At 42.2% G+C, this 121,896-nt stretch overlaps 6 protein-coding genes, 1 non-coding gene and 1 pseudogene across 12 annotated transcripts; 3 read left to right on the top strand and 5 right to left on the bottom strand.

Annotated features, from left to right (window-relative positions):
* Positions 1 to 10,961: 10,961 nt before the first annotated feature.
* Positions 10,962 to 14,661, bottom strand: LOC118400671 (B-cadherin-like; annotated as a pseudogene).
* Positions 14,662 to 21,079: 6,418 nt separating this feature from the next.
* On the top strand, positions 21,080 to 40,968 carry LOC118401493 (hippocampus abundant transcript 1 protein-like). 4 transcript variants are annotated; one of them, XM_052475248.1, is made up of 13 exons: positions 22,773 to 23,049; positions 23,899 to 24,012; positions 25,970 to 26,065; positions 26,400 to 26,462; positions 26,562 to 26,689; positions 26,916 to 27,030; positions 27,272 to 27,490; positions 32,394 to 32,507; positions 34,056 to 34,127; positions 37,484 to 37,596; positions 37,688 to 37,785; positions 38,292 to 38,458; positions 39,518 to 40,968. In XM_052475248.1, exons 2-13 carry the CDS (start codon positions 24,007 to 24,009, stop codon positions 39,722 to 39,724), a joined length of 1,398 nt encoding a protein of 465 aa, XP_052331208.1. In that variant the 5' UTR covers positions 22,773 to 23,049; positions 23,899 to 24,006; the 3' UTR covers positions 39,725 to 40,968. The 4 variants fall into 4 exon arrangements, with proteins under 4 accessions (XP_052331209.1, XP_052331208.1, XP_035654940.1 ...); XM_052475249.1 differs by lacking the exons at positions 22,773 to 23,049; positions 23,899 to 24,012 and adding an exon at positions 21,080 to 21,177; XM_035799047.2 differs by lacking the exon at positions 23,899 to 24,012.
* A 7,952-nt stretch (positions 40,969 to 48,920) lies between these two features.
* On the bottom strand, positions 48,921 to 68,691 carry sass6 (SAS-6 centriolar assembly protein). 2 transcript variants are annotated; one of them, XM_035799052.2, is made up of 18 exons: positions 68,480 to 68,691; positions 68,093 to 68,153; positions 67,433 to 67,512; positions 67,257 to 67,361; positions 67,000 to 67,174; positions 66,597 to 66,674; positions 66,358 to 66,477; positions 65,111 to 65,302; positions 64,656 to 64,850; positions 58,367 to 58,456; positions 57,945 to 58,124; positions 57,659 to 57,740; positions 57,387 to 57,517; positions 56,742 to 56,867; positions 56,294 to 56,397; positions 55,963 to 56,057; positions 50,846 to 50,905; positions 48,921 to 49,598 (listed from the first exon to the last, which is right to left on the bottom strand). In XM_035799052.2, exons 1-17 carry the CDS (start codon positions 68,542 to 68,544, stop codon positions 50,892 to 50,894), a joined length of 1,893 nt encoding a protein of 630 aa, XP_035654945.1. In that variant the 5' UTR covers positions 68,545 to 68,691; the 3' UTR covers positions 48,921 to 49,598; positions 50,846 to 50,891. The 2 variants fall into 2 exon arrangements, with proteins under 2 accessions (XP_035654945.1, XP_035654944.1); XM_035799051.2 differs by lacking the exon at positions 50,846 to 50,905.
* Positions 68,692 to 68,850: 159 nt separating this feature from the next.
* Positions 68,851 to 78,258, top strand: trmt13 (tRNA methyltransferase 13 homolog). Its single transcript, XM_035799053.2, has 11 exons — positions 68,851 to 69,119; positions 73,171 to 73,220; positions 73,322 to 73,388; positions 74,765 to 74,827; positions 74,980 to 75,049; positions 75,139 to 75,245; positions 75,335 to 75,502; positions 75,625 to 75,697; positions 76,072 to 76,146; positions 76,327 to 76,750; positions 76,885 to 78,258. Exons 1-11 carry the CDS (start codon positions 68,985 to 68,987, stop codon positions 77,057 to 77,059), a joined length of 1,407 nt encoding a protein of 468 aa, XP_035654946.1. The 5' UTR covers positions 68,851 to 68,984; the 3' UTR covers positions 77,060 to 78,258.
* Positions 77,430 to 81,608, bottom strand: lrrc39 (leucine rich repeat containing 39). Its single transcript, XM_035799054.2, has 8 exons — positions 80,562 to 81,608; positions 80,349 to 80,454; positions 80,046 to 80,202; positions 79,689 to 79,825; positions 78,656 to 78,801; positions 78,400 to 78,552; positions 77,975 to 78,147; positions 77,430 to 77,578 (listed from the first exon to the last, which is right to left on the bottom strand). The coding sequence occupies exons 1-8, from the start codon at positions 80,681 to 80,683 to the stop codon at positions 77,505 to 77,507; spliced, it is 1,068 nt and encodes a 355-aa protein (XP_035654947.1). The 5' UTR covers positions 80,684 to 81,608; the 3' UTR covers positions 77,430 to 77,504.
* A 1,371-nt stretch (positions 81,609 to 82,979) lies between these two features.
* Positions 82,980 to 90,754, bottom strand: LOC118401497 (lipoamide acyltransferase component of branched-chain alpha-keto acid dehydrogenase complex, mitochondrial-like). The gene is made up of 11 exons (XM_035799055.2): positions 90,612 to 90,754; positions 89,841 to 89,967; positions 89,410 to 89,485; positions 89,061 to 89,242; positions 88,689 to 88,816; positions 87,878 to 88,130; positions 87,581 to 87,747; positions 86,721 to 86,798; positions 86,286 to 86,477; positions 85,981 to 86,052; positions 82,980 to 84,133 (listed from the first exon to the last, which is right to left on the bottom strand). Exons 1-11 carry the CDS (start codon positions 90,654 to 90,656, stop codon positions 83,966 to 83,968), a joined length of 1,488 nt encoding a protein of 495 aa, XP_035654948.1. The 5' UTR covers positions 90,657 to 90,754; the 3' UTR covers positions 82,980 to 83,965.
* Positions 84,233 to 84,365, bottom strand: LOC118401616 (small nucleolar RNA SNORD94). The gene has a single exon (XR_004829308.1). It is a non-coding gene; the product is annotated as a small nucleolar RNA SNORD94 (small nucleolar RNA).
* A 12,363-nt stretch (positions 90,755 to 103,117) lies between the features above and the next one.
* On the top strand, positions 103,118 to 120,373 carry LOC118401498 (RNA 3'-terminal phosphate cyclase-like). Of its 2 annotated transcripts, XM_035799056.2 has the most exons (11): positions 103,122 to 103,579; positions 103,694 to 103,794; positions 104,337 to 104,480; positions 105,313 to 105,436; positions 106,087 to 106,145; positions 106,242 to 106,383; positions 113,399 to 113,520; positions 118,110 to 118,168; positions 118,836 to 118,930; positions 119,159 to 119,263; positions 119,384 to 120,373. In XM_035799056.2, exons 1-11 carry the CDS (start codon positions 103,535 to 103,537, stop codon positions 119,480 to 119,482), a joined length of 1,095 nt encoding a protein of 364 aa, XP_035654949.1. In that variant the 5' UTR covers positions 103,122 to 103,534; the 3' UTR covers positions 119,483 to 120,373. The 2 variants fall into 2 exon arrangements, with proteins under 2 accessions (XP_035654951.1, XP_035654949.1); XM_035799058.2 differs by lacking the exon at positions 104,337 to 104,480 and having other exon boundaries at positions 103,118 to 103,579.
* Positions 120,374 to 121,896: the final 1,523 nt, after the last annotated feature.

Below are 121,896 nucleotides of genomic sequence, written 5' to 3' on the forward strand. Positions count from 1 at the left end.
CACGTGTATTTTAAATGAGTGTTTTGCAATTAATTAGTCATGTAAATTCTGCATTTCTTCAATTTCATCTGTTAGCAAGGCTACCCCCTGAATTAGCTTAATTGGTGTCAAAAGTGAAATGGTGCCCGTGAGGTCATTGGAGGGGTCTGTACAGTGGTTCCTCCATTAAAAATACTGCCGCAGCATTCTGTGGCACGTCATTTAATTGTCAGCCATTTTTTCTGTTACTGCAAGTTATTGCTAGTTTGACCACCGAAGGGCATCTTTGAGAAGCATTTGATAGTATTCCGTATTGGCATTACCAGAGAATTTAAAACCTTTTTTTGTAATAACATAGTATATAGCATAATTAATTGAATTAATAATGTTTTTTTCTATTCAGAGAAAAACGAAACCCTCAGTTTCCATTAGGATGGAATGGAAAATATGGTGCTGTACAATGTAATGGTCGGGAGTAGGCAACAGGATTGGAAGATTCTAAATTGTTTGCCTTCATTAGACAACTTTGTTCCAATATTTCTGTAAATCAGTGATATTATTCCCATAGTAATTCGTTATGGATCCATAACTAAATCAACATCTGCATTTTGAAACAGTATTTTTTTGTCATTATTTTATTAATGAAATGTGTTTCTTTGTTTATTAGGCTACTGTGCAGTCTACAGTACATACTGTAGTAAACATGGGAAAGTAGCTAAGTCCTTACATAAGGGAGAGCAGGCCATGTCAGTACTACAGAATGCAGGTCACGCGGGAGACCGGTGTTACTTCATAGTTGTGATGTCTTCACTATTATTCTACAATGTAGAAAATAGTAAAAATAAAGAAAAATCCTGGAATGAGTAGATGTGTCAAAACTGTTGAGTGGTACTTGCTTAATTAATTTGATTAATATTATGTGTCAAAACTGTTGAGTGGTACTTGCTTAATTAATTTGATTAATATTATGTTTTTTCTATTCCAAGAAAAACCATCAGGATGGAATGAAAAATATGGCGCTGTACAACGTGACGGTCGGCAGTACAGTACTGGGCTATTTAGCTAAAGAATCCCCGCAGGGAATGAGGAAGGAGTAGGCTGTCCATGTAAATAAGAATTTGTTCTTGACTGACTTGCTTAGTTAAATAAAGGTTACACTAAGAGCATAACATAAATTTTCTAATTATTGTCTAACCAATACCCAAATGGAGATTAAGTGAAAGTAAAAATCTCATTGATTTATCAAGACCAGTCCCCATGCTTGCCTCAGAGCAGCGCGAAACAGTGCTAAAATAGTTGTAGGCTTTTACTCCACCTGCAGGCGCTACACAAAACACTGAAATAAAATATAAAACATGCATTACCTTTGACAAGCTTCTTTGTTGGCACTCCAATATGTCCCATAAACATCATAATTGGTCATTTTTTCCAATTAATTCCGTACATATATACCCAAAATGTCAATTTATAAAGCGCGTTTGATCCAGAAAAAAACAGCTTACAAAAACACAACGTCACTCTACAAAACATTTCAAAAGTTGCCAAAATATTTCAAAATACTTTTGTAATACAACTTTAGGTATTTTTAAACATTAATAATAGATCAAATTGTATACATGGCAATCTGTATTCAATATAGCAAGTAAACAAACCATGCTCCTTTTTACATCTTGCACAACTCTCAATAGTGTAACGTTGTTCCAGGATGTGCTTCTTCTTCGTTGCACAAATGAATAACCTCAACCAAATTCCAAAGACTGGTGACATCCAGTGGAAGTGGTAGGAACTGAAAAATGGTTCCTATCAAACATCCCTTGGCAAAGACAACTGAGGGAGCAGTCAGAGGCAAAAAAGTAACAGTAACAGTTAGTCCTCTGGGTTTTGCCTGCTACGTAAGTTCTGTTATACTCACAGACAAGATTCAAACAGTTTTAGAAACTCACATTGAGTCTTTTCTATCCACATCTAATAATATGCATATCTTATATTCCTGGCATGAGTAGCAGGAAGTTGAAATTGGGCACGCTATTTATCTAAAAGTGAAAATGCTGCCCCCTATACCATAAAAGGTTAACTGACTTGCCTAGTTAAATAAAGGTTACACTAAGAGCATAACATTAATTTTCTAATTATTGTCTAACCAATACCCAAATGGAGATTAAGTGAAAGTAAAAATCTCATTGATTTCTCAAGACCAGTCCCCATGCTTGTCTCAGAGCAGCGCGAAACGGTGCTAAAATAGTTGTACGCTTTTGCTTCTAACTTTTATATGCTCTTTAAGTAAATAAGACCTACGCCATTTTTAACAGCACATTACTCAACACCATTGAGACTCATTTCGCCTACGGTAGTCCCACAGTATATTGAAAAAAAAAACATTTCAATGACGTGACTCTCCGCCAATAACTACATTTAGAGGATTGGAGGACTCTAAATTCATATCTAAGGGACATTTTCCGTTAGATATTCTCACAGATCCTAAGGGGCTTTTATATCATTCCAAATTAATTAATAATAATAATAATCTCTTTGTTTCAAAGTAACAATATTTTGGAGATTTTGTTTGCATTTAACCTAGAGTGAGTGAGAAAAAGGCCATTCTTGGACACAGGGTGAGACATTCTCACTAATTTGTAAATAAAGCCAGTTTGGTATTTAGAATTATTTATTTCTGGAGAAACCAAACTTGATTATTCAGCAGACATCGCTTATATTCAGTCAACACAGTAATTGATTGTGGATCCATAACTAAGTAACCATCAGCATTTTGAAAGAGTTTTTTTTTTCATTATTTTATTAACAAAAGCATAAAGACGCTGATGAAGAAATACAGTACTGTACAGTATATGCTTTTACATTTGGATAATAAAGCATTTAAATTACTTTGAAGATAAAAGCCACCTGCATTTGTTTTTTAGGCTACTGTGCAGTCTGACAAGTAAACATAGCATACAATACATACTGTAGTAAACATGGGAAAGTGTACATGTCAGGGACTTGATTTAGAGAAGCGTGGGGACATGCTCTCCTGAAGGAAGGGGGTAATATAGCAACCATAACCCAACACCTATCGACCTCGTCAAGAGGTTCAGAACTCTTGGTGTTAATGTGTTGGCTTGACAGTTGATGAAACAGGGTGTGAGTCTCGGTTCAGACTATCCCCGGAATTTGCTACAATATTGTCACATTTGAAATGAACCCGAGCTTGAAACCATAGGCCTATTGAATTTGCTAGTTTGAGTTGAATTCTGGGTTGAATTGAAACAATAGCTGATGGTGACTAAATAGCATCATTGATGATACAGTATATGATTAATAAAGTATGGTTACATTTGCTCTGTTAAACCTACCCTTTGGAATGACTTTGATAGTAACAGTGAATCTATTTCATTTGCTCTGTTAAACCTACCCTTTGGAATGACTTTGATAGTAACAGTGAATCTATTTCATTTTTAAGTGGAGATCTCTCAACAATCATTCTCACAGTGACAAATGTCATAGCTAAACAGGGCTGGTTTAAAACCCTGGATGGGACACCAAAGGGTAGCTATAGACAATATGAAGATATGCAGAAACTGCTTCTCCAATAGAAATTCCCAATCATACTTGTGGGTTATGTCATGGCGTCGTTGGCTGGATAACCTCAGATGCAGAAATAATTCATTGGGGATAACGCTCGTCTCGCTCCAAACTGCATGTGCAGGCAATCAAATCAAAGGCAGTCATTTGAAAACCTGTCAGTTTGTCACATTCACGAGGTTGGAGTAATAACATTTTCTTAAAGAAACAAAGTCAACACATTTTATTTATGGTTTGTCTATGTTGAAATTTATGGACACATGATCCTTTAGATGTAATTCCACCCTGATAGCTTTTTTACATTTTTAAATCCATTCAACCAGTGTGTGGCTATTGGGAGGTTTCATTATACAGACTGGAGGTTATGAAGATGACTACGACCCAAAACGCTTAATTAAAATGAAAACAACAGTTTTACCTTCTCCATTAAAGAGTCCAGTTTGAACATTTAGAAAAAGCAGATTGTTCTCAAAAATGATCACTGACAACGTTTCCATCATGTGGCTTTTTTGTGTTATTCAGCTCATTTACACATTTTGAGGAAGTAAGAAGAGCTGTAATTTGAACAATTCAAACTGGCCTCTCATTTTTCTATCTGTTAAACTCTGATGAAGTCTTCAGGCCGAAACACATTGGTTTTAACTTCTTGGTGACGGGGGAAGTATTGAGTAGCTTGGATGAATAAGGTGCCCAAAGTAAACTGCCTGCTACTCTGTCCCAGATGCTAATATATGCATAGTATTAGAAGTATTAGATAGAAAGCACTCTGAAGTTTCTAAAACTGTTTGAATGATGTCTGTGAGTATAACAGAACTCATATGGCAGGCGAAACCCTGAGACAAATCCAACCAGGAAGTTGGAAATCTGAGGTTTGTAGTTTCATTTAAGTGATTGCCTATCCAATATGCTGTGTCTATGGGGCCAGATTGCACTTCCCAAGGCTTCCAGCAGATGTCAACAGTCTTTAGAAAGTTGTTTGAGGCTTCTATTGTGGAATGGTGTCGAATAAGAGCTGTTTCAACAAGTGGACTAGGCTGAGGCCAATCAGTTTATTTCCTGCGCAGTCACGCGGGTGTGCCGTTCCTTCTTTTTCCTCTGTAATGAATACGCTATTGTCCGGTTGGAATATTATTGAAGATTTATTATAAAAAGACCCTATTTCACTGGCTGTTGGCGAGGTGGGACACTAGCGTCCCGAATGATCCCAGAGAGGTTAATATTACAGAAGCATTATCAACTTCCACTGTCCTTAAATACTTGTTGTATTTCAATTAACTATTCAAACTGGACTCTTAGAATGTCCAGTTCCTGTCTGATCTTCCTTACTTTCCGTTTCCTTGAAGCCTCCTTTATGCTTATCTACAGTTACTCCGATAGTGACCATTAGGTACTGATCTCCTTTCTTTTCTATTCCTCCTCTGAGTCTGACCAGGGTAGGCACCTACACCACTGTAGGTGCCTGACCTTTTTCTCTCTGTTCTTGCCTTTGAACCTATCCTATCCTTTCTGTCCTTTCTACAGTCTCGTGATTGTGGCCCACAATATCGCAGTGCATGCATGGTTCCTCACACTCCTTAGCCAAATGTCCTGACTTGCTACAGTTGTAACATTTTCTGTTTCAGTTTGTTTCCTTCTCTCTTGGGTCCCTTCCCCTTAAGGCCTCCTCCTTTCTTTTGACTGTCTCTATCCACTTCTCAATAAGTTTGCTAAATCCTGTCCTGCGTCCCCAGCCCGTGGGTTGGGCAAGGCAATTAGAGGGTACTGACTAGGATCCCTTTCATCTTCGTCTTCCAGCCACTCTGCTACTCCTCTCCTCCCTGGGCTCTGGTTATGCGACTTCAGCCTTCTGGGTGGTAAAGCCCTGCCTCTACCTCTTTCCCCGACATCCTGTCGCTTGTTCAGCCTACGTCATTGTTCGGTTAAATCTTTCAGGACTTTCCCTTTGGTAGCTAGCCCTATCCTATCCTCATCCGACTCTACCCCTCCCTCTGCTCCAGGAGGTTCCCCATATGGGGGTGGTGGGACGGGAAGCACTGGCTGCCGTCTCCACACCACCACTGTTCCATCATCAGGATTCTCTCTCCACGCCTGGGCTATCCCAGTGGGATATAATTTAGGCTTACGAGGGATCTCCAGAGGAGCAGTGGGAGTTATTGCTCTCTGTTGCTGGCAACTTACATCTTCCTTCTTTTTCTTTTCTCCCTCAACATCACCTCGGCCAACCATACCCTCGCTGTGTCTAGCCCCTCTGCCTGTTGATCTGCCTTGTCTCCACAAACCCTATTTATTTGTTTAATCATTGATTCCAGTTTTTCTATATTTAAACGTCTGTCAAATTTGTACTTTTTCCTCCATTTCAGGCCAAAATAGGTGCTCCTCTTATCTTTTCCCTGCATATATTTCTCAGGATTTACTACCCATGTTTAAATCAAATCAAATTTGATTTGTCACATACACATGGTTAGCAGATGTTAATGCGAGTGTAGCGAAATGCTTGTGCTTCTAGTTCCGACAATGCAGTGATAACCAACAAGTAATCTAACTAACAATTCCAAAACTACTGTCTTATACACAGTGTAAGGGGATAAGGAATATGTACATAAGGATATATGAATGAGTGATGGTACAGAGCAGCATACAGTAGATGGTATCGAGTACAGTATATACATATGAGATGAGTGTGTAACCCACTACCCTGACAAAGTAAACAAAGTGGCAAAGTTAAAAAGTGGCTAGTGATACATGTATTACATAAGGATGCAGTCGATGATGTAGAGTACAGTATATACATATGCATATGAGATGAATAATGTAGGGTAAGTATCATTATATACGGTAGCATTGTTTAAAGTGGCTAGTGATATATTTACATCATTTCCCATTATTAAAATGGCTGGAGTTGGGTCAGTGTCAATGACAGTGTGTTGGCAGCAGCCACTCAATGTTAGTGGTGGCTGTTTAACAGTCTGATGGCCTTGAGATAGAAGCTGTTTTTCAGTCTCTCGGTCCCAGCTTTGATGCACCTGTACTGACCTCGCCTTCTGGATGATAGCGGGGTGAACAGGCAGTGGTTCGGGTGGTTGATGTCCTTGATGATCTTTATGGCCTTCCTGTAACAACGGGTGGTGTAGGTGTCCTGGAGGGCAGGTAGTTTGCCCCGGTGATGCGTTGTGCAGTCCTCACTACCCTCTGGAGAGCCTTACGGTTGAGGGCGGAGCAGTTGCCGTACCAGGCGGTGATACAGCCCGCCAGGATGCTCTCGATTGTGCATCTGTAGAAGTTTGTGAGTGCTTTTGGTGACAAGCCAAATTTCTTCAGCCTCCTGAGGTTGAATAGGCGCTGCTGCGCCTTCTTCACGACGCTGTCAGTGTGAGTGGACCAATTCAGTTTGTCTGTGATGTGTATGCCGAGGAACTTAAAACTAGCTACCCTCTCCACTACTGTTCCATCGATGTGGATAGGGGTGTTCCCTCTGCTGTTTCCTGAAGTCCACAATCATCTCCTTAGTTTTGTTGACGTTGAGTGTGAGGTTATTTTCCTGACACCACACTCCGAGGGCCCTCACCTCCTCCCTGTAGGCCATCTCGTCGTTGTTGGTAATCAAGCCTACCACTGTTGTGTCGTCCTCAAACTTGATGATTGAGTTGGAGGCGTGCGTGGCCACGCAGTCGTGGGTGAACAGGGAGTACAAGAGAGGGCTCAGAACGCACCCTTGTGGGGCCCCCGTGTTGAGGATCAGCGGGGAGGAGATGTTGTTGCCTACCCTCACCACCTGGGGGCGGCCCGTCAGGAAGTCCAGTACCCAGTTTCACAGGGCGGGGTCGAGACCCAGGGTCTGGAGCTTGATGACGAGCTTGGAGGGTACTATGGTGTTGAATGCCGAGCTGTAGTCGATGAACAGCATTCTCACATAGGTATTCCTCTTGTCCAGGTGGGTTAGGGCAGTGTGCAGTGTGGTTGAGATTGCATCGTCTGTGGACCTATTTGGGCGGTAAGCAAATTGGAGTGGGTCTAGGGTGTCAGGTAGGGTGGAGGTGATATGGTCCTTGACTAGTCTCTCAAAGCACTTCATGATGACGGAAGTGAGTGCTACGGGGCGGTAGTCGTTTAGCTCAGTTACCTTAGCTTTCTTGGGAACAGGAACAATGGTGGCCCTCTTGAAGCATGTGGGAACAGAAGACTGGTATAGGGATTGATTGAATATGTCCGTAAACACACCGGCCAGCTGGTCTGCGCATGCTCTGAGGGCGCGGCTGGGGATGCCGTCTGGGCCTGCAGCCTTGCGAGGGTTAACACGTTTAAATGTCTTACTCACCTCGGCTGCAGTGAAGGAGAGACCGCATGTTTTCGTTGCAGGCCGTGTCAGTGGCACTGTATTGTCCTCAAAGCGGGCAAAAAGTTATTTAGTCTGCCTGGGAGCAAGACATCCTGGTCCGTGACTGGGCTGGGTTTCTTCTTGTAGTCCGTGATTGACTGTAGACCCTGCCACATGCCTCTTGTGTCTGAGCCATTGAATTGAGATTCCACTTTGTCTCTGTACTGACGCTTAGCTTGTTTAATAGCCTTGCGGAGGAATAGCTGCATTGTTTATATTCGGACATGTTACCAGACACCTTGCCCTGATTAAAAGCAGTGGTTCGCGCTTTCAGTTTCATGCGAATGCTGCCATCAATCCACGGTTTCTGGTTTGGGAATGTTTTTATCGTTGCTATGGGAACGACATCTTCGACGCACGTTCTAATGAACTCGCACACCGAATCAGCGTATTCGTCAATATTTCCATCTGACGCAATACGAAACATGTCCCAGTCCACGTGATGGAAGCAGTCTTGGAGTGTGGAGTCAGCTTGGTCTGACCAGCGTTGGACAGACCTCAGCGTGGGAGCCTCTTGTTTGAATTTCTGCCTGTAGGCAGGGATCAGCAAAATGGAGTCGTGGTCAGCTTTCCCGAAAGGGGGGCGGGGCAGGGCCTTATATGCGTCGTGGAAGTTAGAGTAACAATGATCCAAGGTTTTACCACCCCTGGTTGCGCAATCGATATGCTGATAAAATTTAGGGAGTCTTGTTTTCAGATTAGCTTTGTTAAAATCCCCAGCTACAATGAATGCAGCCTCCGGATAAATGGTTTCCAGTTTGCAAAGAGTTAAATAAAGTTCGTTCAGAGCCATCGATGTGTCTGCTTGGGGGGGGATATATACGGCTGTGATTATAATCGAAGAGAATTCTCTTGGAAGATAATGCGGTCTACATTTGATTGTGAGGAATTCTAAATCAGGTGAACAGAAGGATTTGAGTTCCTGTATGTTTCCTTCATCACACCATGTCCCGTTAGTCATGAGGCATACGCCCCCGCCACTCTTCTTACCAGAGAGATGTATGTTTCTGTCGGCGCGATGCGTGGAGAAACCCGTTGGCTGCACCGCCCTGGATAGCGTCTTCCCAGTGAGCCATGTTTCCGTGAAGCAGAGAACGTTGCAGTCTCTGATGTCCCTCTGGAATGCCACCCTTGCTCGGATTTCGTCAACCTTGTTGTCGAGAGACTGGACATTGGCAAGAAGAATGCTGGGAAGTGGTGCGCGATGTGCCCTTTTTCGGAGTCTGACCAGAACACCGCCGCGTTTCCCTCTTTTTCGGAGTCGTTTCCTTGGGTCGCTGCATGCGATCCATTCCGTTGTCCTGTTTGTAAGGCAGAACACAGGATCCGCGTCGCAGAAAACATATTCTTGGTCGTACTGATGGTGAGTTGACGCTGATCTTATATTCAGTAGTTCTTCTCGACTGTATGTAATGAAACCTAAGATGACCTGTGGTACTAATGTAAGAAATAACACGTAAAAAAAAAAAAAAACTGCATAGTTTCCTAGGAACGCGAAGCGAGGCGGCCATCTCAGTCGGCGCCGGAAGACCTTGTAGTTACACATAGATGAGAAATATCATAGTATGTATTTCTCTGATCTATGTATGTGCTCTTTTTCCAGGGGTCGTAAATCCCTAGTCAGCAGCCTATTTTTCTGTTGTTACTTGTTCTTTTGACGTTAATATCTCGTATCTCACTCCGCCGGTATATTAGGTTTCCCTTCTTTCTCCATTTTTTGGACTTTATTTCAGTATTGTCTTTTCAATTGGATCTATGGCTAATTCACTTTTGTTAATTGGCCATTTAAGTTATTTGTTCGCACAAACTCCACGTCCTATTTTTATTTTAACTTTATTTAACTAGGCAAGTCAGTTAAGAACAAATTCTAATTTTCCCCTATTTATATCCCTAGCTAATAACCTCTCAGCCATCCCTCAAATAAACATTTGGCCATTCCTCACAGACCTCAATTATTAAGCTATTTTTATTTATGGTAGTGCACATGTACATCAGGTCATTGCGGACCTGCTCCCTCAAATTGATTCCTTGCTAATACACAAAGTAAAAGTCTCCTATATCTTAAATCATTCCCCCAAATTCGTGAATAAAGATTACTGACCTTGTCTTGAAGACTGGGAAAAGCAATGTTGGTTGGATCTCGTCACCACCTCTATCGTGTACCAGTTCACCACTGGCCTGAAATAAACCCTCAATTCAGAGGTCAGGTGTTTGTCTTACGGATCCTGGATCCGCCCATGCACGGTTTTCAGCAGTTCCTTGGGACGACAGAGGCAGGTAATTGAGATCCGGCTCAAAGGACCAAATTGTCACAAGAATTATGTTCTCAATGTTCATAAACCCAATTCAATTAACTACTCAACCTGAAACCCAGAATTTGTAAGAAACTGGTTGAAATGAATCAGCCCAGCTACGATAGTCAGAAAATGTATTTACGAGAGCGCGCTGCTCTATTGTACAAAACAATTCATTTTATACTGGTTTCTCACACACACATTCACACTAACATACTCACACACATTCACACTAACATTAGCACACAATGTCCTGCTACCCAGGTGTCAAAGATTCCGGGATTCCGGGAGACTTACTCCCCATCCTCCCTCAAGATAGGGAGATGCTGGGAAGTACTCTCTGTGGCCCCAGACAAGATCAGCACTGAATCTTGCTCAGACAGTCTGTCTGTTATTCAAATAAGGTTTATAGACATATTGTACAGACTATGGTTATACATAATTCTAATCAATTTCATACTCATACGATTATATGGCTTCAGGTTGGAATATTCTAGTCAAATGGACAACTAGCAAAAAAATAGAAAATGTGAACAAGAAACATGTCTTGACATAAGCGATTCCGAAAAAGGTTCAGTACTTTGATGGAAAAAAAACTGGCAAATTACCTTTGAAATGTTCTACTCATTTCTGGCTTTGTGACATACCCCTGCTGTCAAAAGAAGTGACAACCTTCCCAAAACAAGCAATCCAGCTCTGCAAGCTATAAAAATGCTAAGGAAATGTCATATAGGTCAGGATCTAACACAGAAATCCCCCCAGGTCATGCAGCTGTCCTCATTCATGGTGGCGTGAATGACATGGTCTTGTTTCAGCCTGCCAGCATCAGTGACCCTCAGATTAATGTAGTTTCTCTGCTCCCTCATGGCCTTGAATTTCAATTCAACCACAGTTCCAATTTGACACATTTCAACTTTGAATGTGAAGAATGTTGTCAAAAGAACATACTTGGTCTGATGATATTATTCTGAATACAAATTAACAGACTAATGTAGAGTGAATGTGAAAAGCAATACACACCGGTTTCGTCCATTTGGGCAGCGCAATACATATTGGACCCTTCCAGAAGTTCTACACTGAAGGCTTCAGCAAAGCCTGGCCCGTCTCTGTCTGTCACAGCCAAACGCACTAGACGGGGGTCTTGGTTGCAGAGCTTTAACGGGGTGTCATCAATAATCGGAGCATTGTCGTTTACATCTTCCAGCTCTATCAGAATGGTTCCAGTTCCAGTTACAGGGATTTCATCTGATAATCCAAAACAAGATACTTTTATCAAATGGGGAAATGAAGAAGTCAACTAAATGAACCTTGTTCCTTGGTTGAAGCCTGCTGGTGAACAAGATTACAACGAATTCAGAATTCCACCTTCGATGGCGAGAATGAGAACTCTGTATTTGCCATCTTTGACAAAGGGAGACTCTCTGTCCAGGGAGTGTTTGGTTTTGATCATTCCGGTCTCACTGTTGATGTCCAGCCATTTAGCAGGATCTCTGTCCATGCGATACCTAGAATATACAGTACATTGAGTTAAAACATCACCATTCACAAGGCTTCTTGCAATCTTTATGCATATGCATCTGAATGTACTTTATCATAAAGGGCATGTATATCGTTGAATTGACTTATCAGCATAAGGTACCTGGGGCAGCACCGTAGCCTAGTGGTTCGAGCGTTGGACTACTAACCGAAATGGTTGCAAGATCAAATCCCAGAGCTGACAAGGTACAAAATCCGTCATCCTGTTCCTAGGCAGTCATTGAAAATAAGACTTTTAATAAGACATCGCTGTCCACTGGCAGGTGTTCAGATATAGAAACAACCTTTTCCACTGGGCCAAAGACAGGGGCATCATTCCTATCCTCCACATTTACCTGGACTGTGGAGGTGGGCAGGGGTGTGGCAAATGGGACCTCATTCTCCACAGTCACCAACAGGGTGTAGCGATTATCCTTCTCAAAGTCAAGGGGCTAAATGGGAACGAGACACAGCCAGGTTCATGACACAATGACAAAAACATCAACAATTTTGTCAAATATTTGTATGGTTCTACAGTGAAATTCAGACCACAGTCAAATACATATGTGCTGTAACTTGGCTCCATTCACATACTCATCTGAACAAAGAAACCAAGAAACCAAGCAGGTACCTTGGCTGTGGTAATGATTCCTTCCAGTCTACTAGGTCCAGGGTTTACAGTGAACATTCCACCTGGGTCTCCATCTACAATCCTGTACTTGGTGGCCCAGTTGGAAGAGTGTGGCTCATCTCCATCACTCACTGGCATTTTGACCACCAGGGCATTCACTTTGTTCTCTGGGACAGACACCGTGTTCTGGAAAGAAAATACATGAAGAGAACATGTGAGAAGATGTGCTGTATGCCATTTGTCAAGTTCAAATTTTCCTCAAGTCAGCTCCTTCAAACTAAATATTTCCCTCTTCAAGTCACCTTTACTGTTTAATGAGCGGAACTGTTTTCTGATTGTACACTTACCAAAGACTTCTCAAATTGAGGAGCTATGTCATTGCTGTCCGTTACAGTAATTATGGATTTTCCAAAACATGTCAGACCATTGCCCTCCAAATCAGCAGCTTGGATTTCCAATGTATATTTTGGAATATTCTGGAAAATGACACCAGATGGAGCACATTGTGAAATGTAGCGGTTACTGTAAGTTAAAATTGTATGCTAGTAGTGTAGCCACTAACCTCTCTGTCCAGTCCAGCAGCATTGACCAGGATCCTTCCTGTGACAGGGTTGATGACAAACATGTTGGGACTCGGCAGTTCAGGTTCCTGATTTATAATGGTGTATCTGACATCAGAATTGGCTGAGCCAGGCTCATCTGCATCGGTGGCTGTGACCTCCATGACCTCAAAGCCTGAGAAGAAAATATTTCAACGTAATAAATTATTTTCATGGATGACATCAATAAAAAAAAATATTGAATATTGTAATTGTTCTTTTATTCCAAAACTCAGCTTAGTACATTTGACTCAATGTTGACTGAGACACACCTGGTAGGGATCCCTATAAAGGCATCTGGGGTGAAAACTGGCTTGTTGTCATTCATTTCAATTACTTGAACAATAATCTCCATTGGTTCTTCTGATATACCAGTACCATCTGCAACAGCATGAGCCAAAAGCTAAAGGGGAAAATAAAAATTTCATCAAAACACATGCATTCAAAGTTCTAGAATTCAAAAGGTAAAACACAAACTAACATTCCCAGATATTTTTCCTGTTTCCAAACATTACCACATAATGGTCTTGTCGCTCTGTCCAAAGGCTTGGTCACATAGAGAATCCCAGAGTTTTTGTCCACAGTGAACAGTCCCACAGTGTCACGAGGGACTGGGTGTGTGAGGTAAGAATCAGGGGCATAGAGCAGAGAGTTCCAAAGGGAAAAGTGCACTTTAATCTGGCACCAAAATACGCAAAAACACTGACCAACCCAAAACACAGGGCGTGAAAACACTGACCAACCCAAAACACAGGGTACACGGTCAGGAGCACTAACACACCCAACGACAAAACACGTAACACAAAATTAATCCCGCACAAAACAAGGTCGGGTTTACTAGGCTTAAATAAGGAAGCACATCAGGAAAACACAATTAGACACAGGTGCAACTAATAAGACAAAACAAACAGAAAAAGGGATCGGTGGCGGCTAGTAGGCCAGTGACTACGACCACCGAGCACCGCCCGAACAGGCAGGGGAGGCAACTTCGGCTGGAGTCGTGACACACAGGGGATTGATCTGCTCCAGAACCCGTGATGCTGAACTGTATCTTCACCTCTTTATCAATGGTGGACCTGATCTGAATGTATAAATATTAACCATGTTAAAACCAGAGTCAAATCCTGAACCAACCATTTGTCCTTTCAACATAAATCTACAATCACTCACCTGCGCCATATTATTGGGGAAGGAGTCTCTGTGGATCTTTGGGAAGTTGATGGGTGTAAAGACCCAATCCCTTTTCCTTCTCACCAGACCTACCAAAGGCTTTGTAAACTTTAGAAATGGAAGATATTTAGGCTGTGCCAAAAATATCTTTACAAATTAGAAAAATAAGATCATCCCTATGGCACATATGCAGGTGGAAGACAAAAATGAATAGAGTTATTGAGGAATGAAACTGACACTAAGTTGTAAGCACCACATTCTCACCTGAGAGACAATGCCAGCATCCTCATGGCCGAAGCCCTCTGTGAGGAGATCAAATTAATATGAACTGTTTTAAAGCAAACAATGCCACCACAGTATGTTGCGACTACTCTGCATAATGCATATTAAAATAATCTTGATTTGACAAATCTCCTTTATTAGCCAATATTCTAAACAGTCAAATAGGTCACCCTCAGTTTCTTCCCCTCCAGTCAGTGGATAGTCAAAGCCATTTCCTGACTGTAAAGTCTCAGACATTCTCCCCAGGGCCCAACCCTGAGGTTTGAAGGAAAAGGAATATTGTTATTGTGCCATGAAGTTAAACTTTTTTATGTGTCTCAACACTCCAGCCTTTTACATTTGAGAGAGAATGTTTAATATTATACAGCAGTACAGAATGCCAGCTTTTACTTGAGCATATTTTCATACACATCTGTTCCCCTGTTTAAAAATGAAAGCACTTTATACATCCAGTCCCCCCATTTGAAGAAGTCACAAGTATTTGGACAAAACACTTACAGTCGTCAAAGTTTAGTATTTGGTTGCATATTCTACATCAAGCTTGTGACACTACAAACTTGGATGCATTTGAGGTTTTTTTTGGATAATGTTTTCCCCAATAGGATCTGAGAAAGATGGCTAGATTGTAGAATCAAATCATGGTTTTAGGTCAGTTTTAGGTCAGTAGCAACCACCACCCGGTATCCGTCCAGAACACAAGGAGCCAGTATTTCAGTTTCAGGGGGTTAAATAAATGATCCACACACACACAAATCCAACATCACTCTGACAGTAATTGTGTCTGACAAGGATTGTGGTTCTGACAACAGAGGTACGACTTAAGACTATCGTACTGACATGCTTAACATGACTAACAAGATAGCACAGACTTGTGTATAAAAGCACGGGCTATACACTGTAGCAGGAAATGTGTGTTCACATGGCAGTAACCAACAGAGGCTATGGAACTTGTAGACAAGGTAAACTTAGTAAATATACTTGTGTAAACAGTACAGTGTTGTCAGTACATCTACACAACATTAACACACCCCTTTCCTGCAGTCAAATGGTCAAATCACCCTCTAGTGGATTCATGGGTGTAATGTAAATATTGAATATAACTAATAAAAATCAAATAAAAATGCAGAGAATGCGATGTTTATGTGTCGAATGGTTTTGTTATATTTCAGTTTTCTGGGATGTATATAAAGTGTAATATTGGGATGCAAACTCAACATTTAATACATTTCAACTCTATATCTGACATGGTACAGCTGCCTTCTTTTTTTATTCCCATAACCATGTGTGTGAGGTGAGTACTTTTGTTTCAAAATAGATTTGTTTAAGACTACCAAGAAACACTGTGTGACCTTGATTTAGCCCACTGTAGTAAAAAGTTAGCATGAGCGATATGCACAGAAAATAGTGAGAAATGCTAACAAATGGCTAATCACTAACAGCATGCTAAATACTAATTAATTCTGAATGGAAATGCTAATGTTAGCTCTAACACTGGTGGGAGCGCAAGCTAGCTAATAAGCTAGCAAAAATGTTCCAAAAGAGTGATAAGCTGATCAGACCATGATCTAAAGTTACTATTCTGGAAAAGCATACAGTTGAAGTCAGAAATGTACATACACTTAGGTTGGAGTCATTAAAACTTGTTTTTCAACCACTCCACAAATTTCTTGTTAACAATCTATAGTTTTGGCAAGTCGGATAGGACATCTACTTTGTGCATGACACATGTAATTTTTCCAATCAATTGTTTACAGACAGATTATTTCACTTATAATTCACTGTATCACATTTCCAGTGGGTCAGAAGTTTACATACACTAAGTTGACTGTGCCTTTAAACAGCTTGGAAATTTCCAGAAAATAAAGTCATGGCTTTAGAGGCTTCTGAAAGACTAATTGACAACATTTGAGTCAATTGGAAGTATACCTGTGTATGTATTTCAAGGCCTACCTTCAAACTCAGTGCCTCTTTGCTTGACATCATGGGAAAATCAAAAGAAATCAGCCAAGACCTTTTTGTAGACCTCCACAAGTCTGGTTCATCCTTGGGACCAATTTCAAAATGCCTGAAGGTACCACGTTCATATGTACAAACAATAGTACGCAAGTATAAAAAACATGGGACCACACAGCCATCATACCGCTCAGGAAGGGGTCACGTTCTGTCTCCGAGAGATGACCGTACTTTGGTGCGAAAAGTGCAAATCAAACCCAGAACAACAGCAAAGGACCTTGTGAAGATGCTGGAGGAAACAGGTACAAAAGTATGTATATCCACAGTAAAACGAGTCCTATATCGACATAACCTGAAAGACCGCTCAGCAAGGAAGAAGCCACTGCTCCAAAACCACCATAAAAAATCCAGACAACGGTTTGCAACTGCACATGGGGACAAAGATCATACTTTTTGGATAAATGTCCTCTGGTCTGATGAAACAAAAATAGAACTGTTTGTCCATAACGACCATCGTTATATTTGGAGGGGAAAAAAGGGGAGGCTTGCAAGCTGAAGAACACCATCCCAACCGTGAAGCACAGGGGTGGCAGCATCATGTTGTGGGAGTGCTTTGCTGCAGGAGGGACTGGTGCACTTCACAAAATAGATGGCATCATGAGGTAGGAAAATTATGTGGATATATTGAAGCAACATCTCAAGACATCAGTCAGGAAGTTAAAGCTTTGGTTGCAAATGGGTCTTCCAAATGGACAAAGACCCCAAGCATCCTTCCAAAGTTGTGTCAAAATGGCTTATGGACAACAAAGTCAAGGTATTGGAGTGGCCATCACAAAGCTCTGACCTCAATCCTACAGAAAATGTGTGGGCAGAACTGAAAAAGCGTGTGTGAGCAAAGAGGCCTACAAACCTGACTCAGTTACACCAGCTCTGTCAGGAAGAATGGGCCAAAATTCACCCAACTTATTGTGGGAAGCTTGTGGAAGGCTACCTGAAACGTTTTACCAAAGTTAAACAATTTAAAGGCAATGCTACCAAATACTAATTGAGTGTATGTAAACTTCTGACCCACTAGGAATATGATGAAAGAAATAAAAGCTGAAATAAATCATTCTCTCTACTATTATTCTGACATTTAAACATTCTTAAAATAAATTGGTGATCCTAACTGACCTAAAACAGGGAATTTTTACTAGGATTAAATGTCAGGTATTGTGAGTTTTAATGTATTTGGCTCAGGTGTATGTAAACTTCCGACTTCAACTGTACGTGACAACTCAGACCTCATAACCGAGGATAGCTTAATGTTATTTTTAGATTTTTACAAAGCATTTGACACAGTGGAGCATCAGTTCCTCTTCCACTCCCTTGAGCAAATTGGCTTTGGAGATTTTTTCTGTAAGGCTATTAAGACTCTCTATACGAATGGTAACAGCTCTATCAAACTAAAACATGGCACCTCACCTAGATTTGAGTTAAAGAGAGGAATTAGGCAAAGTTGTCCTATCTCACCATATCTGTTTTTTATTAATCATCAAACTTCTTACAAATTATTTATATAATAGTACAAGGTATTTCCATAGCTGGTTAAGGAATTATTATAAGCCAGCTGGCTGACGATACTATACTTTTTCTGAAAGACGCTAGTCAGATTCCAATATTGATCAATGTGATTGAATCCTTTTCCAAAGAATCTGGTCTATATCTTAACATTGATAAATGTGAACTCATGGCTGTCAAAGATTGTATGTCACCCTCATATTATGGTATTTCAGTGAAAGAAGAACTTACATATTTAGGCATAACCATTACTAAGGATCAGAAGTCTAAAGGCTTACTAAATTTTAACCCTCATATTTAAAATAAAAACAAAAAATTAACAGAAGAAGCTAAATAAATGGCTACAGCTAAACTTATCCTTAAAAGTAAGAGTCCTAATAACCAAGGCTGAGGGTATCTCTAGAATAACATATGCCACTCTATCTTTATATCTTGATGGTAAAATAAGAAAAGAGATAGACCAGATGCTTTTCAACTTTCTGTGGAGAAACCGTACCCATGACATTAGGAAAACTGTTGTAATGAACACTTATGAGTATGGTGGGCTGAATTTTCTGGACTTTACTACCTTAAATAATACCTTTAAGATCAACAGGATAAAGAAATTCCCAAGAAGACCCAATTCTACATGGAATTTTATGTCTTCTCTACTTTTGGTGGCCTTAACTTCATGTTGGCAACTATAATATTGACAAATTTCCAGTGAAACTCTGCTTTTTCATCGGCATTGTCATGATCCTTAATTTATAAGCATAATTTTTCTCCACACATATATTGTATTTGGAATAATCGGGACATATTGTACACTGCTCAAAAAAATATAGGGAACACTAAAATAACACATCCTAGATCTGAATGAATGAAATATTCTTATTAAATACTTTTTCTTTACATAGTTGAATGTGCTGACAACAAAATCACACAAAAATGATCAATGGAAATCAAATTTATCAACCCATGGAGGCCTGGATTTGGAGTCACACTCAAAATTAAAGTGGAAGACCACACTACAGGCTGATCCAACTTTGATGTAATGTCCTTAAAACAAGTCAAAATGAGGCTCAGTAGTGTGTGTGGCCTCCACGTGCCTGTATGACCTCCCTACAATGGCTGGGCATGCTCCTGATGAGGTGGCGGATGGTCTCCTGAGGGATCTCCTCCCAGACCTGGACTAAAGCATCCGCCAACTCCTGGACAGTCTGTGGTGCAACGTTGGTGGATGGAGCGAGACATGATGTCCCAGATGTGCTCAATTGGATTCAGGTCTGGGGAACGGGCAGGCCAGTCCATGGCATCAATGCCTTCCTCTTGCAGGAACTGCTGACACACTCCAGCCACATGAGGTCTAGCATTGTCTTGCATTAGGAGGAACCCAGGAGGAACCCAGGGCCAACCACACCAGCATATGGTCTCACAAAATGTCTGAGGATCTCATCTCGGTACCTATTGGCAGTCAGGCTACCTCTCGCGAGCACATGGAGAGCTGTGCGGCCCCCCAAAGAAATGCCACCCCACACCATGACTGACCAACCGCCAAACAGGTCAAGCTGGAGGATGTTGCAGGCAGCAGAACGTTCTCCACGGCATCTCCAGACTCTGTCACGTCTGTCACATGCTCAGTGTGAACCTGCTTTCATCTGTGAAGAGCACAGGGCGCCAGTGGCGAATTTGCCAATCTTGCTGTTCTCTGGCAAATGCCCTGGGCTGTAAGCACAACCCCCACCTGTGGACGTCGGGCCCTCATAATACCACCGTCATGGAGTCTGTTTCTGACCGTTTGAGCAAACACATGTACATTTGTGGCCTGCTGGAGGTCATTTTGCAGGGCTCTGGCAGTGCTCCTCCTTGCACAAAGGCGGAGGTAGCGGTCCTGCTGCTGGGTCGTTGCCCTCCTACGGCCTCCTCCATGTCTCCTGATGTACTAGCCTGTCTCCTGGTAGCGCTTCCATGCTCTGGACACTACGCTGACAGACACTGCAAACCTTCTTGCCACAGCTCGCATTGATGTGCTGGATCCTGGTTGAGTTGCACTACCTGAGCCACTTGTGTGGGTTGTAGACTCCGTCTCATGCAACCACTAGAGTGAAAGCACCGCCAGCATTCAAAAGTGACCAAAACATCAGCCAGGAAGCATAGGAACTGAGAAGTGGTCTGTGGTCCCCACCTGCAGAACCACTCCTTTATTGGGGGTGTCTTGCTAATTGCCTATAAGTTCCACCTGTTGTCTATTCCATTTGCACAACAGCATGTGAAATGTATTGTCAATCAGTGTTGCTTCCTAAGTGGACAGTTTGATTTCACAGAAGTGTGATTGATTTGGAGTTACATTGTGTTGTTTAAGTATTGCCTTTATTTTTTTGAGCAGTGTATAAATATACTTCTTTGTTTTTAGAATATTGTTTCCGAAATAATATCCTATTGGTGAGCCAACTTGTAAATGCAGAGGGTCTTTTACTTAATTATAAGGAATTCTTATCACTTTACAAGATTCCTGTAACATCTAAAGATTTTGCAATTGTTTTAGATGCCATTTCCTCAGGTGTTGCTTTATTATTCGGGAACGGGTCAAGACCTCACCCTGAGAATATTCCTACGATTACCCCTGTTGACTCTTCAGTAGGAAAGCTTTGTTTTTCTTTTAGTCCATTCAACAACAAAGGAGCTATACGGGCCTTGTTTCAAAAGGATGTTGTACCTTACGTCATGCCATATTGGAATGGGTTTTATTGATAATGTCTGTTGGGAAAAAGTTTGGATGTTGCCACACACATACCTACTTACTAACAAAATTAAGGTCTTGGCCATTGTGGAAAGGTTGGCGTCTGTTCGACTGAGTGTGTGGACAGGTGTCTTTTATACAGGTAACGAGTTCAAACAGGTGCAGTTAATACAGGTAATGAGTGGAGAACAGGAGGGATTCTTAAAGAAAAACTTAACAGGTCTGTGAGAGCTGGAATTCTCACTGGTTGGTAGGTGATCAAATACTTATGTCATGCAATAAAATGCAAATAAATTACTTAAAAATCATACAATTGGATTTTTGATGATAAAAATTATAGAGCTCTACATGCTTTGTAAGTAGGAAAACCTGCAAAATCAGCAGTGTATCAAATACTTATTCTCCCCACTGTAAGTTCAAAGATGAAAAAGCATGGAAGGAGGAGGGATGACTAGAAACGATTCGGTTGGCCGTTTTACGTGTGGATTAATTGGTGGAGTAGAGGAGCTTGTACATTTCAGGTAAAATAACAACTCAATGTTTATATCCCAGGACAAATTAGCTTGCAACAGCAAGCTAGCAAAATAGGACAAATTACCTAGCAAGCTAAATAGCAAAATTGCCATACATGTTTAATGCTTTTCGACCTGTCCCAAAATTAATGTCATTGGTTCAGAGTTTGTTTTGATATTTTAACCTGCGTGTCATGATCGCGTTTGGTGTAGGGGGACAAAATACATTTATGCACGATAGCACACGCGCGCAGCCGGTTTGGGTTCGGTGTAAAGAAGCAAAGTTCAGTTTTCCTCAAAATAATAATTATTGCAAGCGACTTAATAAAATAAAATTGAATAATGTTGCAAGAGAAAATATAATTTGCCCTCATTTAGCTCGCCAGATCATTTGCACAAGGGGGAATGGTATATGGCCAATATACCATGGCTAAGGGCTGTTCTTAAGCATGCCGCAACGCGGAGTGCCTGGATACAGCCCTAAACCGTGGTATACTGGCCATATATCACAAACCCCTGAGGGGCCTTATTGCTATTATAAACTGGTTACCAACGTAATCAGAGCAGTAAAAATAATTGTTTTGTCAAACCCGTGGTATACTGTCTCATACACCACGACTTTCAGCCAATCAGCATTCAGGGCTCGAACTACCCAGTTTATAATTGTAAATAAATCCCCTTTGTGCATGTGCATTACCATAGATACATCCAACAGGAAAGTTTGAGGGATGAAAGTTGGACAGAATCTCAATCTCTGAGCAAGAAACATTTCCAAGAACATAAAAAAAACGGATGCTAGGCTATTTTCTGGCAATTGTGCTGTCATTGTGTGCCTTTAACCTTTAACTAGGCAAACAAGTGGGACTGCAGATAACGGCCTCTGTGATACAGCCCGGGTTCGAACCCGGGTCTGTAGTGACACCTCTAGCGTTGCGATGTAGTGCCTTAGACCGCTGTCTAAGACTTCAAACCGTTATAAATGGCCCATTTGCAAGATTTACATTTTAATAGGCATAGGCTGCAGATTAAAATCTGGGTTTATGATTGTAATTAGATTTTGCCATGGTTTCCTTAGATAAAGGGAGGAAGCCTATAGCCCTTGATAGGTCTACATCTAATTTCAAGTAGTCTACAGTAGCCTAGAAAAGATGTAGGCAAAATGTAACCTGAACGATTAAGCAGCTTGTTTAAGATTAATTTCAAGGTAAGAAGTACTTCTTTCCCAATAGCCTGCTGGAATAGGCTACTGAGGATGGTGTCATAATTTCGATCACTGAATTAAATATGAATAATATGTATATGAACTGAAAATGTTTGTCATGATTTGACCTTATATTTTTCCGAGATTCGAGTAGTTTTGAACGCGGCAATACGAGGTCAATTCATTACGTTAGTGATCTTCAGGTCTGAGCTCAAGAAAGAGGCCCGAGTTCAGGAGATGAAATTCCGAGTTGGATAACCGTTCAAACGTACTTTTCCCAGTCGGAGCTCGTTTTTTTCCAAGTTATTTTGAACGCACAAATCGGAGAATTTCAAATTCCCAGGTCACAGTTGTTTTGAAGGCGGTATAATCTTTGATTGCGGGTAAAATGCACGTCAGAACATCGTGTGATGAGACGTCATTACGTTTTAACAATGTTTTTGCAAAGATGGCGGTGGCTGAGTGAATGGACGAAACAGCCCTTTTAGTTCGAACATTTGATTTATTCAGTTTCTTATCAAACATAATCTGATTTAAATAGTTTATCTAAAATTTCTTTACAAATATATTCTTATTAAACAAATAACTAGAATGGTAATATGACACAGAGCAAAAAGAAGAAACGTGCGAATCGCAGTCTCCTGCTGGCGAAAAAAAGTATTATCAAGGATGGAGGAACGGTGAGTTTACACCAAAATCGCACTATTTGGCATCGTATTTCTTGAGATTAGTTTGCCGCATGTGGTATGTCTGTCTACAATATGTGAAATGTAACGCGCTAGCTCGTTCTGCTTGCCAGCGCCCTGGGGGAAGTTCCGATGCCTCTTCCTAGTCCTATCAAAAACAACAGTGCTAGCTACGTCAGCTAGCTAACGTATCTGTTGGTGCTAACTAGCGTTGTCTGTTTGTTTACTTCCGTGTAACGTTAGCTAGCTATCCTCTAGTAAAGGTATAGCTTCTCACTCAGCAGTATGGTAGCGACACTGCATGGCCAAAAGTATGTGGACACCTGCTCGTCGAACATCTGATTCCAAAATCATGGGTATTAATATGGAGTTGGTCTCACCTTTACTGCTATAACAGCCTCTACTTTTCTGAGAAGGCTTCCCTCTAGATGTTGGAACTTTCTGCGGGGACTTGCTTCCATTCAGCCACGAGCATTAGTGCAGTCGGGTAGTGCTGTTGGGCAATTAGGCCAGGCTCACAGTTGGCATTCCAAAGGTGTTCGATGGGGTTGAGTTCAGGGCTCTGTGTAGGCCAGTAAGGTTCTTCCACACTGATCTCGACAAACCATTTCTGTATGGACCTCGCTTTGTGCACAGGGGCATTGTCGTGCTGAAACAGGAAAGGGCCTTCCCCAGACTGTTGCCACAAAGTTGGAAGTACAGAATCGTCTAGAATGTAATTGTATGCTGTACTGTTGATTTCCCTTAACTGGAACGACGGGGCCTAGCCAGAACCATGAAAAACAGCCCTATTATTATTCCTACTCCACCAAACCTTACAGTAGGCACTATGCATTCTGGCAGGTCGCATTCTCCTGGCATCCGCCAAATCCAGATTCTTCTTTCAAACTGCCAGATGGTGAAGCATGATTCATCACTCCAGAGAACGGGTTTCCACTGCTCCAGAGTCCAATGGCGGTGAGCTTTACACCACTCCAGCCAACACTTGGCATTGCACATGGTGACCTTAGGCTTGTGTGCAGCTGCTCAGCCATGTAAACCCATTTCATGATGTTCCAGACGAACAGTTCTTGTGCTGATGTTGCTTCCTGCGGCAGTTTGGAACTCTGTAATGGGTGTTGCAACCGATGACAGGCTATTTTATTTTTTTTAAACACGCGCCTCTGCACTCGGCGGTACGGTTCTGTGAGCTTGTGTGGCCTACCACTTCGGGGCTGAGCTGTTGTTGCTCCTAGACGTTTCCACTTCACAATAACAGCACTTACAGTTGACCAGGGCAGAAATTTGATGAGCTAACTTGTTGGAAAGGTGGCAGCTTATGACGGTGCCACGTAGTGCTTGGCGATATGGCCAAGATACCATATCACGGTATATAAAAAAATGTTGACACTATTTTATGTTTTTATTTTATTTGCTTTATAAGTAGTGCATGACCTCGGTGGCAACACACACATTCTAAGTTATTTAAATGTGTATTTCTCCACTTTGATTAGTTTTATACTGTTCAATTCGACCCAAAATATTTTTTTTTGCATTTTCATACATTTCTGCATTTACTGCACTCATTTGAGATAATTTCCACACTGCCATGTAGGGCTGCACTATATGGGCAAACAATCTAAACCTTATTTTGAACCAAATGTTGCAATAGCGATTTGACATGATTTAGAGCAAAACACTATATTCTATAGTTAGAATATGATAGTGGGCACTTTGAATAGTGTTGTTTGACATGAAAACGAAGGAAAATGCCAGGGAGGAGTTATTGTGATAGGGTAGGAACCAAAGTGTTGATAATTGTTTCCTATGGGACCCTATAATCTTTGGCTACATTGACTGTTTTCTCTTAGCTACTTCATGTAGCTAACATATTGATGCTTCTTGTATTCCTCTTTGATTTAGAAGGTACAGTTGCACAAACAACATGCTGATTTAGAACTACACCATCACTGGTATTATCAGTCATGTCTACTCTGACTCCGTACATTTATTAGCAAGCTACCTAGCGATTAGCGGCTAACAAGATTTAGGCCCAACTTGCTAAGAAAAGACAAACTAGCTTCTTGCAGATGTGAGCAAAACAAACTAATAGTGTAATTTATAGAACGCTACTGGATTTATATGAAGAAGCAAATTGAAAACAGCTTTGTTGTCATAAACATTGTTGCATGTGCTACATTGATCATGCAGACTGAACGCAAGTGTCTTGTGGTCGAGGAACAACAAATGCGCTCCTTGAGTGGCAGGGCGGGGCTAGGTCTGTGTGGAAAGCTGCATGAAGAGAGAGCAGAGAGAGATGACTCAAGTAGCGAAATAAACGTATAAAAATGTACATTAAACACGGCGTATCACATTTAACAAATCAAACATTCAAATGCCATTATAGAAGGTAAAGTAAAAACCCAAACCAGCCCATGCATCAATACCGGTATATCGTAAAATACGGTACACCGCCCAGCCCTAGACTGCCACATCGAAAGTCACTGAGCTCTTAAGTACGGTCCGTTCTACTGCCAGTTTTTCTCTTTGGAGATTGCATGGCCATGTGCTCAATTTTATACACCTGACAATGAGGTGTGGATGAAATGGCTGAATCCGCTAGTTGGAAGGGGTGTCCACATACTTTTGGCCATAGTGTATAATCATACACAGGTGATCATATTCCTGCTAACAAAAGTCAAATTTGTCAAGACTGCCACTACTGGCTCTTCCAATGTGGGAAATGTAACTTTAGAAGAGTCAATACTGGCAGATATGAATTCTGGTGTTGATGACTGTAAGCAGGAAGTTGCCACACTGTGTATAATGATGTCCTATTGCTGAGTTTACCTTTTAAATATATCTTATTTGAAAGTAAGATCATTGAGTATTGCTTGTTGACATACTTGCATAACGGTTCCACTCTGTTCACCAGGCACAAGGTTTCGGAGCTCCCAGCGTCTACCATGCTGTAATTGTCATATTTTTGGAATTTTTTGCCTGGGGCCTTCTTACAGCACCCACTTTGGTGGTAGGTTGTCGTCTTTATTGCCTATTATTTCATACAGTGTGATTTGTTGGCTGCTGATGAAACTATTTAAACAATAAGGCCCCTGGGGGATTGGTATATGGCCGATTTACAACGGCTAAGGGCTGTATCCAGATACTCGGTGTTGCGTTGTGCTTAAGAACAGCCCTTAGCTGTGGTATGTTGGCCATATACCATATGTTTGCCATATACCACACCCCCTTGGGCCTTATTGCTTATTGCTGGCTGTCAGTCAATCGGCATTCAGGGCTCGAACCACCCAGTTTATAATCAAAATTAAGTCTCTACTATGTGTTCTTATCCCCTTGTTATCCAGGTCCTACATGAGACATTCCCGAAGCATACGTTTCTAATGAATGGCTTGATCCAAGGGGTAAAGGTATGGTGTTTGAACAGGTGTTATTATTTTGAACAGCACATCTAATTGCACTTCAATTCTATTTCCATTCATTGGGTGTGTCTTCTTATTGTGTTTCAGGGCCTGCTGTCTTTCCTGAGTGCTCCGCTGATTGGTGCCCTGTCTGATGTGTGGGGTCGGAAGTCTTTTCTCCTGCTTACTGTTTTCTTCACCTGCGCTCCCATTCCACTGATGAAGATAAGCCCCTGGTACGATGGCACGCAACCAGAGAGAGTCCATAGTTACTAAGATCACCATTCAAATGAATCATAGTTCTATGGAATCTATTGTGGTTAAACCAATTGGGAAGATCTGAATTTCACACTGTTCCATATTTTCTGCAAGATGCATTAGCTACTATAATGTGATGTGTTGAGATGGAACTGAGAGTAAAGTGTAATAATAACTGAGTGCCATATCCTGCCTCTGTTTCAGGTGGTATTTTGCAGTTATCTCTGTGTCCGGTGTGTTTGCTGTAACCTTCTCTGTGGTCTTTGCCTATGTGGCTGACATAACGCAGGAGCATGAACGCAGCATGGCCTATGGACTGGTGTGTATCAGACATTACCTACACAATTTATTCTAATCTTCAACTTTCATGTTTGCCACCTCACCTTTTTTGATTCAGTGATCTGTGGTCCATTTGTGGCTAAAATAGTTATATCCTTTAGAACCTATTTGCAATTTGGTCCCACTTAAAAAAGTAGACATTTTGCACAAACTCAAGAAAGTGAAACTCCAATTTTATTTAAAGAGTTAGTCAGTAAACCACCTCTACTCTTGTTCGTTAGGTGTCGGCCACCTTTGCTGCTAGCCTGGTGACGAGCCCGGCCATCGGAGCCTACCTGGGCCGTGTGTATGGTGACGGCCTGGTGGTGGTGCTGGCCTCAGCAATCGCTATGCTGGACATCTGCTTCATCCTGGTGGCCGTGCCCGAGTCTCTGCCTGAGAAGATGCGGCCAGCATCCTGGGGGGCTCCCATCTCCTGGGAACAGGCCGACCCCTTTGCTGTGAGTACATGGTCCACTTCTAAAGGTTCTGTCAGTTTCTCTACCCCATGAATTAACTGTGTACCCCATTAGTGTGCTTTTAGAGTTCAACATGATTTGGATTGGCCAGATGAGATGCCTTCTCTTGACATCAATATTTATGGCAAATTACATGAGGATTCAAGAAGTAAAGGGTTAGCCCAGTCCTACCCATGTACAAATATATTGGCTTGTTTGGGAAACATTCTCAAACCTGTGAAGATGTGTGCTTCACTTTGGCACTGATCAGTGGTAGTAGCTAGAATTTGTATTAGGCTTTGGTGGGTCTCTGAGACCGAGGAGGAACATGGACATTTCCTTTCTACCGCGTCACAGTCCTGATGATGAGGAAAGTTTAGAATTCAAAAATAACGTGTCGGGGGGAGACAATGGTATCAATGGAATTGGTGGTGGAGGCAGGTATTGTTCTTGGTAAAAAGAGGGCTCAGCAATAGAATGTGGTGAGAATGGCTGTGCTGCAAGACCTTGTCCTCTTGACTGACGGCCATAACTCAATCACTTAATGTTTTCATTAGATTTCATAAAAGAACAAGACCAACTGAGATGTTGTATGCATTTTGGAAGAGAAACTGACCAATTGTAATGTGCTTAAGTTACAATTAACCACATTACAATTGGTCAGTTTCTCTTCACAAATGCATACAACACCTCAGTTGGTCTTGTTCATGTGTTTGGACTGAATTGTTTGGTACAGGCCATGTTAGTGTACCTCCGCTTTTAGTTACGAACAATGTCTTTCTAATTGGGCATAGAAACCAACATTGCCCAAAACCGGTTAACCGTGCTGAAATGGCACACAAACATCATTTTTGAAAAACACAATGGGATTTACCTGGCATAAGGAACAAGCGTTTAGACCAGGGTGTGTTCTACATCATGCAAACCTGAACTCTCCTAAAATGGGTTGTTTTTACCTTTATTTAACTAGGCAAGTCGGTTAAGAACAAATTCTTATTTTCAATGACGGCCTAGGAACAGTGGGTTAACTGCCTGTTCAGGAGCAGAACGACAGATTTGTATCTTGTCAGCTCAGGGATTTGAACTTGCAACCTTCCGGTTACTAGTCCAACGCTCTAACCACTAGGCTACCCTTTGATGGTCCATGCTATCTGGTATCCTTGGGATGTCCCTTCCCTAAATGTAACTCTTAACGTAACCATTTGAAATGACAATTTCATTGGGGGGAGACATCGCAAACTGTTGTTTGAAAGGGGGAGGGAGTGCTACATACACAGAGGCAAAACAGGGAAATTATTAACATATTATATACATAGAGGGGTCTGAAAAGCACATGTCATAATACTCCAAATCGCCTCGGGGCTGCGCCATTAAATGTTTGAAGCTAAATTACACAATGTACAGCAGCTACTCATGGCACAACTTAACAGGTCTTCCTCAGGCAATGTTGAGTGGGAAGGCTATGTTGCTAAAATAAATCAACATCACACAGGGCTCAACATTAATGCTTGTCCGGAACAAGAAAAGAAAATAGTCTGACTAGAAAAATATAGATTTGAGTTGACCGAATGGACAAGTAAAACAAATCTAAGATCATATTAAACAATTACTCTGATCAGAATTGGAGGGGAGTACATTTTGCAGTTTTAAAGCAAATTTCATGTAATTCTACTCACCTTGTCATGGGGCTGAGGGAGAATTTCCTGAAATTCTACACATTTTGCCGTGGCTTATGCTGTGTTCATATGCCGAGTGACTCAAACATAACAATCAATGCCATGACATTTTTGGAATTTTATATTCTTCCTGACTGTCAATGTTTTATTTTGGTGGTTGTTAGTTCTCAAATATCTTGTTTAAAAAAAATATATAGTGCCATTATCTTTTTCTACATACATTATATCTGGTTTTAGTCATTTTAAGTTTACCCTGAAAAATGATTACAATTGTAATTATTTGTATAGATTTTTTGGCGTGGTCCGCAACTGCTAAATGAATATAGGGGGGAACTGAGACTCACGTGGGCACATTTGTTGATATTCCTTGCTGAGTTATAGCTATTACTGGTCAGCAAACAGTCTTTGTACGGTCATGAAATTCTTAGAAAATTATTGGTGTCTGCATCAGCTGCGTGTGTGCCAGAGGAGAGAGTTAGACATTTACAGCAGGTAGGCCTAGCCCATAAAAAAATGACAGACTAACGAGATAGCCAATTCAACACATCATGTAGTTAACTATTAAGTGGGGGTGTAATGGTTCACCAAACCCACGGTTCGGTACGTATTGCAGTTTTGGGGTCACGTTTTGGTACAGCGGGAAAATGAAATGCCAACCGTTACTGTAGTTAAATAAAAAATACAAAGTGCTGATATTCCTGATTCCATATATGATCATGTAATGCCTGATGAGAGCACAATCAGGATTAACAACTTATCTTAAATGAAAACATGATTAATCAACAACACTAAAATAAAGTGCAATATGTGTGTGAAATCAATATGTTAACATGGCTCTGACATTGTATAAGGTTGCTATAAGGTTTTCTTACAAAGAGAAAAATATGCACACTTGAGACTCATAAAGGGGGCTTGTCTGTAGCACAGTACTTCCCCCACTCTGGGGCAATGAGATGGGCTGTCACTAAAGCCTTGTTCACACTGCAAGCCTTAATGCTCAAATCTGTTTTGGACTACTGATGGTCAAAACAGCAAGTTACAAGTGACCAAATCAGATTTGTGTGTGTTCAGACAGCAGTCATTCACTGACACGGCTATGCTAGTTGTCATAGTAACGACAGGTGTGTGTGTGTGCAGTGGTGTTGGCTGATTGTGCTTCCTATCACTCAGAAGTTATGTTTCAAACTAAGGTGACAACCCTTCCTATCATGGATGTTTCTCAGTTGTTTTGAATGTTCAAAATCATAGTGTAAAAACACTTAAAACGAGTCCTTTTTGGCTAGCCACAGCAGTCAACTAGGTAGCTGTTTAGCATTTTAGCACATTCACACATGTTTGTAAACATTTTACAAGGTAGTTAGCTACCACATGTTCTTGTCAAACTGTCAACAGTGTAGCTACCAAGCAACAAGATATGTTTAAGTCTTAACTACTTGAGGGCAAATAAATCAGATTTGACCGTTCAGACACAAGTCACATGGCCAGGAATCCATTTTTTTTTTCTGAATTCAAACCACCTATGAAGGTGGCTTGAAATATAAGATTCCAGTCTGTTCCGATTGCAGGAAAAATAACCAATTTGAAATCAGATATGCAAATAAATTGGATTTAGTACTTAGGACGTAAACAAGGTGCTGAAATCCTTTATTCTAAACTGCAGAGAATGGGAGCATATCCGTGGCTATAGGCTAAACATGCCTATCGCTATTGTAATTTATTTGGCCTTGTCAGAATCCGCTGTGAAGAGCTGCTTGAATGCAGAGGGGAGATTAAGTTTATTTGGATTTACTTTTTGCATTTCCACCTTGCTCCCGGTGGTATGAATACTTTGGTCATGTCGGTGTAAATGTGTCAACATATTTGAGGTGCTGGGAGCTGCATAGGCTATTCTGGTTGAGCAGTGGCTACATAGTATTGTTAACTCTCTGTCCATCGCCATTGTAATCTACTGTGAAGCCAAAATGTTTTCAAACTGGAGATTTAGACGGTGATGGAGAATCCTGATTTATCTACCCAATCACTCGTAATCGTACAGAACTACTTCCCAAATTGTGATTACAACGTGCAGAGCCTATAGGCGTTGTTTGATTATTATAATTTATTTTATTCGGGTTCATCGTGCGGACCGAATCAAGGTCCCCACACCGAATGTTCCTTATGAACACATTTACCCTTACACCCATAATTCTCTGGATATGTTAGATGAAATTGCTTACTTTTTAAATCATAGGCTACCATCTGTTGTCTTAATTGTCACTGATAAATAATTATATTCTACTGGCTATTGTTGGTAGTCTATAAAGAGAAAGCTACAACAAGACACCTAGCATTGGTCTTGGCTAGCCCACGGCAGGCCTTGGCTAGCCCACGGCAGGCCTTGGCTAGCCCACGGTAGGCCTTGGCTAGCCCACGGCAGGCCTTGGCTAGCCCACGGTAGGCCTTGGCTAGCCCACGGCAGGCCTTGGCTAGCCCACGGCAGACCTTGGCTAGCCCACGGCAGGCCTTGGCTAGCCCACGGCAGGCCTTGGCTAGCCCACGGCAGGCCTTGGCTAGCCCACGGCAGGCCTTGGCTAGCCCACGGCAGACCTTGGCTAGCCCACGGCAGGCCTTGGCTAGCCCACGGTAGGCGTACAGTATCAATATCTATTTTGAAAAGCAGTCGGTCTTAAAGGGGCAACATCCTATTTTGAGATGTAATAAATAATTACAGACCTGCTTTAGAAACAAACATTTACGCAATGAATCTAAAGCAATTGTATCAAATAGAGTAATGTCTTGCATTGTAAAATTATATCATACAGCTTTTAATACATAATTAATAATAACCAAATGTAGCCTATTACTAGCTGAATATAGAAAGCACACACCCCAATGCATTTAACTGCCAGTGAGGGAAAAAAGTGAACATTGAACCCTGAGTAAATATATCCAAATCAATGCAAGAACAGAACATGCTAAGATGGCTAGTCATTATTAGTCAGGTCATTTAAAAATTGGTGCGACCAAACGTTAGTGGAAAAAGCTAGTCTAGAGCCCTGGATTGACCTACAGCAATGAGGCTAAAGGATTTTTTTTTTAGTCTGAGTGAAATCTCCCCCTCTCACTTGCTCTCTGGTTGTGACCCAGTTCTCATAGAAGACCTCCTTTCTGCCATAAGACTTGTGAAGGAGTGGATGGGTGTTCATTGTACATCATGTTGTTATCACCAACCCCTTGCTTTCTGTCTCCAGTCTCTAAGGAAAGTGGGCCAGGATTCCACTGTGCTGCTCATCTGTATAACAGTGTTCCTGTCCTACCTCCCCGAGGCTGGCCAGTACTCCAGCTTCTTTCTCTACTTACGACAGGTCTGTCTACAATGTATTCTGTCAAACGTATGGCCCAAATAAACAGTGTGTGTGTGTGTGTGACGCATGTCAGATGTGTCCACCCCCTTCCTGTATTAAAATTATTCTCAAATGTTTATTCTATTCTACTACCATTTACTTTGTTCGTATTCTTATCTTGTATTATTTCTTATTGTTGAGAAGGAACCTGCAAGTAAGAATTTCATTGGACGGTGTCTCCTGTACATAAGACAAACGTAACTTTTTGAGTTATTGCCATGATCAATGTCACGGAGGTCAAGTCCCCTTCATAGTCAAAATATTTGGCAGACTTGTCAAGGGGGTTTTATAGTTAATTTGAAGAACATTGCAAAGTAATTTCACAAATAGTCCGTTACACCGTTCATTTCTGTTCTTTGCTGCTTGCAGCTACACTACATGCTCGTCAAACATCTCATTCCAAAATCATGGGCATTAATATGGAGATGGTCCCCCATTTGCAAACAGCCTCCACTCTTCTGGGAAGGCTTTCCACTAGATGTTGGAACATTGCTGCAGGGTCTTGCTTCCATTTAGCCACAAGCATTAGTGAGGTTGGGCACTGATGTTAGACAATTAGGTGTGATGGGGTTGAGGTCAGTGCTTTGGCCAGTCAAGTTCTTCCACACTGATCTCAACAAAACATTTCTGTATGGAACTCTCTTTGTGCATGGGGACATTGTCATGCTGAAACAAGAAAGGGCCTTCCCCAAAGTTGGATGCACAGAATTGTCTAGAATGTTATTGTATGCTGTAAAGTTAATATTTCCTTTCACTGGAACTACAGGGCCTATCCCGAACCATGAAAAACAGCCCCAGACCATTATTCCTCCTCCAACAAACTTTACAGTTGGCACTATGCATTGGGGCAGGTAGCGTTCTCCTGGTATCTGCCAAACACAGATTTCTCCGTCGGACTGCCAGATGGTAAAGCGTGATTCATCACTCCAGAGAATGTTTCCACTGCTCCAGAGTCCAATGGCGGCGAACTTTACACCACTCCAGCTGACGCTTGGTATTGCGCATGGTGATTATAAGCTTGTGTGCGGCTGCTCGGCCATGGAAACTAATTTCTTGGAAGCTTCCGACTAATAGTTTTTGTGCTGACTATTTTTACGCGCCTCAGCACTCGGCGGTCCCGTTCTGTGAGCTTGTGTGGTCTACCACTTCGTGGCTGAGCCGTTGTTGCTCTTAGACGTATCCACTTGACAATAACAGCACTTACAATTGACTGGGCAGCTCAAGTAGGGCAGAAATTTCAAACTGAATTGGAAAGATTGCATCCTATGGCGGTGCCACTTTGAAAGTCACTGAGCTCTTTAGTATGGGCCATTCTACTGCCAATGTTTGGCTATGGAGATTGAATGGCAGTGTGCTGAAATAGCCAAATCCACTAATTTCAGGGGTGTCTCTACATGTAGTGTATACTTAGCTAAATCACTGTCTTTGCTTGATGATGGGTGTAGTTACTTTGATCTCACAGGCAATACAATCATATGCATTTTGTTTTTAATTTAATTTTTTCTACAGATTATGGGATTTTCACCTGAAAGTGTTGCAGCTTTCATAGCTGTTCTAGGACTGCTTTCAATCGTTGCACAGGTTAGTTGTCATTCAATTAACATGTACAGTGCCTTCAGAAAGTACTCATACCCCTTGACTTATTCTACATTTTGTGTTACAGCCTGAATTCTAAATGGATTATTTTCTCACCTATCTACACACAATGCCCCATAACGACAAAGTGAAAATGTGTTTAGTGATGAGGTTTGTGCAATTTTATTGAAAATGAAATAAAATATTATTTTATAAGTATTCCCACCCCTTTGCTATGACACTCCAAATTTAGCTTTGGTGCATCCAATTTCCTTTGATCATCCTTGGGATTTCACTACAACTTGGTTGGAGTCCACGTGTTGTCAATTCAATTGTTTGAACATGATTTAGAAAGAAACACAACTGTCTATATAAGGTCCCACAGTTGACAGTGCATGTCAGAGCAGAAACTATACCATGAATTCCAAGGAACTGTCTGTAGATCTCCGAGATATACTGTATGTCTCATCACAATTCTATCACAAAAGTGAGTACACCCCTCACATTTTTGTAAATATGAGTTTCTTTTCATGTGACAACACTGAAGAAATGACACTTTGCTACAATATAAAGCAGTGAGTGTACAGCTTGTGTAACAGTGTACATTTGCAGTCCCCTCAAAATAACTCAACACACAGCCATTAATGTCTAAACCGCTGGCAACAAGTGAGTACACTCCTAAGTGAAAATGTCCAAATTGGGCCCAATTAGCCATTTCCCTCCCCGGTGTCATGTGACTCGTTAGTGTTACAAGATCTCAGGTGTGAATGGGGATCAGGTGTGTTAAATTTGGTGTCATCGCTCTCACACTTCCTCAAACTGACTGGGCACTGGAAGTTCAACATGGCACCTCATGGCAAAGAACTCTGAGGATCTGAAAAAAAATGTGTTGCTCTACATAAAGATGGCTTGGGCTATAAGAAGATTGCCAAGACCCTGAAACTGAGCTGCAGCACGGTGGCCAAGACCATACAGCAGTTTAACTGGACAGGTTCCACTCAGAACAGGCCTCGCCATGGTCGAGCAAAGAAGTTGAGTGCACGTGCTCAGCGTCATATCCAGAGGTTGTCTTTGGGAAATAGACGTATGAGTGCTGCCAGCATTGCTGCAGAGGTTGAAGGGGTGGGGGGGTCAGCCTGCCAGTGCTCAGACCATACGCCGTACACTGCATCAAATTGGTCTGCATGGCTGTCGTCCCAGAAGGAAGCCTCTTCTAAAGATGATGCACAAGAAAGCCCGCAAACAGTTTGCTGAAAACAAGCAGACTAAGGACATGGATTACTGGAACCATGTCCTGTGGTCTGATGAGACTAAGATAAACTTATTTGGTTCAGATGGTGTCAAGCGTGTGTGGCGGCAACCAGGTGAGGAGTACAGTCAAGCATGGTGGTGGGAGTGTCATGGTCTGGGGCTGCATGAGTGCTGCCGGCACTGGGGAGCTACAGTTCATTGAGGGAACCATGAATGCCAACATGTACTGTGACATACTGAAGCAGAGCATGTTCCCCTCGCTTCGGAGACTGGGCCGCAGGGCAGTATTCCAACATGATAACGACCCCAAACACACCTCCAAGACGACCACTGCCTTGCTAAAGAAGCCGAGGGTAAAGGTGATGGACTGGCCAAGCATGTCTCTAGACCTAAACCCTATTGAGCATCTGTGGGGCATCCTCAAATGGAAGGTGGAGGAGTGCAAGGTCTCTAACATCCACCAGCTCCGTGATGTAGTCATGGTGGAGTGGAAGAGGACTCCAGTTGCAACCTGTGAAGCTCTGGTGAACTCCATGCCCAAGAGGGTTAAGGCAGTGCTGGAAAATGGTGGTGGCCACACAAAATATTGACACTTTGGGCCCAATTTGGACATTTTCACTTCAGGGTGTACTCACTTTTGTTGCCAGCAGTTTAGACATTAATGGCTGTGTGTTGAGTTATTTTGAGGGGACAGCAAATTTACACTGTTATACAAGCTGTACACTCACTACTTTAAATTGTAGCAAAGTGTCATTTCTTCAGTGTTGTCACATGAAAAGATATACTCAAATATTTACAAAAATGTGAGGGGTGTACTCACTTTTGTGATATACTGTATATCCGGGGAAGGTTATAAAACTATTTCTTCAGTGTTGAAATTTTCCAAGAGAAGTTGTCTCCTTCATTGGGGAAAAAAATAAAAAAATATGGAACTACACAGACTCTGCCTAGATCTGGCTGGGCAACCAAGGAAAACATTTGTTTAACCCTTATTTTACCAGGTAAGTTGCCTGACAACACATTCTCATTTACAACAATGACCTGGGGAATAGTTACAGAGGAGAGGAGTGGGGAAGAATGAGACAATTGGAAGAAGGACCTTGGTCAGGGAGGTGACCAGGAACCCACTGACAGAACTGCATAGTTCCTTGGATAAGATGGGAGAATCTGCCAGAAGGACAACAATCTCTACAGCACCTCACCAATCTAGGCTTTATTCAAGAGTGGTCAGACAGAAGCCACTCCTGAGAAAAAGTCACATGACCACACCCCTAGCGTTTGCAAAAAGGCATGTGAAAGACTGCGAGCATAAGGCAAAATATTCTGTGGTCTGATGAGACGATGTAACTCTTTGGTCTGATTGCAAGGTGCTATGCAAAGCTAATCACCCATCTAAAACCATCCCTACCATGAAGCATGGTGGCAGCAGCATCATGCTATGGGGATGCTTTTCAGCAGCAGGGACTGTGAGACTGGATAGAGGAAACAATTAAAACTGGCAAATCCTTGATGAGAGCCTGCTTCAAAGTGCAAACGACCTTAGACTGGGGGCAAAGATTTACGTTCCAACAGGACAATGACCCAAAGTATACAGCCAAAGCAATGCTGGGAAGGCTTCAGAACAAGAATGTGAAAGTCCTTGAGTGGCCCAGCCACAGGCCAAACTTGAATCCCATAAAAAATCTGTGGAAAGACTTGAAGATTGCTGTTCACCGCCACTCCCCATCTAACTTAACAGAGCTTGAGAAAATATGCGAGAAAGAATGGGGAAAAAATCCCCAAGTCCAGATTAATAAATATAAGCAAAGGTGATGCCGACATGCCCAAAATAACTGAAAGCTGCTTCTACAGAGTACTGACTCGGCAAAATAAATGTGGGAAAATTTCTAAACCGTTTCCACTTAGTCATTGTGGGGTATTTCATCCATTTTGAATTCCGGCTGTAACACAACAAAATGTGGAATAAGGGGTATGAATACTGCCTGAAGGTGCTGTAATCCCAATCTCTGCCATGTTATGTTAACCTGGTTTGGGCATTAATGAGAACTTTCATTACATGCAATATTAACATTCAAATAAATGGTTTCCAATTATATTATTTTCTTTGTCAGACAGTAGTATTAAGTTTACTCATGCGTTCCATCGGGAACAAGAACACTATCTTGCTCGGCCTTGGGTTCCAGATACTACAGCTCGCCTGGTATGGGTTTGGCTCCGAGCCATGGTAAGCTTTTTTAAAGTGACTCATCTGATTCAGGTCAATGAAGAGATACTCTTTCAAGTGACTTAATCTGTTTTCTCTCATCTCTCTACAGGATGATGTGGGCAGCAGGGGCTCTAGCAGCCATGTCAAGCATCACTTTCCCAGCAATCAGTGCTTTGGTTTCCCGCACTGCTGAACCAGACCAACAAGGTTTGTATTTTGTACTTTGTTATAGTTTTATTTTGCATCTATGCATAGTCACTTTACCCTCTTATCTACATGAACATATTAGCTAAATTACCTTGACTAACCCATACCGCTGCAGTGACTCTGTTCCGGTACCCTTTTGTATATAGCCTCTTTACACTGTAGTTATTTTATTACTATTTTGCCTTTAGTTTATTTAGCACATTGTTTCTTACTTTTTAACTCTTCATTGTTGGTTAAAGGCTCATACGTAAGCATTTTACGGTAAATTGTATTCGGCGCATGTGACAAATAACTTTTATTTGATTTTGCATGTTCTTCGATTCATCTATTGGCCTGGTCGTAATTGTAAATGAAAAATGCTTCTCGGTTGATTCAGCGAAATGACATTTAAGATTTTTGTTTCCTTCAAGGAAATAATTATTATGAACTATCGTTTTAACTTGCCTGGTGAAGTAAAGGTTGAATGCAATCCAATTGATAAATGATTGTTGGCTGTCATCTCACAGGAGTGGGCCAGGGGATGGTGACAGGGATCCGGGGGCTATGTAACGGCCTGGGCCCTGCGCTCTATGGCTTCATCTTCTACATCTTCCACGTGGAGCTGGATGCGCCTCCAGACGGCAACGGGGACACTCCGGTCCATACTCAAGCCCACCTTCAGCTCCTCCCACAGGTTAGCCCCCAGCTCCCCAACCCCAACCTTTTCTGCTCCTCTCACAAGTTAGCCCCCAGCTCCCCGACCCCAACCTTTTCTGCTTCTCTCACAAGTTAGCCCCCAGCTCCAACATTTTCAGCTCTTTCCACAGGTTAGCCCCCAGTGCCACACCCCTAACACCAACCTTTTCAGCTCTTTCCACAGGTTAGCCCCCAGTGCCACACCCCTAACACCAACCTTTTCAGCTCTTTCCACAGGTTAGCCCCCAGTGCCACACCCCTAACACCAACCTTTTCAGCTCCTCCCACATCTTAGTCCCCAGTGCCACACCCCTAACACCAACCTTTTCAGCTCCTCCCACATCTTAGCCCCCAGCGCCACACCCCTAACACCAACCTTTTCAGCTCCTCCCACATCTTAGCCCCCAGCGCCACACCCCTAACACCAACCTTTTCAGCTCCTCCCACATCTTAGCCCCCAGCGCCACATCCCTAACACCAACCTTTTCAGCTCCTCCCACATCTTAGCCCCCAGCGCCACATCCCCAACGTTTTCAGCTCCTCCCACATCTTAGCCCCCAGCGCCACATCCCCAACGTTTTCAGCTCCTCCCACATCTTAGCCCCCAGCACCACACCCGTAACACCAACCTTTTCAGCTCCTCCCACATCTTAGCCCCCAGCGCCACATCCCCAACGTTTTCTGCTCCTCTGCCTTATTGTTTAGATCTTTAGCCCGAACCCGACAGGGCTTGAATTTTCAGGCCCAATCAAACCTCTACTCGTCCTCACAATACACAACCGGAACCAGTCAGATAATACATTTCACTTTGAAGGTTTGTTTTGACATCCAGGATACCTCCTCAAAAATGACCAGACAGTTTAACAAGGTTCTATCCCTGTCTTAAAAGTTACTATGATTATTTAGACACTATGCACACTTAGAGGGTTTTGGGCACTATTTAATGTTAACTAGTTATCAAGTATCAATACACTTGTGTAACCATAATTTGTTAAATGTTCCTAATCACTTCAGGTATGGAAAATGTGAACCTTTTTTTTTTTCCTCCTCTCCTCAGAGTTCCATCATTCCTGGCCCGCCCTTCCTCTTCGGAGCATGCTCAGTGCTACTAGCGCTCCTGGTGGCACTCTTCATACCAGAGCAACCTCACCTAGGCCTCCGGCCCGGCAGCTGGAAGAAGCACAGCTCGCCCCACGGACACCCTCACAGCCTGCGGCCGCCCGGCGAGGCCAAAGAGCCCCTACTGCAGGACTCAAACGTGTAACACTGACTACTTAGGCCAGATGCCCTCCCTCTTCAGAAAGAGAGCTCTTTTATATAGGTATAACAGACAGCAATCTAAAAGCTATATTAAGAGTTACCACTACATATGTATACATAGGAGTATGTTTTTGAGAGAAAGTTCTATCCAAAGGCACTATTTGCAATGGCTTATATTTATTGATTTTTGTTTTTTCCTTAAACTTTTACAACAACAAAAATATTCCCTGGACTGTTTTGATGATATTGAACAGGGGCGTAGCTCACTCAGGGACGTACACCTGGTAAGACGGGGCTGTTTCTGAACACAGTGTTCCACAATCAGAAGAGGGCATCTCTGTACAACAAAAGCAACCAAGAAAGATAAGCAACCTAGAAAGATAGATGCATCACAAAGACTGGTTAGTCCTCTAGAATTGGGCCTTCAGCTTTATGGAACGTGGTGTGAGAAAATGACACTGCGGGGCCGAGTTGGAAATTCAGGTGGCATTTCCCCAGATCTCAGCATAAAAAGCCTTAATCCACATAAACATGGAATGTGAAAACGCAATGGACTTGGAATGGTACAGCTGAATTTTTAAAGCACCTTTTATTTTGAACCTCATATCAAACTGCTGCCTATATGAATTCCTACTACCACTTCGTCAGACTGACTGGTGCCTTTCCTTGGCTTTGGGAGTGTTACTTTTTGACGGGACCACAATGAGATCTTGAATCGCCCCCCGATCGCTCTCTCTGAAATCATGGCATGTGTGACAGATTGGCTTGGCATTTTTAGTCTTTTATTCTCATTTGTACATGTACACGGCCAAGTCCCTGACATGTATGGATCGTACAGTTACAGGGAATGATCATACAAGAAGGGTTTGCCTTTTTGAAATATCTCGTCAGCCAACACGTTGCATAGTTACGGAATCCATAGATCCATCTCCAGTGGCCTTCTATAAACCATTTCACTTGTACAAACAATGCGCTCTTGTTTTAACTTGCTAATTGACCAAATACCAAAAGAAAGTACATATTGAATCATGAAAGTTGTGAAATATTGGTTGTGTGCTCTAGTTATTTATGAGTTGGTGTTATGTAAAACATTGCAATTTCTTAATACTGTATGCTGTTTTCTTTTCCATGTATTGTAATATTGTTTTGCTGCCTTATTTCAACCTTTTAAACATTAAATTGTTGACTGATCGTGTAAATATACATTAAGTATAGAACCATGCATTTCAATAAAGTGGACTATTTTGATGTATGTTGGATTTATGGCTGGGAAACCTGTGCTATTTTAGGTGAACAGATCATTGAGCCAAATCCAAACCAGTGACAAGTCTATACTGTATCTGGTAGTAAATGCATTTTAAGGTTCCACCCATGTTCTTTAACTGTACACTCTATAAGATAAATTAATAATTTTGTATGTTTGTTTTCAAGTTATACTGTGTTAGGAAGGAGACTCCATCTCGCCTGTTTTAAAATACACATTGCAGGCAGTTATTTTACCAAGAAAACATTTAACCTCATGCTATGTTTCTTATCTTGCCTATAAAAAAAATGATTTCAGGAAATCCACAAGATGCATATCAACTTCTCAGTTCGAAGATGACAAACCAGCTAATGGATACTGAACAAAAATATAAATGCAACATTTTACTGAGTTACAAATCATAAGGAAATCAGGCAATTTAGTCTGGTTGTAGACCATAGCACTGAGACTGTACTTGGGAAGGTGGTAAATGACCTTTTAATGGTGTCAGACTGAGGCTCTGCATCTATCCCCGTGCTCCTAGACCTTAGTGCTGCTTTAGATACCATCGATCACCACATTATTTTGGAGAGATTGGAAACCCAAATTGGTCTACACGGACAAGTTATCGCCTGGTTTAGATCTTATGTCAGAAAGATATGTTAGTCTTTGTGGATGGTTTGTCCCCTGACAAATCAACTGTAAATTTCTGTGTTCCTCAAGGCTCCGTTTTAGGATCACTATTGTTTTCTCTCTATTTTACCTCTTGGTGATGTCATCCGGAAACAGTGTTAACTTTCACTGCTATGTGGATGACACACAGCTGTACATTTCAATGAAACATGGTGAAGCCCCAAAATTGCCCTCCCTGGAAGCCTTTGTGTCAGACATAAGGAAGTGGATGGCAGCAAATGTTATACTTTTAAACTCGGACAAAACAGAGATGCTTGTTCTAGGTCCCAAGAAACAAAGAGATATTCTGTTGAATCTGACAATGTTGATGGTTGTACAGTCGTCTCAATTAAAACTGTGAAGGACCTCGGCATTACTCTGGACCCTGATCTCTCTTTTGACGAACATATCAAGACTGTTTCAAGGACAGCTTTTTTCCATCTACCTAATATTGCAAAAATCTTAAACTTTCTGTCTAAAAATAATGCAGAAAAATGTATCCATGCTTTCGTCACTTCTAGGTTAGACTACTGCAATGCTCTACTTTCCGGCTACCCGGATAAAGCACTAAATAAACTTCAGTTAGTGCTAAACACGGCTGCTAGAATCTTGACTGGAACCCAAAAATGTGATCATGTTACTCCAGTGCTAGCCTCTCTACACTAGCTTCCTGTTAAGGCAAGGGCTGATTTCAAGGTTTTACTGCTAACCTACAAAGCATTACATGGGCTTGCGCCTGCCTATCTTTCCGATTTGGTCCTGCCATACATACCTACACGTACGCTACGGTCACAAGACTCAGGCCTCCTTACTGTCCCTAGTATTTCAAAGCAAACAGCAGGGCATTCTCCAAAAGTGCTAAATTTTTATGGAATGGTCTGCCTATCCATGTGAGAGACGCAGACTCGGTCTCGACCTTTAAGTATTTATTGATTTTTAAATTTGTTATTACCTGTATTTAACTAGGCAAGTCAGTTAAGAACAAATTTTTATTTTCAATGACGGGCTAGGAACAGTGGGTTAACTGCATGTTCAGGGGCAGAACAACAGATTTGTACCTTGTCAGCTCGGGGGTTTGAAATTGCAACCCTCCGGTTACTAGTCGAACGCTCTAACCACTAGGCTACCCTGCCGCCCCAAGACATCTCTTCAGTAGGTCCTATGATTGAGTGTAGTCTGGCCCAGGAGTGTGAAGGTGAACGGAAAGGCACTTGAGCAACGAACTGCCCCTGCTGTCTCTGCCTGGCCGGTTCCCCTCTCTCCACTGGGATTCTCTGCCTCTAACCCTATTACAAGGGCTGAGTCACTGACGTGATCTTCCTGTCCGGGTTGGCGTTCCCCTTTGGTTGTGCCGTGGGGGAGATCTTTGTGGGCTATACTCGGCCTTGTCTCAGGATGTTAAGTTGGTGGTTGAAAATATCCCTCTAGTGGTGACCCTGCTCGTCATCTATGAACATTTGAACATCTTGGCCATGTTCTATTATAATCTCCACCCGGCACAGCCAGAAGAGGACTGGCCACCCCTCACAGCCTGGTTCCTCTCTAGGTTTCTTCCCAGGTTCTGGCCTTTCTAGGGAGTTTTTCCTAGCCACCGTGCTTCCACACCTGCATTGCTTGCTGTTTGGGGTTTTAGGCTGGGTTTCTGAACAGCACTTTGTGACATCAGCTGATGTAAGAAAGTCTTTCTTTATAAATACATTTGATTGATTGATTGAATTTAAATAAATACATTTGTCCCTATGCATTTTAAATGACTGGGAATAGAGATACAGTGCATTCTGAATGTATTCACACCCCTTCACTTTATCTACACTTTGTTACGCTAGAGCCTTATTCTGAAATGGAAACAAAAATAAAAAATCCTAATCAATCTACCCAAAATACCCCATAATGACAAAGTGAAAACAGACTCGAAATTGAGCTCAGGTGCATCCTGTTTCCATTGATCATCCTTGAGATGGAGTCCACCTGTGGTGAATTCAATTGATTGGACATGATTTGGAAAGGCACACACCTGTCTATGTAAGGTCCCACAGTTGAATCAGAGATTAAACCAAGCTATGTGGTCAAAATAATTGTCCGAAGAGCTTTGAGACAGGATTGTGTCGAGGCACAGATCTGGGAAAGGGTAAACAAATACATTCTGCTGCATTGAAGGTCCCCAAGAACACAGTGGCCTCCATCATTCTTAAATGGAAGAAGTCTGAAACCACCAAGACTCTTCCTGGCCAAACTGAGCAGTCGGGGGAGAAGGGCCTTGGTCAGGGAGGTGACCAAAAACCCGATGGTCACTCTGACAGCTCCACAGTTCCTCTGTGGAGATGGGAGAACTTTCCAAAAGGACAACCATCTCCGCCACACATCAGTAAAAGGCACATGACAGCCCGCTTGGACTCTCAGATCATGAGAAACAAGATTCTCTGGTCTGATGAAACCACTCTGGTGTGAATTCCAAGCGTCACATCTAGGAAACCAGGCATCACACATGGCCAATACCATCCCTACGGTGACGCATGTTTTCAGTGGCAGGGACTGGGAGACTAGTCAGGCTGAAGGGAAAGATGAACCAATCAAAGTACAGAGTTCATTGATGAAAACCTGCTCCAGAGCACTCAGGACCTCAGATTGGCACGAAGGTTCACCTTCCAACAGGACAATGACCCTAAGCACACAGCCAAGTCAACACAGGAGTGGCTTTGGGACAAGCTTCTGAATGTCCTTGTGGTCCAGCCAGAGCCAAGACTTGAAACCGATCGAAGATCTCTGGAGACACGTGAAAATAGCTGTGCAGCGACGCTCTCCATCCAACCCGACAGAGCTTGAGAGGATCTGTAGAGAAGAATGGAAGAAACTCTCCCAATACAGGGCTGCCAAGCTTGTAGCATCATACCAAAGAAAACAAAGTACTGAGTAAAGGGTCTGAATACTTATGTAAATGTGATATTTCCGTTTTTTTAGTTGTAGTACATTTGCAAAAATAAAAAACATGTTTTTGCTTTGTTATTATGGGGTACTGTGCGTCGATTGATGAGGGGGAAAAAACTATTTAAGCAATTTTTGAATAAGGCTGTAACGTAACAAAATGTGTGAAGGGGTCAGGATACTTTCCAAAAACATCAGTTGGTCACAGATACCTTAAAAGGTAGGGGTGTGGATCAGAAAACCAGTCAGTATATGGTGTGACCATTTGCCTCATGTAGCACAACACATCTCCTTTGCATAGGATTGATGTTGTCCCACTCCTCTTCAATGGCTGTGTGAAGTTACTGTATATTGGCAGGAACTGGAACACGCTGTCGATCCAGAGCATCCCAAATGGGTGAGGGTGAGTGAGTCTGGTGAGTATGCAGGCCCAGTGGCGACCCGTCATTCAGGGCAGGAGGGGCAGCCATGGAAAAATCTGGAGCGTAGGGGTTGGTCATGTTCTCTAGTTGTGCCATGCTTGGCTCAGTGTTCTGTCACTCATGGGGACACTACGTCATACAAAATCTATGGGGGGTAGCTCAAATTCAAGCCTCTTGGGTTCTGCCATAGAGTTACATTAGAAGTACCCATCCAAGATCATTGGCCACAAATAAAATGACATCAATACACATATGTACCGTAGCTCTCATTGGACTGATAATCTTACTAGCAAGCTAGACAAGCAGTCATCGTCATGAATCAAGTCGACAATCTACTGGCAAATCCTTTTCAATCCTTGTCATATGAAGATAAATAATGAAAATAAATACACATTAAACATATCGTTGCTCATTGGCCATAGAAGATGGTGCCGGAGGGGATGGCTGCCGTTTTATGGGCTCTTAACCAACTGTGCTATTTTGTGTGTTTTCTCATGTTTGTAACTTATTTTGTACATAATGTTGCTGCTACCGTCTCTTATGACCGAAAAGAGCTTCTGGACATCAGAACAGCAATTGCTCACCGTGAACTGGACAAATCATTTTTCTTTAATGAGTCGGGCGAGAGGGATTTACTCCAGACACCCGACAAGACACTCGTCGTCCCCGTCAATCGCATGAGAAAAAGACAGAAATATCGAGGAAGGAGATAGGGGTGCCTTGTAAGGATCCGGCAATGAGTGGCTAATCTGCCTTTGCCATCGGTACTATTGGCCATTGTACAATCACTGGATAATAAAGTGAACGAACTACAAGCACGTATATCCTACCAACGGGACATTAAAACCTGTAATATCTTATTTTTCACAGTCGTGGCTGAACGACAACATGAATAACATATTAGCTGGCGGGTTATACACTGTAACGGCAGGATAGAACAGCAGCCTCTGGAAAGACAAGGGGTGGCGGTCTATATATATTTGTAAACAACAGCAGGTGCACAATTTCTAAGGACGTCTCAAGGCTTTGCTCGACTGAGGTAGAGTATCTCATGATAAACTGTAGACCACACTATCTACCAAGAGAGTTTTCATCTATATTCTTCGTAGCTGTCTATTTATCATCACAAACCGATGCTGGCACTAAGACCGCACTCAATGAGGTGTATGCGGCCATAAGCAAACAGGAAACCGGTCATCCAGAGGCGGTGCTCCTAGTGGCCGGGTATTTTAATGCAGGGAAACTTATATAAATTTGTCATTTCTACCAGCATGTTAAATGTGCAACTAGAGGAGAAAAGCTCTCCCTCGCCCCCCATTTGGCAAATCTGACAATAATTTTATCCTCCTGATTCCTGCTTACAAGCTAAAACTAAACCAGGATGCACCAGTGACTCAGTCAATAAAAAACTGGTCAGATGAAGCAGATGCTACAAATACCTAGGTGTCTGGTTAGACCGTAAACTCTCCTTCCACTCACATAAAACATCTCCAATCCAAAGTTAAATCTATAATTGGCTTCCTATTTCGCAACAAAGCATCCTTCACTCATGCTGCCACACATACACTCGTAAAACTGACCATCTTACCGATCCTCAACTTTGGCGATGTCATTTACAAAATAGCCTCCAACACTCTACTCAACAAATTGGATGCAGTCTATCACAGTGCCATCCATTTTGTCACCAAAGCCCCATACACTATCCACCTCTGCAACCTGTACACTCTCGTTGGCTGGCCCTCGCTTCATACTCGTCGCCAAACCAACTGGCTCCAGGTCATCTACAAGACCCTGCTAGGTAAAGTCCCGCCTTATCTCTGCTCGCTGGTCACCATAGCTGCACCCACCCGTAGCTCACGTTCCAGCAGGTACAGTGGGGAGAACAAGTATTTGATACACTGCCGATTTTGCAGGTTTTCCTACTTACAAAGCATGTAGAGGTCTGTAATTTTTATCATAGGTACACTTCAACTGTGAGAGACGGAATCTAAAACAAAAATCCAGAAAATCACATTGTATGATTTTTAAGTAATTCATTTGCATTTCATTGCATGAGTATTTGATCACCTACCAACCAGTAAGAATTCCAGCTCTCACAGACCGGTTAGTTTTTCTTTAAGAAACCCTCCTGTTCTCCACTCATTACCTGTATTAACTGCACCTGTTTGAACTTGTTACCTGTATAAAAGATACCTGTCCACACACTCAATCAAACAGACTCCAACCTCTCCACATGGCCAAGACCAAACAGCTGTGTAAGGACATCAGGGATAAAATTGTAGACCTGCACAAGGCTGGGATGGGCTACAGGACAATAGGCAAGCAGCTTGGTGAGAAGGCAACAACTGTTGGCGCAATTATTAGAAAATGGAAGAAGCTCAAGATGACGGTCTGATGAGACAAAAATAGAGCTTTTTGGTCTAAACTCCACTCGCCGTGTTTGTAGGAGGAAGAAGGATGAGTACAACTCCAAGAACACTATCCCAAACGTGAAGCATGGAGGTGGAAGCATCATTCTTTGGGGATGCTTTTCTGCAAAGGGGACAGGACGACTGCACCGTATTGAGGGGAGGATAGATGGGGCCATGTATGGCGAGATCTTGGCCAACACCCTCCTCCCCTCAGTAAGAGCATTGAAGATGGGTCGTGGCTGGGTCTTCCAGCATGACAATGACCCGAAACACACAGCCAGGGCAACTAAGGAGTGGCTCCGTAAGAAGCATCTCAAGGTCCTGGAATGCCCTAGCCAGTCTCCAGACCTGAACCCAATAGAAAATCTTTGGAGGGAGCTGAAAGTCCGTATTGCCCAGCAACAGCGCCGAAACCTGAAGGATCTGGAGAAGGTCTGTATGGAGGAGTGGGCCAAAATCGCTGCTGCAGTGTGTGCAAACCTGGTCAAGAACTACAGGAAACGTATGATCTCTGTAATTAAAAACAAAGGTTTCTGTACCAAATATTAAGTTCTGCTTTTCAGATGTATCAAATAATTATGTCATGCAATAAAATGCAAATTAATTACTTAAAAATCATACAATGTGATTTTCTGGATTTTTGTTTTAGATTCCGTCTCACAGTTGAAGTGTACCTATGATAAAAAATGACAGACCTCTACATGCTTGTTAAGTAGGAAAACCTGCAAAATCAGCAGTGTATGAAATACTTGCTCTCCCCACTGTATCTACAGTACTAAATCCACATGTCCATGCATGTGTTTGTGCCAATGTTTTGTGGTGCTTCAGTCTGTTCCATAAGGTGCTTTTTTTTTATAGCTGTTTTTTTACTGCTTGCATCAGTTACTTGATGCAGAATAGAGCCATGACTACATGGAACTCTATGTAGTACTGTGTGCCTCCCATAGTCTGTTCTGGACTTGGGAACTGACTTTGCACACAATCATCAGAATAGAAAGGAGTGGGAGGCCCCGGAGCACAACTGAGCAAGAAGACAAGTACATTATTGTCTAGTTTGAGAAACAGAAGCCTCACAAGTCCTCAACTGGCAGCTTCATTAACTAGTACCCGCAAAACACCAGTCTCAAAGTCAACAGTGAAGAGGCGACTCTGGGATGCCTGTCTTCAAGGCAGAGTTGCAAAGAAAAAGACATCTCAGACTGGCCAATAAAAATAAAAGATGAAGATGGGCAAAAGAACAGACACTGGACTCTGCCTAGAAGGCCAGCATCCCGGAGTCCTCTTCACTGTTGACTTTGAGACTGGCGTTTAATCAGTTTATTGATGTGCCACACCTGTCAGGTGGATGGTATATCAAAAGGAAACATGCTTATTAACAGGGATGTAAACTCATTTAAATTAACAAGCTTTTAGTATACATGGAACATTTCTGGGATTTTTTATTTCAAGCTTATGAAACCAACACTTTTACATGTTGTGTTTATATTTTTGTTCATTGTAGCTAGTTGATCAGAGAGTGACTAGACAACAGATTCTGAAAACAACTTTAATCTACAGATATACACACACATTAATGACTCGTTTCATACACCCATATGTACAGTTTTTACACAGCAAACACTTCAGTAGCAATCATTTTGTGGTTCATGCTCTGTTCATCAATACGCTGGTGATGACTTCCGATTAGCATGTACATGTTAACCAGAGAAAGGTTATCTTTTATCAAATTGTTGCACCATGAGAACAGACGGCAGCTTTTCTTGAGGAACACTCATTGGTAGAACGTATCATTCGTACCAGGACTTGAGTACTATTGAGCTTTAAAAGTTATGAAGACACCCAGAGCAACATGATGACAGCATTACTTATGTCAATGATAATTATGAGTAAGACGTGACGACAAAGTTATTTTTTAAACAAACCAACAAATGTAATATTTGGCAAACCGATCAAGTGGCTTAATTACTATTGATTGGTTGTCTTTTTAATAAATACTTGGAAACACAGCAGGTTAAAAACATTAACATAGGCGGAGGTACTGTGAGAATCTGTGGTTGGTCGAACAATTCACTCTCCTTAGTCACAGTGGTATTCAGTGGTGTGGAGTGGACATTACAGTAGTTCTTGGCTCCATTCCTTCTCAGCCAGGGAAGTAAGCGGACGACAGAGGGTGCAGGCCAGGCTTGGCTGGTGGTGGCCTTGGAACATCTAGAGACAAATGGGGGGAATGAAGTGGTATGACAGACAAAATCTGAATCTTAATTCAGCAAGGTTACTGACAATGTGCAAGACAATAGCTGTGTTCGAATACTCATACTAAATGCACTATTTGTGATGTTAATTGAGGATATAGTATGCTTATTGGTCATAATATAGATGTAGTATGCCAAAAGTTCCCAGCTGTCGTACTAAATTCGCCAAAATATTAAGTATACATGCAGAGGACACCATTTCTGTACTTTAGGGCCCATACTGCAATTCAGGAAATAGGCGTGGCTTCACATGTTCAGGTTTTAAGAAAATGGCGGAAAATATGCACCCATACAACGAGAGCGGATACAAATGCATTGCTTGAACTAATTATGACAATGTTAAACAATGTAAAAAGTAATGATTTTTCAAATAAGTTACCTTACATGTTATGTTGGCTGACAATTTGTTAGTTACGCTGTCCTTACGAACCACATAGCTTATCATTACAACCGTATGCACCTGTATGTAAGCTAATGTTAGTTGGCTAATAATACAGCAAACTTGACAGTATGTTAAGTATAAGCTAACTACCCAATGTGCATTTACTTGATTAATCCTGTCATTCTTAGCTAAATGGTATCGTCGTTGTGCGTTCAACGGACATTCTGCTGCTTTCGTAAATTCGCTCTGGCTATTTACTCCGATTTCAGAGCACTCTCGTCTGATTGTACCAGAGCGCCGAATAATGGATTTACGAGCGAATGTGTCCGGTGTCAGTAAAAGTCGGCAAAAAGCGTAATTAAATTGTTCCCAGAAGTACAGTCACCAACTTTCTGGATAATAAACTGCCTAACCGGCTCTGCTAGGGCGAGTAAAATGGTCAGTGGTCTCATTTGTGTCTGGAAGTAGCTAGCCAACATCAGCTTGGGTGCTTGACTGCCGCTGTAAAGTCAGAACGCTCAAATCAACCCTATTCCTCGGCGGAGCATCCAGTGTGCGCTCCATAAATTCAATCTGGAGGATAGAATTAACAACACACCCAAAGTTGTAAACTGTCTAACTAGTAATTTGTAACAAGAGGTTGCATAGCAACAGCATCAACTTCCGGTAGACCGGCAAAGAGCTAGTACGCTCAACTGAAAGGATACTGTTCGTTTACAGTATACTAAAAATGAACTAATAGTATGTAGTGTACAGTATGTTAGTATGGTTATTCGAACACAGCGAATGTGTATCATTTTAAAGAAGCAGAACAAACTCACTGGGTTTAGTTGAATCAATTTGGTTTCAATGTAATTTGTCAACGTATTATGACATGGAATCTGTAAAGTACATTGGATTATTAAAAATAAAAAAAATCAATGCAAACTGTTGAGTGAAATTTCAACCACAGGATTAAGTCAAAATTGTAACCAATTTAACAGACAAACCTTGTATAAAATATGTTGAATTTGTACCTTTGAAATGGACCTTCAACGTTATGCACAGTGTACAAAACAGTAAGAACACCTGCTCTTTCCATGAGACTGACCAGGTGAGAACTAAGGTCACTTGTATAAATTCACTTAAATCAATGTAGTTGTGGCCAAAAGTTGAGAATGACAAATATACATTTTCAAAGTCTGCTGCCTCAGTTTGTATGATGGCAATTTGCATATACTCCAGAATGTTATGAAGTGATCAGATGAATTGCAATTAATTGCAAAGTCCCGCTTTGCCATGCAAATGAACTGAATCCACCAAAAACATTTCCACTGCATTTCAGCCCTGCCACAAAAGGACCAGCTGACACGTCAGTGATTCTCGTTAAGACAGGTGTGAGTGTTGACGAGGACAAGGCTGGAGATCACTCTGTCATGTTGATTGAGTTTGAATAACAGACTGAAAGCTTCAAAAAGGAGGGTGATGCTTGGAATCATTGTTCTTCCTCTGTCAACCATGGTTACCTGCAAGGAAACACGTGCCGTCATCATTGCTTTGCACAAAAAGGACTTCACAGGCAAGGATATTGCTGCCAGTAAGATTGCAGCTAAATCAACCATTTATCAGATCATCAAGAACTTCAAGGAGAGCGGGTCAATTGTTCTGAAGAAGGCTTCAGGGCGCCCAAGAAAGTCCAGCAAGTGCCAGGACCGTCTCTTAAAGTTGATTCAGCTGCGGGATCGGGGCACCACCAGTACAGAGCTTGCTCAGGAATGGCAGTAAGCAGGTGTGAGTGCATCTGCACGCAAAGTGAGGCGAAGACTTTTGGAGGGTGGCCTGGTGTCAAGAAGGGCAGCAAAGAAGCCACTTCTCTCCAGGAAAACAATCAGGGACAGACTGATATTCTATTCTGCACAAGGTACAGGGATTGGACTGCTGAGGACTGGGGTAAAGTCATTTTCTCTGACGAATCCCCTTTCCAATTGTTTGGGGCATCCAGAAAAAAGCTTGTCCGGGGAAGACAAGGTCAGCGCTACCATCAGTTCTGTGTCATGCCAACAGTAAAGCATCTTGAGACAATTCATGTGTGGAGTTGCTTCTCAGGCAAGGGAGTGGGCTCACTCACAATTTTGCCAAAGAACACGGCCATGAATAAAGAATGGTACCAACACATCCTCCGAGAGCAACTTCTCCCAACCATCCAGGAACAGTTTGGTGACGAACAATGCATTTTCCAACATGATGGAGCACCTTGCCAGAAGGCAAAAGTGATAACTAAGTGGCTCTGGGAACAAAACATCAATATTTTGGGTCCATGGCCCTAGACAAAACCCCACAAATTCTGACAAATTCCAAGCATTGATTATGCAAGAATGGGCTGCCATCAGTCAGGATGTGGCCCAGAAGTTAATTGACAATATGCCAGGGTGGATTGCAGAGGTCTTGGAAAAAGAAGGTTCAACAATGCAAATATTTACTCTTTGCATCAACTTTGTGTAATTGTCAATAAAAGCCTTTAACACTTATGAAATGCTTATAATTATACTTCAGTATTCCAAAGTAACACCTGATAAAAATATCTAAAGACACTGAAGCAGCAAACTTTATGGAAATTAATATTTGTGTCATTCTCAAAACTTTTGGCCACGACTGCACAAGGGGAGGAGACAGGTTAAAGAAGGATTTTTAAGCCTTGAGACAAGGATTGTGTATGTGTGCCATTCAAAGGGTGAATGAGCAACAAGTGCCTTTGAACAGGATATGGTAGTAGGTGCCAGGTGCACCGATTTGATGAGGTCAAGAACTGCAACGCTGCTGGGTTTTTCCACTCCAAACAGTTTCCCATGTGTATCAAGAATGGTCCACCACCCAAAGGACATCTAGCCAACTTGACAACTGTGGGAAGCATTGGAGTCAACATGGGCCTGCATCCCCGTGGAATGCTTGACAACTCAATATTAGGAATGTGTTCCTAATGTGTTGTACACTAAGTGGAAACTTCACTATCTAAAAAATGTATTCAAATGTACAGGCTGGGCAGCCCCTCCTACTGATTTAGTCTCCCATCCAAGGCAATTTTTAAAAATCACCTTTCTCCCCAATTTTGTGATATCCAATTCGTAGTTAAAGTCTTGTCCCATCGCTGCAACTCCCGTACAGAGAGGCAAAGGTCGAGAGCCATGCGTCCTCCGAAACACGCCCCTTCCAAGCCGCACTGCTTCTTGACACACTGCTCGCTTTACCCGGAAGCCAGCCGCACCAATGTGTCGGAGAAAACACTGTACAATAGGCGACTGTGTCAGCGTGCATGCGCCCGGCCCGCCACAGGAATCGCTAGAGCACGATGGGACAAGGATATCCCGGCCAGCCAAACCCTTCCCTAATCCAGACGACGCTGGGCCAATTGTGTGAACCCGGATCTGTAGTGACAATGCAGTGCCTTAGACCGCAGTCATGGAATCAGGCAGGACTCCTATCAGCAATACAAGGTTTATTTGAGCAATTGCAAGGATGATCTCCCTGTCAGGATGAACCCGGATAGGATCTTGACTATTTACAAGTCCCTCCGTCTTTATATACTCCACCAACACAAAAAGCTTCTTATCCCTCAAAGAGGGAGGCAAGCCTACAAAAGAGATACATAAGGGTAATTAGTTATACTCCCTTAAAGCATTCAAACAAACAAAAACAGGTTCTAACCAGTTCTTACAGCCTGTGTGTCTTAAGATAGGGGAGTGATGATCTTTAGAGCCTAAACAGACAGGAGAAGAATTCAACCTGGATGGCTTTCAGTGTCACAGAGATAAGGAACAAATCACTGGGTGTATGACGAGGTTACTGGACAGCTGTGGGAAATGACCAGTGACTAACAAAGTGTTTGCAGTCACAACAGCATTAGACTAATAAAATCATTTTGCTCCAACACTTTGTCACAGACTACTACTAATGTGCCATCATGAGAATGATTAATTACTAAATATATTTATTGTTCCTATCGAAGTCATTCCAAAGGTTAGGTTTAATAACAGAGCAAATTAAATGCAACCATACTTTAGAAGTCATATATAAATCAATGATAGTATTTAGGCCTATATAGCATTTACAAAGTCATCCTCCACTAGTTTCAATTCAACCCCAGGTTTAACCAAAAGAATAGACAATGCATATAGGCCTAGGGTTTCAAGCTTTGGTTGATTTTAAAACAAAAATCTAAGTTAAAGATTCGTAATAAATCAAACTTGATTTAAATCTGATTAGATTAAGTCCTATTCTTTATCTTGGATTTTTGGTTGAGATGGAGACGTGAATCCAACATATCAATTATTTATTTGTAGACAAACTGGATATTAAATTGCGCTTGAAGGTCCACCTGGACCACTGAATAAGTCTGGCTTTAATTCCAGTTCGTCTTCAAATAAATAATATGTTGGCTTCACGCCTCCATCTCAACCAAAAATCAAAGTTAAAGAATATGACTAAATCAAACTTTAAATAAAGTTGGATTTTATTTAGCACTGTTCTTTAACTTTGAAGTCCGTGTCAAAAGATACAAATCCTTCAAAAGTTGATGCGTTGACAACAAAACATTTCAATATCACTTTTGCAATAGCATATTAACATTGCAGGGCGCCAAAGCCAAATTCAAAACAACAGAAATCTCATAATTAAAATTCCTCAACCATACAAGTATTTTACAGCATTTTAAAGATACACTTCTCATTAATCCAACCACCGTGTCCGTTTTCAAAAAGGCTTTTCGCCGAAAGTAGAACATATCATTATGTTAGGTCAGCAACTAGTCACAGAAAGCAGTCAGCCATTTTCCAACCAAAGAGGCGTCACAAGAAGCAGAAATATAGATAGTGATTAATTCTAACCTTTGACAATCTTCATCAGATGACACTCCCAGGACTCAATGTTACACAATACATGTATGTTTTGTTAGATCAAGTTCCTATTTATATCCAAAAACCTCAGATTACATTGGAGCCATGAAATGCTTCCAATTTCCAGAGAAATTGCCACATCAAATAACAGAAATACTCATAAACTTTGATGAAAGATGCATGTTTTACACAGAATTAAAGATAAACTTGTTCTTAATGTAACCTCTGTCAGATTTCAAAAAAGCTTTACGGCAAAAGCACAATATTCAATAATCTGAGAACAGCGTTCAGCCACAGAAGCAAGCCATACAGTTACCCGTCAAATTGTAGAGTCAACAAAAGTCATAAATAGCATTATAAATCTTCACTTACCTTTGCTGATCTTCGTCGGAATGCACACCCAGGACTCCCACAATAAATGTTTGTTTTGTTCGATTACGTCCATATTTATGTCCAAATACGGTCTTTTTATAATAAATCTTCAATAATATTCCAACCGGACAATAGCGTATTCATTACAGAGGAAAAAGAAGGAACGGCGTGCCCGCGTGACTGCGCAGTAAACAACTGATTGGCCTCAGCCTAGTCCACTTATTGAAACAGCTGTTATTCGACACCCTTCCACAATAGACGCCTCAAACAACTTTCTAAAGGCTGTTGACATCTGCTGGAAGCCTTGGGAAGTGCAATCTGGCCCCATAGACACAGTATATTGTATAGGCGATCACTTAAATGAAACTACAAACCTCAGATTTCCAACTTCCTGGTTGGATTCGTCTCAGGTTTTTCGCATGTCATATGAGTTCTGTTATACTCACAGACATCATTCAAACAGTTTTAGAAACTTCAGTGTTTTCTATCCAATACTACTAATAATATGCATATATTAGCATCTGGGACAGAGTAGCAGGCAGTTTACTCTGGGCACCTTATTCATCCAAGCTACTCAATACTGCTCCCCTGTCACCAAGAAGTTAAGAGGCATGTAGAGTGAACTTCCCCTCATAAACTGGCATCACTCAAACAAATAACCCCCAGTGTCTACAAAGCAGGTATGGATGTGGTCTTACCTTTGTTGAGGTGCATGCCAGACAACAGACCACGGAGGGGAATGCTGTCGTCTCGCTTCTCAAAGTACTTGGACTCCAACCCTGCAGGCTCGCCACTACAAGTTCAAAAAAGAGAAAGAAGAATAAGACCGTTATGAAGATGGGGAAAAAGGCAGTCTGAATGGAAGGCCCAGAGAATAAAGTAGATGGTCTTGGGCTCTTGCTGATGGTGATGGACCATCCATAAACCGGAGCTATTTTCATGCAACAGTGAGCAGAGAAAACATTTCTGAACACTTCCAAGTTAATTCTGATGCTGAAAGCACACAACGTAACAGAGAGCTGGACTCACTTCTCTTTGTTGGAGGGCTGAGGGGGATGCTGTGCTGTGGGGCTCCCATCCCTCACATCCACAGGAGACATGCCGGGCTTGGTACTCATCGGGTTAAACTGGACCTGCAATTCAGTCCAGGTCAACAAAAAAAGTCTGAATTCAAGCAAACCCCCAAATACAGCTGAAACGAGTTAGAAATACAACAAAATTGAGTTCAAGCTGCCTTATCCCACACCTCATAGAATTATTGGTTCTTCCAAGATTAAATTATAGTCGACGTAAGGAATTGTTATCCATACCTACATCCATACCTGCTTTAGGTAAATCATCCAGGTTGCTATTCATGATGTGGCCCAAATTCAAGGCTGTGTCATTGCAAAACCACACCCATTTCAACACACTTCTAAATATAGCATGCAAGTTTAATTAGAATTTCAGCGTAACAAAGGAGAAAAAATGAGCCTGCCTTGGCTCCAGGGCCCTGGTTGTGTAGTGAGAAGACGGAGCGGCTGGACAGAGGGAGTTTGGAGTTCAGCGTGGACGTGATGGGGTAGCCCTGTCCGGCCGAGGAGGGAAACGCTCGGCTGTCCAGCTGAAAACAAAGTCAAACACACGTGACTTGAGCTGATCTGATTGTGTGCACTTTGCTGGTCAAATTGTAAAAGGTAGACTTGACAATATGATGTCATCATTCACAACATTGCGAACCTTGCAGATAGAAATACCATGAATAGAGCTGACATGATTCCTTGTTATACATAACAAGTTTATTCATATATCTGAATATTCCAAAACTGTGTGTCCTGCCGCCTGCGTAACGCATCCCTGCTAACAGAAAACAATCCAATTTAAAATCTGCCAAATGCCAACAGCAGCAGATCGTCTTAGCAGATTCGATTTTTATTGACGTCTATAAGCAGGAAGTTTCCCTGCCTGTGTATGATGTCATATGGCAGAGTCTGCCTTTAAGACGCATACATAACTCAAATTAACTTTAAAATCGACACATGTATATAAAACTGCAATTAAAAACACAAAACACGATACCCACTGCAACTAAAACATATCAAACCAATATCTTAACGTGTACTATGACATGTTTAGTGCTTACCATGTGAGATGCACCGCCCATCCTCTGTCCAGTTGAGGCTGAGAGAGTTGAAGGAGTCTCAAACGTTCCAAGGATCTCCGGCTTCCTGGATAACTGGTTCTCATTCAGCTGTTTGTTCAGCCACATTATAACTGAAGGATAAGACAAATCCATTGATGCAGGGGAAGACTAAATGAATACAAACAGTAGGTCATTTGATAACAGCCAAGGTTAAGCGCAAAATCATGTAGTTGTATTTTTTGTGAAACATTTCTTTAAATGACCATCCATACCATTCTCGTTTGTTTTCAGCACCTCCCTGCTTTCATCTAATTTCTGAACCGTCTCCTCCAACTGCTCCTTCAATTTCGACACCTACAGTGGAAGTTACAACCAATAAGATCAATCCAAACTTGACACCCAATAATTATGTCAGCGCCCACTACTCCTCAGAACTTTGTTTGCGCTTGTGCGCGCACACACACACACACACACACTTTCGGCAGCCATTTCTGACCATTTTTGTTATTCTCAGATTTGCATTTAAGGTAGTGGACACTCTGTAATGGAAACACACACCTCCTCGTCTCTATGCTTGAGCTGCTGCTGAGTGTCCTGCAGGTCTCGCTGGGCTTTGTGCAGCCTCTCCTGGGTCTCCTGAAGCACCTTCTCCTGAGACACCATCACAGTGTTCTTCACCTTGATCTTCCCCACCAGGCCCCTCAGCTCTCCCTGCAGCTTCTTGATGATGCCATTGGCCTAGGAAGTCAACACGAGGTAGTGTCAAGACGGTACTTCACCCCCACGCTCAATGTGTTCTTTCTCAAAGGGGATGTGATCAGACCCAAGACAAAATTGCTATCAATATTTAGACTCAAATAAGTACATGAATGGACAAGGACTTGTGGATTTGAACTTGACTGGATTGAGTCTATGACCATGTATTTTCAGACCATGACAAGCATAACAAAAAGCCATGACTGGAAATGTAAGTAACCCACCTTTATGAGTTCCTCAGACAGGGATTTCACTGTGGCTTCCAGTTTTCCCATTTGGAGTTGTTTGCTTTCGGCATTTCCTTCAACTGATTTCTACACACAAACACAGAATGTCACATGTTGTATAGCACACTGTATTACATATACAACTAATATAAGGACAGGACATGAGACTGGAGTAGAAATTAACGTTGGCATTGTTTAATGCATTTCACAGGAAGAACATTCCAAGCATTTCAACGTAGGTAAGCAAGGGAGGGTTACAAGTGCCCTAAAGGGACAAAACTAGAATATCAATACACAACATATTCCTCCCCCTTTACCTTTGATGACTCATAAGGAAAAAGTAAATATTCACTGTTTTGCCTTGTTTTCTTTTTAATATAAGTTATCTTGATGTAAATAAATGAACTTTTCAGAATAGCCTTTTCTAAACTAGGGATAGAGGGTAGACTGCCTCAGTCCCCAGACTTAAGCCAGGGGTCTATTCTGCTCCAATGTCGGAGGTTAGTCTGAACTAAATAGTCAACCTATCAGGGGGTCGTCTTTCTCTTGCAGGGTAATTACGACGTACAGGTGAGTCTACAGTCACATTATCTCTGAGTCTGAGTGGTGATGGTGTATGCCCAGACCGTGGTGCAACAGTACCCTGAGTAGGCACACTGGCTGGTTCAGGTGAGTCTAGAGTACTTTCCACATTTGTAGGTTGCTGCAATGGATGTTCAGGTGATAGCTCATAGTCATGGTAGGTCTCCAGTAGCTGATCTTGGTTTGTCACTTGACATGAGTCATCTCTGAGGTTGGTTCCTGGCAACAGTTGATCCACGTGTCTCCTCCAGATTATGTTTTCTGGTGTGTGAACTGTGTAGGACATAGGCCCTGTTTGTGCAACCACTGTGGCTGGTATCCACTTTGGACCTTTGCAGTAGTTCTGAGCAAGAATCCTCTCCAGCTATGAAGCTTTTGTCTTTTGCTTTGCTCCGTCTCTCCACCTGTGCTCTCTGTACAACCCGTCTTGTCTTTGGAGGTCGAGTCACGTGCGAAGCCGTCTTTTCATCATGGGTGCCACGTTGGTTGTAGGGTGGGGAGTGTTTCTGTACGTTAAAACCTGTTTGGGATAGGGGGCAGCATTTTCACATTTGGATGAAAAGCGCGCCCAGAGTAAACTGCCTGCTACTCAGTCCCAGTTGCTAATATATGCATATTAGTAGTAGATTTGGATAGAAAACACTCACGTTTCTAAAACTGTTCGAATTATGTCTGCGAGTATAACAGAACTCATATGGCAGGCAAAAACCTGAGAAAAATTCAACCAGGAAGTGGGAAATCTGAGGTTTGAAGTTTTTCAAAGCTTGGCCTATTGAAAACAGTGTATATGGCATGTAATTGCACTTCCTAAGGCTTCCACTAGATGTCAACCGTCTTTAGAGGGCTCTTTGAGTCAGTGGCAGAGTGCCACGAGCATGTGATGCGCGGTGATGTGAGAGGTAGCTCTCGTTCCATTGCTTTTCTACAGACAAAGGAATTCTCCGGTTGGAACATTATTGAAGATTTATCTAAAAAACATCCTAAAGATTGATTCTACACATCGTTTGACATGTTTCTACAGACTGTAACGGAACTGTTGGACTTTGTCTGGACCTTGTGCCTCATGAAGATGGATTACTGGGTGGAACACATTAACAACAAGGAGGAATTTGGACATAAATGATGAACTTTATCAAACAAATCAAACATTTATTGTGGAACTGGGATTCCTGAGAGTGCATTCTGATGAAGATCAAAGGTAAGTGAATATTTATAATGCCATTTCTGACTCCAACATGGCGGATATCTCTTTGGCTTGATTTGTCGTCTGAGCGCTGTACTCAGATTATTGCATGGTGTGCTTTTTCCGTGAAGTTTTTTAAAATCTGACACAGCAGTTGCATTAAGGAGAAATCTCTATAATTCTGTGAATAACACATGTATCTTTTATCAATGTTTATTATGAGTATTTCTGGAAATTGATGTGGCTCTCTGCAAAATCAGATGTTTTGGAAGAAAAACATTACTGAACGTAACGCGCCAATAATGTAAACAGATTTTTGGATATAAATATGCACTTTATTGAACAAAACATACATGTATTGTGTAACATGTCATATGAGTGTCATCTGATGAAGATCAAAGGTTAGTGATTCATTTTATCGATATTTCTGCTTTTGGCTGGGAAAATGGCTGTGTGTGTTTTTGTGACTTGGCTCTGACCTAACAATCATATGTTGTGCTTTCGCTGTAAAGCCTTTTTGAAATCGGACACGATGGGTAGATTAACAAGAAGTTTCTTTCAGTTGGTGTATTGCACTTGTTAATGTGTAAAAGTTACATATTTCAAAATAATATTTTGGAATATCGCACGGTGCCTTTTCAGCGGAATGTTGTCGAGGGGTGCCGCTAGCCATAAGAAGTTTTAACAAGAAGGTGTTTAGACACCTATTAAGGGAGCCGTTCTCGTGATGATTTTAAAGCCTGCTTCATCGCTTGGACAAACCTTTCAGCGAGGCCGTTCGTAGCAGGGTGATACGGCGCTGACTTGATGTGCTGAATTCCATTTCCGGAACTCTTCAGACACCAGTTGGGGGCCATTATCACTAACGAGTTGCGTCGGCAAGCCGAAGAGACTGAAGATTGACCGTAGCTCTTCGTTGGTTCTCTCCGCTGAGATGCTCTTCATCACTGTGACCTCAGGCCATTTGCTGTGTGCGTCAACTACGACTAAGAAAATTACGATCCTCCAGTGGGCCTGCATAGTCTATGTGGACTCGCTGCCAATGCCCCTCTGGGAAGTCCCATGGGTGTAGTGGCGCTAGCTGAGGAATGTTCCTCATCTTTTGATATGCAGAACATGACTTGACGTTGTCTTCGATAGCTGCGTCCAGACCTGGCCACCAAAAGTAGCTGCGTGCAATCTCCTTCATTCGCACTATGCCACAGTGCACTTCTCAGTGGTGGCGGTATGATGACTCGAAAACCCCATAGCAAGCATCCAAACTGAACTGTGAGCTTGTTAATCCTCACTGGGTAAGGTTGTAGGCTGTCTGACATCTCCTTTTCCACGAGTGACAATGTCCACAACCTCAGACATCACTGGATCAGTGTGGGAGAACTTTTTCCACTTGGACAGATGTAACTAGGGCGTTCGTCATTTCCTTGAAGTAGAAGATTTCAGCTTGGGAGTGCTTAGTGTGTGTGACAGGTAAGGGTAGCCTTGAGAGGCCATCTGCATTGCAGTGCTGCTCAGACCTTCTGTACTTGATATCGTACTGGTGAGAAGATAACAATAACGCCCATCGCTGCATGCGGCTGGCTGCAAGCAACGGAATGCCGGTGTGGGGACCAAAGATGGAGGTGAGGGGTCTATGGTCAGTCAGCAGCGTGAATCGTCGGCCAAACAGAAACTGATGAAATTTCTTAACTCCAAACACAATTGCGAGTGCTTCACGCTCTATCTGTGCATAATTGCTCTCTGCTTTACTTAAGGTCCTTGATGCGAAAGCAATTGGCCTTTCTTCACCTGATGGCATGATGTGTGACACAACCACACCAACACCATAAGGCGATGCATCACATGCCAACTGTAATGGCAAGTTGGGGTTGAAGTGGGTTAGGGCCTCTGACTGAGCTACGGCTGTTTTCACTTTCTTGAAGGCCTCCTCACATCGGTCTGTGCACTTCCACTGTTTGGTTTAATTCAAAGGTTCATGCAGTGGCTTTAACATGTTAGCTAGGTTTGGCACAAACTTTGCGTAGTATGTCAGTAGTCCTAAGAATGATCTCAGCTGACTCACGTTCTGTGGGGATGGAGCTTCCGTCAACGGCCTTCACCTTCGATGGCGCCTTGTGGAGCCCCGAACTGTTGATGACGTGGCCCAGGTACTCAACAGAGGGCCGGAAAAACTTGCATTCGTCCAACCGGACCCTCAGACCGTACTCCTCCAATCTCTGTAGTGTAGCGTTTAGGTTTCTCAGGTGCTCCTGCTCGTCTTTGCCGGTGATGAGTAGATCATCGAAGTAACATTGGACCCCAGTGAGCCCACTCAGTATCGGGTCCATAGCTCTATGAAAAGGAAGCCTCCAGTACCTGTACAGTCCTTTGTGAGTCATTATGATCAACAGTTCTTGTGACTCTTGGTCCACATGCATCTGTAGATAGACTTATGTCAGGCCTATCTTACTGAATTTTTGTCCTCCAGCTAAACCAGAAAAGAGGTAGTCAATGAGGGGTAGTGGATATTTTTCAGCAGTCAAGACTGGGTTAATGGTGACTTAGAAATCACCACAGAGTCTTGAGTGAGCCATATTTTTTTATGACTGGAACAACAGGTGTAGCCCATTCACTAACATTCACTGGATCCAATACTCCACTCTCGACTAGTCTGTTTAGCTCAATTTCAACTTTAGGTTTTATGGCGTATGGGACAGGTCTAGCTTTGAAGAATTTTGGCTTGCCGTTTGGTTTAACTGTTATGTCCTTCATACTGCCAAGTTCTTCTTTGAACACATCCGCATGTTTCCTCAATATCCCTTGTAGGTTTGTGTCCTCTTTTGTAACCATGTGAATTTCCTGCCAGTTTAGTTTGATCTTTACCAGCCATGTGCATCCAAGCAATGCTGGATGGTTGCCTTTCACAATGTAGAGTGGTAGCTTTACCTTCTGTTTGTTGAGCTCCACTGTAACAATCACGCTTCCTCTCACTGAAGCAATCTCATTGGTGTATGTTTTCAGTGTCATCTCTGTGGGCTGTAGTGTGAGGTGATGTAGTTTCTCCTTGTATACAGCCTCAGACAGCAAAGATATGGCTGCTCCAGTGTCCACTTGCATCCGTACTGCGTTTCCATCCAGTAGCGGTGTCACCCAGTACCCGTATCATTGTGTGAAATGGACAAAACATGCAAAGATTCTTCCCCTTCAAACAAGGTATCACTTTGTTCATCCTCCGTGTGCTCCATTTTATGCACTTTCTTTTTGTACTTCCTGAAGTCGCTTTTCCTTTGTTCAGTACTTTTGTTTTTACATGCACGTTCGATGTGACCCTTTTTTCCACAACTTCTGCAGTCTAAGTCATTGCACCAACACTCCTCTGCTTGGTGACCTGGTTTCCCACAGCGATAGCTTGTCTTTCCACCTCCTGCCTTGATTTTTAACCACGTAGACACCTTATGCACTTTGGTTGATGCACTTAGCTGTTGTGCGTCTTTATTTGCCATTTCCATTGACGTACTCACTTCTATTGCTCTCTGCAATGTTAAATTACTCTGTCATAAGGCGTTTCTGAATTGCCTCGCTGCGCATGCCACACACTAACCTATCACGTATAGTATCACTCATTGATCTCCCAAATTCACAGTGTTCATTCAGATAACTGTTTAAATACAGCCACAAACTGAGTGATTCCCCCTCTTGATTTCTCTTATGAAACGGGAATCTCTCTGCGATTATCAGTGGTTTGGGAGAATAATGTCATTTTAAGGTAGCCACAATTTCATCATATGATTTATCACCAGGTTTTTCAGGCGTTACTTGGCTGCGCAGTAGATTGAATGTTTTTCCTCCCAAAACAGTCAAAAATATTGGCACAACGACTTCTGCTTTAATTCCATTTGCCTACACAAAGTACTCAAAAACGTTCTGTGTAAGAACTCCATTGTTCCATAGATTCATCAAATGTTCCTATTTTCGGTTTATTTTTCTTTCTCACACTTTTCAGACGGTCCCTTACACCAGACCCTTTTTTCCCTTTTTTTTTAACTCAAGCTGACTTCACTTTCTCCCGCAGCGAAACTGTTCCTATCCCTCGAGGCTCTCGTTGCCGTGACATCAAAGGCTAGCTAGCATCACTCAGTAGAGTGCTCCACGTTTTGTTTGAGTCTTTCTACAGCGAAAAAAATAAATAACGAATTTAACTCAGAATTTCTGCCGAAGATGAGCACAAACGTGAAAACGTTTCTTCCCCGTCCCCAGTTGTTGTATAGCACACTGTATACAACTAATATAAGGACAGGACATGTGAAGGAAACAGAAATTAACGTTGGCATTGTATAATGCATTTCACAGGAAGAACATTCAACGTAGGTAAGCAAGGGGGGGGGGGGTTACAGGTGCCCTAAAGGGACAAAACTAGAATATCAATACATAACATCACAGTTTTGACATAATTCATTAATATTAATTTTAACAAAGATCCTGGCTTTTCTGACAGTATTGAGGTGGGTAAATGCTCTCCATTTGCCCAGGGGACTGACTACATACCTTTTGTTGCTGAGTGGCTTCCAGCACTTCCTTGGTGCGGAGCACAAGCTGCTCCTTATCTTTCATCTCCTGCTCCAGGACTGCCACACGTGTCTGCAGCTGGTTCACCTGACGCTCCTTCTCGTGACACTCCGTGTCCAGGGTGCCGTTCTCCCTCCGAAGAGACAGGGCCTGCTGCTTCGCTCGCTGAGACTCCTGTTCTCACATACACACTTGTCAGCAGGTTATTTAGACATTGGTGGTCAACATGGCGGCCGGCAAGATTTCAATTTCTCTATTAAATCAGGAATTCAATATGGATGTAAAACAAACAAACAAAAAAACACACATGATATGAACCGACAGATACTTATCCTAGGAGCGTTTCAGACTTAAAAATGTAAACTGTTCACAAAAGTGGCAGTTTTTATGAAATTTCCCCCACTAAATGATGGCCGCTTGCGTCCCCCCCTCACCTCTTCCAGTCCCACTAGTTTGGCTTTGAAGTCGCGGATGGTGGACTCGCTCTTGTATCTCTTCTCAGTCAGGTCCCTGTTGGAGGTCTCAAGCTCGGCCAGCCTGCTCTGCAGCTGTTGGGTGCTCTTAGTGTGGGCTCCCTCCAGCTCCCGGCGCAGCTGCTCGTTTTGCTGCTGCAGCCTGGTTTGTGTCTGCACAGGGCAAGATGATAAACACCACAAGAGAAAACCACTTCTTTTTGAGAGAAATCATATAAAATCTAGCATGAGAACTACGTTAATAGAAGTGAGCTTCTAATTTTTTCTAGCTTATAAATAGGCACATTCTTCTCTCCCCTGTCTTTGGTGTACAAGAGAAAGTAGTGTACCATGTTCTGTCAATATACATAGTAAAATAATGGTTTATTAATAAACAACTCCAAGGGGGCCCCTTTTTCTCTCCCAAATTCTGTTCCTCCGTTTATTTTCCCAGGTTTTAGATTTATTTTGTTTTTCACTCTCAAAATTACAATAGTTCATAAAGAAACAACATATGTTCTGGGTTGATGTCAATGCTTAAATCACAGAACACTTTTATGTCTGGAAGATTTTTTTGTGTGCAATTCCCCTTTAATTGTGCATCTAGCCCTTTAATTGTGCCTCTAGCGAGTGAGGAATGTGCCATCGAATGTTCTGGTCTGGTCATTTCACAGCAAAGTTTGCAAATAAATAATAGATACAAATGAAATACTTACTCATTATATAATTCTCCCAGGTAAACCTACTTTGCAGTTAACATTTAATTAAAAGGTTTTTGAGAAAGTGTTCCTGTCAACCCACAAGACCATTATCACATCAACTGGCCACTAATGGAGTGATAGACAAACGGGGGCAATATTTCTGGAAATGAATTGGCAGATAGTGTTAGGTTTGGCTTTATAAGCCAATAAATAGCGTGATAATTTCAATGTGTTGATTAGATAGTAGCTGGGAGCTTTCGGTGTCTACTTTGAAATTTGTTCATGACAGTTTTCGGTGGAACACGTGAAAATTGCATGTCATTTCAGAATTGTTTGGCGAGCTTCTCATTAGGTGGGCTGCGAGCTACTGGTAGCTCGCTATAAACCTGTTGGAGACTCCAGTCATCTCAAATAGATTTTTTTAAAAACAGTCAAGGTTTTATGGCTTCTGATAACTGGAATAGCACTTAGACGATTTCAGGCAGTTAACTAAACATCATACTTATAATACGAGAAGTTACTTGATACCTCCAAAGCGTTCTCCCGCTCTGAAGTGAGGTCCTGAGAGTGGCGGCTCGACAGAGCGCTTGTTTGGCTGGTCCACTCAGACCGAAGCTTGTCTAGCTCTCTGCTCTTCTCCGACAGAGTCTGTAAGACACGTTTATATGAAAGGTGACCTTTTTAAAAATCGGGACCCACTTAAGATGTTACTTCTCCCGCCTACATTTTTAGATGAATCAATCAATTCAGATCAACTACTGCTTTACCTGTTGTGTGTAGCTGAGCTGCCTTGAGAGATCATCTTCAGTCTTCTTCAGCCTCTGTTCCAACTGCTGCTTCTCCTCCTGACAGATCAAAATGGGGGGATAACTTAAAATACAACGAAGAAGTTTCTCAGACTTTAGTATACTGCAGTCTGTGTTGCTTCATGGAATCCCCCAAGGTCCTTCATAGGTCTGCTATCAACCATTCCCAAGACTGAGGTCACAAAGACAACTAGGGGTGGTTTCCCAGATACAGATGAATCCTACTCCAGGACCAAAACCAACCTCAATGGAAAAACTCCATCAAAATTTTTTATTTTTATTTATTTTAATTTGATCCAGGACTAGGCTAAATCTGTGTCCCCGAAACTAGTGTTTCTGAGGGAGTTACGGGAGATTCACTTACCTTCACACAGGAGAGACAAACTGCCAGGTACTTCTTGATCTCCACGTCAGTGCCATGTAGCAGCTTCAGAGACAGGTGAGTGAGGTGCTTGAATGCGTTGGTCTCCACAACATTGAGGTTGGCAGGGCTGTGGTCTAATACTGGGGATGATGGAGATGACAACTGGAGCAGAAATCTAGGGAAAGGAGAGCAAAGAGACATCACATGTCCATGATCTCAGTTAGTGGAGACATTCAACGAGCTGAGAGTCTTCTCACCTTGGATTCTCTTTGTCTTGCTCCGAGATACACTGGTTTAGCAGGTCTATAAACTTCTGAGGAAAGGACGCAAAGTCTACCAACAGGCCCTGTTGAACTTTCAAACTGATGACAGAGAAGACGTAGGATTAGTGTATGCTCATTATAGTGGGCACAATGACTGAATTGTAAGATACCTTTGAAAATCCTCTTCTGATATGGCAAGGTTGTACAGAAAATAAGGGTCGGTGTCATCTGTCAGTCTCACCAGCAGATCCTAGAATGCAAAGTTGTGTTAGTTACAGTGGCTTTGACACTAACTACTACCTTGAGGGAAGGACTGACATTTGGGAAATGCAGACGTGATAGGGAATCCCTTGAACAGGGGAAGTGCATTGTCAACTAACGTCAATCATTAAGCAGAATCCAGTCGCTAATGTTTGTGGGTCAGCCCTTGAAAACCATTAAGGCCCATGAATAGTCTAACCCATGCATGCCTCCCAGAGAGCCACCCTTTTGCAACTTTCACTTCCATTAAAAACACCCACTAACAGTTATGTGGCTGTAACGATGCATTGCTAATTAGGACTGGTGCTTCTCCAATGTGTTGTACCATGAAGTGAGTGACAGGAAACTTTTGGTGTTCAGCGGAAGTTACCCCGCCGTGGTATGATGTATTGATGAGTATCTTTATGTTGGGTATTTATGCATGCCCACAGTAGTAAGCAATGCATTTCGAGATCAATGCACTGGTTTCTGAAACACTGCTCATTCACACTATATAAAAAGAGGGAGGGTGATGATGGGAAAAGAATCTGTCTTGCAAAACACCAACCAAGGTTGTAAGTACCACTTACCCTTTTGTGGACTGGATTAGTTGTTAATTGAAGCTCAATGCCGACTCTGATATTTCCTCTCCTGTAATGTAAAGTTAGCCAGAAAGATTCAATCAATGTATTTTTAGTCGTAACATACAACTCCATTGATATATTTGTTATTATCAAGCGCCATCTGGCGAATGGCGAAGATGACATTTAACGTTACTGAACATGCTAACTTAGCTAGCTAGCAATGTAACGCGTAACACAGGTTGCTGGATAGTCTGTAGCTAGCTGATGCCCAGACACGACTATATCAAATTGATGAGCTATCTAGTTAGGCCGCAAGTGTCGATATTGCTTGATATCTAGCTAGTTACGGTAGCTAGATAACGAACGGTAACGTTAGCAATCAATCGAACTTACCTTTCTTCGCAATCTTTGCATTTGACGTGCACTTGCAATCGCTTATTGAAAAGTGTTTCTGTCATGATTGTTTCATACTCCCAAAAATGTAGTGTCTAAATTGCAAATTCCAAGGTTAGATTTGTATGGCCTTGGTTTAAAAAAAATAGTCTCTTCAATTTCGAGTTTGGCGCTTCTCTCCCGCGAATAACCGTTGGGGAAACATCCACTTGAGAAAGAGGCGACGGAAGTAACTTCGAGAAATAATGTGCGCGTTCCAGATCGTCTAAATTGCAGACGAGTGGTGGAATAGCACAATGTGCTGCTTCACTTGTTGTGATCGTTCTTACAGTCAAACTACAACAACACCACATTAACTCCACTCTATAGCTACTACTGGGTATAAATGTGTAAAACATACTCAGTCATTGAGTTGCAGCTTCGTGAAATGTAGACCACCTGGAACGCGTCCCCATTCTATGGTACTGTAGTTGGATGACGTGGTAACTATACGGAAGTTGTAAACATGGAGGTCCCCACCGCGGACGGCGTGTCTGCACCTCTGCCTGGAAGATGTGCTTTTTACGTGGAAAAGAAAAAACGATACTGCAAAATGATAGTTGGAAGTGGAAAAGCATATTGTGGGGAACATGCTAATGCGGTAAGTAGAGCAGGACACCACCACACTGTTTGACACAACTGTCAAAATATTCCCAGCCACGGCTAGCCCCATAAACTACCCCCTGACCGTGGGGGATTGGTGTAGGTTACTGTTATGGCAACTGAAGATAGCTGACTAAACTCCACTCCATGGTGAATGAAGTTTCAAATTAACTCCACCAACGGAGTGATGCAGAGACCAGGCGAAGTGGAATTAATCTCCGACAACATCGATTCGGCCATAGACTAACAAAATATGGATGAATCAAATGCCGCGTTCATGTGCCAGTCGGAACTAGGGATCTCAAATGTTAGATGCAGTACGTGGATAACTACAACCAAACTCCCCAGTTTCCTAGTTCCGACTAGAACGTGAACTAGACTGTAAAAAAACATGGATAAAGCCATCACCCACCCCATTGTTTCCAAAGAGAATGCTCAGTGGCACATTTGATTATCAGGAAGTAATTTCAGCATGTCACCATCTTACTACGTGGAGGAGTTTTTGGAAACGTTGCATGTACAGTTTGAGTTACTCTAGGATAAGTTTCCTCAACTGGTGTTCCGCAGTCCGAATTTGGCATGCAGGAGGTTTTTATTTGTCCCCACAACTTTTCTAAGCATAAAAGACTAAAAACACCAGGAAATCAGCTTCAAGTGATTTTCATTTAGGAAATATATTCCCAAGTATTCACACACAGAGAGAAACGTGTTTGTATACAAATGTAAGCAAGTTTTGAAATGATCTATATGGGATTCTTGCGGTCAAATTGCAATTTACAAATTATTTGTAGTTACGTTCCGACCCGACCATCGAGTCATAGAAAAAAAAACGGCCCGCGGCTGAACCTAGTTGATGATCCCTGCTCTAGGAAGTGATGTTGCAGGCCAGCTCAGTGCTGCCCCCTCTCATGGAGTAACTCAAGTTGAATGCTGACCAAGGTACTGCAGGCTGGCATTAGCGACGAAAATTATCTTTATAACATTGTCTGTGTATGATTTTAAAGTAATCGGTTCAAATTAGGGATGCACGATATATCAGTGAAGATATCGGAATCAGCCGATATTAGCTAAAAATGGCAACGTCGGTATCCGCCCGATGTCTATATAACGCCGATGTGAAAGCTGACGTACATACCTATATGACGTAATGACGCCACAAAAACAATGTTGTATTACATGTGCAATAGCGTCACTGCTCTGAGCTTCACGACATACTATGGAACATCGTTTGGGTCTTGGCGTGTCAAATAACACTTTGTGTTAAATAAGCTTTTAATTTGACACTTGTCAAATAACACAGTTCTATTATAGAATGCTGTGTGTTCTCAATTTGCACATGCAAGCCAAGCTCCACCACTACTATCAGTAGTACTGTCAAAGCTGTACAAAAAAGTCTGCAAACAAGCCACGAACCCTGCTGCCCAAAGCTAATGTTATAAGCAGCCAGTTAGCTTCATCTGGCTAGTGAGGCTCGACTGGACCAGGTTATATGTTGTGAAGCTTGCCACAATAAGGATTAGGCACAATAGTGGCATTTGTGATTTGCCTTCAAAGTAAAAGTAACCCTTTGAAAGTGATGCCCACAGAAGACAACTGGGAAGAGTTTACGCAAATATGAGCATTGTAGCTCTTATCACAGAACTGTGACTGTGAAATCACCTCCCCAGTCAGCCAATTGTGTATTGATATTCATATTTCACTGTACAGATTTACCTAAGGATTGGGCATCAATGAAATGGGGTATCAGTCTACTCAATACCCAATATATTTTTTCCCAAAGTTATCAGACTCCAAACTATCCACGCAGTATTGTTTTTCCTCTGGAATACTGTACAATAAACATAGGTTGACAATAAATGTGGCTCAATTCACAGTTGTTTCAGTCCCGCAATAAGTGCTACGACACTAATGTTCTCTGGGTGTCACTAAGTAGACTTGATAACCCATGTCATTGACTTTATATAACATTCCAACCTCGTTTTGCATGATCGATTCAATTATGGCATACTTCTACAATTTGTATTAATTTGCATCACTGTCAATTACATATTTTATTTTGAAGGCTAACTGCAAAGTCCACTACTGTGGCTAATTCCTATTGTGGCTAGTTCCACATAGATTGGTCCGACCACCATTAATCAAATAAGAACTGTCTTATAAATTAGGGTTAATTTAGATGACACCTAGCTATATAGTTACAGTTGAAGTCGGAAGATTACATACACTTAGGTTGGAGTCATTAAAACTTTTTTTTCAAACACTCCACAAATGTCTTGTTAACTATAGTTTTTGTAAGTTGGTTAGGACATCTACTTTGTGCATGACACAAGTAATTTTTCCAACAATTGTTTACAGACAGATTATTTTACTGTGTCACAATTCCAGTGGGTCAGAAGTTTACATACAGCAAGTTGACTGTGCCTTTAAACAGCTTGGAAAATTCCAGAAAAAGATGTCATGGCTTTAGAAGCTTCTGATAGGCTAATTGACATCATTTAAAAATATATAATTTATTTGTCACATACACATGGTTAGCAGATGTTAATGCGAGTGTAGTGAAATGCTTGTGCTTCTAGTTCCGACAATGCAGTAACAACCAACGAGTAATCTAACCTAACCATTCCAAAACTACTACCTTATACACACAAGTGTAAAGGGATAAAGAATATGTACATAAAGATATATGAATGAGTGATGGTACAGAACGGCATATATATGTATATACATATGAGATGAGTAATGTAGGGTGTGTAAACAAAGTGGCATAGTTTAAAGTGGCTAGTGATGCATGTATTACATAAAGATGCAGTAGATGATAGAGTACAGTATATACATATACATATGAGATGAATAATGTAGGGTATGTAAACATTATATTAAGTAGCATTGTTTAAAGTGGCTAGTGATATATATTTTACATCAATTTCCATCCATTCCCATTATTAAAGTGGCTGGAGTTGAGTCAGTGTGTTGGCAGCAGCCACTCAATGTTAGTGATGGCTGTTTAACAGTGTGATGGCCTTGAGATAGAAGCTGTTTTTCAGTCTCTCGGTCCCAGCTTTGATGCACCTGTACTGACCTCGCCTTCTGGATGATAGCGGGGTGAACAGGCAGTGGCTCTGGTGGTTGTTGTCCTTGATGATCTTTATGGCCTTCCTGTGACATCGGGTGGTGTAGGTGTCCTGGAGGGCAGGTAGTTTGCCCCCGGTGATGCGTTGTGCAGACCTCACTACCCTTTTTTAATGCGAGTATAGTACCTTTTTTATGACCGGCCTGATGGAAATGGGAAAGAAATGTGAACTTTCCAAATGTCTACAAAACTAAATTTGCTAGACACGGTATCTTTTTGTGTCTGTAAAATTAATTATGCGAGAAATGTTGGTGGAAATGCTTTTATTCGCAAATATGGATATAATAACATATCAAAGTACAATTGGAATCACGTGATGACTTGTGGTCCTCCTACAACTCGTCTGGAAAGCATGCTGTTTATTAGGATACAGATTAAATACATGATGATGACCTTCACAGGGTAGTGAAAGTGCAAGGTGATGAGCTTGATTCTCCTTTCTATTAAATATGCAGGGTTTTATTCAGGTGACATGATCATTGATACTAGGCTGCCGTTTGACAAATACAAATATTCTTGCTCTTTTGTCCATAATAATCTCATGATATAGGCTATAGATGCGCTCTAGCCAACCGCTCAATACTGTATCTGCATTCTTTTGGCTAGAGCCAATTTTTTATAACAAACATTTTTGTGAGAAAACCATCAGTAGAGTTGAAAATGCGATGGAAACCCATTTAACTTGTATTTTATATTCGGTACATGGAATTTAACTGCAAAAGGTATTTTTATGTGCATTACGTCATCACACAGAGCCTTTTCTCTGCACCTTTGTACATTTGATGGAAACCTATTTCATATGTTTTTATGCAGATTTTTGAATATACACATGAAAATCTGCCGCCAATTGGATGAAAACCTAGCTATTAGGAGTGATATACGTTTCATATTGCAACTTCTCCTCTTGTGCTGTGTTTAGGAAAAGGACTGTGAGAAAAAAAGAATACCATGTCCTCTGGATCCAAAACAGTAAGTTGGCACTTGGGAGAGACAAAATCCCAAATTTTAAAAAGGTAAATTGTACCATTTCAGGAGAACCTCTAAATCTATGATTTCATCTGTCTTTGTAGTACTGTATTCGAAGATCTTTTAGCAAAACATCTGAAGAAGTGCAACTCCAGAGAGAAACCCAAACCTGTAAGTTGAATATACACTGAACAAAAATATAAACACAACATGTAAAGTGTTGGTCCCATGTTTCATGAGCTGAAATAAATGATCCCAGAAATTTTTCCAACTCACAAAAAGCTTATTTCTCTCAGATTTTGTGCACAAATCTGTTAGTGAGCATTTCTCCTTTGCCAAGATAATCTATCCACCTGACAGGTGTGGCATATCAAGTAGCTGATTAAACAGCATAATCATTACACAGGTGCACCTTGTGCTGGGGACAAAAGGCCACTAAAACATGTCGTTTTGTCACACAACACAGATGTCTCAAGTTTTGAGGTAGGGTGTAATTGGCATGCTGACTGCAGGAATGTCCACCAGAGCTGTTGCCAGAGAATTTCATGTTTATTTCCCTACCATAAGCCTCCTCCGACGTTGTTTTAGAGAATTTGTCACCACGCCAGCCCTAGACCTCCAACATCCAGCTTCTTCACTTGCAGGATTTTCTGAGATGAATTTCTGCACAATTTGTCAGAAACCGTCTCAGGGAATCTCATCTGCATGCTCGTTGTCCTCACCAGAGTTTTGACCTGACTCGAGTTTGACGTCGTAAACGCTTTTAGTGGGCAAATGCTCACCTTCAATGGCCACTGGTACACTCGAGAAGTGTGCTGTTCATGGATGAATCCCAGTTTCAACTGTACCGGGCAGATGGCGTTGTGTGAGTGAGCTGTTTGCTGATGTCAGTGTTGTGAACAGAGTGCCCCATGTTGGCGGTGAGGTTATGGTATGGGCAGGCATAAGCTACGGACAACGAACACAATTGCATTTTATCGATGGCAATTTGAATGCACAGATACCGTGACGAGATCCTGAGGCCCATTGTTGTGCCATTCATCAGCCGACATCACCTCATGTTTCAGCTTGAAAAAGCACGGCCCTATGTCGCAAGGAAAAGTACACATTTTCATGGAAGATGAAAATGGCCGTTCTTCCATGGCCTGCATACCTACCAGACATGTCACCCATTGAGCATGTTTGGGATGCTCTGGGTCAACGTGTACGATAGCGCGTTCCAGTTCCCGCCAATATCCAGCAACTTCACGCAGCAATTGAAGAGGAGTGGGACAACAATCCACAGGCCACAATCAACAGCCTGATCAACTCTATGCAAAGAAGATGTTAAGCTGCATGAGGTGGTCACACTAGATACTGACTGGTTTTCTGATCCATAACCCTACTTTTTTTTAAAGGTATCTGTGACCAACAGATGCATATCTGTATTCCCCATTTGTTCAGTGTAATTATGAGAATACATACCCAGGTATCTCAAATACATTGGCCTAAATGTCCCTTCTATTAGCCTAAATTGATTAATCTTTCTTTCTCCTATGCAAATGTAGCTGTTCTATGTGCAAGATATTAATGCTGGACCAGCCATTGTTGAGGACACCCTCAAAGATGAGGTAATGTCACAGCACTGAGTCACTAAAGTGACATTATATACGAGAAACTGGGAGTATGTCTTATGAGCAGAACCTTAGAAAGATGCTGACATTACCTACAATAGAGAGACACCATGATTAAGGCCATACTTACATGATTCACTTTTATTTAGGTACCTTTATCAGATCGCAGCAAAGCAGAGTTGAACCTGCTCATAAAAAAACTGAAGACTGCCGTCAAAGGTAAGCAATACCTAACAGCATTCACTGACATGCTGAACATGATTAATCCAATGTGGTGCTTAATGTATGAGCCCCCAATGTTTCTGCAGGGTTCAAATGCAAACATGAAGAAAATATACAATCTCACCCTGCTCTCCATGACGCTTTGAATGATCCAAAGAATGGGGACTCTGCATTCAAACACCTGAAGCAACAGGTACTTTAATTTAATCTCACATGATTTGCATTCATTTATATACATTATCTTTCAATATAAATTAATGTATGATTTGCCTGTTTTAAAAGGCGTCCCTTTTAGGAAACATGGAGGATTTGCACCTGCTTGAACCTAACAGGTGTTTTGTTGAGTTTGGTGCAGGGAAAGGCAAGCTTTCCCACTGGATCCATGTCGCTCTGAAAGCCTATGACGACATCCATTTCCTGCTTGTGGAAAGATCAAGCGCTCGTTTTAAAGTATAACACCACCTGTTAAGCTATGTTTTATCTTTCAACCCGTTTATACATAAAGTGATGTATTTGGCTGTGCACACATCTTCACTGTTAAGTAATTGTCCCCCCAATTCATTCTCATTCAGGTAGATGGCAAACACCAGAATTCTGATACCAAATTTGAAAGACTACAAGTGGATATTCAGCACCTTGATTTGCGTAAGTAACTACATTTAAAAGACACATTTTAATTTGAATAATATTTATTCACATTAAACAGTCAATCAGTTATCATGTAAAATACGTCATCACATACAGGCACCCTACCCTGTTAGTGTTTTCTGGAGGTGAAGTGGATTATACTTTTCAACACAGTGAAAGAGATGCCACACCCTCTAAAAATGTACCCGATGAGATCACCCTTCAAACACAAGTTGGCACTGACAAATTGCCTGAAAAGCACACTTATATATTATGAAGATTAGAAGGATTTGTACAGCCAAGTACATAGTTGATTTAAGAATTGAACAAAGCATTAGCAGGCACGTTGAGTTGAGCTTTTCTGAAACCTTTTCCTGTTATTTGCCTTTTAGGTAAAGTTCCTCTCCTCCAAGAAAAGGGACTTCCAGTGGTTGGAGTGGGCAAACACTTGTGTGGCGCAGCAACAGGTAAGACCAGGCACTACATCTCTGAGTACTAGGTCTCACCAGGGGGAAAGATCTTGTACTGGAATCTTGAATGGTGTTGAATTTTGAAAGGCAACATAGAAGTGGTTCCAAAAAGAATAGTTATTGATTAATGCGTCTTTGAGTCACTCCTTACTCATTAACCTCCACCGCACTGAATAGACCTTGCTCTTCAATGCCTACTGGGCAGCTCAGAGACTGCGCCCCATGGGATCAAAGATCAGCCACCCAGCAAGCGCTCAAAGCTCCAGCAGCAGCCTGGAGAGTCTACAGGACCGGAGCTTCAGCCCATTCCCAGGGTGGCAGGGGAGACAGCTGCCGGCCAGGAGCTGAGGGTGGGTGGGGTGGCCATCGCCTTGTGCTGCCACCACCGCTGTGACTGGAGGCATTATGTAGGCAAGGAGTTCTTCAAGGAGAAAGGACTTGGTGCCTCTGAGTTCGCTGCCTTCCTGCGCATGTCAAGTTGGGCGACCTGTGGCTCGAGACAAGCGAGACAGACCTCTCCACCACAAGGTCAAACTGACCAAACATTTGAGGAAGAGGAGCACGAGGCGACAGAAGAGGCTGAACTAGACAGCTTGGAAGGGTGAGTATTGAGCTGTAGAGACATACATTTCACCCATGTTGCATAGTCATTGTAACAGACTGAAGACCTGTCGTCACATTGTGTCCAACATAAACCTCAATTGCTTCATCTTTTTTCTTCTTCTGTACTATTAGAGTGTTGAATGCTGAGGACCGTGAACACATAGGACGCCTGTGCAAGCTGCTGATTGACCAGGGCAGGGTTCACTTCCTGCAGCAGAAGGGATTTGACTCCCGCCTACTCTACTACACCAGCTCAGATGTTTCTCTAGAAAACGTGTTGCTGACTGCACTTCCCGCCTCGCGGTGAAAATAAATTCCATTGACAGTGCAACCTGCACGGTGCACAGGCAGCACAACTCTCTATTTTGAGCAGTGCTATTTAGCTTGATACTTTTCCTCTTTTTTTTAAGCCCAAGAAAGCAAGAAACCTGTTTGCACTTACAGAAAACATTACACTGGTAACAGAAGAAAACAGACTGTTAACAAGGCAAAAAGCTCAGGACATAGCAGACAAGACTATGGTTGGAGTCAATTCCATTTAAAGTTTAGTCATTTAATTTTTGTAAATTTATTTTTAAAATGTCCAGGAAATTAAGTGGATTTGACAAGTTAGATTTCCCAAAAAGAGAAATAAATGCTTAAAAGGACATGCTTGACAAGACCAGGCAGTCACCACACGGAAGACGAGACGTTGTCCACAACAGACAAGGCAGGAACCGGCAGAGGCCAACATGAATGACTGCTACAGTAGGTCACAGTAACAGTGCAGATTCTGCCACAGCTTCAAGGGTCACATTTAGTTCTGAGGTGTAGTTTGACTCAGGTGCTGAAACAGACATTTCAAAAGGACAGTATCATTAAAGAGCAATTCCGGGGGTCTACAAAAATGCAAATACCTTTTGGCACGATTTGTTCCAGGAACAATTAGTAATATCCCTCATAAATATTCATAGTAGTCAGCGAATGACAACGTGTCTTTGGAAGCTAGCGAGTGAGTCAAACTGCACTAGATGGCACCGTACAGAACGTAACGTTAGGTGGATGAGTTGAGGACTTTTCTCACCTCTTGGGACTGACTGGGAGTGGTACCGTTAGCTTGTTTGCCTACTTAGTTTTTCTGCGTGGATTAAACTTGAATAAACTTTTCAATAATGTGTCAGCTTACCCTGCTATTAGTCAACAGATCACCATACAGTTCAAGTACATATTTGTTGGTACATACGATTTACACGATGCATATTTAGCATGGCGTTAACTCTTTTCCGTGCCTCCTGGCAGTAGACGCGCATGAAATCTCGGCCAAACATCTCTCTGTCATCCTCATCCTCAGATTTATTCGGGGCAGCTGGCAGCTCCACTTCATATGTTAGAGGGTTGTCTCTGAAATTCACAAACCTGCAAGTATAGCGAACATGATGAATGAAGATTAATTTGTTTTGATATAAAATACATTGATGGAAATCTTTTGCTAGTTTTAATATGAATATAAAGCTTTTGGAAATACAATTAATGACTCATGGCTTACGTATTTGTTTACCCGCTTTTATTAAGTTAATTGTTGCCGATCTGGGCCAATACATTTGTTTGTCTACAGCCCACTCATCCCCAAAACAACCAATAGCTCCCACCCCTAGACATGGCACTCACCTGAGGTTGTTCATGTCCTCCATCATTGAGGGAATGTCATGTAGCTTATTGTTGCTAAGCACCAGCGTGTCCAGGCTTCGCATGTAACAGATGTTGTCAGGCAGGAACTCCAGTTCGTTCCTCTGCAGCCACATAGTATGCAGATTCTCCATTCTGGACAGAGCAAGCACATATGTATGTAGTTTTTTTCTCTTGTGTATTTCTATCGAAATGCTGTGCTTGGATATATGGTTATGGTAGATGTGTGTAAGCCTACCTGTGGATGTCATGTGGTAAGCTCTGCAGCCGATTTCCACCCATATCCAACCATTCCAGGGCAGGCAGACTCACCACACTCTCTGGGATCTCTGTGAACTGGTTCATGGAGAGATCCAAGTGGCAAAGCTTCTTCAGGTTGCTAATCTGAGGACAACAGAACGGGAAATTAGCACAGCGAGGGACAAGCACATGAATCATCATGTACCTAGAAGGTTCCAATAAAGGAATATATTGTAATGACCTGACTAGATCATAAATGAACAATTGTCCAGACAGAGGCTTGAGTTTGCGAATTGACGGTTTATTAAACCAACTTTACACAGGCTACTGTTTGGGCCGTAGCACACGCCAAAATAGATGACAGATAACCCACAAGCCAATCGTGACCTTCTCTTGTGAAGCCCAGACGTAAGAGAGAGAGAACAAAGGCTGAACCTGGTCTTAACTTCCAATGCTCCACCCCCCTCCACGCCACTCCGCCAACCACCAGGATGCCCGGCATCAGAACATTCCAGGCATTCCCGTGATTGGCAGATAGCAGGTTGATTGACATGTCGGACCCCGCGAACACCGGGTACTGGTCAGTACAACACAACCACCTCCTAGCCTAACACATAACACACAGCTGTCTGTGCGGGTCGCTACAATATATATATTTTTTAAATATATAGATTTTTTTTGAAACACTACTTCATATTCATCATCTCCAGCACCACCCCAACATCAACATATGTGAAAATGGAACGTTTCTATGTTTTGTAGTAAAAAATATTGAGAAAGATAAGCGTTTCCAATGACATCAACAAATTAGTAGGCAATGCCTACTCACAACTGGTCAAAATCACACGATGCACACCGATGATGTCATTGGAAATACTTACATTCCTATATCCTTTTAATTACAGAACATAAAAAAGCACAATTTTCACATATGTTGATGGTGGGGTGGTGCTGGAGAGAATGAATATGAAGTTGAAAAATTGTTTAATTTCCCTTTAACGTTAAACCAACAATCATGGCATGTTGGGTACCTCTGAAGGCAGCTCGTCAAGGTCCCTGTTCATTGCCAGCTCCAGTTTCTCCAGGTTCTCACAACAGCCCAGTTCTTCTGGAACACTTTGCACTCTATTGTAGCTCACCAGCAGCTCCCTTAGCCTGGTCAGTTTACCTAGAGAGGGAAAGCTACACAGTAGGTCATGTGTTCTGACATGAAGCACAAGTCATCACCCACTGGGCACAGACGTCAATTCAATGTCTATTCCATGTTGGTTCAACATACTTTCAATGAAATTAAGTGGACACTACTTTGATTCAACCAGTGTGTGCCCAGTGGGCAGCGTCTGTGATACATTCATTGAGGGGATGTTACATGTAACTGGTTTACTGACCAATCTCTTTTGGGATCTCTGTGATGGCATTTCGGGACAGGTCAAGAACAAGCAGATTCTCAAAGCTGGAAACGAAGCGGGGGATTGTCTGTAGTCCAACCCTGTGAAGCTGCCACTCCATGAGTTGAGGAAAGTGAACCAAGGCTTGAGGCAAAGTCTGTCAAAGAAGAGTATTCAACATAAAAAAAGGTTATCTGGTGCTATGCTTGTCAATTTTCCCCAAAAGTAGAGTTTGTGTAAAAACACTTGCTGTTCTATTTTGATGACAATCATACGGCATAGAGTTAAGATGACGGAAGGTACCTTCCATTCTTCTTTCTCTATCCTTAAAATGACACGTCCTTCCTCTGTCACCACCTTCTCTTTCAGCTTGGCCAGTATAATCCGATCTTCCCAGTTATGTCTCACCCTTTGGTATAGATGTAGAGCAATACGTCATAGACAGGTCCAAGTTATCTCAGTGGGTTTGGTCTCATTCACTTTCTATTAAGATGATGAAGGATAAATATCACTCACCTACCTACACCGGCCCGTTGTTCTTGTTGCTTCTGCAGATCTTGTTTCGTTTTCTTAATTCTAGTCTCCCAAAGGGACTTGATAGAGCTGACGGAGCCACTACACACTGCCACCCCGGTCATGGTGACCCTACACCAACTGTACAAACAGCTCCCAAAAAAGTCTAAACTCAAAACAGGACTGGAGTCTGGTTGATCACTGCTTCCCTTAATTAGCTGGACAGAGCTAGACAAGGACAGATGCAGGAAATTCTCTGCTCAGATGTATTCACTGCAGAAGGAAACTCACTCATAATGATGATTGATAACATAAGATTATGTAGCCTGTTTTTTATTTGGATCTTCATTCATCTTCCATATCAAGAGGAGATTACTCTTTCACATAATTGACAAAAATGATGAAATACATCTGTCGCACCAAATGGACTGTAAAGTTCAGGGAAGCACGAACACAATGTGCGAGTTCAAAAACGATTGGAGCAAAGCTGTAGTAGTCCTGTAAGAAATGGTAAAATAGTACTTTCTAGATTGGACAAATTTGCTTCAAGAAAACCCTTGTAATAAATTCCTCACAAATCTCTTCAGTGTATTCCATTGTGTTGATGGAATAACTTCTTTGCTTTGAAAATCTTGTAACAGAGTAGCAATAGACCTCTTCCCATGTCTGTCACTGGTGATGAAACGTGACCCTAAAGGAGGTCTAATTTTAGTCGGGTGGAACACTGAAAATAGTGTTGGTGGTCACATGCTAAACTTGACACATGGACTTCTGTCTCCCCTGACAACACATACCTTCAGGAGACGGTAGAAAGAATAGAGTGAAATAGTTTGTGGTGGAAAACCTTCAATGTCCATGCAACATGTTTGTCCTCTGTTTAACAGGGAGTGAAATAAGAGTCATTTAGGATCAGTTCTATTTGTTTCAAAATCTGAAAGACAGACTAAAAGATTGAGCAATGGTCAATGGAAAGATGGTTACATTTTAAATAGACTGTAGGCCTATGTGATCTATAGACCTTTTAATAGCCATAAGTAAATACTGGAAATGTTCAACCTGTACTTCTCTCCCATGCTTTACTTTCAGGTTTGGTGACAACTTTTCAGTTTCCGATAGATAAGGGCAGTCAAACTCATTCCATGGAGGGCCTAGTGCAAGGTTCGGACCAGATTTGCACCCCCCCCAAAAAAAAAAAATATTATTTCATTATTATTGGACAAAAAATACTCTAAAAACACCAGCAAAATTGTGATTTTAATTTTTAAATACTGTTCCAAATGATTCCCAACATAGAGATATGTGCTCGTATACAAATCTAAGCAAGGTTACACATTATGGTTCAGTCACATATTGTATGTTTGGGCTTCTTGTGGTGAATTTGCAGGATTAGAAATTATTAGCAATTCTGTTAAAGAACAAAATTGTCCCACGGCTGAATCAATACTGAACAAAAAAATGAACGCAACATGTAAAATGTTGGTCCCATGTTTCATGAACTAAACTAAAAGATTCCAGAAATGTTCCATATGCACAAAAAGCTCATTTCTTTCAAATGTTGTGTACAAATTTGTTTACATCCCTGTTAGTGAGCATTTCTCCTTTGCCAAGATAATCCATTCAGCTGACAGGTGTGGTATATCAAGAAGCTGATTAAACAGCATGATCATTACACAGGTGCACCTTGTGCAGGGGACAATAAAATGGCACTCTAAAATGTATTATGTATAAATGTATATTATTATTATTATTATATTATAAAATGTGCAGTTTTGTTTAACAACACAATGCCACAGATGTCTCAAGTTGAGGGAGCGTGGAATTAGCATGCTGACTGCAGGACAGTCCACCAGAGCTGTTGCCAGAAAATTTGTTTAATTTCTCTACCATAAGCCATCTCCGTCATTTTAGAGAATTTGGCTGTACGTCCAACCATCGTCACAACTGCAGACCACGTGTAACCACGCCAGCCCAGGACCTTCACATCCCTCTTCTTCAACTGCGGAATCGTCTGAGGGGGTATTTCGGTCTGTAATAAAGCCCTTTTGTTGAGAAACTCATTGGCTGGGCCTGGCTCCCCTATGCCCTCCCAGGCCCGTACCTTTGCCCAGTCATGTGATATCCATAGATCAGGGCCTAATGCATTTATTGAAATTGACAGATTTCCTTATGTACTGTAACTCAGTAAAACCTTTGAAATTGTTGCATTTATATTTTATTTCAGTATAGTTGATCCCTGTCCTAGTGTCTGCTGTTTTTTTCCTTTCAATGAAAACCTAGGACTCTGTTCAATCTGTATTGACGAAGCGTTACAGAATCTAAGGTCATTTCCAAATTGAGCTGACATACATAGCTGTAGATCGATTAAGAGAAAACCCGCAGACCCTCTGCCCTTCATTCATAGAATGAGATTGACACGTGATATAGATAAATGAAAGGCTTTATTTTGCCAAAATAATGAGCTTCGCGAGTCTTGGGGAACATATAATGCACAACACAAGAACAAAGCTTTACACATTAAATGTATTAAACTTGTTTTCAGGATTCACACTATCAGAAAGAACAGTGGTTGTCGAGTCAGTCTGGCATTTCTCCTGTCCCGTCAAATAATACAATCTCCCTTAAGTACCGAGAGATCACAGTACACATTCCCCCAAAATCCTACACTAGGTGTTCACTTCCAACCATCATTTTTTAAAGCAATACATTATCTGACAGCAATAAAAGCAGACTAACAGATAAATTTATCAAACTAACAATTGTGGAGCTATTGTAGGAGCCTTATGTCCACTCATAGCAGATGTGTACACTCACAAGTGCGTGTTGTGCAATGATGCTTTTCAAGGGGAATCACTAAATCACACACTCTTGAAAAGAGCTTTCTAGTGTTGCTGAGGGAATGTGTGGGGCCATAAAAAAAATAAAGACAAGCCCTTGCACCTTTAAGGTTATTCCCTGGTTTCGGCACCAATACCCTTAAAGGTGCAGGGCCTTTTTTTACAGAGCCATACAGTATTTCAGGAATAGAGTAGGTTTACTAAAGGTCTGTTTTCCAACATTCAGCAAAAAGCGCTACTGTTCCTAACCATCCTATGTCAGTAAGGCAACCGGAAGAGAGAAATAAAACTAAGGCAACACACAAAGATAAAACAGCCTGCAACTTGATATTAGTTTCACAATGTTGAGTAGTAGGTAACTTGTAGTGTCTGTGGCATGTGCAGCCATTCATATTCTGAGGAAGAAAGGTTTTGTAAGGCCAAGGAGGCAGGAGCAGTATGGGGACCAGTAACACCCAGTCAATGTGACTACCCAGAGAGTCAGAGTACAGTAGACCATTTTCACATAATCATGGTGACTGGTTTTGCGTCTCAGAGCTGCATTCAGAGGAGGCCGTCCAGGGTGCCGCAGGCTCATTTTAGGTCCAGGACCATTGATGCTGGGTTCTCCAGGTAGTCCCTCCACAGGTTCGAGAACCGCGCCATTGTGGCCCCGTCGATGATCCGGTGGTCTGCCGACCAGCTGACATTCATGATGTGAGCTTTCACCACCTCGTCCCTTGAGTTAAACCTCGGTAGGACCTGAAAGGGGCATGAACATGTCAGATTATTATTCATAAAGCAATCAAGACATACATAACCACCAAATAAATATAATGTAACAAGTACAGAGGGAGTCATGAGGCTCAGTCAGGCATCTGTATCGTGTCTGCACCTCCCAGTCAGCCAGACACATACCCACTGAGCTAAAAACCAACACTCAGCTCCCATTATCAGCCGAGTTCCGTACCCCTGTGCTTCTCACCATAGCCATCATGGATAACATAGAGTTGAAGTTCGAAGTTTACATACTCTTAGGTTGGAGTCATTAAAACTTGTTTTTCAACCACTCCACAAATTTCTTATTAAACTAGTTTTGGTAAGTCGGTTAGGACATCTACTTTGTGCGTGACAAGTAATTTTTCCAACAATTGTTAACACACAGATTATTTCCCTTATAATTCAATGTATCACAATGCCAGTGGGTCAGAAGTTAACAAACACTAAGTTGACTGTGTCTTTAAACAGCTTGGAAAATTCCATAAAATGTCATGGCTTTAGAAGCTTCTGATCGTGTAAATGACGTAATTTGAGTCATTTGAAGGTGTACCTGTGGATGTATTTCAAGGCCTATCTTCAAACTCAGTGCCTCTTTGCTTGACATCATAGTAAAAATCAAAAGAAATCAGCGAAGACCTCAGCCAAGAAAAAGTTGTAAACCTCCACAAGTGTGGTTCATCCTTGGGAGCAATTTCATCTGTACAAACAATAGTACGCAAGTATAAACACCATGGGACCACACAGCCGTCACACCGCTCAGGAAGGAGACGCATTCTGTTTCCTAGAGATGAACGTACTTTGTGCGAAAAGTGCAAATCAATCCCAGAACAACAGCAAAGGACCTTGTGAAGAAGCTGGAGGGAACAGGTACAAAAGTATCTATAGCCATGTTAAAACGAGTCCTATATCGACATAACCTGAAAGGCCACTCAGCAAGGAAGAAGACAGCTCCAAAACCACCATAAAAAAGCCAGACTACGGTTTGCAACTGCACATGGGGACAAAGATCATACTTTTTGGAGAAATGTCCTCTGGTCTGATGAAACAAAAATAGAACTGTTTGGCCATAATGACCATCATTATGTTTGGAGGAAAGGGGGGAGGCTTGCAAGCAGAAAAACACCATCCCAACCGTGAAGCACGGGGGTGGCAGCATCATTTTGTGGGGGTGCTTTGCTCCAGGAGGGACTGGTGCACTTCACAAAATAGATGGCATCATGAGGGGAAATTATTTGGATGTATTGAAGCAACATCTCAAGACATCAGTTGAAGCTTGGTCGCAAATGGGTCTTCCAAATGGACAATGACCCCAAGCATACTTCCAAAGTTGTGGCAAAATGGCTTAAGGACAACAAAGTCAAGGTATTGGAGTGGTCATCACAAAGCCTCAATCCCATAGAAGATTTGTGGGCAGAACTGAAAAAGCGCGTGCGAGCAAGGAGGCCGACAAACCTGACTCAGTTACAGGAATGGGCCAAAATTCACCCAACTTATTGTGGGAAGTTTGTGGAAGGCTACCCGGAACATTTGATCCAAGTTAAACAATTAAAAGGCAATGCTACCAAATACTAATTGAGTATGTAAACTTCTGAGCCACTGGGAATGTGATGAAAGAAATAAAAGCTGAAATAAATCATTCGCTCTGCTATTATTCTGACATTACACATTCTTAAAATAAAGTGGTGATCCTAACTGACCTAAAACAGGGAATTTTTACTGGGATTAAATGTCAAGAATTGTGGACCACCGAGTTTAAATGTATTTGGCTAAGGTGTATGTAAACTTCAGACTTCAACTGTAGCTGATAAAGTCATTTAGGATTCACAAACCTGGATCTTTCCCAGAGCGCCAATCGCCACCTCTGGAGGCAAAATCACTGGCTTTGCATACGTGCCTCCAATCTGATTCAAGGGAATACACAGGTACATGACATGTAAATACTGAACAAGCGACCCATGCAAGCATAGGAAACAAATAATGCAGTAGCTAGCAGTCAATTACTATTCAAGTAAGCATTACTAGATGAATACCACAAAGCCCAACCAGTTTGATTTATCAGTATTACTTAACAAGCGCATCCTCCCAGCTTTAGCATTAGTTTCTCCCAAGGCCCCCAAACCCCACCCCCTCTCACCGAGCCAATGTTGGAGAGGGTGAAGGTGCCTCCTGTGAGGTCGGCCGTGCCCAGCTGGCCCGTGGTGCCCAGAGTCTGCAGGCGGTTGAGCTCCACGGCAATCTCAAACACACTCAGCATCTGCACATTCTTCACATTGGGTACCAGCAGACCCCGGCTCGTGTCCATGGCCAGGCCAATGTTGTGGGACACCTGGTTGGAGGAGACGAAAAAGAAGCTGACCCAGTTTGGGTTCTCAATCTTTTCGACGGGGGGGGGTCTGAGAAGTTTAAACACTCTTCATGTTCATGTTAATGATTCCTTCTATTTCTACCGTCCAGAATTGTGCTCGCCGTGATCAAGCACAAATACACAATGCATTTGAATATTTTGATGCGTCATTATCTATAATAACACTGCAATATCTAGAGCTGGGGGACCTTCCGGCAGCCTTACCTTGTAGGTGATGTTCTGAACAGCCTCGTCCACCGAGGCGTTGAGGATGGGGAAACGGAGTAGGCCCAGAGAAGCAGCCTGCTCAAACAGACAAGATATTTATCACCATCACAACAAACAGACTATTTCTCCAAATCCTCCAACATAGTCCTTTTGGTATGGTATGGGGCGGCAGGTAGTCTAGTGGTTAGAGCGTCGGACTAATAACCGGAAGGTTGCAAGATCGAATCCCTGAGCTGACAAGGTAAAAATCTGTCGTTCTGCCCCTGAACAAGGCAGTTAACCCACTGTTCCTAGGCCTTCATTGAAAATAAGAATTTGTTCTTAACGAACTTGCCTAGTTAAATAAACTTTTAAAAATGGCATGATGCATCCCACTGCATCATGAGACTTATGACACCTGTTGCAGTGAGGTTGCTCTCCAGTCATAACAGAAGCCATTTAAGCCGTTTAATTTGTCATAATAATAATAAGTCATTTGGCATGGGTGGTCATAAACTGACATGAGCTTATAACACTCATTCCAATGTCATAACAATCATGCCAAATAAAGTGTTATAGTGCCACCTTGCCACCTCACTATAACACTTTATTTGGCATGATTGTTATGACATTGAAATGTGTTATAAGCTCATGTCAGTTTATGACCACCCATGCCAAATGACATATTATTATTATTATGACAAATTAAATGGATTCTGGTGTTAAAAGTTTATTGAACTAGGCAAGTCGGTTAAGAACAAATTCTTATTTTCAATGACGACCTAGGAACAGTGGGTTAACTGCCTTGTTCAGGGGCAGCTTGACACCCAAATGTCACCTCACAACATCATTATATTATGTCAGGAGTCAAAGTTCACCTTGATGAAGAAGGGCATGTAGCTGAGCTTGACACCACGAGCCTCTGACAGGCCCTTCAGCTCCTTGCGCAGCTGTACCAGCCTGGTCAGGTTCACCTCATCACAGTACCCAAAGTGGGGAATTTTCAAGGCGGCAGTCATGGTCTTTACCATCGCTTTGTGGAAACCTGGTCGTTCCAAGGAATACAATGGGAAAAAGGGATCACCCATAGTGATTATTATGTGAATCAGAGATGTATCCCAGAAAGCAAATACATGTACTGGAAGCATTAACCATCTCTGTAAAACTGCCTCTACCTTTCAGGGGCTCAGTGCTGTCCGTGCCCGAGAAGACAGGCCTGGAGATTGCAGGGAGCGGAACACTTGGTGGGAACTTTGCCTTGGGCTTGACACCCGAAGAGGGGGCGGATGCTGTGGGAAGTGGAGGCTGAATCTCGTGGAATGGGGTCAGGGGTAAGATGGCCCCTGTCTGTTTGGCCAGGAAGTTGAGGATGTCCTCTTTGAGGATCCGTCCGTCTCTCCCCGTTCCGACCACTTCACTCAGCTTTATCTGAGAAGGAGTAATGAGACAGACAGGTGAACATGAGGTACAGGAATAATGGGGAGTGGCAATGAGGTAAAAGGACAGACAGGTGGACATTAGTGTGGTGGGGGTCGATACACTTACATATCGCAATGTTATTTATTTGTTTTATATATATTTTTACTGTAGATAGCTGTAGTTGGCGCTAGTCGGCTGCACCTGTGCCAAAACTGCGGTATTTTCCTACCTATAACTTGTGGTCTATCTTCTTTTTAAACAGTGAGACACCATGTTTTCAGCAGTTATTTTCCTGACTGATCAAAACTAATTTTCTCATGCTCTCTTGTCTCTTTGTAGTAGAACATATAGTGAGCAATATGTTTGGAACATCATATTGCAATCCATATCAGCACCTTGGTATCGTGATAACATCATATGGTCCCTGGCAATTCCCAGCCCTAGTGGACATCCACAAAATCCTGCACACCCATTAGCTCTCTAGGATGAGCATTGGTACCACTGGTTAAAGGGGCAGTGTGCTGCTATACTTTGTGTTGACAGTGTGTGTATGTTTTAATAACTCACATTGTTCTCCATAGCTAAACGACGGACTGCAGGGGTGGCCTGGGTCTTGTGTCCCTTGATTTCCTGGTGTGTGTGCTCATCGTGTGACATTGCCGGGGTCTCCACAACATCCTCCTCATGGGCCACCTCTGAAAGATTGACCACCAAGTCACCATCACCACCAACCAATGGGAGTCCATGTTGTTTTCGGACTTCCAGATATTCTGTTGTGTTTATACATTTGTATTTTTATGATGAACGGTAATATAAAAAGGTAAAGGAAATGGCTTCAATGTTTCCAGTTCCAACTGTTCTGAAAATGTTCACTGTCAGCGACTTCATACATAAGAAGTTGGGAGATTCCCATTACTCTAGTGTTGGTGCCCTACCTACCCGGACCGGACTCTGTCTCGATATCCACCAGCGCTGTGCCCACTAAGGCTGTAGCATCCACCTCATAGTAGAGCTTTTTAATGACACCGTCATAGCGACTTGTGATGGTAACAGATGCCTTGTCACTCTGTACCTCACAGATGCTGTCAAACTGAGACACCTTGTCTCCCTCCTTTACATACCTATGGGAAGAGAAAGAGACATTGAACCCTAACAAAATATGTATCTTGGAGCAGCAAATCTTGGAGCAGCAAAGCCCTGTATTAATTGAACTTGTGTGCCTTCTAGTGGCAACTCTTATAAAAACCTAATTCATAAAAAAGTGGTGTACCATATTTTGAAAACATACCATTCCTTCACAGTCACCTCCATGATGCCCTCACCAATATCTGAAAGTTTGAATGGCAGAATTGGTCCTGGTGTGACTGTAAAAAGAACAAGTGATCATTAAAACAACATTAATTATTTAGCCTATAACTTCCACATAGCCTTATGTCTATGACATCTGTTGTAATAGAACTGAATTATTTAAAATAAAATATTTTTAACATAATTTGAACCTGTAAGATTGATTGTTTACAGCCTGTGTGTACACTGTCAACAGCGTTCTTACTTATTGGGCTAGTTCGCTTTGAATGGTACAATGCCCGGGTGGTTGGAGATTTAATTTAAGGACCAAGGGAATGGTCTAAAAAAAAGCAAACCCACACCCCAGCACCGGGCCGTGCAAAAAGAGCACGCCTCAGTTGGAATATACTGTTAGTGCAGAAGCCTACTCACCATTACTAGAGCGGAATAACCTAGTGCTGCACAGCTGAGGGATGAAGACAGAATGGGGATGGAGGGTGTAGTCTGGTCGGCCAGTTTGGACCCTGGAGCAGCAAGGCTTGTGCCGGTGTTCCAAAATCTGGGATGATAAACATTGACAATAAAGAGATCCATGTCATTACCATTAATTTGATGGGGTTGGACACTGCGGGAGCTCGCTACTTCTATACACAGCATCTTTAGTTATTATATAGCATGACTGTTGGGTAGCTATCAAAAGTTAACTAGATGCAAAGCAAGTTAAGTTATTTATTATCTAACCTATTTAACATCCAACAAAGTTAAATCGTCAATCCCAAAGTGTTGTAGCCATTCATGGCTAAATTGTTTATCAAAGTTACTTTATCTAACGTTAACTGGAAACTTGTTGAAAAGACATTGTAACCATTGGCATTCATGTTCAATTCTGTCATCACACACAACGTCAAGAGTTTGAGTCAATTTGTTGGCTAGCTACATAGTTTGGCTAATAGTAGCGAGCAGATAGCATTTTTTTGTCAATACAAAGCAATGTCGAAACATTTAATTTCAATCCCACCGTAGTGGTGGACTAACGTTAGCCATTCAGCTAGGTAGCTTGTTTGCTAGCAGCTGCATGGGTAAAGTCTCTATATTGAGGTATAGTGGCAGGTTTTCTAAACGTATGATACTTGTGCATCATCAACTATTTATGCAAAGCTTTCAGGTGGGGATTAACATTTGGAAAAACTCAAACAAACATACCAAGCGTCTCATAAATGTGAATGAGCCTCTAGTAAATGCCGCCATCTTTGTTTCCTTTCGGATCTGACGGACAATGCACACCCCTTTCAATGGCCAATCGGAGATCAATCACAAATAGGGCAGCGTGAAGGGATTGTCCACTCCTAAATAGAAAACAAGTCAGTTTTGACTGGACTAGTAGTCCACTAGTACATTCTGGACTGCTAGTCCAGTCAAAATAACTAAATTGATGTTCCATTTACCTTGGCTGTTTGATTCACTAAGAAAGTTCCTTAACACTTTATTTGAGGGGATGTTGATAATACATTCATTATCCATAACACATACGCAGTACAACCAAATATATGTTTAACTAACCCAAAATAGTTCATATGTGTCGTTTACAGTGGGAGCATATTATTCATAGCGGGCAGAACAAGCATGGACGTGGGAAAAGCCAAGCACGAGCTAGCGAGATCTATTAGCGCGTTGTAGCATATATTTGCATATTTCAATACGGGAACGCCTCCCTCGTGAATTTCTCGTCAAGTCTATAAAACTAAGTGCACTGTGATTTTAACATATTCTAGTTTAAGGGACATAAATGTATTTACTGAGCTAAGTAACCCGTGACTGGACTGCCTCTGACTACCATAGTTGGGAGTGAGAAAAAGTTCTAAACGGATGCTTCAGCCAAAGAGTTTTACAACTAAACCAAGATAGACAACAGCCTATTGTGTTCAATGGGAATAAAGAGTCATAGTGGGCAGAAAAAGCAATGAGGTGGGCAGATTCAAGCACAAGCTAGCGAGATCCTATTGGCGCGTTCCAACATATATCTGCAAATTTCCGGTAGGGAACACATATTATGTGAAGTGTGCCTGTGCAGAAACTACATTCGCCTTTGCACTCCTTCTAAACAACGCAATTTTTAAAAGTTCTGCAAACGGTAAAGTCTACAAAAAAACTTAGTCCACTCTGTTCATAACAGATTTTAGTTTTGGGATAGAAAAAACGATTTTGAAATAAAAATGTTTAATCGACGAGAAAATGTGCCGAATATCGGCCAAAATCCACCTCGTTCCATCTCACACTCTGTGTCTGTGTTACAACATTACTTGAGGCGATGTTAATGGGGTTAATAGTGATATACCAGTAATTTAAGTTTGCTGGTATGAGTCCCTGAGCTGACTTTGTGATTAGGTAAACCGGCTAGGTAAAAAATCTGTTGATGTGCCTTTGAGTAAGGCTCCAGGAAGTAGCTCTGTTTATGAGTGTCTGCTAAATTACTCAAATGTCAAATGTATTAGCAAATTCATAACACATACGCAGTACAACTTTACTTGAGGGGATGTTAATGTAACAGATGTCATTGTACTTCATAATTCTCTTGTGTTGTATTTTTAAAGAAAGGACTGTCCAGTCAGCAATGTTTTTATTCTGACAATAGACACAAGGAAGCACATTAGATGTGCAGGACAACAGTATTTTCATGGCTGTAGATTTGTGATTCGTTGCTTGTCGGTATCAGACTAGGTTTTTTGTAATCAAACATCAAAACAATGACAAAAATAGTACAAAATACAATCAATGTCAGTACCTGACAATAGATAGAAGAAGCAAATTAGATTTGCAGGACAGTATGTTGATGGCTGTAGATTTGTGTTGTGTCTTTTGGCATGGAAATGCAGTGCCTTCAGAAAGTATTCACACCCCTTGACTTTTTCCACATTTTGTTGTGTTACACCCTGAATTTAAAATGGATTCAATCGAGATTTTGTGTCACTGATATATGCACAATACCACATACTGTCAATATGGAATTTTGTTTTTAGAATTTTGTACAAATTAATAAAAAATGAAAATCTGAAATGTCTTGAATTAATAAGAATTCAACCTCTTTGTTATAGCAAGCCTAAATTTAAAGAAATGTGCTTAACAAGTCACATTATAAGTTGCATGGAATCACTCTGTGTGCAATGATAGTGGTTAACATGATTTTTTAATGACTACCCCACCTCTGTACCACACACATACATTTATCTGTAAGGTCCCTCAGTCAAGAAGTGAATTTCAAGCACAGATTCAACCACAAAGACCAGGGAGGTTTTCCAATGCATCGCAAAGGGCACCTATTGTGAGATGGGTGAAAAGAAAAGAAGCAGACACTCAATATCCCTTTGAGCATAGTGAAGTTATCAATTACGCTTTGGATGGTGTATCAATACACCCAGTCACTACAAAGATGCAGGTGTCCTTCCTAACTCAATTGCCAGAGAGGAAGGAAACCACTCAGGGATTTAACCATGAAGCCAATGGGGATTTTAAAACAGTAACAGATTAATGGCTTTGATATGAGAAAACTGAGGATGGATCAACAACATCGTAGTTACTCCACAAAACTAAATGACAGAGTAAAAAGAAAGAAGCCCGCACAGTATAAAAATATTCCAAAACATGCATTTTGTTTGCAATAAGGCACTGAAATAATACTGCAAAAAAATGTGGCTAATTAATTAATTTATGTTTGGGGCTAATCCAACACAAGCATAGTGGTGGCTGAATCATGTTATGGTTATGCTTGTCATTGGCAAGGACAAGAGAGTTATTTAGGATAAAGCAAAAATAATAGCAATCCCAGGAAAAATCCTTGAAGAAAAACTTGTTCAGTCTGCCTTTCAACAGAAACTGGGAGACAAATTCACCATTCAGCAGGACCTAAAATGCCAAATATACACTGGGGTTGCTTACCAAAATGACATTGAATGTTCCTGAGTGGTCTAGTTACAGTTTTGACTTAAATCTGCTTGAAATCGATGGCATGAAAATGGCTATCAAGCAATGATCAACAACTAACTTGACAGCGCTTGAAGAACTTTTAAAGGAATAACAGCCAAATATTGTACAATCCAGGTATGCAAAGCTCTTACCCAAGAGAGACTTACCCCAAAACACTCAAAAAACACAATTTTCTGCCAATGGTGATTCTAACATGTATTGACTCAGGGGGTTGAATACTTATCTATTCAAGTATAATAGTATATTGTATACTTTTTATTCCACTTAAGACATTACAGAGTATTGTGTGTGGATCATTGACCCTTCGTGGTTGAGAGAATGCCAAGAGGGTGCAAAGCTGTCATCAAGGCAAGAATATAAAATATAACATGTATTTTGATTTGTTTAATAATTTTTTGGTTACTACTTGATTCCATATGTGTTATTTCGTAGTTTATTTCTTCACTATTATTCTACAATGTAGAAAATAGTTCAAATAAATAGTAGTTGTGTCCAAACTTTTGACCGGTACTGTGAATATACAGTGCCTTGCGAAAGTATTCGGCCCCCTTGAACTTTGCAACCTTTTGCCACATTTCAGGCTTCAAGCATAAAGATATAAAACTGTATTTTTTTTGTGAAGAATCAACAACAAGTGGGACACAATCATGAAGTGGAACGACATTAATTGGATATTTCAAACTTTTTTAACAAATCAAAAACTGGAAAATTGGGCATGCAAAATTATTCAGCCCCCTTAAGTTAATACTTTGTAGTGCCACCTTTTGCTGCGATTACAGCTGTAAGTCGCTTGGGGTATGTCTCTATCACTTTTGCACATCGAGAGACTGAATTTTTTTCCCATTCCTCCTTGCAAAACAGCCCGAGCTCAGTGAGGTTGGATGGAGAGCATTTGTGAACAGCAGTTTTCAGTTCTTTCCACAGATTCTCGATTGGATTCAGGTGTGGACTTTGACTTGGCCATTCTAACACCTGGATATGTTTATTTTTGAACCATTCCATTGTAGATTTTGCTTTAAGTTTTGGATCATTGTCTTGTTGGAAGACAAACAATGAGAACAAGTATTTGATACACTGCCGATTTTTCAGGTTTTCCTACTTACAAAGCATGTAGAGGTCTGTCATTTTTATCATAGGTACACTTCAACTGTGAGAGACGGAATCTAAAACAATAATCCAGAAAGTCACATTGTATGATTTTTAAGCAATTAATTTGCATTTTATTGCATGACATAAGTATTTGATACATCAGAAAAGCAGAACTTAATATTTGGTACAGAAACCTTCGTTTGCAATTTCAGAGATCATACGTTTTCTGTAGTTCTTGACCAGGTGTACACACACTGCAGCAGGGATGTTGGCCCACTCCTCCATACAGACCTTCTCCAGATCCTTCAGGTTTCGGGGCTGTCGCTGGGCAATACGGACTTTCAGCTCCCCCCAAAGATTTTCTATTGGGTTCAGGTCTGGAGACTGGCTAGGCCACTCCAGGACCTTGAGATGCTTCTTACGGAGCCACTCCTTAGTTGCCCTGGCTGTATGTTTTGGGTCGTTGTCATGCTGGATGACCCAGCCACAACCCATCTTCAATGCTCTTACTGAGGGAAGGAGGTTGTTGGCCAAGATCTCGCGATACATGGCCCCATCCATCCTCCCCTCAATACGGTGCAGTCGTCCTGTCCCCTTTGCAGAAAAGCATCCCCAAAGAATGATGTTTCCACCTCCATGCTTCATGGTTGGGATGGTGTTTTGGGGGTTTCTTCTTCCTCCAAACACGGAGAGTGGACTTTAGACCAAAAAGCTCTATTTTTGTCTCATCAGACTACATGACCTTCTCCCATTCCTCCTCTGGATCGTCCAGACGGGCCTGGACATGCACTGGCTTGAGCAGGGGGACCTTGCGTGCGCTGAGGATTTTAATCCATGATGGCGTAGTGTGTTACTAATGGTTTTCTTTGAGACTGTGGTCCCAGCTCTCTTCAGGTCATTGACCAGGTCCTGCCGTGTAGTTCTGGGCTGATCCCTCACCTTCCTCATGATCAGTTTGTAGGGGAGGTGCAGCCTTGCTAATGGTCCTGTCTTTGGAGTCCTTCAATGTCATCTGAAATCTCCCACCTATCCGAGCATACATGGATAACATGACTACACTGACCACCACTGCAGCATGCACCAGGGGGCTACTTGCAAAACTGCAGTATAACATCAAGTGGGCCTGGATGAAAATCAGGCCAAGCAAATCTCGAAGCATCTCCATAGTCAAGGGACAGCTTGAAGATGTGAGGTTCTGCATTGGAGATGACCCGATACCAACGGTGTCTGAGCAACGCGTCAAGAGCCTGGGTAGATGGTACAACGAAACCCTCCGGGATAAAGATCAAGTGCAGAAAGTAAGGCAGGACATCGCCGACGGTCTTGAGAACATCAACAAGACCCTACTGCCTGGGAAGCTCAAGCTTTGGTGCCGACAGTTTGGACTTCTCCCCCGGGTAATGTGGCCACTCGCCTTCTATGAGGTCCCAATAACAACAGTGGAGAAGATGGAGTGAACTATTACCTCATACATGAAGAAATGGCTGGGTGTCCCACAATGCCTGAGTAACATCGGCCTCTATGGCAAAGGGGTCCTTAAACTACCTCTTACAAGTCTAACGGAGGAGTACAAGTGCTCTAAAGTAAGACTTCAAATATCCGACAATTAGCAAGGCTGCACCTCCCCTACAAACTGGACGGAAATGGACATCATCCAAGGCTGTGCAGCAAGCAACATCAGCCCTGAGACACCAAGACATTGTGGGGAATATCCAGCATGGAAGAGGAGGCTTTGGCCAGGCAGCAAGCAAACCAACGTTCCATAAGGCAACAACATCTGAATGCAGGAAGCTGGTGGTCGAGGAGGTGCGCAGACAGGAGGAGACTGCAAGAAGTGCAAAGGCTGTCTCTCTTGCTAAACAAGGGCAATGGACGCGGTGGGAAGGCCTGAAGAGGAGAAAGATCAACTGTAGTGAGCTTTGGCAAATGGAGGCAAGCAACATCAGCTTCATCATAAGAGCTGTTTATGATGTGCATCCATCACCAGAAAACCTACATCAATGGTATGGCGAGGACTCGACCTGCCCCCTCTGCCCAGCTCCAGCGACTCTCAGGCATATAATGACAGGTTGCAAGACCAGCCTCTCACAAGGCCGCTACACTTGGAGGCACAATCAGGTCCTCAAGAGCCTTTCTGCAGCACTTGAGACCAAGAGGAGTGCGGCAGGGTAGCCTAGTGGTTAGAGCGTTGGACTAGTAACCGGAAGGTTGCAAGTTCAAACCCCCGAGCTGACAAGGTACAAATCTGTCGTTCTGCCCCTGAACAGGCAGTTAACCCACTGTTCCGAGGCCATCATTGAAAATAAGAATTTGTTCTTATTAACTGACTTGCCTAGTTAAATAAAAAAATAAAAAAATAAAAAACAATTCATTACCTCCAAAAACAAGCAATCCCGTCAAAACAACAACATTCATCCGGGAGGGACAGAAAAGGCCCAAGCATCCTCCTACGAAGCCAGAAACTGGACACCTAGCCATGGCCCGGGACTGGAAGATGCTTGTCGATATTGGCCAGCAACTCATTTTTCCACCTGAGATTGCTTCTACCAACCTTAGGCCAGACATGGTACTCTGGTCCCCTTCACGAAAGGCTGTGTACATCATAGTGCTCACAGACCTGTGGGAAAACTCTGTTGAAGAGGCCTACGAGCGTAAAAAACTGCGTTACACAGAGATTTTTTTATTTTTATTTCACCTTTATTTAACCAGGTAGGCTAGTTGAGAACAAGTTCTCATTTGCAACTGCGACCTGGCCAAGATAAAGCATAGCAGTGTGAACAGACAACACAGAGTTACACATGGAGTAAACAATTAACAAGTCAATAACACAGTAGAAAAAAGGGGGGTCTATATACAATGTGTGCAAAAGGCATGAGGAGGTAGGCAAATAATTACAATATTGCAGATTAACACTGGAGTGATAAATTATCATGTACAGGTAGAGATATTGGTGTGCAAAAGAGCAGAAAAGTAAATAAATAAAAACTGTGGGGATGAGGTAGGTGAAAATGGGTGGGCTATTTACCAATAGGTTATGTACAGCTGCAGCGATTGGTTAGCTGCTCAGGTAGCTGATGTTTGAAGTTGGTGAGGGAGATAAAAGTCTCCAACTTCAGCGATTTTTGCAATTCGTTCCAGTCACAGGCAGCAGAGTACTGGAATGAAAGGCGGCCGAATGAGGTGTTGGCTTTAGGGATGATCAGTGAGATACACCTGCTGGAGCGCGTGCTACGGATGGGTGTTGCCATCGTGACCAGTGAACTGAGATAAGGCGGAGCTTTACCTAGCATGGCCTTGTAGATGACCTGGAGCCAGTGGGTCTGGCGACGAATATGTAGCGAGGGCCAGCCAACTAGAACATACAAGTCGCAGTGGTGGGTAGTATAAGGTGCTTTAGTGACAAAACGGATGGCACTGTGATAAACTGCATCCAGTTTGCTGAGTAGAGTGTTGGAAGCGATTTTGTAGATGACATCGCCGAAGTCGAGGATCGGTAGGATAGTCAGTTTTACTAGGGTAAGCTTGGCAGCGTGAGTGAAGGAGGCTTTGTTGCGGAATAGAAAGCCGACTCTTGATTTGATTTTCGATTGGAGATGTTTGATATGGGTCTGGAAGGAGAGTTTGCAGTCTAGCCAGACACCTAGGTACTTATAGGTGTCCACATATTCAAGGTCGGAACCATCCAGTGTGGTGATACTAGTCGGGCATGCGGATGCAGGCCACAATCGGTTGAAAAGCATGCATTTGGTTTTACTAGCGTTTAAGAGCAGTTGGAGGCCACGGAAGGAGTGTTGTATGGCATTGAAGCTCATTTGGAGGTTAGATAGCACAGTGTCCAATGACGGGCCGAAAGTATATAGAATGGTGTCGTCTGCGTAGAGGTGGATCAGGGAATCGCCCGCAGCAAGACCAACATCATTGATATATACAGAGAAAAGAGTTGGCCCGAGAATTGAACCCTGTGGCACCCCCATAGAGACTGCCAGACGACCGGACAGCATGCCCTCCGATTTGACACACTGAACTCTGTCTGCAAAGTAATTGGTGAACCAGGCAAGGCAGTCATCCGAAAAACCAAGGCTACTGAGTCTGCCGATAAGAATCTGGTGATTGACAGAGTCGAAAGCCTTGGCAAGGTCGATGAAGATGGCTGCACAGTACTGTCTTTTATCGATGGCGGTTATGATGTCGTTTAGTACCTTGAGTGTGGCTGAGGTGCACCCGTGACCGGCTCGGAAACCAGATTGCATAGCGGAGAAGGTACGGTGGGATTCGAGATGGTCAGTGACCTGTTTGTTGACTTGGCTTTCGAAGACCTTAGATAGGCAGGGCAGAATGGATATAGGTCTGTAACAGTTTGGATCCAGGGTGTCTCCCCCTTTGAAGCGGGGGATGACTGCAGCAGCTTTCCAATCCTTGGGGATCTCAGACGATATGAAAGAGAGGTTGAACAGGCTGGTAATAGGGGTTGCGACAATGGCGGCGGATAGTTTCAGAAGTAGAGGGTCCAGATTGTCAAGCCCAGCTGATTTATACGGGTCCAGGTTTTGCAGCTCTTTCAGAACATCTGTTATCTGGATTTGGGTAAAGGAGGGGGGGCCGGAGCTGTTGGCCGAGGTAGGAGTAGCCAGGCGGAAGGCATGGCCAGCCGTTGAGAAATGCTTGTTGAAGTTTTCGATAATCATGGATTTGTCGGTGGTGACCGTGTTCCCTAGCCTCAGTGCAGTGGGCAGCTGGGAGGAGGTGCTCTTGTTCTCCATGGACTTCACAGTGTCCCAGAACTGTTTGGAGTTGGAGCTACAGGATGCAAATTTCTGCTTGAAGAAGCTGGCCTTAGCTTTCCTGACTGACTGCGTGTATTGGTTCCTGACTTCCCTGAACAGTTGCATATCGCGGGGACTGTTCGATGCTATTGCAGTCCGCAAAGGATGTTTTTGTGCTGGTCGAGGGCAGTCAGGTCTGGAGTGAACCAAGGGCTGTATCTGTTCTTAGTTCTGCATTTTTTGAACGGAGCATGCTTATCTAAAATGGTGAGGAAGTTACTCTTAAAGAATGACCAGGCATCCTCAACTGACGGGATGAGGTCAATGTCCTTCCAGGATACCCGGGCCAGGTCGATCAGAAAGGCCTGCTCACAGAAGTGTTTTAGGGAGCGTTTGACAGTGATGAGGGGTGGTCGTTTGACTGCGGCACCGTAGCGGATACAGGCAATGAGGCAGTGGTCGCTGAGATCCTGGTTGAAGACAGCGGAGGTGTATTTGGAGGGCCAGTTGGTCAGGATGACGTCTATGAGGGTGCCCTTGCTTACAGAGTTAGGGTTGTACCTGGTGGGTTCCTTGATGATTTGTGTGAGATTGAGGGCATCGAGCTTAGATTGTAGGACTGCCGGGGTGTTAAGCATATCCCAGTTTAGGTCACCTAACAGAACAAACTCTGAAGCTAGATGGGGGGCAATCAATTCACAAATGGTGTCCAGGGCACAGCTGGGAGCTGAGGGGGGTCGGTAGCAGGCGGCAACAGTGAGAGACTTATTTCTGGAGAGAGTAATTTTCAGAATTAGTAGTTTGAACTGTTTGGGTATGGACCTGGAAAGTATGACATTTCTTTGCAGGCTATCTCTGCAGTAGACTGCAACTCCTCCCCCTTTGGCAGTTCTATCTTGACGGAAGATGTTATAGTTGGGTATGGAAATCTCTGAATTTTTGGTGGCCTTCCTGAGCCAGGATTCAGACACAGCAAGGACATCAGGGTTAGCAGAGTGTGCTAAAGCAGTGAGTAAAACAAACTTAGGGTTGGCAGCAGACGCAACTCAGCGTGGCTGGAATGCAAAAGTCTGGCCAGTTGAAGTGGGATGCAGAGGATTCGTGGCTTATTCCACCATCAGGTTGCTGAAAGAACTTGGAATCCATGGACAGGCTCTGAGGCAGACCATCAGAGCAGTTTCTCAAGCAGCTGAAAGAGGCAGCCAGTGGATCTGGATCAAACGGAAGGACCCTTGCTGGGCTATAACTTCATGACCCCCCCACCCCCACCTGAGAACCCAATTCAGATCCCTCCAACTTGAGGAGGGCATAGGAGGTATGCGGTCAGCTGTAGGGCTGGCTCAGGGAAGAGGACGCCCCTGCCTTGCATAGTCTCGTGGGAAATCTTAATTGTGCATGGGACACAAGCTAAGGCTTGATCACCCTTTAGCTGGCCACCTTTGATGAGGGTGTTTAGTGATTAAAGGCCGAAACACCCACTGATTTGAAGGCACACTACTGAGGATGTGTCCCAAAATGTACATCTTAACCGAGTTTAAGAAATAAACCTCCCATGCCACTCTGTCAACATCACGGCAAATCTCATGTGAGTGCATACCATCTATTGGCACAATGGACAGTTTTAACATCTCGTCCCATGTTTTATGATTCTGGTGGACATTCCTGCAGTCAGCATGCCAATTGCATGCTTGCTCAAAACTTGAGACATCTGTAGCCTTGTGTTATGTCAGAAAACTGCACATATTAGAGGGGTCTTTTATTGTCCCCAGCACCTGTGTAATGATCATGCTGTTTCATCAGCTTCTTGATATGCCACACCTGTCAGGTGGATGGATTATCTTGTGAAAGAAGAAGAAATGCTGACGAACAGGGATGTAAACACATTTTTGCACAACATTTGAGAGAAATTAGCATTTTGTATATAGACTTTAAAAAATATATTTATTTATTTATTTTATTTAAAGAAATATATACTGTATTATTTATTGGCTGTATGTTTGTTTATTCCATGTGTAACTCTGTGTTGTTGTATGTGTCAAACTGCTTTGCTTTATCTTGGCCAGGTCGCAGTTGTAAATGAGAGCTTGTTCTCAACTAGCCTACCTGGTTAAATAAAGGTGAAATAAAAATAAATAAATACAATTGTGTGCATATGGAACATTTCTGGGCTCTTTAATTTCAGTTTATGAAACATGGGACTAACACTACATCTTGCGTTTATATTTTTGTTCAGTGTATATACATTAGGACATTTACATAGTGAACTCGTACACATTGTAAATATGAAAATAGAATATAGAATTTCAGAACGTGACCTACCCCTTGCATGTCAATATCAGACGAAGAAGAATTTATGTTCGCAATCTTCCCCTATCTGCAAACGTAACCAACAGCATAAAACCTTATTGATATTTAAATTCAATCAATTAATATAAATATATTTCTGCTGTGTCAAGTGGAAACATAACCAACCCTGTTACATTAATAACACATTCATTATCAATAACAACCACAAGTTGATATTTCCGGTATATCACACAGTAAATGTAGTTTGTTTGTTATACTGCAGATTTGAACATGCAAAATGATCAAGTGCTGCTAATCAATGTGTTTTGCATTGGTTATGAATGGGTTATGTATGGGTTATGAATGGGTTATGTATGGGTTATGAGTGGGCTATGTATGTTATGAATGCGTCAGGTTATTATAGGTTATTAATGTGTTATGTATGGATTATGAATGCATTATGTATGGGTTTTGAATGGGTGAAATATGAGTTATGTATGGGTTATGAATGGGTTATGTATAGGTTATGAATGTGTTATACATTTTAAAACTGGGAACCAATCAAACAATGGGATGCCTATCCAAAGACAAGGTCTGCAACCACTGTTGAACTTTGTGTTTTGATGCATCTCAACAACAAAGGGATGTGGGTGTTTGTTGCTTATCCAATAAGAGTATCCAACCTGATCAGAGGAGGAGACAGAGCCTTGACTTCATAGGAAAATCATCCTAATAGAATGTCTGTGCTAACGTATGGATATGTTTATTGGGTGCAAGTGCATCCAGTATTATTTTTGGTGTGCTGAATGGGGCAAACACCTGGCTCCTCTGACCCCAAGACAAATATTCTACTTGCTACTAGTCAAAATGCCAATAATAATAGGAACATACAGTACCTATGTGGCAGTGTTTATTAAGGTAGACTCAGCAATATGACGTAGATGCAGAAAGTAAACAGCATATTAGGTCAATTTCCTTCAACAAGCACGAGGCTCAACTTCTCTGCTGTTTCAGTCCCGTGGCTTTTAAGCTGTAACAGTGTGAAGCGAACATGCGCGCTTGCGCAGATACTGTGTGTGACCGTGTGAGAGCAGTCTTGCATCTCGCTCATCTCAATATCTGCGGTGTTGCTCGTTGTAATGCCATGACTTAAATGCTCTCTCGCTCTCTTTCACACACACACACACACACACACACACACACACACACACACACACACACACACACACACACACACACACACACACTGTAATGCGTATTAAAGGGCGGTTGAATTACACAATTAACAATTCATTGGTCATGAAGCACGAAAATGCTAAATATCTATCATTGGTTTAATAGCTACCTACACAAATAGACAGAACAAAGTGTTAATAAGATAAATTCATTTAAAAAGATTAAAAGTACAAATTTATGGCATCTACTGAGCGAGCTAAGAGCTGTGTTGTCAGTCATTTCCAAGCCACTTCAGTGTAATTTTGCCATCCCTTTAATGCCTATGCATTAATTAATTGTTATGATTTGTAGTATTTTTTTTCTAGGCCTTTCCCACTACTTTTCCAACTTTGAACAGGGAGGGGGTGAGTCAATTGATTGCTTGCTGATCACAATTGCGCATGTGCCAACAGTCAACACGATCAAGAGTAGCAGTCTTAATGCTGAGCAACATTTCATGGAAAAATGTGAATAACACTTGAACATCGCAGTTCAAATATAACCCGTTTTTTCGTATCGTTGTGGGATTTACCTTTTTTCTCTCCCAAGTAATAAGAAATTGCTTTCATTGATAACTACCGCACTGCGCAGTGACGGTTGGGGGAAGTTCACAATTGGAGTAGCTACCCCAGACGCCGGCGGAGTGTCTGTTACATCAAACGCTATAAAAAGCTACTTCAGAGCAGAGCATCCATATTTGCGTGTTTTCACATCTTTAGGGACAGACATCATACATTTCTTATAGTGGAGAAGTCATTGAAAAACATAAATATTTTTCTTCTTGTTTCAAAAATGGCCGCAGCAATGGTGGAAATGGACGGAAGTATAATGGAGGGTGTGAGTATTTCACACGATTAAAATACACTTTCTACTACATATTTTAGCAATATGATTTGACATTGAACTTAGAATATGTTTTTACTATGTATATTATGTTTTGTCCTCTTTCAGGGTGGGCAAATTTTGAGAGTATCTGCCGCACTGAGTTGCATCAACGGCGCTTCCATCAGAATAAACAAAATTCGCGCAGGTAGAGGTACACCAGGATTAAGGTATTCATTTCCTAAATCCATGTCATGAATTTGTAGAGTATGTAGCTGGCTAGACGACAACAAAAGCCACATGTCATCCTACTAATATAAGAAAGCTTCATTCGAGTTGCATTCTATAGCCCTGGGGCAATCGCCGGCGTCTCCAGACAGAAGTTTAGTCAATCAGAAAACAAAGCAAAGTTGGTTTAAAGGACCTTTATTTTCCAAGCAGATAGAGCGTCAACTTTAATCTGACAATTAGCTGTTTTACAGCCCATGGTCTATAACTTGTCTTATCTTTTGTTTCATATTTAATGGCAGATGCCCACCCTCATAGCTATATTTTTCATGTGATCCTTTGTTGGTAATGTGCAGCAAGCACATGGCAGTTGACTTATTTCTATCAACAACTGAACTAGAAAACTTTTCCCTCATTGTCTTTTGTCATTCAGTGCAGATGATATCATAGCCTACATATTGTCATTATTCAATTGAAATAGCTACGTTTTTTCCCCTTTCATTGTTAACCACTTGCCCCCCCCCCTTCCCCTTTTCACTACTAGACCACAGCATCTGTCAGGGTTGGAGTTGGTGAGGGACATTTGTTGTGGAAATCTTGAGGGAGGCTCAGTGGGATCTACAGAAGTCACACTCACCCCTGGGAAAATAAAAGCTGGGAATCACACCGCAGACCCACAAACGGCAGGGTAAATCATGTTAGGCTGCACCACCGTTATTCCTGACGGCACGCATTCAATGGGAGTATGGGACACAGTTTTTGGTTCCTAATCTCAGACAATAATTTATTTAACTAAGCAAGTCAGTTAAGAACAAATTCTTATTTACAATGAAGGGCTAGGAACAGTGGGTTAACAGCCTCGTTCAGGGGTGGGATTGACAGATTTTTACCTTGTCAGCTCGGGGATTAGATCTAGCAACCTTTCTGTTACTGGCCCAATGCTCTAAACACTAGGCTACCTGCCGCCCCAAAGAAAGACAGAGCTGTGGATGGCTATCCAAATGCACTTGTTAAAAACCTTGTTATTATCAATCTGACATGATACCCATATAAACATTACCCAAAACTATGTAGAGTTAGACAATTTCACAAAATAGCAGGGGAAAAAAACATTTAGCCTCAGACGATACAATATACTTCAGTGTCAATTTTTAAATGGAAATTAATTTTGTGTATAACGATGGGGGAATATTTACATTTGGGAGTCTGGAACCCCTGTTAGTCTCCTGGGGCGGCAGATAGCTTAGCGTTTAAGGGCGTTGGGCCAGTAACCAAAAGATCACTGGTTTGAAACCCCTGAGCCGGCAAGGTGGAAAAATCTGCCGTTCTGAGCAAGGCAGTTAACCCCCAACAACTGCTCCCTGGGCACCTATGATGTCGATTTTTTTAAGGCAACCCCCTGCACCTCTGATTCAGAGGGTTTGGGTTTATTTTGGTAGAATGCATTTAGTTGTACAACAGGGAAGGTAAAGGGGAAACCTAGTCAATCTATCTCATACTTCTATCTTGCTCTGTTCCAGGAGTGTGGGGCTGCTGCTGCAAGTCTCTCTACCCTGTGCCCTGTACGCTGATGGCCCCTCTGAGCTCTGTCTGAAGGGGGGCACCAATGCGGATATGGCCCCGCAGATTGACTACACCATCAAGGTATGGCTAACCTTAACCTGTGTTGGGAGAGGTACCAGTGGTTGTAATTTTTACATTTACATTTACATTTAAGTCATTTAGCAGACGCTTTTATCCAGAGCGACTTACAAATTGGTGCATACACCTTATGACATCCAGTGGAACAGCCACTTTACAATAGTGCATCTAAATCTTTTTAGGGGGGTGAGAAGGATTACTTACCCTATCCTAGGTATTCCTTGAAGAGGTGGGGTTTCAGGTGTTTCAAAATGTATTTTACCTTTATTTAACTAGACAACCCAGTTAATAAGAACAAATTCTTATTTTCAATGACTGCCTAGGAACAGTGGGTTAACTGCCTTGTTCAGGGGCAGAACGACAGATTTTTACCTCATCAGCTCGGGGATTCGATCTTGCAACCTTTCGGCTACTAGTCCAACGCTCTAACCACTAGGCTACCCTGCCGTAATGTGGGTTGTGTTCCTGGGAAATCATGAATTTTAGTTCTCACAAATCTTAAATACCTTGTCTATAGACATGCACGAAGATGGACTGCTTGGTTTATGACTGTCACTAAACATCCTCTTATTTGCCATCTACTTATTTTTAAGTTAGTTTCTTTGTGTTACCGTTATATGTACTCCTAAAGTCAGTTTGACATTTTCCCCCAGGTATTCAAGCCCATTGTGGAGAAGTTTGGTGTACATTTCAACTGTGACTTGAGAATGAGGTTAGTATCGTCCTCCCTGTTAGATTAGTGTTGGTGTAAAAAATACTGCCTGGTACCCAAAATATAACCATGCGTGCATGTTCTTGTTTTGAATAGGGGCTACTACCCCAAAGGCGGAGGTGAGGTGGTGGCTAAGGTTAGCCCAGTGAGCGAGCTGAGCCCTGTCAACATGACCGAACGAGGAACCATCTCCAAGATCTATGGAAGGTCCTTTGTTGCTGGGGTTTTACCCTATAAGGTACCATACCAAGCAATGGCTTTGGGTTAGAGTTGCCTATGCATTTTAAGTTACTGTTATACAGTGCCTATAAAAAGTCCACACCAGCTTGAACTTTTTTTCCACATCTTGTTGCGTTACAAAGTGGGATTTAAGAAGATTTAATTGTATTTGTTTTGTAATTGATCTACACAAAATACTCCATAATGTCAAAGTGAAAAGAGAATTCTACTCATTTTACAAATTACAGTTTTTTTTTAGGCTAACTGGCTTAACAAATCACAAGTTATATGGACTCACCATGAGGCCATTAGGGATTTTAAAACTGCTGCAGAGTTCAATGGCTATGATGGGCGAAAACAACCGAGGAAGAAAAAAACACTGCAAAGGAATTATTATTTTTGGCCTAAATGCAAAGTGTGGTGTTTGGGGGCAAATCTAATACATCACTGAGTAACTGCCTCCTTTATTTTCAAGCATGGTGGTGACTGCATCATGGTATGCTTGACATCGGCAAAGACTGGGCAGTTTTTCAGGATGAAAAGAAACAGGATTGAGCTAAGCCAGTGTTTCCCACACTCGGTCCTCAGGACCCAAACGGGTACACGTTTTGGTTTTTGCCCCAACACTGCACAGCTGATTTAAGTGATCAAAGCTTGATGATTAGTTGATTGTTTGACTCAGCTGTGTAGTGCTTGGGCAAAAACCAAAACGTGCACCTTTTGGGGTCCAGAGGGCTAAGTTTGGGAAATCCTAAGCTAAGCACAGGCACAATCCAAGAGAACCTGCTTCAGTCTGCTTTACACCAGACACTGGGAAAGGAATGAATCTTTCAGTGGGACAATAACCTACAACATAAAGCCAAATGTACACTGGAGTTGCTTACCAAAAAGACTGAATGTTCCTGAGTGGCCAAGTTACAGTTTTGACTTAAATCTGCTTGAAAATCTATGGCAAGACTTTTGTGAAGTGCTGGTTCAGGAAAGTTATTGTATTATTAAAAACAAGGTATTTGGTATTTATTAGGATCCCCATTAGCTGTTGGAAAAGCAGCAGCTACTCTTCCTGGGGTCCACACAAAACATGAAACATAATACAGAATGACATTATACAGAACATCATTAGACAAGAACAGCTCAAGGACAGAAATACATACATTTTAAAAAGGCACACGTAAAAAGGAGAGGGGTTATTTAAGATACTCCTTGAAGAAGTAGGGTTCCAGGTGCTTTTGGAAGATGTGCAGGGACTCTGCTTTCCTAGCTTCAGGGGGAAGCTTCTTCTACCATTGCTCTGTCAGGAGAAGAGCTTGGACCAGACTGAGCGGAAGCTGCCCTCCTCTAGGGGTGGTTGGGCCAAGAGACCAGAGGTGGCTGTACGGAGTTGGGGTGTAGGGTTTGAGCATAGCCTGAAGGTAGGGAAGGGCAGGTCCTCGTGCTGCTCTGTATGCAAGCCCCATGGTCTTGTAGTGGATGCCAGTGGAGATTGCAGCGAAGCGGGATGATCTTGCAACCAGAAGGTTGCAAGATCAAATCCCCGAGCTGACAAGGTAAAACTCTGTTGTTCTGCCCCTGAACAAGGCAGTTAACCGTAGTCCGTCATTGAAAATAAGAATTTGTTCTTAACTGACTTGCCTAGTTAAATAAAGGTGTTTAAAAAAGGATCTGATGGTTCACGGTGTCGAAGGCAGTGGCTAGATTAGAGGATGAGAACAGAGGAGAGAGACAGTAAGCTTTGGCAGTGTGGAGAGCCACTGTGACACAGAAGAGCAGTCTTGGTTGAGTGACCAGTCTTGAAGTCTGACTGGTTATCGGAGTTGATCAGACAAAGTGTTTTGGAAAGATATTTTAAAAAGATACAGTTTTTGATGTCAAGATGATTTAAGTGTTGTATTTTTGAGGGGAGCGTCTCCGGACGTTTTGAAGTCAAGAGTGGACCCTTCCAGTGGTCAGGGATTAATTGATGAGGGAAGTGAGGACAGGGAGAAGGTCTCCAGAGATGTTCTGGAGGAGGGGAGGGGTTCAAGCGGGCAGGTTGTTGGGCAGTCAGACCTCCCTAGTTGCAGGATTTCCTCTGGAGAGAGAGGAGAGAAAGAGATCACGGAGTAGGGAAGTTCTGTGTGAGTGGACCAGTTGAATCAATAGGCTGAGTGAATGACTAGCGGATGTCGTCAACCTTCTTTTCAAAGTGGCTGACAAAGTTGTCCGGGGAGGGGGTGGAGGATTAAGGAGCGAGGAGAAGGGTGAAAAGAGTTAACTGGGGTGAGAGGCAGAAGCTTGTAATTTATAGTGATAGAAAGTGGCTTTAGCGGGAGATACAGAAGAGGAGGTAAAAATCTGTCGTTCGGCCCCTGAGCAATACAGTTAACCCGCTGTTCCTAGGGCGCCTGAAGACGTGGATGTCGATTAAGGCAGCCCCCCGCACCTCTCTGATTCCGAGGGTTTGGGTTAAATGCGTAAGACACATTTCAGTTGAAGGCATTCAATTGTACAACTGACAAGGTATCACCCTTTCCCTCAGAGGAGGGAGTGAAAGTATGATAGGTCCTGCAGAAGTTTAGTTTTCCTCCATTTTGACTCAGCTGCCCGCAACCCTGTTCTGTAAGCTCGCAATGAGTCACTCAGCCACGTAGTGGGAGGGCTGAGCCGGCCAGGAGGATAAGGGACAGTGCGAGTCATAGGATGCGGAAAGGGATGGGAGAGTAGGGTCGACGAGGCAGAATCAGGAAACAGGATGTCATTTAAAAAATGTTTTTACCCCTTTTTTTCCCCCTGCTCAATTTCGTGGGAACCAATTGGTAGTAGTTACAGTCCTGTCTCATCGCTGCAACTCCCGTACGGACTCAGGAGAGGCGAAGGTCGAGAGCCATGCGTCCTCCTGAAACGCTTCTTGACACAATTCACATCCAACCCGGAAGCCCGCCGCACCAATGTGTCGGAGGAAACACCGTACACCTGGAGACCTGGTCAGTGTGCACTGCACCCAGCCCACCACAGGAGCCACTAGTGCGCGATGAGACAAAGCTATCCCTGCCGGCCAAACCCTGCCTAACCTGGACGACGCTGGGCCAATTGTGCGTCTCCCCATGGACCTCCAGAATCACCAGAATCTCTGGTGGCCCAGCTAGCACTGAGATACAGTGCCTTAGACCACAGTGCCACCCGGGAGGCCCGAAGAAGGATTTAATAGAAGGGAGAGATGATAGGATAGAGGAGGAGGGAGTAGTGGGAGAGTGACAATTGCGACGGTGCATGACCGTCTTGGTAGGGGCTGAGTAGCTAGGGTTTGAGGAAAGGGAGACCGAAAAGGAAGCAAAGTAGTGATCAGAGAGACCCGGAGGGGGGTTGTAGTGAGATTAGTAGGCGAACGGCCTCTAGTAAAGATGAGTTCAAGCGTGCCTGCCTTGTGAGTTGGAGGGGATTGGGAAATGTTGCGGTCAAGAGCAACAGTAAAATAACAATAGCGAGATTATACAGGGGGGTACCGGTACAGAGTCTATGTGCGGGGGGGCACCGGATAGTAGAGGTAATTGAGGTAAGATGTATATGTAGGTTGAGTTATTACCACTTCAATAACAGAGAGTAGCAGTGGTGTAAGGGGGGGTAATGCAATAAGTCTGGGTAGGCATGTGATTAGCTGTTCAGGAGTCTTATGGCTTGGGGGGGGTAGAAGCTGTTTGGAAGCCTAGACTTGGTGCTCCGGTACCGCTTTCCGTGCGGTCGCAGAGAGAAAGTCTATGACTAGGGTGGCTGGAGTCTTTGACAATTTTTGAGGGCCTTCCTCTGACACTGCCTGGTATATAGGCCCTGGATGGCAGGAAGCTTGGCCCCAGTAATGTACTGGGCCGTACGCACTACCCTCTAGTGCCTTGCAGTCAGCGGCTGAGCAGTTGCCATAACAGGCAGGCAGTGATGCAACCAGTCCGGATGCTCTTGATGGTGCAGCTGTAGAACCTTTTGAGGACCCATGCCAAATCTGTTCAGTCTCCTGAGGGGGAATAGGTTTTGTCGTGCCCTCTTCACGACTGTCTTGGTGTGCTTGGACCTTGTTAGTTTATTGGTGATGTGGACACCAAGGAACTTGAAGCTCTCAACCTTTTCCACTACAGCCCCTTCGATGAGAATGGGGGCATGCTCGATCTTTTTTTCCCTGTAATCCACAATCCTCTCCTTTTGTCTTGATCATGGTGAGGGAGAGGATGTTGTTCTGGCACCACATGGCCAGGTCTCTGACATCGGCGAACTTAACGATTGGAGTCGTGCCTGGCCATGCAGTCATGAGTGAACAGGGAGTACAGGAGGGGACTGAGCACGCACCCCTGAGGGGCCCCTGTGTTGAGGATCAGCGTGGCGGATGTGTTGTTACCTACCCTTACTACCTGGGGGCGGCCCATCAGGAAGTTCCTGATCCAGTTGCAGAGGGAGGTGTTTAGTCCCAGGTTCTTAGCTTATTGATATGCTTTGAGGGAGGGCACTATGGTGTTGAACGCTGAGCTGTAGTCAATGAACAGCATTCTTACATAGGTGTTACTTTTGTCCAGGTGGGAAAGGGCAGTGTGGAGTGCAATAGATTGCATCATCTGTGGATCTGTCAGCGCAGTATGCAAATGATCTGAGTGCTTTGTGTTGGTCGTCATTTAGGCAGGTTACCTTAGTGTTCTTGGGCACAGCAACTATGGTGGTCTGCTTAAAACATGTTGGTATTACAGACTCAGACAGGGAGAAGTTGAAAATGTCAGTGAAGACACTTGCCAGTTGGTCAGCGCAGGCTCGCAGTACATGTCCTGGTTATCCGTCTGGACCTGTGGCCATGTGAATGTTAACCTGTTTTAAAGGTCCTACTTACATTGGCTGCAGAGAGCGTAATCACACAGTCTTCCGGAACAGCTTGTGCCCTCATGCATCTTTCAGTGTTATTTGCTTCGAAGCTCGCATAGAAGTAGTTTAGCTCATCTGGTAGACTTGTGTCACTGGGCAGCTCTCGGCTGTGCTTCCCTTTATCATCTGTAATGGTTTGCAAGCCCTGCCACATCCGACAAGCATCAGAGCCGGTGTAGTACGATTCGATCTTAGTCCTGTATTGGCGCTTTGCCTTTTGATGGTTTGTCGGAGGCCATAGCGGGATTTCTTATAAACTTCCGGATTAGAGTCCCGCTCCTTGAAAGCGGCAGCTCAAGCCTTTAGCTCAGTGCGGATGTTGCCTGTAATCCATGGCTTCTGGTTGGGGTATGTACGTACGGTCACTGTGGGGACGACGTCATTGATGCTCTTATTGATGAAGCCAATGACTGATGTGGTGATTAGTCACTAGTGCGTCCTGCTTTAATTTTTGCTTGTATACAGGTTTCAGGAGGATAGAATTATGGTCAGATTTGCCAAATGGAGGGTGATTTTAAGTTTCCCTGTATTAAAGTCCCCAGCCAAGAGTGGCGCTGCCTCTGGGGGAGTGGTTTCCTGTTTGCTTATGATGGAATACAGCTCATTGATTGCGGTCTTAGTGCCAGCATCAGTCTGTGGTGGTATGTAAGACAGCTATGAAAAATACAGATAAACTCTTGGTAGATAGTGTTGTCTACAGTTTATCAAGAGATACTCAGGCGAGCAAAACCTTGAGATTTCCTTGGATATCGTGCACCAGCTCTTGTTTACAAAAATACATAGTCCGCTTCCCCTTGTCTTAACAGACGCCGCTGTTCTATCCTGCCAGTACAGCGTATAACCAGCCAGCTGTATGTTGATAATGTTGTCATTCAGCCACAACTCCGTGAAGCATAAGATTTTACAGTTTTGAATGTCCCGTTGGTAGTTTAATCTTCCGTGTAGGTCATCGATTTTACTTTCCAAAGATTGCACGTTTGCTAGCTGAATGGAAGGCAGTGGGGGTTTATTCGTTGGCCTACGAATTCTCAGAATGCAGCCTGCCCTCCAGCCCGTTTGTCTCCACCTTCTCTTCATGCAAATGACGGGGATCTGGGGAAAGCAGTATGTCATTCACGTCAGACTCGTTAAAGGGGAAAAAAGGATCCTGCCAGTTCGTGGTGAGTAATCACAGTTTTGATGTCCAGAAGTTTTTTCAGTCATAAGAGACAGTTGCAGCAACATTATGTACAAAATAAGTTACAAAAAAATAATTAAAAAAATACAAGTTCCAAACAACGCAAAGAAACGAACAAAAAAAACACAATCTGTGGCTGTGTATGAAAGAGATTCTGTGTACTATGTCATATGTGCACAACGTCATTGCTCTCCGGCTCTCTCACTGCTGTGTCCACTGAGCTGTTGGGCCTGCCCTGCAACCTTATTGGTTAACGCTGGGCAGGCCTTTTGGTAGTTGTCACTCAAATGAGAGGGGCTGAAGCTCTTTGGGTAGAACTCAAATTCCTACGGGGCTGGCCCACATGGGGTGGAAATTTAGGGAAAATGGCGCAGCTTCAAGAAAACGTTTCTTTCAAACTAGTGATTTCGTGGCTAATTGAGGTAAGACATTATGCTTACAATTGGCTCATTCACCCCTCTCCCCTGTAACTATTTCCGAGGTTGTTGCTGTAAATGAGAATGTGTTCTCCGTCAACGTACTTGGGAAAATAAGGGTTAAATAAAAAATCTTAATGTATGAGCTACACATTGACACCTCCAGCCTAAATAGGGAGGTAGTCACCAAAATACCGGAGCATGTCTTTAATGTAGTACTGTAGTGATTACTTTTAGCCCTAGCTACATGTACATATTACCTCAACTACCTTGTACCCCAGCACATTTACTCGGTACCGGTACTCCTTGTATAATCTTTTCACGGTGAAGTCTACACTTGTTGTATACGGCGCATGTGACAAAGTAAAATTGAAATTTTGCGGTTTTGTCCTTATTCCACTTGTGTACTTACAAACAACGGATTAGACCTTTCTGGACAGGTGAAATGCATGTGATGGAGCAGTTTCCTGTCCGTCTGCTACCCCTCTGGACTTAAATGCACATGATAAAATGAAGTAGTTTCTGAGATCAGATTTGAGTGAGCTCAAATACTCCTTTTCCTCCAGCTTGCCAAGGACATGGCCACGACTGCAACAAGAGTTATCAGGCGAGAGATAAAGGACCTTTACATCAACATTCAAACACTGCAGGAGAAGGACATGGCCTGTGGAAGCGGCAACGGCATCATGTGAGCGTATTTACATGACATTAACCATTGCATTATCACTCAAATGTATTTTTAAAGCCCTTTTTACATTGGCAGATGTCACAATGTGCTTATACAGAAACCCAGCCTCAACTCCAAACCGCAAGCAATGCAGATGTAGAAGCATTGTAGCTAGGAAAAACTTCTTAGAAAGGCAGGAACCTAGGAAGAAACCTAGAGAGGAACCAGGCTCTGAGGGGTCTTCTTTTGGCTGTGCCGGGTGGAGGTTATAAGAGTTCGTGGCCATTAAGGCCAGATCGTTCTTCAAGAAGTTTAAACGTTCATAATGACCAGCAGGGTCAAATAATAAGCAGTGGTTGTAGAGGGTGCAACAGGTCAGTACCTCAGGAGTAAATGTCTGTTTGCTTTGAGGTCGAGACAGCAGATGGGGTAGGGAGAGGGAGGGTCTAAACAGCAGGTCCGGGACAAAGTAGCACCTCTGGGGAACAGGTCAGGTTTTCCATCGCCACAGAAATTGGATCAGAGGCACAACCAGGTGGACTAGGACACCCAGGAGTCATCAGTCCAGATGGTCCTCCGGGAGGGGAGAGCGATGGCAGAATTAGAGGGACACCAGATAAAACTGTAAACACTGTTAAAAGTTGTCTATACCTGTATGACCTCAGTAAACCTGGATCAATCACAATCAATGGTAATGTTTTCTGTGAATATCTTTGTCAAAACAGTTGCACTAGTGGAGGACATTGGGTGTCATCTGAACATGCTTCATAGGTAGTGACGTGACTATCGTGATGGTTATTTTATCAAATCAGTTAACTGTTTAATTATTTACGTGATTAAATTAATCATTAGCAATCTTGGGCCACCACAAAGTTTTTCATGAGTTACCGTTTCCCGAATTAACTAAAGAATATCAGAATATATTGTAAAATTAGTCACCCATTCATTAATTATTAGTATTATTATTACCTCTCATCAGTCTTTCTGAATGTCGTTGACTTCAAATCTGCATGAACCCTTGTCTAAATGTTTCAGTGATAGTAAATAATTAAGACAATTTGTGTAACTAAAATAATCACACAGAATTACATAAACACACACGATATATTATATGTTGATCACTAGCATAATGCAATGAAAAGTCCCTAGTGGACTAACCTGATATGACAGCTTGGTACACAATGAAAAGGGAGGGGCATGTTAATTTATTATACATACGTGTTGTAACGGTTTTGACTTGAGGTTATTATTTATAGGGGTGCCAGGTAGGTTGTGCCTACCAGAGAAAACATTGGTTTCTCCTTTTAGTTTGGGTGGGAATGAGTCCCATCTGGTCCGTCAAGTCTACACCAATACAAAGGACTTATGTAAAAGTCAGGATGGAAATAAACTTTTCATAAACCCTTAAAACATTGGAAAGAACTTCAAAAACAACTATATTCTGTTGCGTGGGTTGTATTAGCAACAACAATGATTACACACACACATATATATAATAATATCACAATGAGTTCTGGTTCCTCCAGAAATGTCCTGTACCTCGGGCCTAAAAAGAGTCCAGCCCGGTAAAGGAGTTCAGTGAACTCAAGTGACTTTTGTCACGCGATGTTTGTCCGTTCATTCAGTGTAGCGTAAACCCAGTACTAAACATACAATCAATATAACAATTACTTTAAAGCGGATCAACTCTTAATTAAGTCCTCAACTACAACTAACTACATAAATCACAGTATACATCACATCCAAACAAATGAAATACCGTATACAAAAAGGTGGTGGTCAGTCAGACAATCCAATCCGCAAAGAGTGGATCCGATCCTGGGTAAACTCTCTTAGGCTACAAAACACACATTTAACGGCAACAAAACAAACGGAATAGAGAAGCTTCGGAACTGAGGGTTGAACACATCCTCATGCACGTCTCCATCACAACCCCACTTTCGCGCAGCTGATGCTGGCTATTTAATTGGGAATTAAAGGGAAAGCGCCCTATTGGTCCTTCTGTGGCTCAGTTGGTAGAGCATGGCGCTTGTAACGCCAGGGTAGTGGGTTCGATTCCCGGGACCACCCATACGTAGAATGTATGCACACATGACTGTAAGTCGCTTTGGATAAAAGCATCTGCTAAATGGCATATATTATTATTATTATATATATTATTGGAAGGAGCTGCACTGAGACGGTTCAGAAAAATTCAGGGCCGTCACAGTGTGAAGCTATGCTCATGGGAATATGAATACTTTGCACATGAACGACCGCTCATTTGAAAATAATTGCAATGTGTATATATATTTACGCTTGTATGTCTTTGTCTCTGTTGAAATCGCTATTGGGAGTCATTCGACAGTCTCTGGTTTGTCCACCAGAGGTCACAGTGTCCTTTGTATTTGTTGTCGTCTTTCTTTGTTTTGGAAGTGTTCGTTAGATTGGAGGGTCTTGTAGTTTTAGACCATTTGTCACGTATTCAGCTCGTGCTGCACGTATACTGGGCTAGTAGTTTAACCTCTTGAAGCTAGGGGGCACTATTTTTATGTTTGGAAAAATAACGTTCCCAATGTAAACAGCCTATTTCTCAGGCCCATAATGCTAGAATATGCATATAATTGACAGATTAGGATAATAAACACAAAATATTGTCTGTGAGTATAACAGAACTGATATTGCAGGGGCAACCTGAGGAAAATCAAACCAGGAAGTTGCTTCTATTTTGAAAGCTCCATGTTCCATAGCATGCCTAAGCTCCATTTAAAGGGATATCAACCAGATTCATTTCCTATCGCTTTCTCAAGGTGTCAACAGTCTTCAAACATAGTTTCAGGCTTTTATTTTGAAAAATGAGCGAGAAAGATTACATCTCGTCAGGTGTTCGCATGAGTTTTGCTTGCGCAACAGAGTTTGGGCAGCCATTGCCTCTCCCTCTCCTACTGATAAAGACAGTTGCAGTTGATATATTATAGATGATATATTTTAAAAACAACCTGAGGATTGACTATAGAAAATGTTTGACATGTTTCTGTAGACATTACGGATACTATTTGGAATTTGTCTGCGTTGTCGTGACCGCTCTTTCCTGTGGATTTCTGAACATAACGCGCCAAACAAACAGAGGTATTTTGGATATAAAAATAATCTTTATGGAACAAAAGGAACATTTATTGTGTAACTGGGAGACTCGTGAGTGAAAACATCTGAAGATCATCAAAGGTAAATATCAATTGTATTGCTTTTCTGATTTTCGTGACCAAGCTACTTGATGCTAAGTGTACATAATGTTTTGTCGAGCAATCGATAAACTTACACAAACGCTTGGATTGCTTTCGCTTGTAAAGCATATTTTCTAAATCTGAGACGACAGGTGGATTAACAAAAGGCTAAACTATGTTTTGCAATATTGCACTTGTGATTTCATGAATATAAATATTTTTAGTAATATTATTTGAATGTGGCGCTATGCAATTCAGCGGTTGTTGATGACAATTATCCCGCTGAAGGGATGGGTAGCGTCAAGAAGTTAAAACGCCAGTAGCTACGCGGCAATGTACTGGTGTATATTTAAATTGCAACCATTTCAATGTGTTGCCACCTCTCCACGTTTTCTGGTCTACTGTAAATTTCATTAGGAATTATTTTATGCACTCACCTTGAAGGGTGTGGTTACTGACTTGGAATTTTTTTTTTATATAAAAATGATCTCATTTAGAAGGTTAAAATCACATTTCATCTTCTCACAAATTGTTTTATATTTAATCATCTGTTGTACAACATTTAGATGTAAACCTGACCCTGTGAATGCGTACACTTTCAGAGATAGTTATTTAGTTTTACTGTCCTTCTTGCGGATCAGTGGGATGCTAAGCCAACATCCGGTGAAATTGCAGAGCGCGAAATTCAAAATGCAAAATTCTTAAAATTCACCATTCATGAAAATACAAGTGTCTTACATTGTTTAAAAGCTTAACCTCTTGTTAATCCAGGCGCTTTATCAGAAGGGCTTTACAGTGAAAGCAAACCGTGCGATTATCTGAGGACAGCGCCCCGCGTACAAAAGCATTACAAACATTTTCCAAACAAGCAGAGGTGTCACGAAAGTCGGAAATAGATCCCTTACCTTTGAATATCATCCTCTGTTTGCAATCCCAATAGTCCCAGCTACATAACAACTGTTTGTTTTGTTCGATAAAGTCCTTTATATCCCCAAAAAAGTCAGTTTAGTTGGTGCACTTGATTCAGTAATCCACCGGTTTCCCTCGTTCAAAATGCATACAAATGAATCCCAAATGTTACCAATAAACATTGTCCAAACAAGTGAAACAATGTTTCTAATCAATCCTCAGGTACCCTAATATGTAAATAAATGATCAAATTTGAGGAGAATAGTATGGGTGGTGGGTGGGTGAGAGAGAGGAGAGGGTGGGAGGGCTTGTCTTTGATCCTCACCCAGGAGGGAAAGTCATGACAGTAGACTGATGGCTTGCATAATGTTTTGTGTCCCTAGTTTGGTGGATAGACAATCGAGAAGGTTACTTTCAACAGAACTGCCATGGGTTGTCTCATCTTAAATGCTATCCACCTCTACCACATTTTTGATATGGTGTCTCTATTTTCCCCAGAATCATCGCAGAGTCTTCCACAGGCTGTATATTTGCAGGGTCAGCTCTTGGCAAGAAAGGTGAGAAATCCATTGTTCTTATGCTTGTTTGGTCTTTGAAGTGAAGTGTACAGACCAATATGTACCACTAGTGGGCAACGTTCTACAAAGAAAGACATGCTTGACAATGTTATGATGTGAAACTGTATATAAGCTTGGATGGTGAGTAAAGTTGTGCTTCAACATAAGCATTGCTAAAGCCATACAAGGTAAGTGGTCAACAGCAGAGAATAGTGAAATATTGAGAAAAAGGAAGATGTTGGCTAACATTTTCAAATTGCTATCCTATGCATCTGTAGGTTGTTTTTTTAATGTTGTGACCGTTACATGAACAAAAGTTTGTTCTATTGGGGGCAGAGTTAGGAAGTGTATGTATCTGAATAATTTAAATATCCAACCCAGCTCCATCCAATGACCTGGTTTGCACCTCCCCTGTGACTCTCTCGCACACCGGTAACCTCTGGGCCAGTATTCTCAAATCTTCTAAGAGTAAAATATCTGTTGATTTGGAGTCAGTTTTGCTTTTTAGATCATAATATGATTTTATTATTCTAGGGAGGCCTGATCCTAGATTAGCACTTCTGCTCTAAGACGCTACAAATATGGGCCCAGATAAAATAATTGGGGGGGAAAATATAACACATGCTGAGCAGATTGGCTGTCTAACGCTGGTCCCCCAATGTTTCAGGTGTGTACCCAGACAAAGTGGGCTTTGAGGCTGCAGAGATGCTGCTCAGGAATATAAGGCACAACGGCTGTGTGGACGAGTTTCTGCAGGACCAGGTTAGCAATTAACCACGCACACACATGGGTATTTCACAAAGCAAGCTTCGGTGTCCTTCTGTAAGTAATCTCGAATCATTGTAATTAACATATACTTCCAAATTCAAGTTAAGAATGGGTGCTTGACACCATACCTCTCCTTGCCTCACTGTCCATCTCACAGCAGCCACTTGAACTTACTCTATTTGAAGTCAGCTGCTGAACTCTTCTTCTTTCACTCTCTGGCAGCTCATCCTTTTCATGGCCTTGGCAAACGGCATCTCCAGAATCCGCACTGGCCCAGTCACCCTACACACAAAGACTGCAATCCATGTGGCAGAACAGCTCACCCAGGTGGGTTCAAAACACATTTTAATTGATTTCCAAAGACTCAATTGATGGGAAAATGAGTACTCAGTGCATGGTTTTATAAAGTCAACTTTTTTATATCAATTTTTTTCCCCTTATTCCCAGGCCAAGTTTACAGTGACCAAGGCAGATGACGAGAATGCCAGCAATGACACCTACATCATCGAGTGCCAAGGAGTGGGTGTCACCAACCCTCATTTCTAGCCACACCATGTGTCTAACCGCCCCTTTTATGTTGTCTCCACCTGCAGCCGTGGATAGAAGAGGCACTGGAGACACTACTGTGATGTCACCTAACGGTCAGATGCTGCTTCTATTTATATTAGGATTTATTGTGGCCCTCGTGGCACGATATTCAAGCAAATGAATTATTGGTTTACAAACGCACAGCCACATGACAGTTGGTCATCGTTGTCCTTTCCCCCTATTGCATTAACTGTCATTACCCTCGTAGCTTGTATAACTCAGGGTATTAATGCCTTACACTGTTATAATAAAAACATTAGATTTCTGTGTAGAAGGGGTGTACGTTTCAGCAGTCTCAGTGCATACAGGCTTTTATGGCAAAAAAAAGCATTGTTCATGGTCTCTGTCCCTAGTTGATCATTCTAGTTCCATTTAGCTTCATACGGGGAGGATTTCTGTATTTTGAAAGATATGTCTTGAAAAAGTGATTGCTGAAAAGCAAAACATTTTGGGGCTATGACAACAATGGACTAATGAAACAAATACCAATATGTTGTTTTTGGGTGGAGTTTTCCTTTGTCACTTGTTTCACTTATTAGATTTTTTTTTGGTGCATTGTTTGTCACTCAGGTAATGCAGATTAGACTGCAGAGTTGTGTTGACTACTGTATTAGTCAGATAATGTTTAAAAGACAACGTGGAGATTTGTTTTCCACATTGTTTTGAGAAAATATGAATAAAATACCTTATTTTTGCCTTCTCTGAACAAAAGATGATCTTGAGTAAAGGATTTCTGACATATCATGGATTGATTCAGATATCTTCTCACCCCCAGAAATGCGTAGCTGGATGTCTGTCATCACTCATAACCCCTTCATTGCATTAAAAAATTAAATCCATGTCTTTACATATCATGGTAGTGATTCAAACTGTTTTAGTACAGGAGACTATTTAATTCCAGTGAATGACTCGTTCCAGGAATCTTAATGTGCTGAAGAGTACATAGCCATAGCATGGAGTTGCTTGTCTGATAGCTAATAACTATCTAGCTGACCCAGCTTGATAGCATGGTCATGTTATAGTTGCCAACTAATGATTCGCCAGCAAGAACCTTTGCTTTTTGCCATTGCAACTGTTGAGGTGCTTGGTGTTCTTATTCCAGATCATTTGCAGAAATAGTTGCAGAGTTGTCTGACTGGAAAGCATGCAGTCAGACACCTTGAGCATTTCACTGTACTTGTGCATGTGACAACTAAGTCTTCAGGAGTGAAGTGTAGACCCATGGAAAAACCTTATGCAACTTCTCTCAGCAAAGCTGACTTTTTTTCCCTCCCGTCTGCAACTACTTGACAACTTTTTCGACAAGCTCTCCAAGTAATGAGAAGGTAACTATGGTATGTCTTAGCTTTGCTTGTTGAGTGGTTATGAAAGTGGTTAATGTGTGAGGGCTTGAGGGTTGACTGCAAGGCTTGTTGCTTAGCTATTTTTGTGGCCTAATCAAATGTGTGGACATCTCATTGGTGAGGTTGTTGTGAACATTGAGCTTTTTCTCAATCTCCAGTTATGTGTGTTGCTGATAGTCACCAACTTCCTAATTTTAAGCTATTGTTTTAGATTGAAACAAAATTGTTTTTATTGGTAGCTCAGTCACTGAATTATATACCGATTTTACAGTACATAAAAAAACTACAAATTCTCAATAAAAAAAATAATCCCAAAGTACAACACCCATAATAGCACCATTATATAAACTTTAGTCTGCTTTGTCTATTTCAGGGACACCCCAGGTCCTGGCTATGTACTCACGGCAGGGGATATTGTGTAATCTTATCAGTTATCATCTTGGCCTGTTTCCTTCCATCTTTTCATCGTTTTTCTCCACCCATCCTGTTTGTCTGTTCTCAGATGCAATAAAAGGTTCCAAACCTTGAAGACCATTTAGGGAGCTGATGTCGGACTTGAAAGTATGATAATGAGAGATTTGTTTGCTACAGTACAGCAGGCCTACAATCAGTCATCTCTGCGTTCACAAACCGTGGCGGTGCTGATAGATACAGTATGTCAACACCACATGACTTTAGGGCCGTTGAAGCATTTTTACTGCAAATAAAGCAAGAGAAACAAACTATAGTAATCTTATCAGGTTCATAGTGTAGGAACAGGCCTGAATGTACAGTGTAAACAATATACTGTAACCTGTATTTGTCAAATATACACACTTATGTTGTTCCTCATCAACCATTGCTTAACCTTTCTGAACTGCCCTTACAATGGTTGCATAAGGGATTATTGTCAACACACTTCTGAAGTGAAAAGATTTACTCTGAGAGTTGGCAGAGCCATAAAAGCCTATGTTTCAAAACCAGTGCTATTTCAACTACCCAACACTGAGAGGTTGGGGAAATTGCATCACGCCGCAGTTTTAAATTCGC

Source organism: Oncorhynchus keta, chromosome 22 (genome assembly GCF_023373465.1).
Source record: "Oncorhynchus keta strain PuntledgeMale-10-30-2019 chromosome 22, Oket_V2, whole genome shotgun sequence".
In the NCBI taxonomy this organism is placed as follows: Eukaryota; Metazoa; Chordata; class Actinopteri; order Salmoniformes; family Salmonidae; genus Oncorhynchus; species Oncorhynchus keta.

Coding starts and splice junctions, on each gene's coding strand:
- LOC118401493 (XM_035799047.2), top strand. CDS start 22,969: ATGACACAGAGCAAAAAGAAGAAACGTGCGAATCGCAGTCTCCTGCTG. Junction 26,463..26,561: donor GCTTGATCCAAGGGGTAAAG/GTATGGTGTTTG, acceptor ATTGTGTTTCAG/GGCCTGCTGTCTTTCCTGAG. Junction 27,031..27,271: donor GCAGCATGGCCTATGGACTG/GTGTGTATCAGA, acceptor CTTGTTCGTTAG/GTGTCGGCCACCTTTGCTGC.
- trmt13 (XM_035799053.2), top strand. CDS start 68,985: ATGGAGGTCCCCACCGCGGACGGCGTGTCTGCACCTCTGCCTGGAAGA. Junction 73,389..74,764: donor CCAGAGAGAAACCCAAACCT/GTAAGTTGAATA, acceptor ATGCAAATGTAG/CTGTTCTATGTGCAAGATAT. Junction 75,698..76,071: donor TATTCAGCACCTTGATTTGC/GTAAGTAACTAC, acceptor TTTGCCTTTTAG/GTAAAGTTCCTCTCCTCCAA.
- lrrc39 (XM_035799054.2), bottom strand. CDS start 80,683: ATGACCGGGGTGGCAGTGTGTAGTGGCTCCGTCAGCTCTATCAAGTCC. Junction 78,553..78,655: donor TTACCACATGACATCCACAG/GTAGGCTTACAC, acceptor TGCTCTGTCCAG/AATGGAGAATCTGCATACTA. Junction 78,148..78,399: donor GAGGACATGAACAACCTCAG/GTGAGTGCCATG, acceptor CTATACTTGCAG/GTTTGTGAATTTCAGAGACA.
- sass6 (XM_035799051.2), bottom strand. CDS start 68,544: ATGACAGAAACACTTTTCAATAAGCGATTGCAAGTGCACGTCAAATGC. Junction 67,362..67,432: donor TCAGAAGAGGATTTTCAAAG/GTATCTTACAAT, acceptor CTCTGTCATCAG/TTTGAAAGTTCAACAGGGCC. Junction 58,125..58,366: donor TGTCTGAGGAACTCATAAAG/GTGGGTTACTTA, acceptor TTGACTTCCTAG/GCCAATGGCATCATCAAGAA.
- LOC118401498 (XM_035799056.2), top strand. CDS start 103,535: ATGGCCGCAGCAATGGTGGAAATGGACGGAAGTATAATGGAGGGT. Junction 118,931..119,158: donor ACGAGTTTCTGCAGGACCAG/GTTAGCAATTAA, acceptor ACTCTCTGGCAG/CTCATCCTTTTCATGGCCTT. Junction 119,264..119,383: donor TGGCAGAACAGCTCACCCAG/GTGGGTTCAAAA, acceptor CCTTATTCCCAG/GCCAAGTTTACAGTGACCAA.
- LOC118401497 (XM_035799055.2), bottom strand. CDS start 90,656: ATGGCGGCATTTACTAGAGGCTCATTCACATTTATGAGACGCTTG. Junction 88,817..89,060: donor CGAGACAGAGTCCGGTCCGG/GTAGGTAGGGCA, acceptor TCAATCTTTCAG/AGGTGGCCCATGAGGAGGAT. Junction 86,799..87,580: donor ACATGCCCTTCTTCATCAAG/GTGAACTTTGAC, acceptor CTGTTTGAGCAG/GCTGCTTCTCTGGGCCTACT.